Source organism: Anarhichas minor, unplaced genomic scaffold (genome assembly GCF_050575085.1).
Source record: "Anarhichas minor isolate MPS153535 unplaced genomic scaffold, ASM5057508v1 ptg000024l, whole genome shotgun sequence".
Classification (NCBI taxonomy): domain Eukaryota; kingdom Metazoa; phylum Chordata; class Actinopteri; order Perciformes; family Anarhichadidae; genus Anarhichas; species Anarhichas minor.
Window position 1 is genome coordinate 2267825 of NW_027466470.1, and position 144179 is coordinate 2412003.

The 144179-nt window shown below is 42.8% G+C and overlaps 4 protein-coding genes and 1 non-coding gene across 13 annotated transcripts; 3 read left to right on the forward strand and 2 right to left on the reverse strand.

Annotated features, from left to right (window-relative positions):
• The first annotated feature begins 121 nt into the window (after window positions 1-121).
• lactb2 (lactamase, beta 2) lies at window positions 122-4665 on the forward strand. 2 transcript variants are annotated; one of them, XM_076098209.1, is made up of 7 exons: window positions 125-329; window positions 810-970; window positions 1538-1658; window positions 1787-1965; window positions 2865-3013; window positions 3676-3763; window positions 4064-4665. In XM_076098209.1, exons 1-7 carry the CDS (start codon window positions 157-159, stop codon window positions 4105-4107), a joined length of 915 nt encoding a protein of 304 aa, XP_075954324.1. In that variant the 5' UTR covers window positions 125-156; the 3' UTR covers window positions 4108-4665. The 2 variants fall into 2 exon arrangements, with proteins under 2 accessions (XP_075954326.1, XP_075954324.1); XM_076098211.1 differs by lacking the exons at window positions 3676-3763; window positions 4064-4665 and having other exon boundaries at window positions 122-329; window positions 2638-3002.
• A 1092-nt stretch (window positions 4666-5757) lies between these two features.
• On the forward strand, window positions 5758-52033 carry LOC142956697 (nuclear receptor coactivator 2-like). 7 transcript variants are annotated; one of them, XM_076098416.1, is made up of 24 exons: window positions 5758-5923; window positions 15383-15421; window positions 23911-25322; window positions 27159-27273; window positions 28138-28310; window positions 31386-31489; window positions 32673-32850; window positions 32937-33125; window positions 35138-35239; window positions 35444-35584; window positions 36659-36806; window positions 38116-39277; window positions 41157-41394; window positions 41484-41708; window positions 41895-42083; window positions 42179-42287; window positions 42528-42684; window positions 43135-43455; window positions 44691-44768; window positions 45189-45633; window positions 46701-46947; window positions 47023-47170; window positions 47448-47522; window positions 47783-52033. In XM_076098416.1, exons 5-24 carry the CDS (start codon window positions 28229-28231, stop codon window positions 47792-47794), a joined length of 4350 nt encoding a protein of 1449 aa, XP_075954531.1. In that variant the 5' UTR covers window positions 5758-5923; window positions 15383-15421; window positions 23911-25322; window positions 27159-27273; window positions 28138-28228; the 3' UTR covers window positions 47795-52033. The 7 variants fall into 7 exon arrangements, with proteins under 7 accessions (XP_075954531.1, XP_075954532.1, XP_075954529.1 ...); XM_076098417.1 differs by having other exon boundaries at window positions 23911-25302; XM_076098414.1 differs by lacking the exon at window positions 23911-25322.
• A 3749-nt stretch (window positions 52034-55782) lies between these two features.
• On the forward strand, window positions 55783-78320 carry LOC142956442 (ATP-dependent 6-phosphofructokinase, platelet type-like). Its single transcript, XM_076098045.1, has 22 exons — window positions 55783-56118; window positions 60058-60131; window positions 61764-61841; window positions 62262-62451; window positions 63003-63168; window positions 63277-63321; window positions 63768-63876; window positions 66776-66871; window positions 67214-67306; window positions 67402-67527; window positions 67718-67782; window positions 67997-68066; window positions 69451-69597; window positions 70285-70355; window positions 70578-70665; window positions 71585-71737; window positions 74219-74383; window positions 75442-75503; window positions 76192-76303; window positions 76502-76601; window positions 76680-76785; window positions 76950-78320. Exons 1-22 carry the CDS (start codon window positions 56016-56018, stop codon window positions 77104-77106), a joined length of 2376 nt encoding a protein of 791 aa, XP_075954160.1. The 5' UTR covers window positions 55783-56015; the 3' UTR covers window positions 77107-78320.
• On the reverse strand, window positions 64826-64917 carry trnar-ucu (transfer RNA arginine (anticodon UCU)). The gene is given in 2 exon segments: window positions 64826-64861; window positions 64881-64917. It is a non-coding gene; the product is annotated as a tRNA-Arg (tRNA).
• Window positions 78321-87546: 9226 nt separating the features above from the next.
• Window positions 87547-96311, reverse strand: pitrm1 (pitrilysin metallopeptidase 1). 2 transcript variants are annotated; one of them, XM_076098237.1, is made up of 27 exons: window positions 96117-96311; window positions 95431-95536; window positions 95181-95287; window positions 94880-95031; window positions 94281-94395; window positions 94004-94100; window positions 93432-93592; window positions 93219-93345; window positions 92946-93034; window positions 92606-92734; window positions 92212-92325; window positions 91919-92015; window positions 91648-91782; window positions 91372-91510; window positions 91132-91248; window positions 90884-91013; window positions 90474-90594; window positions 90160-90236; window positions 89844-90009; window positions 89634-89734; window positions 89376-89496; window positions 89235-89285; window positions 88764-88876; window positions 88554-88676; window positions 88248-88393; window positions 87948-88050; window positions 87547-87856 (listed from the first exon to the last, which is right to left on the reverse strand). In XM_076098237.1, the coding sequence occupies exons 1-27, from the start codon at window positions 96161-96163 to the stop codon at window positions 87763-87765; spliced, it is 3078 nt and encodes a 1025-aa protein (XP_075954352.1). In that variant the 5' UTR covers window positions 96164-96311; the 3' UTR covers window positions 87547-87762. The 2 variants fall into 2 exon arrangements, with proteins under 2 accessions (XP_075954352.1, XP_075954353.1); XM_076098238.1 differs by lacking the exons at window positions 94281-94395; window positions 94880-95031; window positions 95181-95287; window positions 95431-95536; window positions 96117-96311 and adding an exon at window positions 93698-93775 and having other exon boundaries at window positions 94004-94090.
• Window positions 96312-144179: the final 47868 nt, after the last annotated feature.

Sequence of the window (144179 nt, forward strand, 5' to 3'; positions counted from 1 at the left end):
ATAAAAACCACGTGAATTTAAACAAAATATAACCGATACTACTGAAGTAACGTTGTGAAATTGAGACTTTTACTTTGAAGGCTGCTTTGGGACCCGACAGGAAGTAAACATTGTTCACCACCATGCAGGTTCCGTTACACATCCGGTTAGACTTGTATGTTTGTTTTGCTCCTTTTCTTTGCAGCTGCCGTTACTTCCCCTCCGACTATGAGTGCTGTTCTTCCTCGGATAGAGCAGCTGTCCGCCAGAGTGGTCCGGGTTCTGGGCTGCAACCCGGGCCCGATGACCCTGCAGGGAACCAACACGTACCTGGTCGGAACCGGGAAAAGGTGAGTCTGGTTAATATTTGAGATTACTGAAACAGAGCTTACTTTTCTTTTCTCTCTCTCTACGTCACGCCAAATTCCATTCAACTTTTTAAAAATGTATATATATATATATATATATATATGTGTGTGTGTGTGTGTGTGTGTGTGTGTGTGTGTGTGTGTGTGGGGGGGGGGCTGGGTGTTTGTGTATATGTGCATATAAAACTGTTGCGTAGTAATGATTTACAAAGGAAAACAAAATAGCGATCAATAAAAACGACAATATAGGCTCAGAGTAAAAATACAGGATAATAAAAATGCTGTGGAGAAGATAATAAATATTAAGATATGGAATAAAGCCTTCGGACATCCATAGTGAGTCCAGGTTTATGATAAAATGCAAAAACGGTTATTTAATGATGTGTGTGTGACTACAGATACTTAAAAATACTTAATATGATGAATATGCATGCTGTGTCAAATGTGTGGTTATTATTCCAGGCGAGTGCTGATAGACACCGGAGAGCCCGCCGTGCCCGAATACATCAACAGTCTGAAACAGGCGCTGAGTCAGTTCAACGCCAGCATCCAGGAGATCGTCATCACTCACTGGCACAGAGACCACACGGGCGGAGTGGAGGACATCTGCAGGGACATCACTGGTGAGGACAGTGTGTCTGGGTTAGGGTTTAATGACCTCTGGGTCTTTTGAAGCCTGTTTAAAGTTTAGCACTCTTTATTTCGGCAGTAGTTTTATGCCTCTGTGGCCAGAGGCGGTTTCTTTTTTCCTTCGGGTTGTCCGTCTGTCCGTCCCATTCTCTTAAATGCTATATCTCAGCAAAGCCGGGCGAGAATCTCTTCAGAATTTGGCACAAACCTCCACCTGGACTCATGGATGAAGTGCTCAGATTTTGGTGGTCAAAGGCCCCTGTGTCCTTTTACAAAAACACATTTTGGGTCATAACTCGAGAAAAGATATGCTAATTATGACATTTTCTCACACACGTCTTAGCAGGATAAAATACAACAAGGCTGTAATTCTAGTTTGAATAAGAAATACTCTAAAAACCAGGGTCAATCCAAACTCGCTCTGGGTCTGATTGTCGAAATAGTACCCGAGAAGTTGCATAAAAACGTCTGAAATATAGAAATAGTGATAATAAAAAGGTAACATGTTTAACGATTGTTTGTTTTGCAGTTCATCATTTCTCTGTTTTTCCCTCCTGCAGGTTCTGAGGTCCGAGTCAGCAAACTGCCTCGCTCCGGCGATGTCAGAGAGTCGGCCGGAAACAAAAGCTTCACTTATCTAAAAGACGGAGATGTCGTCCAGACGGAGGGGGCCACACTCAAGTCAGTCCACGCACAAGTTGAATATAATGACAGTAAATACATAATCATGATAATACATAATGTAAAAAAGAAATATCTTGACTGTGACGACATCCAGTGAGCCACGTTTTTACACGTCTTTGTCCCAGAGTGCTGTTCACCCCGGGCCACACCGATGACCACATGGCCCTGCTGCTGGAGGAGGAGCAGGTGCTCTTCTCTGGAGACTGCATCCTGGGCGAAGGCACGGCCGTGTTCGAGGATCTCTACGAATACATGAAGTCTCTGAAGATCCTGCTGGACTCTCAGGCTGACGTCATCTACCCCGGTGAGCCAGCACGCGGTTCTACGTCTGGGACACTGGATGATGTGTTTTAACACCTTTTAATTTACTCAGGGAGGTAACACAGTTACACACATTCACACCTGAGGACTCTTCAGTACAACCACAGTCTGATCTGTTGGGACATTATTTATCATATTAATGTTTTTTAAATCTTTTAGATGTATCTTACCGGTCCAGGGATCGAACCAGAGATCTTCCAGTCACAAGCTTGCTTCTCCTATTTCATGTTTCCTCCCTTCAGTATTAATTCTCACTTTATTTTTTACATACATTCACCAGTATGTAATATGTTTAAAATGTAGGACTGCAATAATGATTATTTTCATTATTATTAATGTTTTTTAAAATTTATTTATTAACTGCTCAATAAAATGTAAGAAAATAGAGAAAAAGTCCAAAGTGACGTATTTGCATTGTTTAATTTTCCTGACCAACAGTCTAAAACCCCAAAATATAAAATCAATAATGACATCAAAACAATAAAACAAACCAATCCTCACACCTGAGGAGGTGCAACCAGCTAATATTTATAATTCTTCCCTGATAAATGTCCTTAACGATGAATTAACAAAGTTATTGTTCATCAATTTTCTATTGATCAGCTTTGACCGATCAATAACAGTTTCGCTTCTTTTGTTCCTGTTCCTATCTAAGACCCGCCTCCTGTCAATCAATCAAGTCCAGCCAACCGGGAAGAACCAAAGCAAGAAACTGCTTTTGTCCCGTTGTTTTACCTGAAGATGAAATGGATTATACATGATTGCCACATTACAACTGTGGCCCGACACTTTTCTGATATCCGAGTGTCCATCAGTCAGTCTGACGCTTCGTTGTGAAGTCATTCGGACATTTGAAACTAAAAACCCTGCTGCTGTTCTTAGGTCACGGACCTGTGGTTCAGGATGCGGCCTCTAAGATCAGATACTACATCAGCCACCGGGAGCAGAGGGAGCAGCAGATCCTGGCAGCCATCCGGGCCGGAGCGGAGGAGCCCTTCTCCTCGATGGACCTCGTCAAGATCGTCTATAAGGTCGGGACCAACCCGCCGGCTGCTCTCACGGCCACATTTAAACTGTTGTAAAATATAGCGTCTGCAGCTCTGGATGAGCTCGATCGGCGGCTTCCACACCGGGTGGAGATGCTTTCAAGTCACAGCGGGAGCGCCGTTAGCAAGTTCCTTTAAAATACAGAGGAAACATACTAAAACTAGGATTAGCTCGTGGAAGTGACCCGGTGATAGGCTGCCTGCAAGCAATCACAGGAGCTGCCCGTCTGTGCACATGGAGGTGGTCGGAGTCAGGACAAGGGACAAGGAACCTGTTGAGGGACCAGGATCTAGATTAAGATCCGGGGCCATTCATCCACCAAAAAGGCCCCGGTCCGAGGGTAGTGTATACTTAATGAAAGCACAGGAACCTTTGGGGGTTAGGGTTTGCAGGGATGACCGTCCCTGATTGGTCAAACACACACAGCGGCGCTTCATTCATAACACAAGGAAGTACTCCAGTATCGGTTTAGGGTCATTTTAGGACGAGGGGAGTTAACATTAAAAGTAAAGTTTCCTTTCTGAAAGAACCTTGTAGTTGGTAGTAAAGACGTCCCAGGACTAATATTCCCAGTGAAATTCATGTTAAAAACGTGACTAAAGTGCTTCCTTCTTTCTGTTTGCTCCTCTCACTGCTTCTCCCTCAGGACACTCCTGAATACCTGCACCAAGCAGCCAATGTGAACCTGGTCCATCACCTGAAGAAACTGGAGAAGGACGGCCACATCAGCCTGGGTAAGAGGGCCGGGAGAGTTTCAGAGCATCGCTTTTGTCCAGCCACAAATTCCACCAAAATAGACCGATGTGGCAATACGGGAAGTTCTGGTGTTTGGTCAGATTTCGATTTATTTGATGCATTTCGAACATGTTCTAATAAGAGACCCAGGACGTAATGCTGGGCCTGCTGGAGGGAAGGGAGGCAACGGGAGCACCATTGCTCATTTACGTTGTGGCTCGTTGTGGGTCCATGAAGGTTGATCACGTGTGTTCATTATTTAGAAAAATGTAAATCTTTTTCTTTTTTTCCCGCCTCAGTGAAAGAATCTTCACCAAACACCAAATGGAGGAGCAGCCTGTGAAGAAGTGCTCTCTAATGGACCAATCGGCAAGGATGATGGAAGTCCATGTGGTCCTCAGTCCACAACTGTCTTTATTTATGTTAAATAATCACCTCTAACCGTGACGTTTATGGTTTTAATTCCTTATATCTGCCGACTGGTGTGTGTTAATGATAAATCAGGTGCTCGCACTTGTTGCTTTGGATGTTTCCTTTAGACTCTCGGGCTCCACTTTAGTAGACTTCTAACAAGTCGTGCTGCCTTTGCTTTAATTAGCAGCAGATACAAACATAACCATCTAGAACAGCTTTGTGATTAGTTAAAAGGACATTTTATTAGTGGAGTTTGGTTCACAACCCTTGTCTTTCTCCTCTTCTTCTTTAGGTTCAATAAAAACAGTTTACTTGTGTATAGATCAGATTTTAAGAGGTGGCTGTTTGCATGCCAAACTTAATTAAAAGGCTTCAGGGAAGAACGCACATTGGTTGAAATCCTCTCAGAGATTGTGATGCTTTTTACACGATGACCTAAATGTTTCTATCAAGACCTTTGTTCACTTTATTAAAAACTTTAATTTGTCTCTTTGTCTTTTTTTAGTCTTGAATGTCAAACACGCACTAAATGCTGCACGAGTTATTAAGTCAGACACTAGGTGGCGGTCTCTGCTAGTTCATTTTATAAAGGGCACAACTTTGAACAGTAAATTGTGATAATTTAACACTGATCACAACACGTGCCCCCCCCCCCTCTCATCTGTTTTCATGTTGACTAACAGCAGTGATGTGATCTGACTGTTTGGGATTGTTTTTATTATTATTCTATAGAAACAGGAAGAGCCTGTCGGCTGTTCTACGTAAACTGCTCATTTTGGAGCTGAGAGGCAACCGCTAACAAAACAGAACTACAGCGCATGAATGATGCAGCGAGTGTTATTTGAATTCTTAAAATATGGTTAGGGACTACTAAGTGTTGCAGGAAAAATCTGGTATTTTACAGTATCTTTATTGATAAATGTGTAATAAACTAGTTAAACTAAATTGTTTAGACTTTAAGAATGTATTAGGGATATATTGAGAGAAAAATAGCATTAGATATACCCTCATCTTTATAAATAAAGTAGGTATAGATACAATATTTGGGCTGGATACACATCTTAAATCCTTTTGGGGATATTGCAATGAATAGCAATATATAAAAAAAAGTTCCTTAAAATGTCTATGTAGTCACTGCTGAGATATTTCTGTAAATTACAGTGGAATATAAAGCAAAATGAAAAAACACTAAGGTATAATTAACAATAGAGAACATACATTCTTTAAATCACTATGGGGTTATGTTTATATTGTTTGTGTTTTTAGTGAAGCTGTAAGACTTAAAATACCACATATAACACTTTAAAACTTTCATCACAAGTCGTCTTCAGTTGAGTTCTTTATTTCAATGTTATTTCCTCCAGATTGACATTATTTTAGGTCAAAGTCAGTCATTGTGTGTGTGTGTGTGTGTGTGTGTGTGTGTGTGTGTGTGTGTGTGTGTGTGTGTGTGTGTGTGTGTGTGTGTGTGTGTGTGTGTGTGTGTGTGTGAGTGGAGAGAGACACTCGGCTCTGCAGTGTGGTAATGAGATGAGTGGAGGTGGTGGTGATGGGAGGAGGAGGCAGGAGAGAGGAGGGGGGTCTCCTGGTAAAGATAAACAGCCTCTGAGCCTCTGAGCCAGAGGAACATGGCGGCTCCGGCCCTGGACGCCGCTGCCGCTCCGTCCCGCTGACCGACGCCTCTCACCGGGCGACCACATCCCCGCACCTCCACGCACCCATGGCTGCTTTTCTCAACTTCCCAGGTAAGTTTACCTGTCTCCCTCCATATTCCCTCAATCACAACACCACCTCCCCTAAAGAAATAACGCTTCCTGAAGGGGGGCTTGTGTAAAGTGTCCGACGTTATCATACTTTGTGGTGCACATTTCCTCGCGACAATAACCGTTATCGCTGTGGACATAACTTATATCACGGGGTTAAGTAGCTAGTTGAGTCCGGGTAAATAAAAGACCGGTATTTAACGTGTATGTTATTAATGTAGTGTTTTAGCGTCTTAAATGAACTGTTAGTGAGTGTATACACTGAGACTCGTCGGTTGAATTGAGTGACTGATAGCTATCATTTCCGAGCCGCGTTTTAAAGGCGAAATTGTCGCTTGTTTAGACGGATGAAAATGCTACTTTCCACCGGCCCGGGCTGTCATGGCTCAAAAAAATAAACTAAAGTAAACGCTGATATGTTGGTGTTTGTTTAACGTGTTCAAACACTATGTGTGAGCTGCACAAATATCCCAAACGTGACTTTGCTGTTTTAACTTTTAACGGTTAGCCGTTAAAATAAAAGCTCTTCCTGATCAACAGAAGGAACAGCCGCTGGGAACCGTTGACGTTATAGCGACGACCGTTGCTCGTCTCTTTAGCTGTCGTCAAAGTAGAATTTAAAGACCCCAAATTGATTTATTTTATTGTATAGGTATTTATGTGACTGTGTTAAACATGTAGTAGTTTCACGGTGAAATATTTGACTTATTCCCGGTTGATATTTCTCGGACTTCCTTAACCAACTCAAGCGTCAAGTGGAATAAGTAAAGCCACGTTCTTTTTTTATTTCAAAATAAAACACCAATCGATATTGACTGTTGATTTCTTTTTTAATTTGCCGACACAATTATATTACATTGCGTATTGATAGATAGTTTAAGATGTGTGGTTTCCACTATATTACCATGTAGCGTGTAATTGTGCTGAAGCTGTCAAAAGAGTCACTTTCGCTAAATCAAATGTAATGTAATATCGCAGTATGTTTATTGAGGTAGCCTAATGAACAGCAATATATGTAGTAGTAGTTGTTGCAAGCAGCCGGTATGTGTAATACCAACATTCATTATAGCAATATCTGACTCAAGTGGGGTTATTTTGGGTGTTCTTGAAGCTGTTTTTTTGCTTTTATTTTGAAGAGTGCATTGACCAGTTTACGGTTTTGTTTCTAGTCATTCCTGTCAACTTGACACATTTTGTTGATCAGCCTTGGGCTATAAAATATATATATATATATATACACTTTTTTTTTTTTTTTTTTAACGGAAGAAATTGTAAAAATCCAATAAAAAAACTGATAGAAAATAAAAAATATATATCGTAGAAAAAAATGTATTTGAAATAAATGTATTATTTCCCACTCAAAGCAATCCCATTGGGAATAAAAACAGGTGGACAACAGTATGCTTGGGAAAAAAAAAATATATATATATACATACATACATACATACATACATACATACATACATTGCAGATACCTGACAATAACAATTGTCTGTGCGGCCTGGGGCATTTTTTTTTTTTTTAAACTTAGTGTAAATGAAATATCTTTACATGTGCTTGTATGATGATTCTGCTGGGACCTGAACGCAGCATGGCGTGGGCTGAGCTGCAGAGCTGTGACTTAATGTGCTGCTCAAAGTTTACACTGAATAGAAACACAGTGCAGCTTTAAACCTCTTCCTCTAACAGTCGGGTACAGTCCACATTCACCCGTGCAGGGTCAGGAATGTGTCCGTATTTGCTGCTGTGCTGGTATGCTACTGTAGAGAACCTGTAAGTTTGCCTATGTGACAGGTGCCATCTGAGTCCTCTGGATTTGTTATCTTTGAGGGCTGGACTCATGATTTTTTTTTGGCTTATTTACTCTTTCCTGCACCACGGAGTGAACTTTGAAAAGAATTGCAACATGCACACCACGGTTGCCAAGTTCTGTGTTTATCCCCCTTGTCTCTGCAAGATAATTTCTGTAGTCTGTTTTGCTCTGTTGTTTTCCCAAAGGATTATGGGTGTTTTCATGCTGCTAATGCATCTGCACCGTTCAGTAACATGATACTATGCATGCTTTGTTTTTGTTTTCCTGTTCTACCTGGATTTGCTTCTATTGTGGTTTTCTCTCTGCCTTAATGCGCCAGGCTTGTGATCTTCCCCGGTTTAACATCGGTGTGTTTTCATACCGTTTCAATGCCAAAAACTACCTTTTTAGTGCTGCAGCAAGAGTGCAGGAATGTACTTAAGACCAAGATCTTAACATGAGATTGGCAGTTTGCCCGGTGAGGAATCCTCAGTGGCTTGAATTCACTAAACCACGTGAGGGCTCAAATAATGCCCTGACCAATGACAGGAGGAGGAGGAAGGGCATAGGCTTGACTGTGCAGTTCTCCACTATCAGGGCTTATCCTCAGCAAGCAAATACATGCCAGAGAAACACATGTGCTCATTTTTACACCACGCATCGTCAAACCCCTGCTCTGACGTGTTTTCTTCTCCCTCCGTCCATTTGATCGCAAGATATTGTTGTTGTTGTTTTGGGCTCTTGATCCCCACTCTGGTACCTCACATTTACTGGTGCATGTGTGGGTCTGTGCTCAACCCCACTGTGTTTGTTTGTGTCTGGCTCTTCTCACTGCCACCAACTTATCAGGCACACACACACTACCACCTGGCTTTCTGTCACGTAGCAGAGACAGTAGTGTTCCAGGTCTGATCCTCCTGAGACCAAGAGTGCTCTAATTAAACAGCACCACACACACACACACAGCCATGTCATGACTCCTCTGAAAGCCTCCTGTCGTGCCCGAACACCGTAATTACTGTAATATTCCCTCACCAAAATGTATGTAGAGGTTGTGCATTATATATGTATGACAGTAGCAGGTTTCTCCTCTAAACTGCAGCACATCGGGTCACAGTTTTCGTACATATTTTCTAAAATTCTTGAATTCTTTTCATATTTTTTCTCCAGAAAGAGTAAAGTGCTTCTTCATATTTCAGCGATACTATTTCTGTGACTCAAATGTAATCGAGTCTTGATTACATGAGAGGCTCAAGTTGCAGCTGACCGACATCACAAACGGATATTCTATAAGTAGCACTTTTACTCTTGTAGTTTGAATATTTTAAACATTGAAAATCAGCTGCTGCATATTCCAGTGGACCGTGTGGTTTGTGATGATTCCCTGAGAGGCTTCTGTTCCTTTCAGAGCTAGTTGTTGATCCTCCTCTCGTGATTTAAAGCACACAAGAGGCGTCGAACCAAGAACTATTATTTTTTATTTCATCTTACCAATGTCTTTTGGCTCTGCAACGTGATGCAGCTGAGATGCGCTGCCTCTAAAGGTGCGTGCACTCACTTTAGAAACCACAAGTCAACGTAGACGTAACTTCCGTACCATAGTAATGCGATTCACGTAGTTATTTTAATCCCAAACCACGGTCTTTTCCTAAACCTAACTAAGTAGTTTTCCTGTGAAGACAGAAGTTTATTTTGAAAAGACTGTGAGCACGACTATCGTAGTAAAATCAGGCAGCAACCTCCGGTTCTGCACAGTGAAGCCGATGCTTCATGTCTTAAGCTGCATTCTCTCTACTGACCACCAGGGGGCGACTCCTCTGGTTGTATAGAAGTCTATGAGAAAATGACTCTACTTCTCTCTTGATTTATTACCTCAGTAAACATTGTAAACATGAGTTTATGGTCTCAATCTCTAGTTTCAAGTCTTCTTCAATACAGCATGATGTTCATTTAGTACATTATGGTCCATTTAGAGTCAAACAGACTATAAAGCAGGGGATGCTTTAGGGCGGGGCTAATGTGATTGACAGGTCACTACCAGAGACGTATACAGCGTCATTAATAAATAACGTAACAAACGTACTTATTTGAAGCCAAACCGTGATGTTTTACTAAACATAACCAAGTAGTTTTGTTGATTTGTTTTGTTTGTTTACAACGTAGATCATCACGTGTTTAAAACTGTGACTGTAATCGTAGGGAAACTTAATTGCGCATGCTGTTTAGTTTCATAGTAACGTGATTGATTCTGCACTGTGTTAGTGTGTAGTACAAACACAATCAGGAGAGCACTGTTTCCATTGAACACTGTACACGCCGCTGTGTGAACGTGATATTATAACGTCTTTCAAAAACCTCCCTTCAATCAGACAGTTTGAGTTTCTGACTTCTCTGAAAGGGAGCGTAACTTGAAACTTCTGTTGCATATCAGACTTAAACATTTAAGTGCTTTAATAAAGAAATAAACATACATACATACATACATACATACATACATACAGTCAGCGTTGCTGCGGTCTGCACGGCCTTCCTATGTGCAGGGCTGAAGCAGCAGACCAGGCGAGCCGAGCGTAGCAGGTTGCGTAACAAGTGCTAATTTGGTTAGCTGGAGCTGACGGCGGCTGTAATTCTCCAGCACTGTGACTGCAGAGTGAAGAGACTCCAGCCGGATAATACCAGCTAACAGCATAACGAGCTTCTGCAGAACAAACGTGGGCCAGAGCTAATTGTGATGTCACCGCCCGCTTATTGGCGGCAGGACGTCGTCACTAAGATGACTATTAAGAGGAGTGTTCTGTGGTTATTGCAGCCAAAAGTCATGGTGTGGCTTACATTTTGATAATCCAGTATTTAGCCTGATCCCATTTCACACAGTCCGAATCACCTGTAGACAAATTATAGTTGTTTCATCGTAAAGTAAGAAGATACTCATGCAGCTTTGAGACTTGACACGAGCACGTTTGTTGTGTTTTGATTCTGCACATCTGTGGCGGGAGGGTCCACGCTGTGAGGCGTTTGAGGACAGAGGACGGCTGGAAAACAAATCGATAAAAGCTTCAGCAGATTTAATCTCTGAATGACTGTTATTGTCATTATTAAGGAGTCAAGTCTAAAGACTAAGCGCACACCTTCCGAATCACAGCAACACATTCCACTCAATTCCACTTCAAGGCTCTTGATATTGTTTTTCCCCGTCCATTTGTGATAAGGAGTCCAAATTATTTTAATCTTTGATTCATGGATGTTGGGATTTGTTTAAGCTGTCACCGGAGTGAACATGATCTCCGTTTCTTGATTTCTTAAATGTTGTAAACGCGATGTTGCTTCCTATTGGACATATATTAGAAAGCTATGCAGTATTGCTAACACATAGCTGTTAGCGAGCTAACTCGAGCTAACCTCGTCATTTTAAAACCCTCCCAAAACCCGCCGGCGGGATGGAAAAGCATGTTTCTTTTAAACAATCGCAAAAACTACACCGTTTATCACAGCCAGGAGCTGTGAAGGTCGTCATTAACGTCAGAAATGTAATCTGTCCGACGGTCCTTGAACACATCATGCGTGACGAACGGTTCCGTCAGATAACACTGAGATTAAGCTTAAAAATGTAATGTATAAAAAAGAAAATCGCAACAAATCCAGGAAACCGTTTGAAGTAACCAGATCCTGTAAAAAACATTAAATTCTGAGCTTCTCAACGCAACTATGAAGCCATGATTGATTCATCTGAGACCAACAGTCACGTGACAACAAGTCAGTAAAACTTTGACCGAACAGCAGGCTGCTGAACACGGAGCAGAGAGGAGAGGCCGTACAAATTTGCCCTTTTTTCTTCTTTTTTTACAATTTATGGCATTAATAATGAAAAAAACCTGCACAAAATACATGTTTGAGTCCTCTCTACTTCTAGCCATGATTGTGCTGTTTCCTGGATTATGAGAGCGTGGTCAGCTTCTGTTATGCGGCCGTACAGTAAAGCAGCTCTGTTACTCGGCGTAGCCGTGGATCTCTCTGTGTTGCCATAGAGCTGCTTACTGGCACAAACTAATCAGAGTCAGGAAGTAGGCCGTGTGTCTGTGTGTGTCTGTGTGTGTGCTCTACCACAATGCCTAATATGCAAATAATGAAAAGTGAAACTCTCCATCACTAGCAACAGAATTCGGTCTCAAACATTTGACCATGTGACTGTTTAAGTGTGAATTTAATGGACGCAGTTCTGATCTCCGTACACAGCCAGAGAACCATTTCCTTTTTTTTAGTGGAAGCAATAAAATCTTCATTAAATCGATAAAAATCTATATTTTCTGTCAATTTACTCATTTCCTTAGTAAGTAGCCGTGTACTAAGCAGGATAATGTAGCTTTCTAGCTAACATTTCCTCTTCCTACAAACAGAGATGCTCATCTTGTCCTGCAGCTCTGTTTGCTGAACCAAACAAAAGTCCACCAAAGTGCACCGCTAACGTCATTTAGCTCCTCGGATATGTCTACAAAAGACCTTTTTTATTCCTTTCACTGATAATAATAATATTAATAATAGTCATAAAAAAATCCAGTTGACATTGTTTGACTAGTTGGACTAGTGCTGGACCGCGAGGGAGTTTGTTGCGTGATCGAGTTATTTGCATCCCTCCCTCCATTGCTTTTAATCTGTAACTCTCTAGAAGGCTATTCTGAGCCGTCCTCACTGAGAGCTGCTCTGGCGAGCTGTGTCCTCTTGCAGCAGGAAACAAAACAAATGAATCTTCCTCTAACTAGCTTTTAACCACAGCTCACCTTCCGTAGAATATGTCGTGAGAAATAGAAGAGTTGATGTTAAAAAAAGCTATAAAAAGTTGCTGCCTTGCACAACTTTTAAAGTGCACAACCTGAGATGAATCACAGTCACAGTCTTACTGTCGTTGCGTGTGCAGGGAAAAAAAAAAGAGTGTGTGTGTGTGTGTGTGTGTGTGTGTGTGTGTGTGTGTGTGTGTGTGTGTGTGTGTGTGTGTGTGTGTGTGTGTGTGTGTGTGTGTGTGTGTGTGTGTGTGTGTGTGTGTGTGTGTGTGTGTGTGTGTGTGTGTGTGTGTGTGTGTGTGTGTGTGTGTGTGTGTGTGTGTGTGTAACTTCTAAAGCAGTTGGCTCGAGATCAGCTGTCCATCCCTCCTACACACACACACACACACAGAGAATGAAACACTCTGACACACACACACACACTGATGCATGACACATGTATGCAGCTATCTCCAGTGGTGGTGGCAGGTGCATTTTTGGAGTGTTTGGTTTGAGTCCGTCGTGTCCAACTGACTGAGAGGGTGGCTGTCTGTCTCACCCGTGCACACACACGCACACGCACACGCACACACACACACCAGGGGGGAAGAGTTAGCAGATGTCTTGGATTTGGCCACTGACCAAAAAAACTCACTTCTTCTTTTTACTACTTTTCATTTGGTCCTCTCGATTACTGTAACTTTTACCACCTCAACACACACACACACACACACACTGCTTACTACTACATTAAAGATGGCAGCTTTTAAGCTATTATGACTTTGCAGGTCAGTTTCTTCTGGCAGAAGTGAAACGAATGAAGCACAAATGAAATGCATCATCATTAAACTGACTGTGATGCCTTTTGCAGACTCCCTGTAAAAACAACAAACCTGTGGTGCAGACATGCGCCTGGTTTTCTATTTTTATTTTTATTTTTTGTCAAAATGTGTTCTAGCAGACCTCCCTGAAAAGCATGCACATTAAATCTGGTGGAAGCGCAACTACGTCACCCTCCTCCCCGGACGTGGATGGATTACTGAACGACTCGACCAATCACATGTTAAGGGACCCAAAGTGTCCGGAGCCCTCCTGGTCTTTACCTACAGAATGTCACTCAAAAAGACACGAACGAACCAGGAAGAGACTCACAACCTCAACGAAACATAAAAAGACTACAAAGAGACACAAAACAACAACAGAGTCTCTAAATGACTACTCTAAATGACTACTATAAAGAGGCCAAACTATGATGAAGCCTGTAAGTCTCTCTGATATGTAGTAGAGGTTGTGGGGCCTTTTGCGTCTCTGTGCCCGGGGGCCCGTTGTCTCATGATCCGCTCATGGCTAAACATTGTGTGTTACTCAATAAGAACAACATTGACCCTAAGATCTTAAATGTGTTCCCCATTTCTAGTTCTTTGGACTGAGGAAGGACCATAATCTATATCATTTTATAAATATCACCTCACAGAATTATTCGCAACGAATGCAACAAACTGCGGCGAATTACAAACCAGAAATAGCGACGAGTAGAGTCAGTCAGAGTAACCGTTCTCACAAAACGTGTTCATCACATTAAGCGGGAAGAAGAGGTGGGAGAGAGGACGTGAACCACTCATGTGACCCGTGATATATCCTGAATAGATGAGTTTTCACCCGATTACATAAGAAAAGGATACCCAGGGAGCAGGTAGACTCCTTCAGTGTCTTTGCAGCCGCACATGTGATCTAGTGAATCTAATAGTTCAACATGCTGTAAATGTGCTTCTTAAAAGTGCAACTCAACAGCACTCGTGAGGGAGATTCAAGCAGGTGTCCGCATTAATCTCAAGCTGCTCAAGTTAAAGTGTTTCGTAAAATGGGATGTTTGTGAACGTGAACCGAAGCCAGTGGGAACTCGGTGAACCTGGACCCGGCACCACGCTGGTCCGGGTCAGCGTCACGGTGTGAAAAAAGGCCCCGGAACCCTCTGAGCCGTCCTCCCAGGCCGGGTCAGTGTCTGGGAACCGCAGCAGGTTCCCGTGTTGTTGTGAGCAAGAGTGAGACTCCCAGCGTAACCAGTGGGTGATGTTCAAGGCGAAAGTCTCGTAAATTATATCGCACTGTAAAACACTCAAGCAGGATATTTAACCGACGCCCACTTCCATGTATTTGATCGTGGGTGTGGCCCCAACTCCTGTGGAAGTTAGAACATTATTCATCCACTTTAGCACTACATCATCAAAGTTAGTTTACTGGTCTTGGAAAGTACCACGAAGCCCGATGAAACCATACACCACATAAATATGAGCCAGTCAGAGCAACTGAAGTAGATTAAAGAGCGAGAAAGTCTGTGCAGGTTGGGAGGGGGGGGTAGTGGAGGTTAGACGGGTAAAACAAACACGGGACTTTCACCCAGGGGACCGCTGTTCACGTCCTGTGTGGAACCAAGTCAATGCTGACTTATTGTACGTAGTTTTGTTACGCAACTCACGTACTTAACTACTGACAGTCACGTAACAAACATACTTATTTTATCCCAAACTACGTGTTCACGTATGCGTGTCCGTACTTGACATTTCGATGCAACCTGTCTGATCAGATAGTTAATCGGATATATTTATGATGAATAAATGCATTTCATTTCACATTAATAATCTCCCGTTACTTTTGCCGCTTACTCTTGTAGAAGACTTGTAGAAGCCGCTTACAAAGCTCTGCTAATTGGGTGATAAACGCATGTTCTTCACAATAAAAGTCTGCACTTTTTATTTTAAAGCAGCAAAATATGGAAATATGAGCAGGAAAGTCCATTTCCTTTTAGAAATCTGTCTCTCTAAAAAGTGCAAAAACAAACTGCTGTGTTATTCTTTTAACATGTTAATCATGACTCTTGTTCTATGTGTCTCACAGAGAGGACTGAATGATTACCCAGCATGCTTTGCATATGAGGTGAGTGAGCTCATTTAAATATTTTTTGGGGGCTTTTATATATAGAGTACATCTCTATCATATAACCCTGGGTAGCGGCACTCCGAAAGCACCACGCTCTGTTCTACCGTTTTATTTTTCTTAGGCTTAAGATACAAATAATGAAGATTTTACGGATTCATTTGAGGGAAAGTTTTGCAGGTCAGTTTAACGTCAGTGAGGATTTAAAAAAAATGTATTTATGATAGAAAATAAAAAAAATACAACATTCAGATTCACATCAACCTTCTGAATGTTAAACTGCAACAGGTTAAAAAAGCAAACTGTGTGTGTGTGTGTGTGTGTGTGTGTGTGTGTGTGTGTGTAGGCCTGTGAAGCACAGCGCTGTGAAACCAGCGCTTCTAGCTTTTGTCATTTTTTAAATTACCTCTCTCTCTCTCTCTCTCTCTCTCTCTTTCACTTGTGTTTTCTGCCCATCTCACTTAGTGCGAGGCTCATTATCCAAACAGGGCTTGTTATGAAGTAACATAATAAGCCCTCTCTCAGTCTTTCTCTCTCACTCACTGGCTCTGCTGTTTTAGACGGACTAAAGAAAACAGTGTTTTTTATGTGAAAGTACTTTGTTAGGTTTATTCTGTTCTTATTCTTCTAAAGTAATGATCCAGAGTGAGAGATGACTCCAGCTGCTACTTTCACTACGCAGCCTGTATAGACGAGATGTTAGTCAGGATGCAACCTGAAGTGTTTTAAACCTGCATTCTCTCTAGTGTCCACCAGGGGGCGACTCCTCTGGTTGTATAGAAGTCTATGAGAAAATGACTCTACTTCTCTCTTGATTTATTACCTCAGTAAACATTGTAAACATGAGTTTATGGTCTCAATCTCTAGTTTCAAGTCTTCTTCAATACAGCATGATGTTCCTTTAGTACATTATGGTCCATTTAGAGTCAAACAGACCATAAAGCAGGGGATGCTTTAGGGCGGGGCTACACGGTGATTGAAAGGTCTCTACGACGGCGTTGTCCAATCTGGGACTTGTCCATGTTTTTGTCTTACAAGTTAAACCCTTTCACAAAAATTTCCCATGCACAAAATCAATTCATATGTAATCCATGTAGTCGTGAACCAGGAAGTAAAAAGACAGTAAAAACCCACTAGAGGGGGCGGGACTAGAGGTCCTTCACCCAGGAGACCGCTGTGTGAAACGAGAACTCAACATTGTTTTAATTCTATGACGTAACTTCTCTTCTTAAGTAACACTTTCATAGTTATTTCAACCCAAACCACGATCTGTTTCCTGTGACGACAGAAGTTTATTTTGAAAAGACTTTATGTGACGAGCGGAAATTCACACGTGTTGCTGGACTTTTGTCGAAAACCGCTCGAAAAATAAAGAGTCCATTTTTCGTAAGATATCATACGAACCGTTGTGTGAGGATACGTTGCTGCTGGAATGTCTCAACCACAAAACAGGGGGCGGGTTCAACAGTTTTGTGTTCCTAAAAGGTCAATGTCCAACCCTGAACCACCTCGCGAGAGTGTTGGAAATTGTGGGGTACCGTCTAGAATTTTAGTCTTTTTAAATGTCACCACATAAGCAATTTAAGTGCTTAACATGTTTGAAAGATTCAGCTGATTTTGAAAGTATTTTTGTATACCTGCAGGTGTAATCAATAATATAAGTAAAACTGACATGAAATAATGCTTTCACCAACATTTAAGAACAGCAGGTCGTGTAAATCATTCAGTATCTAGAGGGAGGTTTTCGTTTTCTGCACATTGGCTAATAGGAAGGAGGAGGAGGAGTGTGTGTGTGTTGTGGGAGGAGTATGTGTGTCTACATGACGGTGGGAGGGGAGAGAGAGAGAGAGAGAGAGAGAGAGAGAGAGAGAGAGAGAGAGAGAGAGAGAGAGAGAGAGAGAGAGAGAGAGAGAGAGAGAGAGAGAGAGAGAGAGAGAGAGAGAGAGAGAGAGAGAGAGAGAGAGAGAGAGAGAGAGAGAGAGAGAGAGAGAGAGAGAGAGGATTTGTGGCATATAGGGTGTCAGCTGTCATTAGGCACAGATGACACACACACAAGAGTAATCTGAAAGAGAAAAGAGGGGAAATGCAAAACGAGTGTGTGTTTGAGTGGCGTGTGTGTTTGTGTTGGGATCTGCTGTGTTGACTGTGTGTGTGAGAACCAGCGCGTCTGCGCGGCCGGCATGGGATGATCGGCCGGCTCTGGACTGGTTATGGACTGGTTTAACCAAAGCTCAGGTAAGAGACTCACACTTCTATTGAGAGTAACTAAAGGTCCGGTCTGTGAGGTTCTGACAGGACAGATCTGAGCTACATTAGTATTCATAGTTGAAGCGTGTAACTGAGTTTGGATTTATGGATAGTTATGTGTAACGCTCACACACTTACTGACAGAGCAGTGTAGACTAAACTAAAGATTGAAGCGTCGCTGTGTTGAAGCACCTGTCACTCACTTTAGGCTTCAGTGAGATCGTTGAGCTGCTGGTTTGTTTAGTTTACATTCGTTTTCTTTCATTAACAGTTAAAAGTATATATCTACATATATGTATTTGTTATTAATTACAAAAAATACCTTTAATTATTGTTATAAACCACAGAACAACGTCGTAAGTTGTAGTAATAATTAAAATACTTTCATTATGTCTATTTATTTGTTACCAAAATGAGTTTTGATGCTCACAGTGTCTGAGTCAGACCTGGACTTTGTGCTGTCATGTATTATTGTGGTTTTGACTCAGAGTGTGTGTGTGTGTGTGTGTGTTGGAGGGGGGAGTGGTTATGAATGACTGCTCTCTCACACACTCACACACACACACACACAGAGTGCACAGTCAGCACAGGCCTGTAGCTGCTCTTGTCACCTGAGGTCTCTCCAGCCAACTGTTGACTCCGTTTGCTCGGCTTCAACAACAACAACTGCTGTCAGCGCTCGTTCACAGAGCAGCAGCTCTCACTGCCCGTGCAGCCAGCAAGTCCAGAGAAGCAGAGAGATCTTTCCCACGCTTACAGGGTCAGTCGCTGAGCGCAGAGTTTAGTGATGACGGGAAACAAGTATGAAGGAGGAAAAACCGCTAAAGCACCCAGTTAGTAAGGCGTTAGTTCAGTGTTGATAACTGTTTGTGTATTAACACAGGATAAGACATGACAGTTTGGTTCTTTGTTCCAATTAAAAGTGAGGAATGACCGTTGCACAATGTGCCCTTGTAGCTGACCGAGCGATAACTGTAATCTAGAGTGTGTGTTACAGTAATTCTTCTCTCATATTCACGCTGCAGAAACAGAAAGAGCTTCACGTAGTCGCTCAGCTGTGACTGTATGGTAATGTTCACTCTCACACAAAGCTGCTACTGCAGATAAGTCGATCAGTGAGCCCAAGGTGGAGTTCGACCTCGGGAGGGCCGGCGTGAACCATCTGACACTGCGGCGGTGTGTGTGTGTGTGTGTGTGTGTGTGTGTGTGTGTGTGTGTGTGTGTGTGTGTGTGTGTGTGTGTGTGTGTGTGTGTGTGTGTGTGGGGGTGTGTGTGTGTGTGCGTGTGCGTGTGTGTGTGTGTGTGCGTGTTTTGTTGCTTTCGTTTCGTGCCTCGTCATATCGGTTGATTAATCTCGGTTGAGTCATCGTATCAGATAAGCTGCATTAATATCAAACTTGTCGTTGCATTGCAGATTTTGATACCAGTTGGTATCGGAGAGGAAATTTGGAATATTGATGTAGAACAAGTCCCAGAGGGTCGTGGTGTCACGGCCTCTGGTGTTGAGGGGGAAATGAAATCTAAATGCACATTTTGTTTTGTTTTGTGGATGAATATCTCTCAAAGTATCAGTGAATCAAACTGTAGCCACTTGATTAGTAAGATTACTGTATTGTTACACCCTCATTATATACATACAGAATGATTAAAACCCTTTATTCACAGTCCTTGATGTGAAATCCTACTTATCTGAGGAGCTTGACGTGTGAAACGTGACTTCACACTCGAGGGGCTGCTGTCGAACGTAGCATGTAGCACAACACTCTCTGTGTGTGTGTGTGTGTGTGTGTGTGTGTGTGTGTGTGTGTGTGGTATCAGGATATACAGTCTGTGTTTGCTGTTCGGTTCCTTGAAATCGTGTTCTTGGCGGATTAAGTGTCTGTTGTTCTGCTAGTCTGAGTTATTGTCAGTGAGAAAGATACAGAAAAGAGAGAACGAGCGCCGGCCTCGCTGGGTTAATTGCTGCACGTTGGGGAAATTGCATTTGGCGACGTGTGTGTGTGTGTGTGTGTGTGTGCGTGTGTGCTCCTAATTGAGTTAGCATCTAGGCAGGCATGTTCGATGTTATTGATTGCGGCCTATAATCGATCGGGCTCTCACATTACATGAAGCTCCACATGCAGAGACGAGCAGCTGCAGCGTCTACAATCACTCTGTTGTTTTACTGTAAAAGTTCTCTGTTTTGAATCAAACAGCAGATTTTATTCGGTTGAGTTTGAGTTGTGGTGCTCTTCTTGTTCTCTTCCTTGTTTCGCAAGTGAAATACACACACACAAAGGATTGTGGGTGGTTCAGTAGTAAACAGAATGTGGATCATTTCTTAGTGATGTAACATGTTGCTCTTCTTGCTGTGGCTCCACAAGATTCAAAATAACATTTACTTTATTTAAATTGAAAATGTTGACTTGTATTGTTATTCAAATACCAATTAGTGTGTGTTTGTAGAGACCGGTCCGGGTGGGGGGGGTGGCTGGTTTGCCAATAAAGAGAACTGGCTGAAGTGGGTCAGTGTGTACAGCTTGAGACTCACTTCACAGCACACAGAGAAGCGTTTGCTCTCCATTCCAGCACGCCGGCGTCAGCCGTCTTTGTAAGCTTTGACAGTCGTTTGATTTAAAATAAATGAAAATAAAAAAGGAGCGGGCTGCCAGGCGGAGACGGATGCCGACTGCTTTGTTGTCACGATGACAGAACTTCAGGTTTTAGACACAAATAAAACTCCCCGTTCCGATCATTACTGTGAAATTCTAAATATCCCGAAAGTGTTCAGGGAGTAACCGGCAAATCATTCAGCTGTAGTGTTAGACATCAGTGACACGGTTCCACAGAAGATCAACCTTTTCATTTCTTGCATCATGTGTTGATGGAACGTCTTGATATTTGGGACAAACGTCCACTTGGACTCAAGAACTCTCTGATCGGAATTTGGTCAAAGGTCTCTGTGAGCTCACGAAACACAGTTTTTGGGCCACAGCATGTATGCTAATGAGGACAATCTCACACCAACGTCAAGTAGGATGAAATGATCACAATACTCCAGCAAACACACATCCGGTGTTGTTGGATCTCAGTAATGACGTTCTGATAACAGACATCAGGTGTTAGAGAGGCTTGATATAAGCCGGCAACACAATAGTTAATAGTACGTCATTTATTTTATTCGTGTAATCCAGCGGTTCAGTTTAGTCTTCATGTCCCGTTCACACGACACACAGCACATTTTTGAGAATGTTTCCTTGTTGTCAGCAGAGCTGTGCTCTCTACTTTGTCAGTAGCTCCTTATATTTATTTAGTTTAGTTAAAAAACCTAATTGAATATTTGCTGAGTCAGCTAATATAACTGATAACTTTAGTTTTTTACCAATGGTGTGTGTGTGTGTGTGTGTGTGTGCTTGTATTGGATGCACCGTAAGGTGTGCTGTGTCTCAGAGATGCGTGCCTCGTGACTCATTAGCTCGCTTGTTTTTCCGGCTAATGTTCGCACGTCTCCGTCATTAACATGTTTTTAATTGTGAGGTTCAGTGTCGATGCAGCAACTCTCCTCAATCCAACAGGAGACAATGAAGCGAGCGGAACTCTAATGAGCCTCAGGGTGTCAATGGAAGCAGCGGTGCACGTTTGCGTCCACATTTTAATACGTTGTGTTTTGGTGACGGTACTCTCTGTGGAAGAGTTGATGCAGGATGAATGTTACAGAGACGTGAAGCCGGCTGTAGATCAACAAAAAGGCTTGTCGTCTCTGGTAACGGGCGGTAAGCCTCCGGCTCAGAGCAGCAAGTAGCAGAGATGCACATAAAGAGATTGGACGTATTGACGTGGACACACACACACACACACACACACACACACACACCAGCAGGCCCCTCAGTGTGGGAGAAGCCAGTGCTGTTAATCCAGCTGCAGCAGGGTATTAAATCTGCTTTATGTGTGTGTGTGATGGGAGGGTTTGCTGGCTTAAGGCCTTTACTGCCTTGACAGAAGCTCAGACACCAAAGGGAGGAGGGTCCCACCTCTCGCTGTCATGGTTACGCCCTACACGTGCTCAACGTGGTCCTCGTTTCATTGATCCGGTCCTCTGTTTTCTATCAAAGCTGCAGTTGGTAACTTCAAGTGGCTCCGCCTCTTTTTAGTGCTCCGAACGGCGTTTCGAAGAAAACTTTGAGGCTCGTGAACTCTCATCAAGATGTCAAACTAGTCCGTTTGATCACATATGAATCAATGCTCTGATACTGCATTACATTTGTCCTCGCCTCAAATGAGAGTGTGCTCTGGTCGGTGGGCGGGACTTAGTTTAGGCTCGAGCGGAAACAAACTTTGTTTATTTTACTGTAAACTTACTACGAGGAACTTCCATTTTTGTGTTGTTTTTAGCGGCCCCTGTGGATGAAAGCAGTAGTGTTCCTGAGCACCAGACTCTCTTTATAAAACCTCTCAGCAGGGGTCTGACGGTCTGCTCCTCTCAGTCCTGGTTCTGGTTCTCCCGTGCCTCCCTTCCCTCCAGCGGGCTCAGCGATACGTCCTGGCTCTCCAGCAGCGTGGGGCCGGCCCGGAGGAAGAGACTCTTCTGCAGGTCGAAGGCGGATCAGTAAAGTTCCTCACAGTAACTAGTGTTAAGACCACCATCCCTGCAGAAACACATAAGCGGTACGTTTCGTGCTGTCAGTCTTTACATAAGACTGCGTGGTCGATGTCATTTTCTTTGTTCCATGCTCAAAACCTCAATTATTCTGCAAGCTAAGGGATGATTCATGACTGTAATAACAACCCATAGTGCGCTTTACTTCCATGACAACGAGGGTTGTTCCCAACCATATATTCAGCCGTCCAGCCGTTCTCTCTTGCTTCTTGTAATATTCTCACTTTCCTGCACTTCGTGTGCCATTTTATTCGTATGATTATTATTTAAACAGCCACTCGTACTTAACTCCTAAATATGCTGCACCTGACCTCCATCTGGCTGTAATCCGACACCCACCCGCTCCCTGTCACCTGGAACACACCAGGAAGAGAGAGCGAGAGAGAGAGAGAGATATTCCTGAAAAGCTGAACAAACCAGAAAGACAGTTTTGTAGTTGAATAACTGATGAACACATATGGGAGCTACTGTCCCATATTGCCGGCAGCCATGAGGGGAGAGCAAGCACAGTTTAGGTTAGTGTTGAAGATAGGAGTCTTTAGAATGGTCGTGTTTTTAACCAAATTGTCATTTAGGTTATACATGAAACATGACACCTTATGATTACTTTAAAGCACAGACTGTATATAAGTGGACGTAGTCATCGTGACGTCACTCATTGGTTTGTGTGACTGATGTTTTGAATCCTCGTGTTCGGCCTACTCATCGCCATCTTGGAATATGGTCGTCACCATGTTGGTTTTTTCGCAACCAATTCACAGAAATGACCATATCTGGACCGAGAAAGGAATGACGTAGAGTAACCGTATATGACTCTGGTAGAAACCTGTCAATCACTGTGTAGCCCCGCCCTAAAGCATCCCCTGCTTTATGGTCTGTTTGACTCTAAATGGACCATAATGTACTAAATGAACATCATGCTGTATTGAAGAAGACTTGAAACTAGAGATTGAGACCATAAACTCATGTTTACAATGTTTACTGAGGTAATAAATCAAGAGAGAAGTAGAGTCATTTTCTCATAGACTTCTATACAACCAGAGGAGTCGCCCCCTGCTGGACACTAGAGAGAATGCAGCTTTAACACATGAAGCTTTGACTTCACTCTTCTTCTTATTAAATAAGATAGATTCTATATTATTAAAGAGGCGTCATTGGTGACAGTGTTTCCCTTAATCAACACGGTCTCTTCCTTGACGTAATCATTCACTGTGTTAATATAAATAAAATGCTACATGTGGCGCCTCTAACAAGTAAACAGAATGTAAACACACCTGTGAAAGCCTCGCTCTGCCACTGGTGGTCCTTCAGGAACCCCAAAACAAAGGAGCTGATGATCGACGGTTTCTGTCGGAAACAAAGAGTCTGCTTCAGCAGCCGGATCGATCCTCGGCTGTAATGCCTTAATGGCCGGTCGGACCCTCTGGCCCCGTCTCTTGTCTCGGGCTCAGATTGTTTTTAAATGGCTTCACTTTGTGAAGCTCTCGGCCGCTCTGATTGTGTTAGTGCCGGGCTGAACGGGGCACATTAGTGTTAATTCATCGTGTGTGTGTGTGTGTGGGTGGATCTACTTCAGACATTGATTTGAAATGTTCAAATCCTCCAGGTTGACTTCAGTGACTACACACATTCTGCCAGGCTTTCATCAACTTCCGAGGTCTTCCAGTTGGGCTCATCATGAGGATGTTGTCTCCAGTTGTCTGTCCGCCATGGCAGCACTTTGAATTTTTAAAATGTCTAACTTTGTGTCCAGTGTTTCTGAACTTTGTTTAATTAAGTTCTGAGGAGTTTCTGTGTTTCAGTCAAATCATTTGCACACTGTACACTTGATGCCGTTGCAATATTTAATAACAAACCTGCCAGTAAGCACCTGCATGCAAATGATGTCAGTGCTAGTGGGAAAAGCTTTTTCTTTTTGACTTTGCAGCTCGTGTGCAGAACAGTAAAACAGATCTGTGAGGCTGTACTAAAGTCTAACATGCTCACAATGACATGCTAGCATGTTGATGTTTACAATGTTCACCGTGTTACGTTTAGCGTGCTAGCATGACAATACAATGAACCCAAAGTACAGCTGAGGCTGATGGGAGTATCACTACATTGGACAAATATGGGTCTAAAGATGAAGAGTCATGGGTTAGTTATTAAAAGGTTATCGAAAAAAAACTGAAATTAACCAAATTTTCATGGCAGTCCATCGTTACACTTCATCATCAGCCATGAATGTCAACAAGATATAGTGCCAATCCTTCCAATAGATGATAAATAATGAAAACTTTGACCGGCTGGTGACGCTGGAGGAAAGATCCGAGGATCACCAAAGTTGTGAGAATCTTTATCTTGTTAAGATCTTTAATATCTGGTCAGGATTTCATGCCAATCCATCCAATAGTTGTGAAGATATTCCACTGTGAAGGTGGTGGACTGAGTGACAGACACGGAGCTGCTGGCACGGCTACAACTCTGGTGACGGAGTTACTAACTATCTGACTGGTGACGATAAACAGTGATCATTAAAGTCTCCTCTCTTGGTGTAATTAGGCCATATTCTCCTCCCTCCTCAGGCCTTATTATTCAGACCAACAGATGCCCCTCTTCCCATTTGTCCCCCTTCTGTCCCCCCCCATCCACACCCTCTTGGCTTATTTTACAACATTTCCCCTCTCCGGCTTGATGCCTCTTCGTACGCGCCAATACCTCTATTGTTCACACGTTTGATCCTTTTGCTTTCTACTTTTCCCTTCCACTTGACCTCTTTGGATCCATTGTTTCTCTCTCTCTCTCTCTCTCTCTCTCTCTCTCTCTCTCTCTCTCTCTCTCTCTCTCTCTCTCTCTCTCCCCCTCCCTGTTGTTTTTCCTCTCTCCCTTATCCCTCTCCCCTGCCTTCGTCTGCTCGGTGTCAGCTGTTATGTAACAGTCAGGTGGTGAGCTGGCCTGTTGATGGGCCTTAAAGGACCAGCGTCCTGACCGACACACTGCCGGCCGGACCCGTCATTGTGTGAGAGATCGCATGCAGAAGTATTAAGATTTGTTTCAGTTTGTAATCTCGTTAGAAGATAATCTGTCTTTTTGTTTTCCTAAACATCTGTTTAGTAAACGGCTTAGTTGAGAGGAAGTCATATCGGAAGATATAAAAAATGAAATGTCAACTTTTTTGGAAATGATTTAAACTGTATGTTTGATAAGGAACAATAACTGACTGCTGCGTGTATTTATCTCCCCGACATCGGCACGATTGACTCAGTGAGCGCACAAATAGCCGTAAAAACTATCAAAGATAAAGAAAGGCAAAACGCCGTCCAGAAGAAAAGAAAAGAGGACAAATCCTGCGTGAAGCTCTTTTCACCAGATGTCCAAACATATTCTTGGCTATTCGCAGGGCTCGACAGTAACCGTTGCCATTTTCAGAAATTGGCGACCAATCCTTGGCCTTTGGTCACCATCACTGGCAACTACTCTTTAAGATGAGAAATAAGGACAGCAAACGGCAAAATGTGCCGCCCAAAATACATCAATTTTGAGTTTTTTGTAGCATTAGTGATATTTAAGTGTTGCTGTTAGAGTCCAGACAAAGCTGCATGTGCTATGACGTGTTTACTCACGACCGCACAGGCTTCTTCTTTCTACTTAGTTGACTGGGGGGTGAAAAGTTCTACTAAACCGTCAACATCACAAACAAATGTGCAAATTGATTGATTGACAAAGAACCAGATGAACCAGAACGGAAAACTAATAGGAAACGTGTCGAGTCGTGAGAGGCCAAGTATCCCGAACCGAAAATGATTCTGTAGTACTACACGGTATCATAATTACTCAAAATATAAGGTAACTAAAATGTCTAGAGGGACTAGAACTTGATGCCTGGTGACCACTTTTTAAAAGTTTGAGTTGACACAGTCGGTACTTTACATGTTTTAATATCGGTCATAATAACGGAGGATGAGACTGGTAGAGATGCTGAAGGTGTGTTCCATGAACCCCAGAGAGGAAGGCTCAGTGTGAGCGTTGTCATCAGTGTTTGGTAGAAAGGTGGAGCAGCATGAGGGGACCATATGGTGGAGCTTCTCTGCCAATATGTGTTTTTCCACCTTTTTACTTTTCTTCTTTTCATTCTTACACAATACATTTAGGAACAAAACATCGTGGCTCTCCACATCATGTGTTCTACTAAAGACCACCTACTTAATCACCACAAATGTTCAAATGTTCACTCCATGAATTAGCTATTTCTAACTGAAGTAATTATTGACACCTACTGTATTCCCACTGGGCCTCCCACGTATTGCCCTCGGGCGCTTTGCAGCGCTGCATTGTTGTCACGAGCACACCTCCTTGTTTGATTATGCCTCGTTCTAATAGGTTGTGCACATCTTCAGCACATTAATTATTGCCCGTCTATACAGCGCTGTGGTTAATAACGCCGTGGAGAGAAGAGCACTCTTCATTGTTCATTTCCACAGCGCTCGGTTGCACTCGTGCTGCATGAAATTAGTGCGTCTAGATTAAAAGCATCCTCATAATAGTCTGTAGCCTGATGTAGATGCATCACCAGTTCATCAATACACTTTGTGGATGCCTCGAGCATTAGGTGTACATTTACACAGAAGTGGGAGTGTAGTGGTGGTTCCTTGGCTTTGCATTGATATGTCGGGCACCTCCGGTTACTGATCTGCATTTGCGTTGTTCAAACCGGTCTCCAGTTGTTCCTGTTGCATTACAACACCTTGTTCTCTTAACATGGCAGTGCGTTTAATGTTTGAATAATACAGCTGCTGGTTAATAGTCTCTTTCATGTTGCCTCTCTCTCTCTCGCTCTCTCTCTCTCTCTCTCTCTCTCTCTCTCTCTTGCTCTAGGTGCTGATATTTGCTGAAGATGAGTAGTGGGGGGGGGAAACACCCCGGAACCCCCCAGAGGGGGAGAGTCTCTGAAGAGGAAGGACTGTCAGCCGGACCTCCTGCTGGGGCCCAGGTGAGGACCTTCATCTTCAGTCCACCATCACTATAGAGCACTAGATGCCTCTACAACTAACCTTATAATAAACGGCAGGAGCTTCAGCACAGTGCAATCAGTTATTATTATAGGCTTATTATTATGTTATTTTTTTGTTCAATACCGGTATTTCTGCACAGCTGCAGGTAAAGATCAGGCCACACTATCATTATTAATATCATATTATTTGATATTTGGTGATGACGTCATAAAATGTTTGAAGCTTCACACGAAAACCTCAAGTACAGCCCAATAATAATAATAAAGAAAAGCTTCAATTTATCAGTAATTATTTTTAATAAATGGCGAGACTTTCTACGGCTCTTTTCATAAACAGGCTGTTATTAAACTTAGAGAGAGAGGAGAGAGAGAGAGAGAGAGAGAGAGAGAGAGAGAGAGAGAGAGAGAGAGAGAGAGAGAGAGAGAGAGAGAGAGAGAGAGAGAGAGAGAGAGAGAGAGAGAGAGAGAGAGAGAGAGAGAGAGAGAGAGAGAGAGAGAGAGAGAGAGAGAGAGAGAGAGAGAGAGAGAGAGAGAGAGAGAGAAAAAAAATAATGCTGCTGCAGCATTTTTGCCGGCGACAGTTTATTTAAGGGCCGACGGCTCGTTGTGCTTTCAGTGTCCGAGAGGATGAGAGGCGAAGGTTGTAGTGACGACGTACCGAGGGTGTAATGAGGACACGTGGATGTCATAGTGAGCTTGTTAGTAAGTTCACTTCCTTTCAGAGGGAGCAACTTGGTGTAAGAGTGAATCAAACAGTACCAAAGTTACCCTTTAACCACTAAAAACAGAACCGCTTCTTTCAGTTTTGTTGTTAAGTTTTGACGATGTCTTTGTCCCCTGCAGCCCTAAGAGGAGCACGGAGAGGAGGAACCGGGAGCAGGAGAACAAGTACATCGAGGAGCTGGCCGAGCTGATCTTCGCCAACATCAACGACATGGACGACCTCAACGTGAAGCCGGACAAGTGTGCCATCCTCAAGGAGACGGTGAAGCAGATCAGGCAGATCAAGGAGCAGGGTGAGGGTCCTCTGTGCTTCTGCTTGCTCATGCTCATCACACTTTCAGACAATAAGGCTGTTGTGGAGTTCAACAGGCAGTCAGGAGCAGAGATGAGTTCAGAAGTTTAACTTCTCACACTGAACTATTTCATGATGAAAGAGAGTCTCTATTCACATCCTCTGTCCTCCCTGTCTTCTCTCCTCGTTCCCTTTTCTTACCCATCTTACATCCTTCCTCAACCACCTTTGTCCTTTCCTCTCCTCCTTTCCTTGTGTCTTTTTCTTCTGTCTTCTTTCCTCTTTCTCCTTTCCTATCGATCCCTTCTCAACGACATTGGTCCTTTCCTTTCTTTCTTTTCCTTTCCCCTTCCCCTCTCTCTGTCTCTTCTTTCCCCTCCATCTATCCTTCCTCTCTTTCTCTCCCTCCCCATTTTACCTTTGTTATCCCTCTCTCACATCTTTTTTCCATTTCAATTCCTTTTATTTTACACAATTTCCTTTCGTTTCCGCTCCTCTTTTCCTTTTCCAGTCCATCTTACATCCCTCCTCAATCACCTTTGTCATTTCCTTTCATCTCCTCTCCTATTTTCCTCGTGTCTTTTCCTTCTCTCCTTTCCGCTTTTCACCTTTCCTATGAATCCCTCCACAACAATAATGGTCCTTTCCTCTCTTTCTCTCCTTTCTCCCCTCCATCTCCTCTGTCCTCTCCTCCTATGCCTCCTCTCCCTCCTCTCTCTCTCTTTTCTCCCGTCTCTCCATCGTCCTCCCTCTCCCTCCTCTCTCTCTCTTTTCTCCCGTCTCTCCATCGTCTTCCCTCTCCCTCATCTCTCTCCCTCTCCCCCGTCTCTCCATCGTCATCCCTCTCCCTCATCTCTCTCCCTCTCCCCCGTCTCTCCATCGTCCTCCCTCTCCCTCTTTTCTCTCGTCTCTCCATCGTCCTCTCCCTCCCTTTTGTCCCTGCGGTCAGCCAGTTGGTGTCCACGTGTTTGTGTCTGAAAACAACAGCTGAATAAGCACACACAGATAACACACAAGTCACACAGCTGTCTGCTCCACTTCAGAGTTTTTAACTAATGCGGTGGATGCGACACAAAATGCATTGATACCAAACAAGAGTCGTATAGAAGTCGCATAACGACAGAAGCCAAAGCAGCAGAAACATTGAAATCACTACAAATTAATACATAATAGATGAAAGGAATCACCAGCTTTCTTTTGTGCAGCAGAAAGGTCATCGTGTGTGAAACTAGAATGAAAACGTTCAGAGAACACTCACACACACACACACACACGCACACATAGAGGAAATCAAATGGTATTCTGCATCCTTGTGTGTGTGTGTGCATGTGCGTGTGCGTGCGTGTGTGTGTTTGTTTGGCTCCCAAGTTTAACTGCAGGGTCATAGTATAGATGGAAAGTGCGTGAGCCTCCATTTTTTTCAACTCTGCAGTTGTTGCTATGGTCAGACCGTTGGAAAGAAATAGTAGTTTCCAATAATAAATGGTGTGTGTGTGTGTGTGTGTGTGTGTGTGTGTGTGTGTGTGTGTGTGTGTGTGTGTGTGTGTGTGTGTGTGTGTGTGTGTGTGTGTGTGTGTGTGTGTGTGTGTGTGTGTGGCTGGAAAACTTGCATGAAAAGGTGGTAATCTCCGGTTCTGAAGAGTTAAAAAGTGTTGAAACCTGCATTCTCTCTAGTGTCCACCAGGGGGCGACTCCTCTGGTTGTATAGAAGTCTATGAGAAAATGACTCTACTTCTCTCTTGCTTTATTACCTCAGTAAACATTGTAAACATGAGTTTATGGTCTCAATCTCTAGTTTCAAGTCTTCTTCAATACAGCATGATGTTCATTCATGTCTTTTATGTTCTACAGCAGGAACCAAATAAGGGTTAAATTGAAACTCTGTTGATTGTTCTTTTTTTCTCCATTTAACTTGTTATGAAGTCGTTGCAGCTGTGAACACACAGAGGCCAACATTTGCCAAATCAAGGGTCCACAATGATGTTGCATGTGTAACTTGTTTGCCTTTGTTTGTTTGGACTCTAAAATATCATATTTATTGATTTTAAAAACACACAAAAAACTGCATACTGCAACTTGAATACCCTCTAACCTACATGAGGGCCGCTCCAGGCGCCGCAGTGACAGGGTTTGATGACTTTGTACAGCTCTGGTCCGACAACAGGAATGTCAGCTATGTGGCCTAATGGGGCCAGGGGAGGCTTAACAGTCCAGTGGTGCAAGCCAGGGAGGAGAGTGGAGACCGGCCTCTTACATGACTGTAAAAGTGTGTAATGCGCTGCTCATTAGTGTGGTGATACCTGCTCTCCGTGACATACCTGGCACTCAAACCTCTGGGTTCGACAGAGCATCATCACATTGGTGGACTTTCCAATTAATGTCGTCCGTGACAGAGCACCACAAAAACAACACTGTCAGTTTGTTATGGGAAAAGAAAATACCCTCTGAGAAGTAGAGTTAAAGAGAAAACCAACACACTGTGTGGTAAACATCTCTGGTAGAGACCTGTCAATCACAGTAAGCCCCGCCCTAAAGCATCCCCTGCTTTATGGTCTGTGTGACTCTAAATGGACCATAATGTACAAAATGAACATCATGCTGTATTGAAGAAGACTTGAAACTAGAGATTGAGACCATAAACTCATGTTTACAATGTTTACTGAGGTAATAAATCAAGAGAGAAGTAGAGTCATTTTCTCATAGACTTCTATACAACCAGAGGAGTCGCCCCCTGGTGGACATTAGAGAGAATGCAAGTTTTAAAGACTTCCGCATCGGCAGAATCGGAGGTTACCGCCTGAGTCCACCATGTTGCACAGCTGTATTTCTACAGTAGCCTAGAGTGGACAAACCAAACACTCACTCCCAAAAAAGACACCTGCAATTACCGCTCATCGTCATAGAGAAGGAGAAAGATATTTTGGAGATTGTAACTTTAACTTTTGACACACCATTTCACCACATCATCAACTTCCAAACTGAAAGCGACTTTCACATGTGTTCTTTTACTTTAGTTTGTTCTCTTCATACAGAGAAATTCTCTTCTTTTCATGCTTCTCATTCTTGTCTTTTTCAGATAAAGCTCCAGTGGCTGATACTGAGGAGGTGCAGAAGTCCGACGTCTCCTCCACAGGACCGGGCGTCATCGATAAAGACGCCCTCGGGCCCATGATGCTGGAGGTAGGTTCAGCCAAACCAGACACAAAACAGTGACACCATTATTGAAACTGTAACTGACCCACTTAGCAGCAGTCACAACTTGACACAACAGAGGTAAAGAAGTGACAGGTTTGAGTTAAATAACCTGATGTGTCAAAGACGCAGCGCTACACCACGACCGCGTGTTGTCGTCTGACAGATTTCGAGCTGGTGGAGCGTCTTTCTGACTTTAAATGGCGCTGCACTTTACAGTGACGCAGATAGATAAGAGTTCCTCGGGCTAGGGGCGATGCCGTCATCGAGCCTACTCCAGTGTGTGTGTGTGTGTGTGTGTTTGGTGACGTATACCATGAGACCCAATGAGGTATAAATACCTTCCTGAAAAGCCAGATTAGCAAAGGATGGGAGGAGCTTGACCACACGCGCACAAACACACACACACAAACACAGACTGTCTCTATATAGCTTTCACCAGCCGCAACGTTGGCCGAGGTCTCTGCTTGGAGATAGATATCATCCTGGACAGAACCCATTCTATTCTATTCTATTCTATTCTATTCTATTCTATTCTATTCTATAGAGCCGTGTGGGTGATAGGCAGGCAGACGTACAGCAGGAGGCTTGTGCAGACATGTGGCAGGACAAATCACAGTCACAGTGAAAGAACAATACACACACACACAGTACCTTGCCTTATACTTTGAATTATAATAGCACACTGCAAGTTACTGCTTGGTCTTTTTTTTTTATCTTTAAATTACATTTTTATATTTTGAAATAAGCAGACAAGTTGAAGTACACATTTGATGCATATTGCTCATATGCGATCACAATAAATGGTAAAACTAAATGTATTTATAGCAGGTAGTTCTACTTTCACATTCATTTCTATTAATGGAGTCTAATTAGCTTTGGGTTAAGAGTTCAGATGGACTTTAATTAACACTTAATCTCCTCTTTATCCCTCTTACCTCATCTGTCTTTCTCTATTTGACTTTTTTCTTCTACATCTGCTTCTCCCTCTACCATGTCTTCTTCCTCCCTCCTCCATCACTCTTTCCTCCCGCTTCCTCCCACTCTTCTTTCTATTTTCCACCTCTTCTGTCCGTCCAACCATCTCTCCTTTCTCCTCATTCCCTCCCTTCATCTCCTTTGTCCCCCCCCCCCCCCCCCCCCCCCCCGTCTCCTCTTCCTCGCCCCTCAGGCCCTCGACGGCTTCTTTTTCGTGGTCAACATGGAGGGCAACATCGTGTTCGTCTCGGAGAACGTCAGCCAGTACTTGCGCTGCCAGCAGGAGGAGCTGATGAACACCAGCGTCTACAGCGTGCTGCACGTTGGCGACCACGCCGAGTTCGTCAAGAACCTCCTGCCCAAGAGCCTGGGTAAGAGCCGCAGAAAGTCCAGCTTTTTGTATGTATTAAACGTACCTATGTTGACTACCTCCTCTTTATTTATTTTCATCCTCCAGTCAATCATCGCAGCGGTGATTCGTCCAACAGGAACAGCCACACGTTCACCTGCCGCATGTTGGTGAACCCTCACACCGACGGTGAAGCCCGGCCGGCGTCTGAGCAGCAGGACGCGTCGCAGCAGAAGTACGAGACCATGCAGTGTTTCGCCGTCTCCGAACCCAAGTCCATCAAGGAGGAGGGGGAAGGTATCGTCTCTTTGTCTCTCGTACCTTTACTGTTTTACTCCATGTTTGTTGATTGTTATTTCAAGGTTCAAGGTTCATTTATTGTCATAAATATAGTGACATAATGTGTTGTTTCTCTTTCTCTTATGATTTCTTGCTTTCTTTTATTTTGTTATTACCTTTTTGTCCGTGGCTACATCTCTCTCTTGGTCTTTCATTTGGTTTCAAACTTTTTATTTTTTCCATTTTCTCCCCCTCCATTTCTTTTGTTGCTTCTCTTTGGCTCACTCTCGTTCTGTCTCTCTTTATTCGGTCCCTCTTTTGTTATTTCCACGTCGCCCTTTGTGTTTCTCTGGCTGTGTTTGAAATTGCATACTAATCATACTAATTATAGTGTACATTTGAGTATGTAGGTTGTGGATTTTTGGTATACTGCATTAGCAAGAACTTCAAAGTATGTGATGTGAGCTTACTGGACGTACTGAACCATCCCCACAATGCATTGCGTTTCCTCAGACTGTCCAAAGCAGACGTTTAAAATAAGTCACTGTCGGATGAAATAATTACAAATGATGGCGAGTGAGGTTAAGGCACAGTTCAGAGGAAAAGCTGACATATATATATATATATATAATGTACTATAGGAAACGTATTTAATCATTTCAATTTGCCTCAAAATAATACTTAATGAAACAATGTAATTCAACGGTAGCTCTGACTGGTAAAGTCGTGATGTCGACAGTCTGCTGGTAATCATACTTAATCATACATTTAGTATGCAGTATGCAGTATGTAGTATGCAGTATGCGGTATGTTAGTATGCGGTTTCAAACACAGCCCAAGTCTTCCACTCATACATGTATTCCTTCTTTCTCCATCTTTCCCTCTCCGTCTTGACTTCCTGTCATTTTCCCGTCACTTTCTTGCTCCCCACTTCCCGCGGTCTCTGGTGTCCTGTCCTCCTTTCATCACCACTCCTCTCGACTTTTCCTCCCATCCACCGGGAGGGACTAATTAGCGCGTGGCACTTTGTCAGCTTCCCATCTCATGTCATCACACACATACACACTCGGGGGGGAAAGAAGCCGTCTGGCACTCTAATTTTAGATGTCTGACAACCAGATATTGTGCTAATCTCTCCCCACCGACGGGAGGAGGATGTCTGGTGGACAGATTGAGGGCGCAGGTTGAGATTGAGGTTTAGGCTTGAGTTTGATTGGGATCGAGAGTTGTTGAGGCTGGAGTAAGTCTTCATGCTGACTTTCATTTCAATGCCTCAATAATGTTGAGGGATAGCTGGGAGAATAAAGTTCCGGTAGTAAGTTAGGTTAAAGCTGTATTTAAGTTTGTTGCATAGGGCTTAACAGGAGTCCTGTCTTAGATCATTATGGTGTAGGTTGTGATTTATAGTTCAGTGGGAAGTGGTAACAACAAACACACTTAAAGACACACACAGAGTGGGTAACCTTTAAGGCTTAAACTCCCACCCATTGATGGATTACTGAACGGGCCTTACTGGCACAGGCCCAGGAGCACAAAGTATCAGGGGCCCCCCTGGCCCTCACCGACAAAAACAGTAACTCAAAAAGACGCTATCAACCAGGAAGAGATGCAAAATGACCACAAAGAAACTGAGACTGACTACAAAAAGGCACATAAAGACCACGAAGAGACCACAACAGCTGCTAAGATGTAAAAACAACCTCAAAGAGACAAAAAAGGAATACAAAGAGACACAAAGCAACTACAGAGACACACAAAACCACCACAGAGAGATGCGTAACAACGTCAAAGACACACAAAATCACAACCAAAAAAAAGCTAAACAACTATGAAGTCTGTGAGTCTTTGTCTTATGTAGGAGAGGGGGTGGGGCCTTTTGCATGTCTGTGTCCAGGGGCCCGTTGTCTCATAATCCATCCATGGTCTCTTCCACCCTACTCTTCAATACATGTTGTGTCCCATTGCATTCAGGTGTAAATGTAAGTTTAAGTGAGGGATTATTTTAAACCATGCTTTTTCCAAACATGCAGATTTCCAGTCGTGTCTCATCTGTGTGGCAAGAAGAGTCCCCGTCAAAGAGAGACCTGTGATGCCCACCTACGAGAGCTTCACCACGCGACAGGACCTTCAAGGTAGGCCTGGACCAGGAGGTTCTACTGTCAATACGCCGTCTGATCAATTAGCATAGTGTTGTGCCGATGTATAATGTTGTCCACGTCCCACTCGATAAGTATGTCAACTGGGGCTGAAAACTCTGGTCCAATACACTACTAAAGCTACTTAAACATCTAAAACATGACAGTAATCTGTTAACGTCGGGTCTTCTACCTGTCCAGGTAAGATCACGTCGCTGGACACCAGTCTGCTCCGTGCGTCCATGAAGCCGGGCTGGGAGGACCTGGTTCGGCGTTGCATCCAGAGGTTTCACCTGCAGAATGACGGGGAGATGTCCTTCGCTAAGAAACACCAGCAAGACGGTGAGTAAGACGATCCAGAGCTCACCCTGCAGCCTGTAACGGACTTAAACACGATCATTTAGATACCAAAACCTCATCCGTAATATTTTCTTTTGGTAGCTGAATTATTTTAATTATTTTTGAGACGTAACATAAAGTGACTTCAAAGAGACCAAAGCAACTACAAAGAGATTCAAAACGACTACGGAGAAACACAAAATGCATACAAAGAGACACAAAACAACTTCAAAGACACACAAAATCACCTTAGAATTCTTGATTTTCTGACTTGTTGAGTGTTCAGTGCTTTAGAATTTAAATGAGGAATGAATCGTAGGAAAAGCATAATCTACCTAAAATTCATGCTGGAAGTGCTCCGTGTATTAAAGGGATAGTTCAGACTTTATGATGTGGGGTTGTATGAGGTACTTGTATTACTATCATTACATTACATATCATTGTATTACTACAGTAGATGGAGGTCAGCATGGAGAAACAGACCAGAGTGTAACAGTTTAATTGTACGCTATATTTAGAATATTGTCACCACCTTACCTTGCTGTCAGACAGGTATCTATGCTCTCTTCAAAGACACAAAACTCTATCAACAAAAACACATTTCACCTCTCAGAACATGGGAGTTTCTGCTCTACCGCTGCCTCGATTGGTTAGTTAGTTAGTGTTATTGGGTGACTTTGGTGAATCCGAACTTAACACAAACAAACAAACCCCTCGAGGCAGCGGTGGACCAGCAACGTCCGTGTTCTGCGAGTTAAAATTACTGTTTTTGTCAAAGGAGTCTTGTGAATTTGAAGGGAGCACAGATAAAGCCTTTAGTTACCCGCCTGAAAGGGCCGTCTGATGGCAAGGGGAATCAATGAAAACATTCTAAAGCGTACACTCCCATGTTGTCCCAAACTGATCGATTTTTTTTAAGTGTCTAAAATACGTTTGTCTGCTGCCCTCATCCACAGTAGTGCATTGATTTGCCCCTTTGCTGGTACTGTCTGTTTCTCCAAACTATTAAAACTATCAGCGCAAAATCTGTCATATCTTATGATGCCGAAACGTAATTTTCTGTCCGTCTCTTTGCAGTGTTGAGGATCGGCCATGCTCTCAGCCCTCTGTACAGATTCTCCCTGGCTGACGGCAACATCGTCTCAGCTCACACCAAGAGCAAGCTGGTCCGATCTCCAGCCACCAACGAACCACAGCTCTACATGTCCCTGCACATCCTGCAGAGGTACCAGCCTCCTTCTCTACCTCTGCACCTCTACTGCAATGTCCGTCGTTCTAAAACATAGTATTTAGTCTTTAGGGGCTGGCATGTATCAGTGTCATTCATTTTTCAGATAAGATCTGTTCCTTAGTATCTACATCTACATACATGCGTGTTCTCATGTTCTTTCTCAGTGTTCGCGGTTTTCTCTTGATTCGGACAAAGAGGTTCAAGAACAAAGAGCCTCTTATTCCGTCGCCATACGTATTGAACAAAACTGACACAAGCACTACCAGCCAGCCCAGTGTACAGTACCTCCCTCCCACCACTGAGAGCGACTACGACTCGACCATCACCCACCCAGCCTTTAGTGTGACCATTCAGAGTCAGGAATTGGACAGCGTTCAGGAAACAATGCCAGGGCTGTTACCCGGAGCTTTGGGGCATCAATGGCGAGCACTTGGCCTTTTCTACTTCCACAAGTTTCACATTGAAAATTATCGCTCCAGCACTCGGCACAATGAGAGCTTTGTGTGCTTGGCATGGGGCTGAAGCCGGTCCTTGTTTGAAGCTCTCTTTCTGCTACAGCTTTAGGCTTCTTCACAACTTTGTTTTCTCAGTTGTGTACACTGTTTCAGAGCTGCTCTCTGTTCTACTCTATGAGTTACGCAACCTTATCGAATCCAAAATTATATTCATCTATATTTACTATAAAAAAACTCCCGATTATGTTCTGTCACTACATTGATGTAGAATTATTCTATCTTAGAATCGATAAGTTTCCACGCCTCTATTGCACGACCATAGGCGTGTAGTGCACGTAGGTCTGACGTTTTGAAACCTTGAGTTCGGCGTTTTGGTCGTCGCCATCTTGGCTTTTTGCAACCAGTCAACGGAAGTTACCATATTTGGAATGTGGTGGAGTGAAGTAGAGACGCTGTATACGGCTCTGTTGGTGGCAGAGACCTGTCAATCACAGGGTAGCCCCGCCCTAAAGCACACCCTGCTTTATGGTCTGTTTGACTCTAAATGGACCATAATGTACTAAATGAACATCATGCTGTATTGAAGAAGACTTGAAACTAGAGATTGAGACCATAAACTCATGTTTACAATGTTTACTGAGGTAATAAATTAAGAGAGAAGTAGAGTCATTTTCTCATAGACTTCTATACAACCAGAGGAGTCGCCCCCTGGTGGACACTAGAGAGAATGCCGGTTTAAGACACTTAAACATTAGCTTCAATGTCAGAACAGGAGGTTGCCGCCTGTGTACAACCAGCATCCTCCTCCAGCAGGTCTGATTCTTGTATCTGTTTTCTTTTCCTTACAGGGAGAACATGAGTGGCATGACTGCAGACATGCCGGGCGGTCAGAGCATGACTAAGCTAATGACCCCAACCAGTGTGAGTGGTGCCTCCCCTTCCCCTGATGCCAGTGTCACCAGCAACACGCACCACTCCACCACGCCCTCCAGCACGCCCTCCAGCACCCCCGGACGTGGTTTTGTAGCCGTATCGGGTCGGGCGTCCACACCTCAGCCGCTCAAGCTGGGCAGCCCTTTGGCCCAGGGAAGCCCCAGCGTCACGTCAGGCGCCATGTTGTCTCCTCGCCATCGCCAGAGCCCCAGCATGGCGGCTAGCAGCAGCAGCAGCTGTAGTAGCCCTCACCTGCAACATCCTCCTGGTTCTTTCTCCCCTGCAGCCGGAGTCCACTCGCCAGCATCCGTATGCAGCAGCACAGGAAATGGCCAAGGGTTCAACTCCCTTAGTGCATTGCAGGCTCTCAGCCAGGGCCACGGGGTTTCCCAGGGACTCATCGAGGGGCAGCAACCAGAGTCACCTGACAAAGAGAACAGTCCCAGCTTAGAGGCCGACTTGCTGGGAACTTTTGGGGAGCAGCAAGACTTGCTGTCCCCAAACCAGGACGGAGAGCAGGAGAAAGATGGCGATAGCTTCGAAGGTAATGGAAGCTTAGGGGAGCTGGACGACGCCCCAAATCGCCCTCTGAACACAAAGGGGCACACAAAGCTCCTCCAGCTCCTCACCACCAAATCAGAGTCCTCTGATCCTTGCTCATCACCCCCACTGGGGGACGACCCGAACTGCAAGGACCAGCTGGTCGGGGGTGTTGGTGGTGCTGGGCACAACAACCACTCCACCTCGCTAAAGGAGAAACACAAAATCCTCCACAGGTTGCTGCAGAACAGCACCTCTCCCGTGGAGCTGGCCAAGCTAACGGCGGAGGCCACCGGAAAAGACCCCGTCGGTCCCGAGTCGGCTTCGGGGGACAACGCGGCCGCCCTGGGTGAGCTCTGCCCAAAACAGGAGCCGGGGAGCCCCAAGAAGAAGGACAACGCGCTGCTGCGCTATCTGCTGGACAGGGACGATAACGGCATCCTGGACAAAGCCATCAAGATGGAGCCCGGAGACGGACCCCAGCTGTCCAACGTTAAGACCGAGACACAGGAGGCAGACTTCAGCGTGGCGGAGCAGGTCAGTGTTGTCGACGGTAATATGAGTAATCTGTCAGTGGAATTTTGATCATCAATTGCTTCTCAATTGGTGAAAGTTATCTTTGCCTTTTTTTTTTACTGTTGGCAAAATACTTCCTTTAGTAGAGAACAAGCATGTGGAGACTGATCACAGAATCCTCTTGTTCTCCCTGTGCACATGAAGAGTTCTGTCTGTTATGTGTGAATAAGAATAATTAAGCAATCTCTCCACTTAACAAAATAACATATGGAAAGCTCAACACCTGCAAGTGAGAACCACAGTCTGCTGACACCCGGTGTCGGAGTCTGTCAGATGTGCGATGACTTCCTCGCTAGGCAGCCGATGGCAGTGCACTTACTGTAACACGAGATGCTCTGGCAAGAGAGCGAAATTACAAAACAAAACGTGTGTGTGAGTGAGAAACGGGGAAACGGAACGAGAATTCAAAAAACACCTGAACAGGTTAAGTGTTCAGCTGTTTGAAACATACAGGACGCTCTTCCAGGAATATCAGAGGTGTTGATTTGGCTCAGCATGCAGGTGTGTTTGCATGCGTCGTTATACATGCATATGTATATCTGTGTGTACTCTGGCTCTGTGTATGTTGTACTTTGTGTGTACAAACCTCCTGGGAGAAGTGGAAGATGTTAAACTCTTGGTTTCAGCAGCGGAGCACTCCCTCTCCTGTAGCAAAGCGTAGCCGGATCAGAGTGTTTGTCAGGCTCATTGAAAACATCGTTGATGTCGGTTCCAGGAAAAGAGCTGAAGGAGGACGGCCTGAGGTTCAGAAGTCTTGACGTCCTGCTGCTGTGCCTCCGGACAGCGGAGGCTGCTGCCGGTATGAGGAGGTGGCCATTCAGTGGCCGGACGGCTGGGCTTTGTTTTGTTTGTAGAATAAGGTGACGCTTTGTCGAGCCAATCGTGATCGTGCCAGGAACGTGCTTTTTTAAAATCTGAGGTTGAGATGATATTTCAGAAGCAATGGTCGGCACAGTGTTGGTGTGAAATCCTAGTTGGACTTAAAGGTAGCACCAGTAAGGTGTGGTTTGTTATGCCTGTATATCTGAATGGTTAGATACATCGGAGGTTCTTCACATGTCCGGCAAGTTCTTGGCCTATCCAACAAAAACTGGATTTTGAAAAGTTGGAGGGTCCCCACACATCTCCATTTGAAAGTTATGCCCTTGATATGTGGCCATGTTGTGTTCACTGTGTGTGTGTGTGCGTGCATATACACCCAGGCTACACAGAGCAGGAACTGTGTCTTACTGTACATCACACATGACCTCATTAGTGCCGGCAGTTTATTTTTAGCTCCTCCTCTATTCATCAGCCAAACAGCCGCAGGACTGTGTGTGTGTGTGGCGGGTTACATTACACTGTAAGGGGGGTGAGGGGGGGTTTCAGTATCAGATTTCTTGTTTTCATTATATGCAAGTTTCTTTGGTTCATTTTTATAGTTTTGCTTCGCTCCTGAAACATCGTACCTTTTAGTTATAGAATACCTTATTCTACTTTTAATGCATATTTAATATGATAATAGCTTTAAGAGGGATAAAAGTATTTGTAGCACCTGAAGTGAAAGCTTCTCCGCTTCTTTGTTGCCAAAATCAGTTGATCAGCTGAGAGAGAGCCTTGATCTTCAGAAGCAGGAACACGTTTTATAAAGTGCTGCCTTCTCTTATCATGCATGTGCTCTAAAGGTACTATGAGACATTTTCAACTGGTCATCTGAGTTTATAAAAGATGTTGAAATAAAATACCAAATTCAGTGGTATGTCCGGATTCACATCTATGTGACGGAAATCTACATTTGCAAAAATAAAAAAATGTTTTTCTCTTCTGATCCTGTGTTTTGTTTCCCTGTGGCTGCTCTCAGACCAGTGAGCTGGAGGACCTGCTGGAGGACCTGCAGAGCGGCGGCCAGCAGCAGCTGTTCGCGGGCCAGCCGCCAGTCAGAGGACCAGCCTCCTCCTCTTCGTCCTCCTCTCCCTCTGTGGCGCCTGGTTCCTCTGTGGACAAGCAGAGCATCATCAGTGACATCCTGCAGATGACGGACGGCGGCGGCGGCAGCCCCCCCAACCAGCACAGAGCCTTCCCTCCCATCAGCCCTGCAAGTACGTCTGCAACCGTGTTTGTGGAGACCTTCATCACATCTTTGTCTCAGGATATGTACAACACTATATGTATATCGTCTTCCTCCCAGCAGGCTTTAACAGCGCCAGGCCGGGCCAGCCGGGTCGAGGTGCTCCTCCGGTCAGGATCGCCTCTCTGGACAGCAGTGTGGGCCCCAACCCCAACACTGGCAGGCCGTTCCCTCCTCAGCACAGGAACAACGGGCCCTACTCCTTACTGCAGCAGCAGCAACAGCAGCAAGGCATGATGGGAACCCACGCAGGCATGACCAACCAGGCTGTGATGGCCAATCCAGGTCAGGCAGGAGGAGAAGTAGTGTCCCGTCCGTCCTGCAGATACAAATATACTAAATATCCTTTTCCCCTGTTGAAATAAGTCAAGCATTGTATTCAATGCAGACACGAGATAATTGTCTAGTAAGGTTTTAAGGTTCAGTATTGTAAAGAAAAATGACTCTAATAATCTGTTTTCACCGAATCAGGCATGCTGAGTATGCGAGGCTCCATGCAGCAGGGCTGGGGTCCCCAGGGGCCCATGGGGGGCACCGCTGGGCCGATGATGGGCCAAGCGGTCGGACCGAGTCGGATGGTCCCCAACATGAACGCTGCGCTGCACTCGAGAGGCCCGGCCGGATCCAGAGCCATGGTCGGCATGCAGATGATGAACAACGGTGAGAGGACGAAGAGGACAGAAATAAGTCACAAAATTACCTCAACTCTCTTCAAAACTGATATTTTATGTGCCTTTGTTTTTTACCCCTTTCAGAGATGGAGATGGCAACGCCCGCCTACACTCAGCAACATGCTCCGCCCAATCAGACCACACCGTGGACAAACCGAATGATAGCTGTGGATCATTATGGAAACCAAAGCAGGTGTGGCATTGAGATGAAATAAGAGACTCAATAATGTAGAGGAGAGCAGAGTTCAGATGTGTGTGTGTGTGTGTGTGTGTGTGTGTGTGTGTGTGTGTGTGTGTGTGTGTGTGTGTGTGTGTGTGTGTGTGTGTGTGTGTGTGTGTGTGTGTGTGTGTGTGTGTGTGTGTGTGTGTGTGTGTGTGTGTGTGTGTGAGTGTGTGAGTGTGTGAGACAATAACAAACCGAGATACCTTCCAGGCCACCGTACTGCGCCCCCCAGGAGGACGGGATGCGGTGCTGCGAGGGCCCGCCAGATGAAGGGGCCCTGCTGAGCCAGCTGTGCTCGGTGTTGAAGGACTACGAGGGTCTGGAGGAGATAGACAAGATGCTGGGGATCCCGACTCTGGCTGGACAGGTGAGCCAAGAATCATCGGAACAATAAGACGTCACTTGCGAAGTATTTCAATGGACTTTTTACTTTGGAATTTGCCCATTTTTAGTAGTTTTCTTCATTTTCTCTGGGTGATTTATAGGATCTTTGATGGCTTTTTCGGATTTCAGTGCCTATTTTTATAATAATCAGAATGTAAACATGCAAAACCGCAGTGAATAATGGAAATTGACACAGAAAACAACACGCATGGGGGCTTCTGGGGCTTCTGGTTGGGGTCGGAGGTGGGTCGCCTGCCTCTCCGCCTCTCACACACACACACACACACACACACACCCTACGTAACCCAATCTAAGTGTAATCTATACTCCCGGACTCATTTCATTACGTCATCCTAACGGCTTTATGTTATTGTCAAAAACAACACAAAATGATTGGTTCTTCTGACTCACATCCGGTCTTCCCACCCTACAGGCTCCCATGTCGGACCAGGACCAGTACCTCGGCTCCTCGGACCCGGCGGCCAACATGAAGCATTTCCTGTACAGTCAACACTACGGCGGCCTGCCGGGTTACGGCGGCGCGCCTCCCGACGGCGGCTTCCACGGCCCGTCTGTGAGCGGCCACATGGGGCCGCAGAGGATGCCGCCCGCCGGTTACCCCCCGATGATGAGGATGCCGGGGGGCGCGGGGCCCAGGCCGGTCGGGATCCGGCCGGGGGGACCCGGTCCAGGAGTGCCACCTCAGCCCAACAACCTGAGGCTGCAGCTGCAGCACAGACTCCAGGCTCAGCTGGTAGGCGGCTCCAAATATTTAAAATCACTCTTCAACGATATCGTTTTTGATTTAGCTTCAGTTTGCCACAATATGTTTCACCGCTGTAATGTTGAGTCAAACTGACGCACCCCCACCCTGATAAACCGTGTTTCATTTGATGTTAAATCCACTCGTGGCTCTAGACACACCTGGAAATCTTTGTTTTGTTCTAAACAAGCGGCTCGTTTCCATGAAAAATAAGACTTTGTCGTCTTATTCGACACTCGTATTGAAGACGAAGCCGTCTCCTTTTTGCTCTTTTTTTCACATTGCATGTAACTCGGCGCCGTTGAGTTCAAACAGCAGAGAGCCAGAAAGGAACAAATGTGCTGCAGCTTTCTGCCTTCATCAGCAACTCCCTGCTGCTGAGACGCTTAACAATGAACACACATGACATGTGCGCACACACACACACACACACACACACACACAATTCATACCCTCACTCATAAAGACGATTGCATACACAGACTGCACCCTTTGTGAGTGACACATTTCCCCGTAACATTCCTCTTTGTGATTGTGTATACAGGCTCTTTATGCTCTAAAACTACATTTGTCTGCATGTGTTTATATTCGTGTTTTGATCATGATGAGCGCACGTTTGCCTTGTTTTCATTTAGTTCTTATGCTCGTATGTTTTAGGACTCCCTTAAATACTCGCTGGTTCATCTTAAGGGGGTTTGTCGCAATATTTCGATATATAATGATTCACCACAAGCGACTTACTTCTTACTCTATTTTTACATATTTAATCAAATACTGCCACCTGGTGGAGACTTGAGGGAAAACAGCTGAAATAGCACTGACGGTTGAGCAGCGAGTTCAGATGTGAGACATCACTTTTGCACTTCCTCCTTCACACTCCTGTCGGTGCCAGCAAGGAAACGGTGAAGTCAGAAACCTCAGAATAAACCGCCGTCGTCTGCAAGGATGTAATTGAGACATTCAAGGTGTCATCGAAGGTTCTAACACTGAAAACATGCAGTGTTAAGCAATTAAGTTATTAAGTTCCCCCAGTTTATTACTTACATTAAGACAGTAGTTCATTAGAGAATCCTGCCAGATCACAGACTTCTCTAACGTTCATAAACTGAGGAGCCACGCTGCTGTTTTGAAACTACCTGTATTAGTTTGTCTCCTGAGTGTTTCTTGCTGTGTCCCGTAATCTCCCATTGAGACGAATAAAGTTCTCTGTCCGTCCCCCCGTGTAGAACCGCCAGCCAATGGTGAACCAGATGAGTGGAGTGTCCAATATGAATCTACCTCTAAGGGCTAATGTACCAAACCAGGTCAGTCTATGTGTATGTATGTATATACAGTATATATGTATATATATGTATGTATGTATGTGTCTCACTCTCTCTTACTCCACCTCACTTGTTAACACCATTCAAATGTTTCAGAAGAATTTAGATCAGAGGTTCTCGATCTTGTTTATAGAGAACATGACGGGGAACCCCTCATGTCTGTTCCCTTAGAATAATTAGACGTAGCCTATTCTTGTCTTTAACAGCTCAGCATTTACTCTTTCAAACAATCAACTCACCTGCAGCACGACTCATTTACATATTCAGTGTTAGACCCACCGGATTGAAATACTAAATGTCGTAGACGGTTACTTGTGTTTGTCTTAAATCCCTCCTCCGTCTTCTTTACAGCCTGTTTCATTAAAGCACCCGTCACCTTACTATTGTTTTGTCTTCCTGCAGGGAACCCTCAACGCTCAGATGCTGGCCCAGCGTCAGCGCGAGTACCTCAGCAACCACCTCCGCCAACGCCAACAACAGCAGCAGCAGCAGCAGCAGCAGCAGCAGCAGCACGTGCAACAGCAGCGCGCCATGATGATGCGCACTCAGGGCATCAGCATGCCGCCCAGCGGGGGCGCCGCCCCCACGCCGATGCCCGTGGGCGGCACCAACCCGCGGCTCCCGCAGGGCAACCCGCAGCAGTTCCCCTACCCGGCCTCCAGCTACGGTACCGGCCTGCCCTCTCCTCCTCCACCTCCTCATCCCGGCTCCTCCAGCCCCTTCTCCTCCCCTCTCTCCCCCAGCCATCACCTGGCTAGCCAGGGCATGATGGGGAATGTAGGCGGGCAGTACGGCGGGGTAATGAGTCCCCCGTCACAGCACAGTGCCTACCAGTTCAGCAGTTCAGGTATATAATCAGAGGGCAGCGTGCGCCCGCCGCAGCACTCTGTTTGTCAGTACTCACGTCATCGCTTCGTTGTGGTGGCGGCAATCAAACACAATCATGATTGTTCAGACTGTTTGTCCTCTCGCAGGTTGATTTGTACGTGGTTGAAGGTGTTATCATGACAAGTGTGTTCTTGGAATGGATTTGTTTTTGTGTGCACATCGACAAGGTTTCATAAGATGCTTTTTCACTTACTTTCTCTTTGTGTGATTACAACCCGCTCACAAACCAATCGGGAGACAAAAGTCTTTCTTTTATTAGTTGACTTCATGCGTCTTCTGTCACGTTGTTGTTTAATGAACTCTTATCCTCATTTGACTAAAATATAAAACTTTTGGGACTCTCCAGATTGAAAGTTTCTAAAAGGACAGAAAAGGCTCCTGAGGATTTTCTAGCACCAGTTTGACTGAGATGCACATTGAACTTGTTATCTTCGTGCTATTGGTTGGTCTGTTAATTCTAAGATCACCTTAACAAAGAACTGGGTGACTATAGATAGTTATAGATAGAACTATAGATTCATCCTGGTTTTGGAAAGAGCTTTGGCTTTTCACATCGCTATATTTCAGTTTTTCGGTGCAGGTTTTCTGCCATTTTGTTAGCTTCCTCTTGGATGCGTGCTTACGATGTGGCACCTTATTGCTACGTTTCTACAGAGGTTAACGCCCAGAAACGTGCCAACACAGCAAAATGAGAAAATTGAAAAGGATGGCAGGATCTCTGCAGACACCGCTACACACTTCTAGTGGGTCATAAGTGATGATTGGTAGGGGCTATTTATCAGTCCGTACATTGTTTAAAAAAAAATCCTCCTCATTTTGCCTTTACATGAAGATTTTCAACTTTTTAAATATCAGCACTCCCATTTGTCTTGTCTGTGTTAAGTGTCATAATGCCTCAAAATAATGTCCTAAAGTAGAAGTACAGTAACGTCCTAACGGCTGGTAAAAACTATTTCTAGATATTAGTGTCTGGTTATCGTTCCCCTCCATGCAGCTTACGACCATTTCATCCGCTCCACTCTGCAGGAATGAGCCAGCAGCAGCAGCAGCAGCAGCAGCAGCACCAGGACCCCGTGTCAGGTTTTCCGTGCGGGGCTGCGACCCCTCAGAGCCCCCTGCTGTCTCCCAGGATGGGTCAGGGTCAGAGCCCCCTGCTGCAGCAGATCCAGGGCCAACCCCAAACCCAGCCCCAGGGTCCGACCCAGAGAGGAGCTCCGGCCTACCAGCCGAGCCCCGGGTGGTCCCAACCTGCCAACATCTCCGCCAGCAGCAGGTGACGACAGTTCGCCGTCAGATTGTGTATTTATGTGAATATTGTACATCTCTGACTCGGGTTGCCTCCTTCCAGCGTGTACCCCCAACAGTCCCAGTCGCAGTACTCCACACAAGCCAGCGGAGGAATGTACAACAGCAACATGAACCTGGGGGTCATGGCCAACAGCGGGGGCAACATGAACCACCTGTCAGGACAGATGAGCTCCATGAACACAGAGCAGGTGAGGGTGCAGGATTTCAAATATGTTGAGGTTCCCTGTTGTGTTGGTTTAGGTTAATTTAGACGAAGTTATTCCTAAACTAAAATCTTTATGCTTTGTTTTTTAGTATATGAGATAAAGACGTTTATCATCACGTGAGCTCTTCAGCAATAGTTCTTGTTTTCTGTATCATGTTCAAGATGTTTCCTTTATAGTCATTCTCAGTATTTAGGAGGAATAATACAGTTTTTAGCCGATGTGTTCATGATTGGTGTCATTGTCATCTTTTCTGACGCAGGTGAGGGACGGCAGCCTGATCCTGGAGCAGCTGGCGGGAATGGACATGTTGACGCAAGAGGGCGAAGCCAATTCTGTAAGTTAAAACACATTAACTTGTATACATTTCTGATCTTAAGCTACTTTATGAGTCATCCGGACCTCTCTGGGACAAGTCTGCTTCCTGTCCCCAGCGTCTTTTATACGTCACATACTTGACATATGTAGTACAAGTCTAAGCCATCAGGCTGGTGTCTACAGAATCACCGTGAGATGGTTTTCATCAGATCATTTTGAGTCTGTTTGTTATTTCTATATTTCTCTTGACGAATAATACGATTTTCTGTCGTTTCCTAGAACTTCTGCTGACCCCGGCTTCGGTTGAGACAAGGTGACGCAGGCAAAAACACTGACGCCTACTCCGCTCGGCTCACGGAGGAGCGTCGAGGAGTCGAGGACCTGTGACGGTAACTCTGCTCCCTCCGCAGGGAGAGGACAGCCGTGCAGACTGTATATGAAGGGCACGTCTCTTTGTGCGCGTTTGTGTGTGAATGTGAAACAGTTCGACACTGGAGACGTGAACGGTTGACGAGCTTAAATGAAACCTCTGCATTTGATCTTTTACGGTTCTGTTTTAGAGCCTGACTGAAAACATTCAAAAGAGAAGGTTTATGATATAATATTTTACAGGTATTTATAGTTTTGAAGAAGTTTTAGAGATTCTTTGTATGACACAAAAAAAATCAAGGATATGAAAATCTCTTAAAATGGTACATTTTGATGTCAATTTTTAAATTAATATATTTCAACTGCTGTAGTTACAGGGGAGCTGTATCCCTATTTAATGACTTTTTGAATGAAGGTGAATGTGTATAGATTGTGTACATACGTAGATTTAAAATACCCCTTTTTCCTCGTTGTGGTATTGCAAAAACAGCAGTTTGGAGTTTCAGTCCAACAAACAGAGAGCAGAGGTATGTCGTTGGTTAACTGAAACCTCAGTGGGCAGAGCTCCAGAACCACAAGACGACAATAGAGGAAGTCAATTCACACGGCGTTCTCAAAGTGTGTCAGATAGTTGCCCGAGGTTTGTGAAAAAAAACGTACAAAAAGTGTCGCAAGACTCGTTGACCGGCGAACAATCCTCACCTCTCCATCGACGGTCCCTTTAAAGTTTAACAGATCAATCGTTACCGTCTAGACACAACCTCACTCGAATGGAAAACACAGTACTATATATATATATATATTTATATATACTGTATATATATAAATAGCAAACAGTGCAGGAATACTGTGTTATAAGTAAAAGTCCTGCATTCAAAATGTCACTAGAGTAAAAGTATTTGCATCAAAATATACTTAAAGTACCAAAAGTAAGAGCACTCATTATGCAGAATGGCTCATTTCAGAATATTATATATTATATTACTGAATTATTATTATTATTGATGTGTTCATCACTTTAATGTTGCAGCCGTTAAAGGTGCAGCAAAGTTGAATTACTTTATATACTTCCAGGTGTTTTAATCCATAATAATAACTGATTTGTTTTGTTGATTTGCATTTTATATTAAACATCTGTAATGTACTTATTGCTGTCAAAGCGTCATAGTGGAGTAAAAAGAACAAAGCCGGCCTCTGAAATGTAGTGGATTATGATTTTAAAGTTGCATGAAATGGAAAGTAAAAATACAATTACCTCAAAGTTGTACTTGAGTACATGTATGTAGTAATTGTGCATGTTATTGTGAGCATGGTGGAGTGTCAGTCCAGTACTCCATCATGAATAGTTAGTTTTCTCCGCCCACTGAGATTTAACCAATGAAACGCTTTCTGCCTCTAAAGCAGATCTGTGTTCAGCGACTAAAGCTTCATGCTGCTGTGGGTCGCTTTACAACGACACCATGTACCGGTCTGCAGGAGTTCATTCAGCTGAAGGACAATTTAAAATGTGTGTTGTTTGTTGTGTCGGGTCTCTCTGTGGGTGAGTCTCTACGTACAATACTAGTGAGGAGTACGAATACAAAGACCCGGAACCTTGAGCATCCAAAGTTAAATGTGCTTTTACAGACTGGACCTCGAGCATTGTGGGACATCCATGTGAACGGTGCTCTATCTATTTACGTGCTTGAAAGTAAGAACAAAACATACTCGAACTAGCAACGTGGAAACCTGTTGACGGAGCGATATGCGGGATTGTGAGCGTTTCTATTGCCTCTCGATGGCTCTCAACATGGTGGCGGTTGAGCTAAACGGTGCAAACAACGGCAGCAGTGATGACCGGCTGCATTATCAGCCGATAATAATGATTAGCTCATAGTTGTGTGATGCTATAATAACGCTCTGAATCCCGTATATTGCACCTTTTTGAGCACATTCTGGAGATGAATTGTGAAAAAGCAAAACTGACTGCAAAATGAAACACTGACAGAAAGTTTTAATTTTTTTTTAGAAAATGTTGCGCTGACCCAGTTTTCTCCTTCATGTCCTTTCAGCTTTCAGCACATTAAATCATGCTCCAGTGTGCAGATCGTAAAGATACAACCACTAAGAGAAAGTGAACGCCATTGAAGTTGTCCTGAATGTCAAACTCTCTGCAGTCGAGAGCGTAAACTCATGTACAGTAACTACTAATGTTTAGATGAAAGTGAATTATTTTCTCTTGATTGTGACTGATACAGTACAAATATATAAATATATATATATCTTTATTCATAGATGAATATTTTACCAATTTCAAACTACTGTAATTCATGTAAGTACCTTAAGATGCTGAAGACAAAGCATAATGCCTTAGATCTGTGATTCTCCGTCTGGTGTTTAACGGTACGGTTTACAGGTGTGTTACAGGTGTCGCATACTGCTGACTGAGTCTTCTACCGCTTCATATTGTCGGTGGAATAACCACACAACCTGCGTTTTTATATTCCATCCCCAAGAAGCAACACAGGACCAGCTGTGGAAGTTAAATACGACACGGTTTCAGCAGTTCAATCGCAAATCATATTAACTTTGAGCTGCAGTTTCCTGTAAATCACATTAATGTCGTCAGACTTTACTACTGATACAAATAAGCAACTATTTCTGACATGAAATGCTTATAAAGTTCAATATCGCAGAACATTTAGAAAATCAGTACATCATTTTGAATGTTTCAGTACGAAATACCACAAGAGAAGCTATTACGTTATCAAATGTTAGATGTTGCCGTCGTAAAAGCTTTCAAACTAAATCACGTCTTATACAAGCAGCAAAGCACAAAGCCAACGCGGAAAATTCAAAAAAGAAAACTGCAGTTCCTCAAACGGCCACTTGAGGCTCCAAAAGCGAGTGGATCCCCATAGACCTCTATGTTAAAATGCCCAACTTTACCACATAAATAAACGTGTTTACAGCCTGGTACAAAGAAAACGGTAGCTATAGCTGATATCCACGTTCATAACTGTACAAGACGTGAATGTTTAAATAACTGACCCGTTTAAAATGAAATCACGACTGCTCTTCAGAAACCTTTGGGTGACCTCACGGATACTACATCCATATTTGATCGTCTCTGGTCCTAAACAGTTTGAAGCAACCGGAAATAAATCTATGATCCTAAATAGAAGGAATGTAAAAACGAAGGTTGCATAAATTAACTGGAATGGCTTCACGTTGCTGTTTAACTTATATTTCACTGAGATCTTTGTCGATAGCCGACTGTTCACATTTTACTTTTTTAAGTTCACTCGTTCTGTTTTTTGTTTTTCAGTTAAACAATTTAGATTTTTTTCTTTTTAATGTGTTATTAGCATCTTTAAATTATTATTATGGCATAACTTCTTGTTTGTAGAAAAAAATAAATCTAACAACCCTTGAAAAATTGATGCCGTCAAAGCGTCGCTTGGAGCTCATTGTGTTTCGTGATTCCACCGCCAGGTGGCGCCAGAGTCTAGAATGTTCAAATCCTACACGTAGTGGCTTTAAGGTCTGCATTCAACAACAATGCAAGCAGACAATGTAAATCTTTCCTTTATTGTTGCATCATGACTGCTGACGTCAGGATATTTAACGCTGAGTTGCAACGGAAACATCTCGAGAGCTGCCGAGCAAATACGTCACCGTGCTTATTAATAGCTCGACGGGGAGACTCTATAGCCTTTTATAGCTGAAATATTTCATATTACAACATTGTGCAGGGAGTTATTGTTTTATACGAATAGTGCAGGTCAGAAGGTTTGGATTTTAAAATGAGCGGGTGAAACTACTGGTCCACACAGACACGGATTAGAATATTCTGTTAATGTTATTGATGCATTTCTTTGCAATCAGCTGTCAGTTGAAAGTGTTTCACAGGATACGATGTTTAATCAGAGCAATATGTCAAAGAAGGCGTTTAAAGTTCACTGTTTTATTTGTATTTCTCTGCCCTGATTGTTCTTATTCGATATGTCAGCGGCGACACAGCCCAGTACTCACAGTCTATTCAGAGTGTGAGGGTTTTATTATGCAAAAGTCCAGACGTTCACACCACTTTATGCAAGCTGTCCGCTCTAATGTTGCTTTTGCCAATGCTGCTCGTTAATTTATGATTCATGCCACTGTAAATAAATTATTTTTATTGAGCCTCTGTCTTTTTATTTCTCCTCTGGTTCTGGTGTTTGTTTCTTTTATATACACACTACTTACATGAACAGTAATGGACTGCAGATCACATGAATGAAAAGACCACTTTCTCTGTTTTTCATGACTGTAATCTGATGAAATGTATTTCATAGAGAGCGGCTCTTTCTCTGTGTGTGCAATGATCTCTTCACAGCAGCAGGAGGCGACATTCTCTAGCAGTGTAAACACGGTCACGCTGCAGCATTTATTAAATACATCACTTCCCTCCTGATCATATTAAACTTATTATATTTTAAAGTTAAAATGAAACAAAGTAGGGTTCTAGTCACATGGAGTTGTTCTAGTTGGGATGTATTATAGTATTGATCAGCTGTTTCTCTATGTGAAGCATGTTTAAATAATAATATATATTTTTTGTGTTTGCCACATCTAGTCTGGTTTTGAGTTGTTCAGCAATTTTAAAGTTAATGTATTGAAAACAACAAAAAAACATGCAAAAAGTTCCCTCATATTTCTTACATAGGAGCAAGACGCACACTTTGGGATGCTTTTGCCTCTTTGTGTGTTGTTTAGTGTCTCTTTATAGTTCTATCTGTGGTTTTATGTCTCTTTGTGGTTGTTTTGTGTCTTCTTGTGTTTGTTTCGTGTCTCTTTGTGGTTGTTTTGTGTCTCTTTGTGGTTGTTTCGTGTCTCTTTGTGGTCATTTTGTTGGTAGTCGGGGCGGCTGTGACTCCGGTGACACGGGTATTCTTCTAATCAGAAGATCAGTGGTTCAATCCACTGTTGCTGTGATCCGGGGCCAAACACGAAACTCAAAGTCGCTCCTAAAAGCCTTGCCATGGTTTGCTGTAAGTTAAGAGGCGGGAGGTGGCCCCCTGTATGGCCATGAGAGTATGAAGTTGTGTGTGAACAGGTGAACGTTGTCATGTGTACAGCGCTTTGAGAGCTCCAGAGAGCTTTTGTGTCACTTTACAAATGTACATCCTGATTCCTGAACCCTGAACCTTTACCTGCACCTCTCCTAGCTTGTTGAACTTTGAGGCCTGAGTTGCAAACTGGGGATATGCAGTTTGGGATTCACCAAGCAGGGAGGGTGTAATAAAGATATGTCGTTGAGATGCATTATGGGAAGTGTAGGATTCAGCATATTGGAGCTTGACCCCGTATTAGGCAGTAATAAAAGTCAGGATATCTCTTCCTCTGCTGCATCAATCTGTACCAGCCTTTTAATAACCTATATGACGTCATGGACACAACACTGGCCCTCAAATCTTCTGCTTCAATTTAAATTGAACAAGCTTCAAAGTTTGACAACAGAATATGTATACTTTATCACAACGTCACACAATAAATACATCTTTTCTTCATGATTCTATCCATATTTCCCTCTTATTCATCCTCAGATATTGATAGTGATCTCTAATGTAATTTAAGACGCATCGTTTGACCGTCTCAGTGTTTAACGACACGCTCAGATTCACGAGGTGTTCCATGAGTTCCTTATTTCAAATGTTAAGCTGGCATTTTGGAGAAGTGAGGAGCAGCCGCACGTCTTTAGTCAGGAGGACTCGCCACACATCAAACACACGGGAACACGTTTGAGCTGCAGGAACAAGTAGTCACGCACACACACACACACACACACACAGACGTACACACACGTACACACCGTGTTGCATTGTTACGACTCCTCTATGCAGAAATAAACTTGACGCTGGTCCAGTAGCTCATGTCCTCTGCATGGCCTTTACAATCTAATCACACAGCAGCTCCATACATTAAAAACTGTTCCAACTTCCTCTCAAATAAAGCTTTTTCTCACGAATGCACTGTTATGAAATATGACAATCTGTTGCTTGGGAAATATATAATCATTGAGATAAAGCTCGCAAACGATTGCTCGAGGTCATGAACTTCATGAAAGGTCAGGAAGTCTGTCTAACTCGTGGCTTGTAGAGCTAAAACAATCAAATATCAGCTTAATATAACTTTATGATATGATATAGCAGATATGCATAAAGAAATAGTGAGTATCACAGAGGTGCCCTCGTAGAAGTATCTAAGATTTGTTGTATCTATGTTACATAGTTCATCTAATAATCTAATTTCTTTGTGTGGCATCATGTCATCATAGTTAATGCTGTTACAACACTTCATGTTTAGTGTTTGTAAGACAGAGAAACGTATGAGTTGTTACTGGAAGTGTGTTATTTCCTGACTGCAGGACAACAGTCTGGTTAGAACGTATTCCCACTGAACATGATCTGGACACACATTGAGATAACTCAACTGACAGTTCTCTGGCTCTGAATCAAAAGTCCAGCTCGTGAGAACCAAAGTGATCAAGAAAAATAAAGTGAAGACCTTTCACTCTGGTTATATTTCCATACCGCAACCCGGGAGCCTACTGATAAACAACAATACACAAATCCTGTGTTTCCTCTATTTCGTAACGCATGAATATGTGAGGAAAGACTACAGAGTGCTGCAGGGAGGACGTATATTTTTTAGTTAGCATTGCACTGGTTCATATAAGTACAAATACTTACATTTTTTTCGTACAGCAAGATAATCTTCACAAAGTGTGAACGCAATCAGCAAGTGCTAACATGCTGACTGGTTTCCGGGTTTTAGAACTCATTCCTGCACCCTTCTGTCACAAGTTATAAAGCATAGTATATCATTGGTTACAAGGAAAGAAAAGAGGTAATGTTTGTACTGGTGAAAACTTTTGATGTGAGCTCACATTTGTTGCAACACTTCTGGGTTCCTCATCTGTATTTTTTGAACACGTTTTTGGTTAGAAGTTAGATGTTTGAAATAAGATCTGTGGTTAACCCAAGCTGAAGAGATTCTAACGTTTTGTTCTACGATATAAAATACTTCAGTTAACACCCCATAAGAAAATTTGTACGCATCTTGAATAAAGGCGGTTGCTAACAAGTGGCTCGTTTAGTTTAGTGGTGGTGGCATAGAGTCATGTGACCGTGGTGTAGTTCCTTTATAGCCTAACGTTAGCTTGTTTTTACTTCTCGTGATTGTATTTACACTTTAAAAAAAATCAGCTGTGTTTATTTGTCAAGATTATCTTACTGTACAAAAACATGTAAGTATCATAAACGTTATGTATGCCGCAGACAAAATGATCTGCAATAATCCAAACTCCGATGGAGGGAACCAGTGAGATGCTAACTTCCGGGTTGGCCTACAAAATACATACGTCACCCCTGCAGCTCTCTATTAGGCAACAAGCAGACAACTAAAATAAATACAAACATCCTCCAATGCATTTCACGCTTCATCTTGTGATAAAAACATTTAAATATTAATTTGTGACATGCTAAAAACACAGTGTCACAGTAGCACAATTCAGCTAACTGACCTAGCTAACATTTGCTAAAGCGTGTTGAATTGAGCAGCAGTGTTATTACTTATTGATTCAACGTTTCAGTTATGATATTAAGACGACTGTGTCAAAAAAATAATGGCATTTAAAGTAGAGTCCCACTTTGGGGACAACATTTGTAGTTCAATTGAGCCGCCATCATTATTACCCACAGTCACTTTATCAGTTGGGCATCCAAATTGTACTTTAAAAATAAAAGGGTAAGCTAACGGGACTGTGTGCTGTAGAAACATGATCACTCAACACAATTATCGCTCAATAACATATATTTAGTAACTTCTGTGCTGTAAACTAGTATTCTAGTGTAGCTTCCGTGTTCACATGCTAACGGGTGTCCTAGGAAAGCAGGGGAGTGAGTCATCTTACTGCGTGTACGATCTTTGATCAGGGCTCTCTGTGTGTGTGTGGGGTAGAGGGCGGTAACCACTGCAGTCCTACTACAGCAGTGTGTCCCCTCCTGGCCTCAGATACCGTCAGTGTTACTTGCGTTACCGCAGGAAGAAGTCGTTGAATTGTACATTTTATTTTTTATTTTTCTGTGTGTGTGTGTGTGTGTGGGGGGGGGGGGGAACGAACATGGCGGCCCCACCGAAGCGGCAGGACACTCGCAAATTTATAGAGAACCTGTCCGGCGCTGGGAAATCCATCGCAGTGCTGACGAGTGGAGGAGATGCCCAAGGTAAAAACGTTGTGTATCCTCGAGTTCCATTGTCGGACAGATACGTTGCCTCTATCAGTTTTAATTAAGCAGTGCTTGTCATTCAACAGCATTGATTTCGACTCACACTTAAAACAAATGTTACGTGTGTTTTTATTTTACAGTAATATTTAGGCCATAAAAACGACAGAAACATGTCAGCCCAAGAGCTGTCCGATAATGGATGTATGGCGGCGAGGATGTGTAATTTTTTTTTTTTTTACATGGATGCTATAATAGTTATCCCGGCGAAACACGTTAAGTATAATGTTTTATATTGATAATAGGTCTGCTAAAAATGAGTCCAGGTTGTAATCGGTGCTTTTGATTGATTTTGGAAAAGCAACAAGTGTTCGTGATGGCTGAATAATTCAAAAGACATCTTCTCTTTTACATAAGGTGTTCCTCCCCTTATCGTGCATCCTGGACCATTATCGTGCATCCTGCACCATTGCATCTATATATCTACTGTGTGCACGACATATATGGCGCGTGTGTGTTCGTGCATGCACCTGTGCGCGTGCAGCAGGACTTAATGTCATCATCGACCCGGATGAATCTATGCTATTTCTGTGGTATTCCCATAATGAGCTCAGTCAGTATGTATAATGACCTTGCTGTAAGTTTACATAATACTATTATATATTTATTTGATGTCTTCCTGACTTTAAGACAGCGAGTACTATTAAGGTTCCCTGGTACTTTTGTTTGGCTGAGTAATAGTTTTGAAACGTTAGACTGAGTATAAGCGCTCATATGAACTTCTCTTCCAGTGAAAATGATCAGTTATTACAGTAAGACGAGTAGATTCACGTGTGTTGCATAACTGAGGATGATTCACGAGAGGACCGGTGTCACGTAAAGAGTTAAAGGATCCCACTTCCGAGTCAGCCTTTCACAGTAAAGGTCACATTATTCTGTTTGCCCTTCGGCGCTTTTATTTGGCAGCGTATATCAACTTCCTGTCTGTTTGCCGGTAGCTTTACTCATCCTGTCGCGGTGAGATCGTGCCGTCTACGTGAGGAGCGCCGGGTACACAGTGACGTAGTGATGAACGGAAGCGGAATTACATTAATGCAAATGAACTAACAGTGAGGTGTTTTTATGATGTAATTTGTCATTATTATATTATACTGATAATTAATGCACACGGAGATATTTTCAATGGGTAAAATCCATTCTCATCAGCTCCAATATCGACCCTGAAACATCATCAGAACATAACCAACTATACATATACTGTCTATAAATACAGCATACTGACTATACACACACCATACTGTCTGTATATACACCATACTGTCGGTATATACACCATACTGACTATACACACACCATACTGTCTATATATACACCATACTGTCGGTATATACACCATACTGACTATACACACACCATACTGTCTATATATACACCATACTGTCTGTATATACCATACTGGCTGTATGGTGTATCTGTATTGTGCTCTTCTATCTACACAGTGCTGCAGGTTTACCACAGAGCTATTGTTGTTACGTAACACTGTGTCTCTGTAGGCTGCAGCACAGAACAGCATATGTTCCTCCTGATGATGCTCAGAGTCAATCATGCGTCACCGCTGTCCTAAATCTCTTCCATTCATAACTACTGCAAAGTGTTTATTATTGTTATTCACTAGCACTGAATCGAATGAAACAAGCCGACAAACTAAAGTACTTTATCTGAGATGGTGAACGATGTGTATCCTGTGACTGGATGCAAAAACGCTGCTGTTACTGTTAATACACTATATGCAAACATGCACTTAAGAAAAACATATATATCACAATAGATGTAGTGTAACGACATTTACAGACCAGTAGAACACAGTACATTGATTTAATACAAACTAAATAAAGAAGAGCAAAAATCTAATATCCTAAAAATATGGTACATTAAAAGCCAAACAAGATATAAGCTTTAGTGTTACTGTTGTAGTGAAAGAGGTCTTCCCTCACACGGGGTCACAGACTCCTCGCTCTGTCATGGATGACAAAAATACCTCGTGAAATTGAGAAAGCTTGAGAAATTCTACATTTTAAAATAGATTTTGTAAAATAGATTTTCCACGTCAGACGTTAACCTTCTTCACCTCTGCATGCTTTTCTGTGACATAGGAGCACCAACCCAACCTTAAGATGACACATGATTACCATGGCAACTTTTACTATAGCACTCAGGCATGCAGGCACACACACACACACACCCACACACACTGACGTGTGTAGTTCATGTTGACCCAGAGAAGTAGTGACTCTTTGTGGGTTAACATCCTGTTTGTCCACCTGGTGTCAGTTTACAATGATCCACGTTCTGCGTGTTGATCGTTTAGTTTATTTTCGACCTGAAACGATTCATTGATTGACAGGAAACTATAATCTATAATCTAAACTATTTCCACAGTTGAAGAATCATTTCAAGTCATCAATGATTCTTCATCTTCTAACTTGTTTGGACGTGCTGCAGGTTTCCTCTCATGTGACAGTGAACTGAACATCTTTCTAGTCTCATGAAACCCATCACAGCCCTCCACCTGACGTGGTTTTTGCAAATCTAGATTATCACGGCTTTGTATGCAGCAACAACAGCAACATCATTTAGAACATCATCCAAGAAGTAGTCACGTCCCGCGTGCACTCTGCAGACGAGGGCCGCTGAATGTGACGGGTTGTTCAGAGCTCGTGAGCGTGAGGAGGAGGTCTGGCGGACGGAGCCGTGCCGGCTGTGAGGAGCAGCTTGTTCCCGCTGAGCTCGGAGCTTTGCGTCACTCTGACCGACGCACAGAGAATAAGCTAAAGAGGAGCCACCCGTGACTTTATGAGAGTCATCACTTCATATATCAGTCTGCATCATATATCAGAAGTCTTTGGTAATGAGCAGGGTGATTCACGGTGAGCTTCAGCAATTTGGTGACGCAGAATTAGTAATTTCCTGCCGCCAGTGGTCTCCTGCCAACAACAAGGACAGAAGGAGTAGTGGTGATGTCGTGAAGCAGCGTGGGATCATGGGAGTTGTTGTCTTTGCTGCAGTGAGCTGCTCACAGCTCTGATTCCTTCAGGGTTCATCGTTCAGGAGGTTTTTATCATCGCAGAGGTCTCCTCTGATTAAAACCGGTAGAAACGCTGAGTGAAGCAGCTTCATGTCAAAATAATCTGTGTTTCCGACTTCTGTCAAAGCTCTCAACAACATACAACGTCTCTCAGCCAGATGTTTACATCAAATACTTTCATTAATCTACTCAATCAATACATCAGGGTGTCAGCCTCTGTCTGTACAATCAATGTGTTGATCACAGACTCAGACAGACATTTGTTTCTGTTTCTAATTTCTCTAAGTGCTCCAACAGACACTTAGTGAAATGTGGCACAAAATCCTCAAGGACACTCGTGTCTCCTCTCTCTCTGTCTCTGTCTGTCTCTCTCTCTCTGTCTGTATCTCTCTCCTTTGTCCTCTCTCTCTCTCTCACTGTCTGTCTCTCTCTGTCTCTCTCTCTCTCTCTGTCTGTATCTCTCTCCTTTGTCCTCTCTCTCTCCAGTCCTCGTCTCATTTGTCTGCTTCTTTCCTCTCTCTGTTTATGCTGTTATGTGTTTGCGGATCATATATGACATTTAAGTAAGTCATTGTATTTAAAGACACAGGTTTCTATTTAACAGAAGTATCTTTGTCTTATGTTTTATGTTTTATTATATTCCAGTCAATTTTTTTTACATTAGTAAAATCAATTATAAGTTCACCTGATAATTGGATGCACACACATATTAGTTATTTGTTTCCTTGTGAAAAAGGACAAACGTCTTAAGAAACCTGCAGTAAGATGCATCCATGGAGTTTAGGATATTTATATATATATATTAATATCTCTGCACTGTGACGTGACGACCACTGACTCTTCTCCGTTAACAGGCATGAATGCGGCGGTCCGGGCCGTCGTCCGGATGGGCATCTACGTGGAAGCCAAGGTCTACTTCATCCACGAGGTGAGACGTGACTCCAGACGTCACTGACGACGCGGAGCTGAGTTATTACTGACGAGTCTTCATGATATAAAACCAAAATATTGAATCAGAAAACGTTCCAATGAAAACACACGAGGAGGTTTTGGTTCCTCAGCACCAGTCAACATGGTGAGCACCAGAGACTGGCGACCGCAGTGAACGCTGTCGGTGTTTTAATGCAGGCTGGATCATCAGATGTGTAACGATTGGAGGTGAATGTGTCTGAACAGTTGGTGTCCTCAGAGGCCTTTTATTGTGCTGCTATCAGCAGAAGCTGTCATTCATTGTGATGTGTGGGAGCTTTGATAAGAACAGCTTTCATTGTGACGCGTTCTCAGTTATTTCACCTGCAGGAAGACGTCTCTGATGTTTCTTTTCATATTTCATCGGCTGATACAGAGTTCAGACTCCTGTCCTGTGTCCATGTCACGTTTTCTCCAGAGGGAATTTAACTTCCTGTCTCACTGCTGGAACTATTTAAACTCCTTATAAGGTCTGTTTATAGTCGTGACCGGCTGGTTTGCATTCAGGTAAACAAATGGTTGGTGTAGCTCGTAGTCTTTAGTTCGATGTGTTTGATGACGTACAGATCAGTGGTACATAGCTGTGACCTGTTATATATTTTAGCAATTTTCTCGTTTGATTTGGCTCGAATACAATCCATAAACTCCCAGAGAGTTTCTACAGATGTTAACTTATTGATTGTGTTTGGTAACTCTTACTTATTTTGGTCATTTCAAAAGGAAACGTTCGTCATTCTGAGAATCTTTTCAGTTGTGCTCATTTGCATGTTTTTCTTTATTGCACCGTAGACCAGTTTTACACGACTGTCCCATCATGCATTTCTCAGACAGCTTCTCTCTTCCTATAGACAGTGAATAGGAAAAAAGTGTTTGAAAATCCCATTTCCTATGCAACTCTGAGAGCTTTGTCTCCGCCGGTGTCACACCACGCCCATCCGTAGATCGACTTATTATGATTCAACATCAGGAAAGAGCGACGTCACATCCCCGTTTCATTAACACCGTGTTCGGTTCTGAATGTCTGAGAGTATAAGTGCAGTTTGAATGCAGAGAGAGAGGATGTGGTCTCAGTGTGGGTATGATTACCAGAGGCCCACTTCACCCTCCACTGGCTGCTCTGTGCTCATCGTCAGCCTCCGACAGCCACTCGGCTGTGAGTAATGACAGCCGAGTGCCGTGACGCCGTCCTTTCCTCCGGCTGGTAGTTTGGATCAGCGTACACGAAACCGTGGGAAGAAAACAAACAGCGGAGCTTCAGAAGCATAACTAGCAAACGTAATAATGTTTAGCTTCTCATGCTGTTGGTTATATTGTTTTCAAACGGGTTTTGTGCTCAAACTATTTGCAGGTTTATCAATTCATTGACTGACTGATAACTGATTCATAATGTCAAGTAATTTATCAAGCAATGATAAACATAAATTTGCAGATATCATTTTGTCTCTAGGAAATCACAACTTTGTGGGATTTTTGTTAATAGCATTTAGCTGCATCTGTTTACATATTAATGCTCAGGATGAGGATCAGGTGACCCACAGTCACGGTCACTGTTAACGTGTGTGTCCTGAATGACGTCTGTCTCTCCTCTCAGGGGTACCAGGGGATGGTGGACGGAGGAGACAACATCAAGGAGGCGACGTGGGAAAGCGTCTCCAGCATGTTGCAAGTGGTGAGTCGAGCTTCTTCTGCTGCTGGTCGAGGTCACACGCGCTCTCGCTAACAAGACTCCATCCTGTGTTAATGATGGAATCATCTTTAGCACCACAGAGTGCTGTGTGTAGATGCTTTGTGACTGAGGAGCAGCAGTGTTTGTGCTTCGGCCAACACGGTCGAATATTTGTGCTGAGTCAGTGATGATCATTGGAGACGACTCAGCAACGAGGCTTCTAGCCTTCAGCCAAATGAGTCTGTGATTAAATTCAACCTTCTCGCTCTTTGTTCACGTCGGACATTCATTGTTTCAAAGTGGATTATATTCAGTGCAACGGTGAACAAAGATTCATCTTGTAGAAAAGCAATATTATTATTAACAAGATAGATAGATAGAGAGAACAATGTGATCTCAGATTGTTCTTTGCGTCCCCCTCAGGGTGGCACAGTCATCGGCAGCGCCCGCTGCAAAGAGTTTCGTTCCCGCGACGGCCGCTTGAAAGCCGCGCACAACCTGGTGCAGCACAGCATCACCAACCTGTGTGTGATCGGAGGAGACGGCAGCCTGACCGGAGCCAACCTGTTCAGGGAGGAGTGGAGCGGTCTGCTGGACGAGCTGGTCCAACAAGGTGATGGATCGATCACTGCAGGGCTTCAGGTCGACCTTATATGTTCTCATTGTTGCTGCAGCCCTTTGTTGTCTGCCTCTCTGTGGCGGGTCTGAAGATCTGCGGAGATTAGATAAATTAGTCCGCTGACGCACGGAAAAACAAAGAAACATGAGATGTGATGAGGGCTGCTGGTGGTCGCAGGGTAAACACACTCTGCAGCCTGCAGCTCAGTGTGTCCACCAGAGGAGGGAAATGAAACTAGAAGTCTCCTCAGTAAATCATCTGCTGATCCTTTGATGGTTCTTTATTTGTGCTTCAGAACTTAACCGCTGTGAAGCGAAGCCAAACTTGACTTTGGCTTCGTCAAACAAAGAAAAATGCTCTCCCCTCGTCCTAAAATGATCCAAAATCGATACAAGAGTACTTTCCACAGAGTCCGACCCTCGATTAGGGACTTTTTGGGGGGGTCAAATGTTCCCTAGAGGTTAAAAGGTTCCTTGTCTCTGGGGAAAGCCGTCCAAAAGGAGGCTCATCTCTACAGGTTTATCTCCCTCTCTGACGTCTCTCAGGTCTGATCGATAAGGAGGCGGCCCGCAGTAACTCGGAGCTCCACATCGTCGGCATGGTCGGCTCCATCGACAACGACTTCTGCGGCACCGACATGACCATCGGCACCGACTCGGCGCTGCACAGGATCATCGAGGTGGTGGACGCCATCATGACCACGGCTCAGAGGTGAACGAATCCTGAGACGAGTACAGACCGTTCCAGCGGACCAGTCCAACGGGTTTCACTGAAATGTGCTGCTTCTTGTTCCTAACATTCCTTTTCACTGTGTTTCAGCCACCAGAGGACATTCGTGCTGGAGGTCATGGGCAGACACTGCGGGTAGGCTCCTCACTTTGTGTTCGAGTGCGACGCAGAGAGATTTAAACACCAAACACATGAGAACATGTAAAGAAGGAGGTTAAATATGCTGCTGTGCTCTCAGTCTCAATAACCAAACAAAGCCCATTCTGAATATCTATTGTCAAATTTAACTAAATCATCATTTTCTTCTGGATTACACACTTTTAGCTTTTAATAAGTCATGAGCTGGTAAAAACACTTTTATGTGGAGACGTCGATAAGTGAGGCCAGTGCATGTGTGTGTTCAGCCACACTATCTGTTACTGGGAAATAAAGATTCAAAGCAATGATTAAAATGTGTGTGTGTGCGTGTGTGTGTGTGTGTGTGTGTGTGTGTGTGTGTGTGTGTGTGTGTGTGTGTGTGTGTGTGTGTGTGTGTGTGTGTGTGTGTGTGTGTGTGTGTGTGTGTGTGTGTGTGTGTGCAGATACCTGGCCCTGGTCAGTGGTCTGGCATGCGGAGCGGACTGGGTTTTTATCCCTGAAATGCCTCCTGAAGACGGCTGGGAGGACAACATGTGTCAGAAACTGTCTGAGGTAACAAACACACACACACACACACACACACACACTAAAGTTTCACTGTCTCTAAATCAGTTGATATATGTGTGTGTGTAATACGTACATATAATACATAACATGGATACACATGCACTGTAGCAATACATTTTATTTACCTCAGCAACCTTTTTAGCTAAATGGTATTTAATGTTGTGTTTTCTGCACTTCAATGCCAGTTTTGGAACATATAATGAACGAAAAAGTAGTTTAATTGATGATATACTTCTTAGAAAACATCATAGTTCATGAGTCTGTGGCCCCTTAGGTAATGATTTTTAGTTATTTTTCACAAAGCATCTTTTAACAGGTTTTCAGTAGGAGTTTGAAGTGAAGTTGTTATGGCCATAACTTCTGGACACAGGGAGAAATCGCCCCCCCCCCCCCCCCCCCCCCCCTTGCTGCCATGTGCTCTCAATCGCCTCCAAAACACAACAGCAGGTTAAAGTAAAAATCAAATGGATTTATTATCCAAGAAGCATAAAAACAGATACAGACAGTTACAACCCGAATCACACCACTAATAACAAAACAAACCTATATATAAAATGAAAGTGAGATCCAATCCGAGCCACCCAGGAGGCTGGTCTGCCTCCTCGGTGGCCAGCAGAAGATCTGAAATCCCCCAGAGCTTCAAACTCTTTGTCTCCCCGAAGTCACATTCCTCAGCTCCTTGATTGGCTGAAGTCCAACAAGCCCCTCCTCGGCCGATGCCCCATTGTTACTCTCAACACCTCAAGCAGCCACTTTCACACAACCCCTGCTCCAGCACATTCCTCAAACCCCCTCTCACAGACACGTAATGCATGAAATGACCGGACTCCTACAAGTAAATAAACTGTATCACATTATATCCACAATTAGGAGCTTTAAAACTTAAAATCCATCTCAAGTTCAGAGACTAAAAAAGTGTTTTGGTGTAAAAGAGCGACTCTGGTGGGACTCGAACCCACAGCCTTTGAATAACCTCTCATGTGTTACGCTAGAAGTCCAATGCGCTGTCCATTGCGCCACAGAGCCGGCTGCTTCATTATGTAAACACACACACTCATATACTCACACACACACACACACACACACACACACACAGAGCTTCTCGCTTTCTCTTTCTCTCTCTCGTTCTCTCTCTCTCTCTCTCTCTTTCTCTCTTCTCAACAACTTGTATCAACTATATCTGCAGACATCTTAACTTGCTCACTTTCTTCTTTCAGGAAAACAACTTGAGTACCACATTAGTGGGTTGTTTGTCTCAACGTTTCTCATGTACACGTTACACACAGAGAGTCGCACACATTTGTGCCTTCAGCTCAATCTCAACTCTTTCTGTAACCGCTGTACAAACGATCCCACTGGAATGCAGCATTAGTTCGATTTCTACAAAGAAACTGAGATACGCTGTTTTACACAGTAAAGTAGCGACTCTTGTGGGATTCGAACCGACAATCTTTGAAACACATGTCAGGTGTTCAAATACAAGTCCAACGCTGTATCTATTTCCACGAGATACACACCAGCAGCTTGTTTGTGTTGAAGATTCAAGGACGGTCAATGTTTTAAACACGTAAATTGACGACTCCGGCGGGACTCGAACCCACAACCTTTGAATTGTATCTGTAATTATTGACTGGAATTCCAATGCGTTAATGTTCCAGTTTTAAGAAAAGGTAGCTGCCACATCAGCTGCTTAATTAATATTAAGTAAATCTATAAATAAATACAGGAATAAATATGTAAATATTACGCGTCACCGGTTAGTCAGCCGCCCTAATGTGGCAAAGAAAGCTACTTCTTCATAGGAGGAACAAGTGCATGTCAGCAGCTGAAGGAACCTGTTATTAATACAAACATTTGGGTCTTCTCTCTGTATAACACTGCCTCTGTTGGGACTCGAACCCACAACCTTTGAATTGCATCTCTATTGTTTAACTAGAAGTCCAGTGCGCTGTCCATTGCGCAACAGAGTCTGATATTTAGTATATCGACACACACAAATAAACAAACTAACTTATCAGATCATCGGATGTTTCAAAGAAAGATGTTACATATTTCATCACCTGATACTGACTGATGAAGTCTTCTAGAAGCTTTGATGTGGTGAGTGTGTTTGTTACCGTCCAGAGTCGATCTTGAGGTTCCAGGTTGAACATAATCATAGTTGCTGAAGGAGCCGTTGACAGACAAGGATTTACCATGTGGTTTAGTGAAGGACGTGAGTAGCGCTCAGTTTCAGACTGACGCAGAAGCTGGAGCAACTGGTGGATAGCAATACGTCTGAAGAGTTACAGTACAGCGTTTACTGTGGTCCAGACACTTTTGGTGTCCGTGTGGTTTATTAAGCCTCCAGTTTGCACCAATGTTCAATTTTGAAACCGTCAATAGTAGAAAATACACCAGAATGAGCTTCAACCACGACAAAATGTGAGAAAACACAAGTTAAACCTCAAACATTGGCCTCTTTCTGTGTCAGTGAAGGGTCGATATGATGTCCCTCAGTTTCACGCAGTTCCACCGACTGACAGTTGGTGGCAGGAATGTGCATTTGAGCGATCTGTAACTTTATTATAAACATGCAAAGAAGACGATTGGTAGCTAGCAAACAGGAAGTCCTTCAGTTATATTCAAAACGTGCTTTCAAAATGTTTGATGAATAACTTGTTAGGCCCAGAGGAAACAAGCATATTGGTCAGAAACACTACGTATAAACTCACTTGTTTGTTAAGAATGAAACCCCACGTAGAATATTTAAGCTAACCTTTCTGTTTAATGTCCTTTTAATAATTATGTGTCACGTTTGAAGTCGATTCTACATCGGCCCTTCAGTTGCAAAACGTTTTCTGTCATGTTCTCAAATGCTTCTGCTTCTTTTGCATCCCTCTAGAACCGTGCTGATAAGAAAAGGCTGAACATTATCATCGTATCTGAGGGGGCCATAGATTCCCACAACAAGGCAATAACTCCTGATTACATCAAGGATGTAAGTACAACGGAGTCACCGACCCACTGACTCTCCTTCAGAAGCTGTGTTTTATTCCCTTACATGGTGTCCTGTTGGTTTCCTTCAGAGCATGAACGCACACCAACACATTTAATGTCCTATGTGTCACTGTTTTTTCTTTCATGCAACTTATTTCTTTACGTTTCTTTTCTAAAATGTCTTCTCCCTTTTATATGTATTGATTCCGTATATATGTTGTGTCCCGTTGCTCCCTTATCTTTTCTGCATGCACATTATTTGACAGGATTTGATATCATTGTACGCAGTTCCTTTATTGAGTGCTTAATCCTCTATCATCATTGGTTCTCCCTCCGTACCCAGCTGGTTGTACGCTGCCTGGGCCTTGACACCCGGGTCACCATCCTGGGCCACGTGCAGAGAGGCGGGACCCCCTCTGCCTTTGACCGGATCCTGGTGAGTCACGATATCTTTTAATGCTTCTCGATGGAAAACAATGTGACGTGAAATGATAAATCGTGAGCCAAGTCAAAGTGATATTGTCCTTGCAGGCCAGTCGTATGGGCGTGGAGGCGGTGCTGGCGCTACTGGAGGCCTCTGCCACCACCCCGGCCTGCGTTGTCTCTCTGGTTGGCAACCAGGCAGTTCGACTTCCACTTATGGAGTGTGTTCATTTGGTAAGAGTGTGTGTGTGTGTGTGTGTGTGTGTGTGTGTGTGTGTGTGTGTGTCATGCAGAGAACACGTGTGCACTCTTGAGATTGCTCCATTACATGTGAGCCTTAAGCGTTTCTAATAACAGAGAATTAATCATTTGAAATTGTCTTAATGTTTTTAACATGTGGAGCTCTTCTGTGTCTCGTCATCAGACTCAGGAGGTGCAGAAGGCCATGGATGAGAAGAAGTTTGAAGAGGCAGTGAGACTGCGTGGCAGGTATTTTTGAACTTTAACTTCTTTCGATGTGATGAAACATCGGATTCAGGCTTGAATAAAGAGAGGTCTGTGTGTCCACCTGTTTCATCAGAGGTCCTGCGTGATGTACGAGATGTATTTCTTGTGTTTGCATTGCTTGTTGTTTGACTCTAAGTGGTTTCTCCTCAGCAGCAACAGAACTCATCCACTGTGTATTTTCTAATGTGCTCTGCAGTAGCTTTGAAAACAACCTGAGCACCTACCGACTCCTCTCCTACCGGAAACCAGATTCTGAGCTTCCAACTGTAAGTACTCGTTAAAACCAATCAGTACTAATGAAACAAACGATGATTATTTCAATCACAGCATTATCACAAATGTAATTCTTCCAATGTGTCTCTCCACCAGCGGCTCTGAGATTTGTACGGTAGCATAAGGTACTTCCTGGTCAGGTGCCTTCTGGGTGCTGCGGTCCTTTTTGTGACACTAACACAGAGTCTGTTTTTCCTGTCCTGAGGGTGAGGAGGAGGAGGAGGAGGGTGAAGAGCAGTCTGATGTATGTGAGGAGTAGTGAGGCAGCAGCTGAGCAGGCTCTAGGCCGGCGTAGTTCACAGAGCAGATCAGCTTTATAGCAACTAATCATTTTACCATATTGTGAAACACACTTCATTCAGAGTTAACAGAAACTAAATAAAAGTCACCAAACCCGTCTTACTCAGTGGTTCCACTGTTCAAACAATCACCAACTCTGGTTAGGTCAAAATAAACCCTTAATTACCCGTTTTAGAATCCATGAAACCAGCCTGAAAAACAATTACATAAGAGTCTTTGGAGCAGAGCCAGATAGTTGTTGGACCCTGGTCAGAGCTGCCTGATGCTAAGCTATGATTGGCCAGTCTGCCTTCGAGGGGCGGGACCTAGCGAAGGGGAAGGAGGAATACTTTCAAGGCCTAATCATTCATTCATTCCCTGCACACTGAATACCAATGACGACTTGAGGCTGAGTGTATGAGGCTTGCATTCAAATGTGGGTCATGAACACACAACTTCATGGGCTTCACCTGAAGTTGCACTTTGATATTCAGGGTTGAAAGTTGCCGTGCAGCAGTTTTAGATTGTGTCCCAAAACATGTTATCCTCAGCAGCTAGTGGGACGGATGATTGGAGTTTGAATAGCTTTGGATTCTCGGTGAAAGTCAATATTTTCATTGGTTGTCACGAGAAAGCAGCCGCTGCTTCGCTGCGTCTTTTAGCAGCATGTGGCTTCTTGCATGCGAGGTCGTCTTTGCCAGCTGCTGTTCTGCTCTGAGGCAAAGCCCTGCATGGCTCCTCAGCTCAGTTACTGAGATGTGAATGATATCATCAGGGAGTGGGGACGGACTACTGTCCCGTCAGGCATGGGGAGCAATTCTTCTTTAATCTGCTAAATAATCCTGCGGGGATAAACTGGCCTACTTCACGTCTGCTGCAGAAATCACTGCTTGTCTTCATTGCCTCTAACAGCCGCAGAGAAGCAATCTTCTTCTTCAACTCAAGCGTCATACATGCTGTGATTGTACAGTGAATGTGTGACCATGTTTTAAAAGCTTATAACATTCGGCCAAACTGTGTGCTAGTGCCAGGTTTTGCTGTCTCCACTGTGTGTGTGTGTGTGTGTGTGTGTGTGACCGCTTCTCTCTTCATCCCCAGAGCTCCTTTAACGTGGCCGTGCTGAACGTCGGCGCCCCGGCAGCCGGTATGAACGCCGCCGTGCGCGCTGCTGTCAGAGTGGGGATCACTGAAGGCCACAAAATGTTTGCGGTCAGCGACGGCTTCGAGGGTTTCTCCAAGGGACAGGTAAGAGTGAAGGGGACGCATGCAACTACGTGGTACGTAGTTATTCGCCGTGTCTCGGTTTGTGTCATTTAATCACTAATTGACGTGTAGTCTAAGTGTCAGAGGTATCGGCTTCTCAGACGCCAAAGCTGTCGTCTCAAAGAAAGCTCCAGTGCGAGAAGTTCATTCCCCTTAAATCAATATAACCGTCACGCTGTGTAAACTGTAGCTGTGAGTTACTGAAGTATGAACAGAATCTTATTCACCTGAACCGGACACCGCCGGCAAGCCAACTTATCTTGAGGCGTGATTGGTCAGACCTCGCTGTCTCTCCTCACTCTGATAGAGAGATCTCTCCATCTTATTATTTAATGTATTACGTCTGATGTCTGGATGCTGAGACTTTGGCCCCTGCACCCCTCAGTGATCCAGGAGCAAATCATCTATAAGCTCAGTTTAAAGTATAGCGCTCATTAAGAGTAGGTGATGGATGTCAGCAGCATTCCTTGGAGGTCAAAGTGAATAATTGATGAGTAGCAGGAAGCAGGAAAGTGTCTTTCCCACGGCAGCTATACCATGCACACACACACACACACACACACACACACACACACACACAGTCTGAACTATATATGATGGTGATAATGTGCTGCTGGTTCACATTACTTATTATTATTAATTATGACACCTTCCTGCTTTTCAAATCAGATCAAGGAGATCAAATGGGGAGATGTCGGTGGTTGGACCGGCCAAGGAGGCTCCCTGCTGGGGACTAAACGGTGAATATGAGAGTAAATGTGTGATCAGGAGCTGAAGTCATCAGTAGTGATTGAACTGTAGATATCGTCAGTGACTTTGGTTCTTTACATCGAGAGTGATGTTAACATATTGACCCATTTTCTTGCTCACTTCTCTCACATCATCCCTTGTTGTTGCTTCAGACTCGTGATATCTATCTTTAAACAACATATTAACAATTATTTCCTTTTTGTATAAACTAGAACTCTTCCAGGGAAACATCTGGACAAGATAGCGGAGCAGATTAAGCTCCATAACATCAACGCTCTGCTGGTCATCGGAGGATTTGAGGTAAGAAAGAAGAACAAGCTGGTTCAATCCCTAAAAATATTATATTGTGACTGTTTTATAATTCAGTATAGCTCCTAATAATTCTATGAAAGCAGAAATCTTGAGTAATATTTTCATTGCTCAGCGATATTGTTCCTGTCGTACAGCGTTATTAAGAACTCTCTCTTTAAGTGCATTATGTTTTGTGTTGTTTAATGTTTCTGATTTCACTGATTAGAATATTTCAATATGCAAAACATGTCTCCATTTCTGCATAACCACATTTTCAGAATACAATTCAGACACATTGAAATGTCATGAGCTCCCTCCTTGTCCGTCCACATCTGGTTTTTACTTCATGGCCGAGCTGCAAAGCCAAAACCGTACATTTGGAACTATTTGGAAACCTGATACTAAAATATCTCAGAAATGGAACTTCCATCACAAATTTAAACAACGTTTTTTGAAATAAAACAAAACATTTATCAGTAAACTGTCTAACAATACAGAATACAGAGGTTTCTGTGCAGCTTGGTCAGATAGTGAACACTGTCTCCCTCCCTGTCTCCCTGTGTGTGGAGCTACAAACGTCCTCTGTGTGTCTCTGTCCTCCCTGTGTGGCCTGGTGCCTTTGGCTTCTCCCACCAGTACAGTCCTCCCGTCTGTCCCACCTTTATGTCTTCCCTACATGATCCTCAACATTTAATGTGTTCGTACTGGAAAAGATGAAAGTAATATCAAAGATGTCAGTACGCTAAGTTAGCACTTGTTAGCACACAAGACAAACCCTACACCAGGATCTAGTTAAACACTCTCCCATGTCCTCTAGTCCTGGTAGAGACCTTGGCGTTAGGCCTCTTCCCTTTTCTCCCACACCTCCTCCCCGCTGTCTGTACATCCTCAACGACCACCAATAAGACGCTGGCTCTCACTGCTGCAGGCCTACGTGGGATTGCTGGAGCTCTCTGCTGCGCGGGACCAACATCCCGAGTTCTGCGTGCCCATGGTTATGGTCCCCGCCACCGTCTCCAACAACATACCCGGTTCAGACCTCTGCATCGGCTCAGACACCGCTCTCAATGCCATCACTGATGTAAGTTGTTTACAGTGATACGTGTGTGTTTGTAGTCGGGACGTAATGCGCTCACACCATCCGGTCTGTCAGAGTTTTGGGGCTTCGCTGATCCACAGCTCGCGTCCTCGCATCAACCATCAGAAGGTGGACTTCATTTGAGTTAAGACACTTCAGCAGAGGTTCACATGACGTTGACAAGAATATCTTCTGTCAATATTATTGCTGTAAAGTATCGATGGGCTGCAATATGTTCTGTGTCAACACAGGCAACCTGACACTCAGCAATGGAACCTGTAACTAAAAACTAAAAAACTGCTGGCAAGACATTGACATTTGTTTTGAATATCATTGAGTTTTATTTATTTATTTAAGTTTAATGAGGTAGATGTTGCAGCCACAGGTCCTAGAGTTAAGGATGCACCGATCAGACTTCTTCCGTCCCGATAACGATACCGGGGTTTTAGGTATCAGCTGATAACAATGGGTCATTCTGCAGCATGATTCTTCTGGAGAAGCTCGATTATTTTACGTGTTTATATTTTGCCGCCCTTGAAACATTAGCTTCCCAGATATTTTAGGTATCCACATGACCTGTTGACGTAGCAAACAGCTGACATGTTTGTTGTTATCTCCCTCCTACCAGCGTGCTGCTCAGCCCTAAACATAGAACTGAATAGAAAAGATCTGCCCCATTGTCACCAATGTTGAGTCGGTAACGGCCCCGATATCGTTATCAAATCGGTGCATCCTTACAACAGCAGAAAGTCACTCACGATTACCTCAAAGGCTAATCGGGAGGATGAGACACACACATCAGTGAAACCCTTGATGCTGGTGTTGTTGGGGGCGAGCTGGTCAGCGGAGGTCCCAGGTAAGTGCTCGTGCATGCAGTGAACTGTGTTGTGGCAGCTGCGCGTGGCCCCGGCTGTGTTTGTTTGGGAAACAGCCGGTGAGCGGACGGGGATGTGTTTCAACGCTCAGAGTCAGCGCGCATGGAGAGTAAGTCTGCATGCAGTCTAGGCATGAAGTCCAGCATCGCTGAATGCGGTCTGGATATTATTTTGACTCCAGGCCCGGCCCTCTTTACATTCATGTACGTAAAAGGAAGCATCGCCTCCGGCCTCTGGAGACTCACCGCAATCTTTATCTTTACGCGTCAACCCCCCATCCCATCTCCTCTCAGCCAAAGGCCCCATCACCTGGAGAGAGCCAGACTGCAGCACACACACACACACACACACACACACACACACACACACACACACACACAGCTGCATCTTCATGGTCTCAGTTTAATTCAAAGGACTCCCTTTACTTGTGTCCTTCAACATCGGTCTAGAAAAATAGAAATATGTTTTTATTAACTGGGAAAGCTCCTAAAACAGATTTAGATTATCGTTCACCAACTCCATTAAGGGAAAGATCTCCATTTATTTAAACCAACATCAGCTAAGTGGTTCACACACTCAGAGTTTATCTTTCAGATCTTCAAGAGTTCTCAGTTGTTGTGTAAATACTAGATGCTGTAGATGTTGGTGAAACAAAAAAACACCCCTGAAAACAAAGAAAAGTGACGGAAAAGTGCAGATTTCTTGCTTAGGAACTGCAAAGACAGTCCATGAACATGAGTCCATATTACATACTGTAAACAGTTAGTATGAAGCAGCACATTGGGTCACAGCTTCAGTTAGAAACCAACGAAGGATTCAAGTCAAAGGAGCCTCTGTGCACCATGAAGCAGCCTGTTGAATCCCTGTAGTCTGCATCACAGAGGGACAGGGTCTCAGATGAGTAGTGTGCCCCCCCCGGTGGTCTAACCTCATATCAGGGCCACCATCACCACCAGGCCTTTGAGTCCCTGCTGGAGCTGCACGAGGCCCGGGCCGCCTGCGAGGAGTTTAGCATCCCGATGTGCATGCTGCCTGCTACCATTAGTAACAATGTGTAGTCCTTCACCGACCTCAGTATCGGCGCTGTCACGGCTCTCGAGGCCATCGTGGAGGTAAGGGCCAGTGGTGACGACACGAAACACCTGGAATATAACAGCCAGAGGCCTCCTGTAGTGTTGCATGTCTTAGAATAATGACGAGTAATAGTTCATGCTTCTGAAGATACAGTGAGAGTTTAAAACAAGATATCTCAGCAGTAAAGCTAGAATCTGTGAGTGAACACAACTTCACTGATGGGACTCTTCTTAAAGCGTGGACACTAAAGGTAACTGCATGTCTACTCAGTATTTTGTCTACTTAAGGAGAGCTGCAGCTGATCATTATCATTATTTAACTGTGTTGATTTATTGTTTAGTCTTTAGCCCAAAGTTCAGATTTACTCAGACAAACAAAAAGCCAAAAGTACTTAAGTTAATTTAATTCAAAATAGATAAAAGCAGTTGTCTTATTTCTTCTTGATTGCACATCAGATGATTGTTTCAGCTCTACTCTGATGAACCAGTCTGTGATTTCTGCTCGTTAATAACTGAGTTCTGCGCGTGCGATGCAGACGTGTGATCGCATCAAGCAGTCGGCCAGCGGCACCAAGCGGCGGGTCTTCATCATCGAGACCATGGGGGGCTACTGCGGCTACCTGGCCACCGTGGGCGGCCTGGCTGCAGGCGCCGACACCGTCTACATCTACGAGGAGCCGTTTGGCATCCGGGACCTGCAGGTCAGAGACCAAGTCTGCTTTAAGTGTTTAGTGAAGACGGCAACGTTAAAGGCAACTTAAAGGCTCGTATCTCCTCCCGATGTGTTCTTAATGTCTTTATGTTTCATAACCTTCATTTAACCTCAGCAGTAAACGTTAATGTAAATGTTTTCAAAGCCTCTGAGCTGCCTCCGCCTGGACGTTTCAGGAGTGTGCAGGTGACCCAGATATGATGGCAGTCGTGCTTATTAATAACCTCTGAGCTGCGTCACTCATTCCGTGACAGACAGATCCCATCAACACGCATCAGGTCGGGGGGGATTAGAGCCGTCGCTGTGTCTACGTCGTTACTGTCGCACTGTTTTAAAATTAAACTTTGTTAGATTCTTGACAATTTACAGAGCAACTCCTCTACGCCTCAAATGGATGCCGACATCCTGACTTTATGTTCTGATGTTGTTTCATTTTTATTTTTATTTTAGTCTGGAACAGTTTAACGTCTTTTACTTTTATAAAAGTTGTTTTTTAAATTGCACTGCCTTGTGTGAGCTACTTTCCACTCTACAAATAATAATATACAGTTAAGTGGCAACAGAAGATAAACTAAAAAGTGTATTAGTAAAATAATTATGAATGTGTTAGTGTTACTCTACATTATGAAGAGGCATTAGCCAACATAAAATGGGACTTAACTGAGAGTACATGTGTGTGGGGGGGGGGATACTATTTTAAAGCAGCTGTTCCATATCGTCACACTCTTCTACTAAAAAAAGTGTTATATTTGAAATATAAAACCTTTTTTTTCCTCCTAATGACATTTAAAAGATGAATGAATACGATGAAAGGAGCCCTGTAGAACCTTCCTTATGCATTAAAACCAGTCTGGGCTTCATCAGAAGGGTACAAACAGCAGCTATGGGGCCCCCTGGTGGTGTAAATGTCACCCTGCACCCCTCTGTTCCTCTGTTCTGGGGGGGGGGGGGGGGGGGGGGGCTGCTCGTGCTCGTGCATGTTGCAGGCTGCAGGCTGCAGGACGCCGTCGCTCCGGTTGTAACGCGAGGCTTCGTTCTCTGTTTCAGGCCAACGTGGAGCATCTGACGCAGAAGATGAAGACGAGCATCCAGAGGGGCTTAGTGATCAGGTGAGTCAAATGTTACATTTCCACTGTTGTTTCCTTGCCGCACACATTATTTAACCTGTGTGTGTGTGTGTGTGTGTGTAGGATTGTAAAACTCTGTTTTTTGTTGGTAATAACTGTGTTTTGTCTGAAAGAAAATAAGTATTTGTCTTCAATGAAATACCCGACATTTTAAAATGTCTTAGACAGCTAATGGACCGTGCACACTTTACTTAGTGTCTTCTATTGTTGCTATTTTAAGTCCACTGCAGCATCACGCTGTGTAAAGTGCTCCTAGCAGGATGGAGGTCTGGGGAAGTAGGACACATGTAATATTGTGGACAGTGTGTAGGTGACATTGTGTGTCTGCGCTGAGGTTTGCACCTGCGTCAGTGGTGCATCCTAAGTGGCTCAAGGGCACTTGAGCAGTGGGGGGTGTCGAGAACAAACAGCTTGAGGACACTAGTTAGTTAGGCTGCTTAAAGGGCCGGTTCACCCAAAGGAGACTAAATACAGCCACATCTCTGTGTCGCTGTTCAAACGGACAATCCACAGATCACTCCACTCAACCTTCATGTGGGATTGTTTCTTTGGTAAAAAGTAGATCCAAAGAAAAGGGTTTACAGCAGCTCCTGACTTTATTTTAGTTTAGTTTATTCAGCGAGCCGACCCCTCTTTAACTAAGCTGTTGCCCTTTTAACGTGTGTTTCAGAAATGAGAACTCCAACGAGAACTTCACCACTGAGTTCATCTACCAGCTGTACACTGAGGAGGGACGAGGAGTGTTCGACTGTAGGAAGAACATCCTCGGTCACATGCAGCAGGTCGGACGCACGCACACACACACACACGTTGTTTTTTATTATATATGCTGTATTTTCACCAGTTGAAGTGAACAGATTTTGTTGCACTAATCATCACTGTGATCATTTTACATGTATAATACAAATATCCATTTTAATATTGTGATATTATTTTTCACAGCCTTGATTTAAATAGAACAATATTTTCCTTCTTCACAGGGAGGAGCTCCATCACCATTTGATAGAAACTTTGGCACCAAAGTCGCTGCTAAAGCCATTCAGTGGATCACACAGACGCTCAAGGACTCTTACAAAGGAGGTAAGACGCGACTCAGTAATGGTGTGTGTGCACGAGTGTGTGTTTGGTTATCAAGGCTGAAGCGTGTCTTCATTGCAGGGCGAGTGTTTACTAACTCGGAGGACACCGCCTGCCTGTTGGGGATGCGTCGCAGAGCTCTGGTCTTTCAGCCGGTGTCACAGCTCCGGGACGAGTCTGACTTTGTGTGAGTAACATTTTACAGTTTTCCTCTCGGTAGCATTACAGCTCCGTGACCCCCTTGCTGTTCAGAGATCAATCTAATCATAGTATAGATTCACAGCCCGGCTCAAAGGACAACAAAGAAGGGAGGAAACAGGAGACACGTGTGTGTGTGTTTTGTCTCCTCAGCCACAGGATCCCTAAAGAGCAGTGGTGGCTGAAGCTCCGCCCACTGATGAAAATCCTGGCCAAGTACAAGACCAGCTACGACGTGTCCGACTCCGGGCAGCTGGAACACGTGACCCACGTGCGACCCAAAGACGCCGACGCCTCGGCGGCCATCTGAGCCACGCCCCCCCCCCCCCCCCCCCCCCCCCCCGCTGCCGGAGGAGGAGGAGAGCTTCAACCCAACAAGCAGACATCTGTGACTGCTACTCACACAATCACAGATCGACGCGCTGATTGACTGCAAATACATTAAAGTAGATTTATCAAAGTTGTGTTGTACGGTGAAGTCGTGGGACTTATCAGAAGGGATCTTCTATTTTATTAAGATAACGACGGGGAAGAGTTAGATATCGACAGATTACGTTTGAGGGTGAATAGAGCTCAACAAGCAATCAGAGCTGATATTGTATTTTCCAGATTCCTAATCAAAGTTATTATAACCTTAAATATATATTGCCCTCCTTACTATGTACTGAATAGGTTTCAAGTTATCGTCCTGAAACTGTAGCTGTATCAAAATTAATTTTTAACCACCAAGTTGACTGAACACCCGCGTGGTGTAGCTGCAGCGAGGCTGAGGCGGGTGATGTCCAGCTGCCGTTATGTTTTATTATTTCCTACAGCACTTTGAGCCCTTTAATCAATGTAAACCCATGAAGCTGCTTTTAAAGAGAGAATATATACACAAGGAGGATCACACGGTGTCGATCTAACGCCTGTTCACGCCTTGAAAAACGTGTCTAACAACTTGATTGTAAAATGAAATGTGACCTACAGGAGGTTTAGTGGGCTGAGCTGGTCGTGTGTGTGTCCGTCCTATCACCTGCTAACTGTGTGTGTCTGTGTGTGTGTCCGTCCTATCACTTGCTAACTGTGTGTGTGTGTGTGTGTGTCCGTCCTATCACCTGCTAACTGTGTGTGTGTGTGTGTGTCCGTCCTATCACCTGCTAACTGTGTGTGTGTGTGTGTGTCCGTCCTATCACCTGCTAACTGTGTGTGTGTGTGTGTGTGTGTGTGTGTCCGTCCTATCACCTGCTAACTGTGTGTGTGTGTGTGTGTGTGTGTGTCCGTCCTATCACCTGCTAACTGTGTGTGTGTGTGTGTGTGTGTGTGTGTGTGGTGTTGCCTTATCCGTCTGTATCCGCCCTGGGCTTTGTTTGTGGCATCTTTATAGATGGGGTTATAGAGTAGGGTCCTGCTGTTGCTGTAGTTTGGCCGTGGAGTGGAGAATGTCTAACGTGTACACAACATTAACTCAATGTGCTGGAAGTGTGATGTGTGTGTGTGTCCTGTCAGAGTAATAAAGCATTTATCGTGTGGAAAGTTATGAAATTGTGTTTGTCAGTAACTTCTATTGATTGATAAATGAAAAATGTCATCATATGGTTTGTCGAAATAAGTCATAGTATAGCACATTGAAAGGATTGAGTTAATATGTCATGTCAAAATCAGAACCAGAATCAGATATGGTTTATTGCAAAGCATTTTTGAACATACAAGGAATTTTCCATGGGGATTGGTACTTAACAATATACACATTACAATAGTATGAAGACATAACCAAAAACATTACATTTTTCAATAGAACATGATGAACAATATACAAGTATGTTTAAAGAAAACACCGTGAGCCTGGCTGCAGTCGGGATGAAACCGTTGTTTTCCTTGAGGTGTTTCATACAGATTTTGTCCGGGGTGAGAGGGGTCAGTCAATGCTTCTTGCCTGCCTCAGGGTCCTGGAGGCTGTGACCAGATGGTGATGAAGGAGGTGAGGATGGACTCGGTGTAGAAGTGCACCGTCATCGTCTTTGGCAGGTTGAACTTCTTCAGCTGCCGGAGAAGGTGCATCCTCTGCTGAGCCTTCTTGGTGGTGGAGAATGTTCTGCTCCCATTTGATACGGGCAGGCTGGGCTGGGTACTTGCAGAAATCCACAACCATCTCTACAGTCTTTAGTGTTGAGCTTATCAATGACATAGTATAGCATGCCAAAAAAAGTCACTAAAAAGGTCATAGTATAGCATGCCAAAAATAGTCACTAAAAAGGTCATAGTATAGCATGCCAAAAATAGTCACTAAAAAGGTCATAGTATAGCATGCCAAAAATAGTCACTAAAAAGGTCATAGTATAGCATGCCAAAAATAGTCACTAAAAAGGTCATAGTATAGCATGCCAAAAATAGTCACTAAAAAGGTCATAGTATAGCATGCCAAAAATAGTCACTAAAAAGGTCATAGTATAGCATGCCAAAAATAGTCACTAAAAAGGTCATAGTATAGCATGCCAAAAATAGTCACTAAAAAGGTCATAGTATAGCATGCCAAAAATAGTCACTAAAAAGGTCATAGTATAGCATGCCAAAAATAGTCACTAAAAAGGTCATAGTATAGCATGCCAAAAATAGTCACTAAAAGGTCATAGTATAGCATGCCAAAAAGTCACAAAAAGGTCATAGTATAGCATGCCAAAAATAGTCACTAAAAGGTCATAGTATAGCATGCCAAAAATAGTCACTAAAAAGGTCATAGTATAGCATGCCAAAAATAGTCACTAAAAGATCATAGTATAGCATGCCAAAAATAGTCACTAAAAAGGTCATAGTATAGCATGCCAAAAATAGTCACTAAAAAGGTCATAGTATAGCATGCCAAAAATAGTCACTAAAAAGGTCATAGTATAGCATGCCAAAAATAGTCACTAAAAAGGTCATAGTATAGCATGCCAAAAATAGTCACTAAAAAGGTCATAGTATAGCATGCCAAAAATAGTCACTAAAAAGGTCATAGTATAGCATGCCAAAAATAGTCACTAAAAAGGTCATAGTATAGCATGCCAAAAATAGTCACTAAAAAGGTCATAGTATAGCATGCCAAAAATAGTCACTAAAAAGGTCATAGTATAGCATGCCAAAAATAGTCACTAAAAAGGTCATAGTATAGCATGCCAAAAATAGTCACTAAAAAGGTCATAGTATAGCATGCCAAAAATAGTCACTAAAAGGTCATAGTATAGCATGCCAAAAAGTCACAAAAAGGTCATAGTATAGCATGCCAAAAATAGTCACTAAAAGGTCATAGTATAGCATGCCAAAAATAGTCACTAAAAAGGTCATAGTATAGCATGCCAAAAATAGTCACTAAAAGATCATAGTATAGCATGCCAAAAATAGTCACTAAAAAGGTCATAGTATAGCATGCCAAAAATAGTCACTAAAAAGGTCATAGTATAGCATGCCAAAAATAGTCACTAAAAAGGTCATAGTATAGCATGCCAAAAATAGTCACTAAAAAGGTCATAGTATAGCATGCCAAAAATAGTCACTAAAAAGGTCATAGTATAGCATGCCAAAAATAGTCACAAAAAGATCATAGTATAGCATGCCAAAAATAGTCACTAAAAAGGTCATAGTATAGCATGCCAAAAATAGTCACTAAAAGGTCATAGTATAGCATGCCAAAAATAGTCACTAAAAAGGTCATAGTATAGCATGCCAAAAATAGTCACTAAAAAGGTCATAGTATAGCATGCCAAAAATAGTCACTAAAAGATCATAGTATAGCATGCCAAAAATAGTCACTAAAAAGGTCATAGTATAGCATGCCAAAAATAGTCACTAAAAGGTCATAGTATAGCATGCCAAAAATAGTCACTAAAAGGTCATAGTATAGCATGCCAAAAATAGTCACTAAAAAGGTCATAGTATAGCATGCCAAAAATAGTCACTAAAAAGGTCATAGTATAGCATGCCAAAAATAGTCACTAAAAGGTCATAGTATAGCATGCCAAAAATAGTCACTAAAAAGGTCATAGTATAGCATGCCAAAAATAGTCACTAAAAAGGTCATAGTATAGCATGCCAAAAATAGTCACTAAAAGATCATAGTATAGCATGCCAAAAATAGTCACTAAAAAGGTCATAGTATAGCATGCCAAAAATAGTCACTAAAAGATCATAGTATAGCATGCCAAAAATAGTCACTAAAAAGGTCATAGTATAGCATGCCAAAAATAGTCACTAAAAAGGTCATAGTATAGCATGCCAAAAATAGTCACTAAAAAGGTCATAGTATAGCATGCCAAAAATAGTCACTAAAAGGTCATAGTATAGCATGCCAAAAAGTCACAAAAAGGTCATAGTATAGCATGCCAAAAATAGTCACTAAAAGGTCATAGTATAGCATGCCAAAAATAGTCACTAAAAAGGTCATAGTATAGCATGCCAAAAATAGTCACTAAAAGATCATAGTATAGCATGCCAAAAATAGTCACTAAAAAGGTCATAGTATAGCATGCCAAAAATAGTCACTAAAAAGGTCATAGTATAGCATGCCAAAAATAGTCACTAAAAAGGTCATAGTATAGCATGCCAAAAATAGTCACTAAAAAGGTCATAGTATAGCATGCCAAAAATAGTCACTAAAAAGGTCATAGTATAGCATGCCAAAAATAGTCACAAAAAGATCATAGTATAGCATGCCAAAAATAGTCACTAAAAAGGTCATAGTATAGCATGCCAAAAATAGTCACTAAAAGGTCATAGTATAGCATGCCAAAAATAGTCACTAAAAAGGTCATAGTATAGCATGCCAAAAATAGTCACTAAAAAGGTCATAGTATAGCATGCCAAAAATAGTCACTAAAAGATCATAGTATAGCATGCCAAAAATAGTCACTAAAAAGGTCATAGTATAGCATGCCAAAAATAGTCACTAAAAGGTCATAGTATAGCATGCCAAAAATAGTCACTAAAAGGTCATAGTATAGCATGCCAAAAATAGTCACTAAAAAGGTCATAGTATAGCATGCCAAAAATAGTCACTAAAAAGGTCATAGTATAGCATGCCAAAAATAGTCACTAAAAGGTCATAGTATAGCATGCCAAAAATAGTCACTAAAAAGGTCATAGTATAGCATGCCAAAAATAGTCACTAAAAAGGTCATAGTATAGCATGCCAAAAATAGTCACTAAAAGATCATAGTATAGCATGCCAAAAATAGTCACTAAAAAGGTCATAGTATAGCATGCCAAAAATAGTCACTAAAAAGGTCATAGTATAGCATGCCAAAAATAGTCACTAAAAGGTCATAGTATAGCATGCCAAAAATAGTCACTAAAAAGGTCATAGTATAGCATGCCAAAAATAGTCACTAAAAGATCATAGTATAGCATGCCAAAAATAGTCACTAAAAGATCATAGTATAGCATGCCAAAAATAGTTACTAAAAAGGTCATAGTATAGCATGCCAAAAATAGTCACTAAAAAGGTCATAGTATAGCATGCCAAAAATAGTCACAAAAAGGTCATAGTATAGCATGCTAAAAAAAGTCACTAAAAGATCATAGTATAGCATGCCAAAAATAGTCACTAAAAAGGTCATAGTATAGCATGCCAAAAATAGTCACTAAAAAGGTCATAGTATAGCATGCCAAAAATAGTCACTAAAAAGGTCATAGTATAGCATGCCAAAAATAGTCACTAAAAGATCATAGTATAGCATGCCAAAAATAGTCACTAAAAGATCATAGTATAGCATGCCAAAAATAGTCACTAAAAAGGTCATAGTATAGCATGCCAAAAATAGTCACTAAAAAGGTCATAGTATAGCATGCCAAAAATAGTCACAAAAAGGTCATAGTATAGCATGCTAAAAAAAGTCACTAAAAAGGTCATAGTATAGCATGCCAAAAATAGTCACTAAAAAGGTCATAGTATAGCATGCCAAAAATAGTCACAAAAAGGTCATAGTATAGCATGCCAAAAATAGTCACTAAAAAGGTCATAGTATAGCATGCCAAAAATAGTCACTAAAAAGGTCATAGTATAGCATGCCAAAAATAGTCACAAAAAGGTCATAGTATAGCATGCTAAAAAAAGTCACTAAAAGATCATAGTATAGCATGCCAAAAATAGTCACTAAAAAGGTCATAGTATAGCATGCCAAAAATAGTCACTAAAAAGGTCATAGTATAGCATGCCAAAAATAGTCACTAAAAAGGTCATAGTATAGCATGCCAAAAATAGTCACTAAAAAGGTCATAGTATAGCATGCCAAAAATAGTCACTAAAAGATCATAGTATAGCATGCCAAAAATAGTCACTAAAAAGGTCATAGTATAGCATGCCAAAAATAGTCACTAAAAAGGTCATAGTATAGCATGCCAAAAATAGTCACTAAAAAGGTCATAGTATAGCATGCCAAAAATAGTCACTAAAAAGGTCATAGTATAGCATGCCAAAAATAGTCACTAAAAGATCATAGTATAGCATGCCAAAAATAGTCACTAAAAGGTCATAGTATAGCATGCCAAAAATAGTCACTAAAAGGTCATAGTATAGCATGCCAAAAATAGTCACTAAAAGGTCATAGTATAGCATGCCAAAAATAGTCACTAAAAAGATCATAGTATAGCATGCCAAAAATAGTCACTAAAAAGGTCATAGTATAGCATGCCAAAAATAGTCACTAAAAAGGTCATAGTATAGCATGCCAAAAATAGTCACTAAAAAGGTCATAGTATAGCATGCCAAAAATAGTCACTAAAAAGGTCATAGTATAGCATGCCAAAAATAGTCACTAAAAAGGTCATAGTATAGCATGCCAAAAATAGTCACTAAAAGGTCATAGTATAGCATGCCAAAAATAGTCACTAAAAGGTCATAGTATAGCATGCCAAAAATAGTCACTAAAAAGATCATAGTATAGCATGCCAAAAATAGTCACTAAAAAGGTCATAGTATAGCATGCCAAAAATAGTCACTAAAAAGGTCATAGTATAGCATGCCAAAAATAGTCACTAAAAGGTCATAGTATAGCATGCCAAAAATAGTCACTAAAAGATCATAGTATAGCATGCCAAAAATAGTCACTAAAAGGTCATAGTATAGCATGCCAAAAATAGTCACTAAAAAGGTCATAGTATAGCATGCCAAAAATAGTCACTAAAAAGGTCATAGTATAGCATGCCAAAAATAGTCACTAAAAGATCATAATATAGCATGCCAAAAATAGTCACTAAAAGGTCATAGTATAGCATGCCAAAAATAGTCACTAAAAAGGTCATAGTATAGCATGCCAAAAATAGTCACTAAAAGGTCATAGTATAGCATGCCAAAAATAGTCACTAAAAGATCATAATATAGCATGCCAAAAATAGTCACTAAAAGGTCATAGTATAGCATGCCAAAAATAGTCACTAAAAAGGTCATAGTATAGCATGCCAAAAATAGTCACTAAAAGGTCATAGTATAGCATGCCAAAAATAGTCACTAAAAGATCATAGTATAGCATGCCAAAAATAGTCACTAAAAAGGTCATAGTATAGCATGCCAAAAATAGTCACTAAAAGGTCATAGTATAGCATGCCAAAAATAGTCACTAAAAGATCATAGTATAGCATGCCAAAAATAGTCACTAAAAAGATCATAGTATAGCATGCCAAAAATAGTCACTAAAAGATCATAGTATAGCATGCCAAAAATAGTCACTAAAAGATCATAGTATAGCATGCCAAAAATAGTCACTAAAAAGGTCATAGTATAGCATGCCAAAAATAGTCACTAAAAAGATCATAGTATAGCATGCCAAAAATAGTCACTAAAAGGTCATAGTATAGCATGCCAAAAATAGTCACTAAAAGATCATAGTATAGCATGCCAAAAATAGTCACTAAAAAGGTCATAGTATAGCATGCCAAAAATAGTCACTAAAAGATCATAGTATAGCATGCCAAAAATAGTCACTAAAAGATCATAGTATAGCATGCCAAAAATAGTCACTAAAAAGGTCATAGTATAGCATGCCAAAAATAGTCACTAAAAGATCATAGTATAGCATGCCAAAAATAGTCACTAAAAAGGTCATAGTATAGCATGCCAAAAATAGTCACTAAAAAGGTCATAGTATAGCATGCCAAAAATAGTCACTAAAAGATCATAGTATAGCATGCCAAAAATAGTCACTAAAAAGGTCATAGTATAGCATGCCAAAAATAGTCACTAAAAGATCATAGTATAGCATGCCAAAAATAGTCACTAAAAAGGTCATAGTATAGCATGCCAAAAATAGTCACTAAAAGATCATAATATAGCATGCCAAAAATAGTCACTAAAAGGTCATAGTATAGCATGCCAAAAATAGTCACTAAAAAGGTCATAGTATAGCATGCCAAAAATAGTCACTAAAAGATCATAGTATAGCATGCCAAAAATAGTCACTAAAAAGGTCATAGTATAGCATGCCAAAAATAGTCACTAAAAAGGTCATAGTATAGCATGCCAAAAATAGTCACTAAAAGATCATAGTATAGCATGCCAAAAATAGTCACTAAAAAGGTCATAGTATAGCATGCCAAAAATAGTCACTAAAAAGGTCATAGTATAGCATGCCAAAAATAGTCACTAAAAGATCATAGTATAGCATGCCAAAAATAGTCACTAAAAAGGTCATAGTATAGCATGCCAAAAATAGTCACTAAAAGATCATAGTATAGCATGCCAAAAATAGTCACTAAAAAGGTCATAGTATAGCATGCCAAAAATAGTCACTAAAAAGGTCATAGTATAGCATGCCAAAAATAGTCACTAAAAGATCATAGTATAGCATGCCAAAAATAGTCACTAAAAAGGTCATAGTATAGCATGCCAAAAATAGTCACTAAAAGATCATAGTATAGCATGCCAAAAATAGTCACTAAAAAGGTCATAGTATAGCATGCCAAAAATAGTCACTAAAAGATCATAATATAGCATGCCAAAAATAGTCACTAAAAGGTCATAGTATAGCATGCCAAAAATAGTCACTAAAAAGGTCATAGTATAGCATGCCAAAAATAGTCACTAAAAGATCATAATATAGCATGCCAAAAATAGTCACTAAAAGGTCATAGTATAGCATGCCAAAAATAGTCACTAAAAGGTCATAGTATAGCATGCCAAAAATAGTCACTAAAAAGGTCATAGTATAGCATGCCAAAAATAGTCACTAAAAAGGTCATAGTATAGCATGCCAAAAATAGTCACTAAAAGGTCATAGTATAGCATGCCAAAAATAGTCACTAAAAGATCATAGTATAGCATGCCAAAAATAGTCACTAAAAAGATCATAGTATAGCATGCCAAAAATAGTCACTAAAAGATCATAGTATAGCATGCCAAAAATAGTCACTAAAAAGATCATAGTATAGCATGCCAAAAAAAGTCACTAAAAAGGTCATAGTATAGCATGCCAAAAATAGTCACTAAAAAGGTCATAGTATAGCATGCCAAAAATAGTCACTAAAAGATCATAGTATAGCATGCCAAAAATAGTCACTAAAAAGGTCATAGTATAGCATGCCAAAAATAGTCACTAAAAAGGTCATAGTATAGCATGCCAAAAATAGTCACTAAAAGGTCATAGTATAGCATGCCAAAAATAGTCACTAAAAGATCATAGTATAGCATGCCAAAAATAGTCACTAAAAAGATCATAGTATAGCATGCCAAAAATAGTCACTAAAAGATCATAGTATAGCATGCCAAAAATAGTCACTAAAAAGATCATAGTATAGCATGCCAAAAAAAGTCACTAAAAAGGTCATAGTATAGCATGCCAAAAATAGTCACTAAAAAGGTCATAGTATAGCATGCCAAAAATAGTCACTAAAAAGGTCATAGTATAGCATGCCAAAAATAGTCACTAAAAAGGTCATAGTATAGCATGCCAAAAATAGTCACTAAAAAGATCATAGTATAGCATGCCAAAAATAGTCACTAAAAGGTCATAGTATAGCATGCCAAAAATAGTCACTAAAAGATCATAGTATAGCATGCCAAAAATAGTCACTAAAAAGATCATAGTATAGCATGCCAAAAATAGTCACTAAAAGATCATAGTATAGCATGCCAAAAATAGTCACTAAAAGGTCATAGTATAGCATGCCAAAAATAGTCACTAAAAGGTCATAGTATAGCATGCCAAAAATAGTCACTAAAAAGGTCATAGTATAGCATGCCAAAAATAGTCACTAAAAGGTCATAGCCAAAAAAAAAAAAAAAAAAAAGAAATCACCAAAGAAAAAAGAAGTCATAGTATAGTATGCTGCAAAAAGTATGTCATAAAAAAAAAAACTTGTTTATTTTACCAAAAAGTCATTGTGTAGCATGTCAAAGAAATGTCAAAAGTAGAATATTCCATAGGAAGAAATTTAATCCCATCCTCTGGTCTTAGTATAGCGTGGTTATACATAATGAAAAAAAAAATATTTAAGGCCATAAAAATTCATATTATAGATCAGAAAATGTACATAATCACATAAAAACATTAGTGTAGTTTGTTATAAAATGTTATAGTATTTTGTCTTACTTCAAACATTAAATAATGTCATTATTTGTAAATTGTATCTTCACGGCTGGTTTGAAGATTAGGTCTTACCTTATTATTCATATTGTCCTGAATTGTCTAAAAGTTACATGATTTTTCTGGAACCACAAAGGAACACATGACCTGTATTACACTGCAGAAAACACACATTCCCCATTTGAAATCACCATCACAAAATAATAAAGAGCCGACTCAGATTTTGTTTTTCAATATGATACTGTAATGTAATGTAATGGTCATATTTTCATTCATATGTACACAACATAATATATTAAAAGAAGTTTAATCTGAAGAATCAGATCATGATAACACAATTTTTGCCACCGTTTTTAAATAATCCCAACAAGAGCATTGCCTGCAGGTTCTCAGTACATTTCTAGTTAAGTTTAGTTATTAAATACCAGCTGCTCAGATTATTTTACAATCCATGAAGGATCTTTTTTAATTGTCTCGTTCTCTGGACCCAGGATGGCAACACCACACGTCCTCTGACCAACACCGAGGTACCTGCAGGAACACAACACTCGTTTTATATTTCAACTCCATTTCATTCACAATCGTTAGAAATGACAATTCTAAAATGATGTTTAAACGTCACCTTTCGGCCACTTCCACCAGGTTTCTGTGGCTGACGGCGAAGAGTCTCTCTCTGTGACTCTGCAGCATCTCATCCGTGATGCCGCTGAGGAAGCGACCCATTCCTGCAACACGGAGACATGTTGAACAAACCAGTGTCCAGAACCCACACCGCTTCAATTTAAAGACAAGCTGAACGAATGTATAACACGATGTTATCATTCGGAAGATAATTACACTTTTTAATCAACATTAAATGACGCTCAACGGATTTGATTCAACACAGTGGGGGGGGGGGGGGGGGGGGGGGGAGGGGTCTCACCTTTGCTTGCGGGGGCCACGGGTGAGTCGACAGCTGAGAAGACCGACAGTTTGGCTTCATCGATGTCCTGCTGGGTGAACTGTCCCGACTTGGCCCAGTCCACACCTTTACGAAATGCAGACAAGGTCTGCACCGAGTTCGGGTCACTGAGAGACGGACGAGACGGAAACGTGAGGCTCAACACACCGAAATGATCACCGTTTTATTTACCGATTATTTTCTCAATTCATTATACAACGTTAGTGTATTTCCACCTCCGTGCAACAGGTAACGTACAGTATTTGTGAGTGTTGAACCGCTGCCTACCTGTACGAGTAAAAGGTGAAAAGACCTCCTCCCATCCTGGCTTCGCCCCCGTAGGCTCCTCCCTTCTCCCGGATCTCTCCATGAAGAAATTTCACCGTCATCATCCTCCCCAAGATGCACAAACTGACAACGAGAGGAAACAAAAAGGCTTCAGACTGAGGATGTGCTTCGTTGTAATCACCACTAGGGTGTACAGGTGTTACGGGTTACCTGGCGTAGTCCTCGTGGGAGAACGGCACCGTACGAATACTCTCGCTGACAAAGTTGACGGGGAACGGCAGCTGGAAGAACGTCTTCATCTGACACGGCTTGAAGTTCTGCTCCTGAAAAGTGAAGTTTAAGAGTAAAACACACCGTTTAATCCTGATTCAGCATCGAGTTATTCATCATTAATAAAACAAGACTTTGAGAGTAGCAGGTGTTCTCATATAGTGACGTTAAAGAGGTGACAATGTTATGTACACAACTAAGACATCATTGTATCATAATTGACACTTTAAACATGTATTCTGATACAGTTACTATAAACGAGTTAGAGATTTGGTTACTGGCTACATTTAGTATAGTAAAGTGATGTAACTTGATTACTTTGTTAATTTTGGATATGCAAATAAAGACAAGAAACGTGAGTCTTTCCACGCTGTAATATATAAAGACGGTGCTCAGCAGGAATGAACTTACGGAGATGAGTTTCCTACTCGGTCCGGAGTCGTCCAGGGGGTCGAGCGGCCTCTTTAATGAAGCAAAGAAACATATATATATTATATATTCATCTGATAAACATCTCAATACGACACATATTCTAACAGTTTGTTATCTTACCTCAATAATATTAGTTCTGACCGGTTTGCGAGCTTTTCTGTTGACGGCGACGTCCTTGATGAAACTCTCCAACTGCTCCGATGTGTCAGACATTTTCTGTGGAGTTGTGTTGACTGCACACCTGGTGGAAGAGATATTTTAATGTAAGGTGAGAAGTATGCAGAGTGCACGATAGACGCTGAATACATTACATTACAGCAACAGAGATCTAGAAACATAAAAACATGACGTCAGCAGGCGTCCTTTAATACAACCCACCTCATGTTGTCCGGGTTGAGAATGTGTTTCTTGATTTTGGGTAATGTTCGGATGACCTTGTTGAGGTCGGACATCTCGGCTATCCTCTTCATGAACTTCACCTGAGGTTCAAATAAACAAAAACACAAAACAGCTGTTTCACAAACCGTTCACTCTGAGAAACTAAAGTAAATAATCTCTCGCATGTAAAGAGCGTTTTCTGCTCGGTACCTGTTTGATCCCACCGAACGTCTCGTGCAGTTCCCCTGCAGGAGTCAGGTGTCTTCCTGCGCGGGTCATTGCGTACATGTGACCCGAGTAGGAGATGCCATTGGCCAACTCCTGCGCCGACATCATCACCAGCACTCTCAGGCGCTCCTCGTCGTTGAAGTGGGGGCTGGAAGAAAACATTCGCCAGTCAGAGTTTACGTCTCAGCATCCGAGAATGACGAAACAAGATCGTTTTTTTTTTTTTCTGTTTGTAGAGCTTGAACTCGTGTCTGTATCGTCTCCAGCTGCAGGTGACATGAAGCGTTGGAGGACATACCTGTTGAATATGTCGCTCCACAGCTGGAACATGTGAGGAAGGTTCCTCTCCAGGCAGGAGGAGTACAGGAGGACACCCTGAAGCACAGAGCACAGAGCCAATGAGAGACACTCTGCACACAATGAAGCAATAACTCACTAACTGCATATTGTGTTTTCTGAGAGGCAAAGGGTTGGGGATTATCCCAGCATGCACTAGGGTGAAATCAGGGACCCAAACCGGACTGATGGCCGGGTTTGGACATTAATAATTGTATTAATTTGTGTTGCAGCAGGACACCGCTATGTAATCAGCACACAGAGCACGACACCGACCTGCTCGTACATGTCCAGCTGGCTGGAGTCGGGGGTGACTTGGGGGGAGACGGACATGCCCCCGGTCCTCAGCTCCATCTGCTGGGACTGCTGCCTGTAGTCCAGAGCGCCACAGCCCATCCTACACGCACAAACAGAAAACACATCAAGTCTTTTTAATGTGCTTTGCATGCTGGGAAGCATTTACAGTCTGAATACACATAAAACAAACAGTCTATCCGTCTCAATCTCACATATAATTAAAGTACACGGACTGCACAAGCAAAAACAAATTCATTCCATCCTCCAACTAAATATTAAATAGCAACAAGTAGTACTTGCAACTTGAACACAATCGGTGAAACATAATGGATTCTACACCACGTCTGTGATCTCTGGTTCTTGATAGACTGACGGACTGACTGACTCACTTGGTGATGACGCTGCAGAAGAGCGGCACGTAGAGCCGGAGGTCCTCTGGCAGAGTGTTGAGGCTGCACATGGCTCTGAAGTAAACCAAGCCGTTGGTCGGCTGCTCGCAGTACTGAACCGGAACGCCTCCTGTGGAGATCAGGAGAGGTTCAACCAAACGCTCTCGACGACGACGACAATAAACACCACGCAACACACCCTCTGCAGACGGGATGTGGACTGTAACGCTGTGGACACTGTACCGGACCTGCAGTGCCGATTTGAACAGGAGTGACGGGTATCGTGGGCTCGATGTCGGACACTTTGAGCGCAGGCAAACAGGAGGCATCCTGGGTTTGACTCTGAACAGCCAGCAGCTCCAGACCTTTCCAAGAAGAACAACACAGAATCAGAAGTTACAACAGTTCGATCAGATTCAATTGAATGGACTAGAAATCCTACAAGGAGAGATTCACCCACACAGACTGAGCAGTGAGGTAATCGTTACCGTTCTCGTAGATCTCTTTTCTGTCACTGTCAGACAGAGCCTGGATCTTCTTCTGGAGCTTCTCCTCCTCGGCCTTGGCCTGCTTCTCCAGGTAGGCCTCATCTGGGCTCATGGACAGGGTCAGTCTGTGAGTGTTCTCCTGCAGGGCCGATGGAGAGGGGGAGGGAGGGAGGGAGGGGGGGGTTAAAGAAGGAGAGAAAAGCATTCAATAGATGCTTAAATTCAACTAGAGGGCCTGAGGTAAAGCCGCTAGAGGCAGCTTCTACATTCACTCACCTTGAAGTAGTGCTTAACTTTGTCCTGCAGGAAGCGAGGGTTTTCATTCAGGGCTTGTCTGAACTTGGCAACGCTGTCGCTGATCTGCAGCAGCTCCACCGGGTCGCCGTCATGGTTCCACGATGACGCGACGTACTGGAAACACAACAAAACCAAATGTCAACAGCGAGGAAACAAACACGTTAAAAAGAGCTTTTAAGGTTATAAATACACGTGGTGACCTTGTGGTTGTGGAAACAAAATGAAGGTTCCAGACAACCAGTGAACTCACCGAGGCCAGAGACAGGCCGAAGTTGGTGGACTGGTGCTTCATCTGGATCTCAATCCTATGGAGCAGAGCCGCGATTCTTTCCTCCTCAAAGCCGCCTCTGTGAGCAAGACGGAGAAAATACTCCAGTTAATGAGATTTAAACTTTATTAATCCTGAAGGGAATTCATGTGCTAGAGATTGACCAAAGATTACAACAGAAGAATAACAAAAAACAGAACAAATATATATGAACAATAGAGTTAGGATTATCAAGTGTAAAATAAGTAATACTGACACATTGCTGTGGTACTCACTCTATGATGTCGTCGATGGTTTGGCTGATGATTCGTTTCACCCTCTCCGTGTCCTCCTCAGACATTCCCTGCAGTCCGATGCTGAACGACGCCTCCTTGGTGCTGCCGTCGTATCTGCACAACAGGACATTTCAACACGCTGCACATGAACACCAAGGACGCTGAACAGCACTAAGCACCACAAGAGGTCAAACACTTCAGGGGAAAACGTGCCATCTGTTTATGTGGATGTCCAAATGGGTGCCGATGATCAATGTTGTCGACTGAAGCAACAAATTCCTCAGTAATTGTTAGAGAAAGCAGAGTTTGCGGCTGAAACATCTGTTGCTCTTCCTGCATCCCACAGATGAACTGATCCCATCTTATTATAATGCAGGTTTGCTGACGCGCTCACCCTACGACTGAAGAGAAGTCGGTTCCTATCTTGGGTTCAATGAGGGACTTGTAGAAGGGAGAGTTTGGTCCGGAGACCATCAGCGATGACAGCAGGCTGAGAGTGAATCCTTCGAATGTGTCGGTGATGCTGCAGAAAGAAACCAGAAGAAGAGATCAGATGTTACTGAATAACAGAGCAGACTCAAGGCTCGACTGTTTAAAGAGAACCGTCTTTGTATCGGGGAAGAAACGCTTTGAAAAGCTGTCGACACAACGATACAAACAAGGGTCAGACAACATCAGGAGAAACACATTTATGAGATACAGCCGGAGTTAAGAGAGCGATGACGTGGTCTTACTCTCCCAGCAGGTAGCTCACACACAGCGTCTCCTGCCTGCCTGGATCTGGAGCCATAGCATCAGGGCTGCAGGTCACATGGTCTTCTCTCTGGGAAACCGATGAGGCTCACAGTGAGATCACACCGACTACTCAATGCATTTCATGTTTCTAATAATAAAACCATGCATGCAAGGGATAATTAAATACACGATGATGTGGATAAGAGTAGTTTTGTAGTCTCAAATACCCTCTCACCCTTCGTGTAATATATACATCCGTATTATGAACTTACGGGGCTGCTCCAGTGCGGCTGGGACGGGACCTCTGTGTTCGGGGTGATGTGTTCGAACTTGGACAGAGCTTCCTCTTCAATCTGCTCCAGGTGCTGCTCCAACGGCAGATCTCCATAAGTGAAGAACCTGAAGAGCGCATTGAAGAGTCTTTTTTAAACAAATATGTAAAATCTAAAAAGCCGCATGCTTTCTGCGAGTGAGCGTCGCTCTACCTGGCGTTGCTGGGGTGGTAATGTGTGGCGTGGAACTGTTTGAGTTGCTCCCAGGTGAGGTCTGGGATGTCTAGAGGCTCCCCACCCGACACCACCGAGTAGGTGTGGTCTGGAAACAGCTTGTTCTGGAGGTGCTGGGCGTACACGCGCTCGTTGTCCGACTGCAAGAACACACAAACACAAACTCACAAATTAATATTTCAGATTCTGCCACTGCTCACATGGTAAAAACATTACTGATTCAAAAATAAATAACGTAAACACACTTTGACGTAGCACATGCTTCGTTTCTAAACCGTGGAGAGTGCCGTTTGTTGTGTGTACGTGTGGCGCTGTCCATGGTGCTGAAACGGAGCAGAGGTCATCGATAAACAGAAAAAAGTTTCTTAGTTCGGTTTCTTAGCCCGCTGAGTGAGAGAGAGACTCAAACAGCCGTTTCTACACGCCCTCCCCCTGCCGATTTAACAGAGAACCTTTCATAAATTAAAAATACATTCAGAGCTCTGCTAGTGCTAATATCGTGCTCATAATATGAAGTTATTCATATTGTGAGCGGGAACATGTTGACTTACAAAAGCTCCCTTCATTTCATTGAACACCACTCCTTTAAACACCAGAGGGGAGCTGAGGTCTGTGGGGTTTTCATTCTCCAGCCTCCAGCCCTCCTGCCTGAGAACCCAAGACACACAAGATTCAGACTAGACCGTTACAGACCTGCCAAGGGATAACTCCTAATGATTGGTCTGTTGACTGTCAGGCAATACACCGCTAAGAGACAAAACCACAACAGTTTACTTTGTCTCTGTACTTTATGAGATAAAACGGGGCAACTTCAGCATTGTAACTCACCAGAAATCCTGCTCTCGCAAACAAGGGAAGAAGACGGCATCCAGATAGACCGACAGAAGGTTCTGGAAGTCCTTCCCATTTTGTGTTGAAAACGGGTACATGGTGTAGTCACTGGCTGTTAATGAGGAAGCAAACAAACAGACAACCCATCCAAAAATGTTATCAGCCACTTAAGAAATAACCAAAAATGACGTGGAAGTTGTTTTCTTTTATTTTGAAGCTGATAAAAATAATTGACAGCAGTTTTAATTCAATCAATCATATATTTGTGCATATAAACACTCATTTTCAATATTTATATGTAGTATATTTGCTTATTTATCATAGTTATTTAATATAAAATGAATATGTGAATCCATATATTCTGGTCCATCGCAATAATGAGGGAAAAATGAAAACCTCTGTTCAACTAAAAACTAGATTATTTCCATGTAAATGCATTAAAACCTTTAAATCTCCAACTGACTAGATCCATAGTCCCCGATTCATTTTAAACTCACGATATTCATGTGAATATATGAGCGAACTCTTCCCCAACTTCTCTCCTCACAGACTCAGAGGTCCCGTGGTGCATTCAGGTTGAACTTAAAGTTCTGTACCTGTGAACGCATTCATGAAGGTGGACAGCGACCTGTTGAGCATCTTGAAGAAAGGGTCTCTGCAGGGATACTTCTTAGATCCACAAAGCACCGTGTGCTCCAGGATGTGTGGGACCCCTGTGCTGTCCATGGGGGTCGTCCTGAACTGGACACTGAAACAAGTACAAGAGGCACTTGATCTATTTGTACAAGGATGTCCTGATACCAAGCTGGAGGAATATGATGCTGCTGTTGTATCAACAAACACATTTCAACGTCATGCTGCGGTTGAGTGTGACTGCTGGAACACGTTTCAACCAACCTGAAGAGGTTATTGGAGTCATCTCTGGCTGCATGGAGGTGCTGAGCTCCAGTTCTATCGTGGGTCAACTTCACTGCTGTGAGAAACAAGTCAGGGACCACCACAACCTGTGGGGGGAAAACAGAATCAGCAGCTAAAGTTACCACTTGTTTGATAGCAGTAGACGCTGCTTTTCACAACACGTCCTTTTACAAGGATACATTACTTTATGAGCCCTAAATGATGCTACTTTGAGTCGAGCTAAGTTCACCTCTCTGACTGTGAAGCCGTGGATTTTCTGTCCTGGTTGGTACCCACACGCTCTCTCTTTAGCCAAAGAGCTCTGCAGCCTCCACGTCTGCTGCGGCCGACTGAAACTGGAAGAAGAGAAAGAGTTGAGAGCACAAAAGAATGATAAACAAATGCAGATCTCATATCTCCACATTGCATAGCATTGACGACCTTAATAATGATGCTGGGGCTTTAATTAGAAGTTGCCTCTATTATGTTGAAGACCTAATGCAGCCACATAACTTCCATGTGGACCTGAGATTTAAAGATAAAAAATGTTCACTGTAAGAGTAGAAAAGAAGGAATTGGGTAGATTTTTCATCTTTAAAAGCAGATAATGACTTTACACACAACATGCAAACACCTTTACATGAACTACTAGACACATTTCTTACAGGTCATGGACTGTAACATAATATGGTGTTACACCAATGTAGGCTCGTGTGGAAACTGCCACCGAAGTTGAATTTTAGTACCTATCCTTTCATTGTAAACCATTTCATTGCGAACCATAAAACCGTTACTGACCACTGGTGACTAAACATGCTATCCTATTAAAACACAGGTTAATATAAAGATACAAACAGTAGCGTTAGCCACCGTTAGCTATCGCTAGCAGGTGCGTTCACGCTAACGTGCTGTAACACAACCGTTAAGCTAATTTACCTTAGATGTCGAAGTTTCTGGAGCACCGCCTTCGTTTGTCGAAACATGGCGTCGTTACAAAGTATGTAGGGTCGGCTACAGAGAGTACACTAATTTAATCAAATGTTGTTAATAATGCCACATTGCTCAGGCTGTACATCCCGAGTCCTCTCTCATGCCGTGAGTAGTACGGTTGGACACATTTTATTGGATCAAAAAAATGGCCGCCGCACCTGCGCAGATCGCAGATCTGACAAACATTTTTCACTCCAGTTAAACCCATCCCACCGCATTGAAACTCTACCAATACTCGCTGAGCAACTTTCAACACCCGCAAGCGGATCTTCCACCTACAAACATGCTTGTTTTTGATTGGTCGAGCTGGAATGAAGAGCAGATATGATTGGCTAAACGCAAACAGCAGTAATATTACCAAACCTTGACTGGTATGGGGAGTTTTTGAAGGGCAGCAATATTATAACCTGATTATAACACATATTTAACACCAGCTTATGCCACACTTTTGTTTTTTTAATTTACAGTGTAACGTTAATTCATTTAAAACTATCTCAAGATTTCATCTTCCACTATTTCCATTTAGTTGTACTTCAGTCTATCGTCCAGCAGGTGTCGCTGTAAGATCATATTTAGCAAAGTAAGTCACAAAAGTAGTTTGGTCAGTAACTTTTTTTGACACTTTATTTTCCTCAAAATGTTCCACTCTGGGCTCCCAAAGTAGAGAAAAGTGGGAAAACATGTTATGAAAGCTTAACTGAACAACCTTTATTGTGAAAAACAATCGTCCATATTTATTTCAGTTTGCATCCAATCATATCTACATACATTAATACTGCCTACTTCAGTGTTGCTAAGCAACTTTTATAATTGCCATGACATTGCATAAAGAATAAAGAATCTCAGTTTGTCTGTCTGGTTTACTGAGAGATTTCCACAGCTGACATACATGTTATTGTTATGATTGGTAATTGGTAGTTTTTCAATTTTATTGTCACTAATTCCTATTTATAGTCTGCAAATGACTCACTGGTGCGTCAAAATACCTTTTTTACGACTGACATGCTACGAGTTTTTAATCTAAGTACGTGCTGTCTGTAGTCTTAACAAATCGTTCTTCAACCTGTTCTATCTTCTTTTCCTTCATTTTCATTTCCCCTAAATAAATGAACAGTATTGATTAATTTGAGTAACTTAAAAGCTACAAAACTCATGTCTGACAATTTCTCAAACCTACACGAGCTGCATACATTCTGTATCTTCATATTTAATACATACACTGCTTGGTCATATCTGGATTAATCTGTTAGGAGGCCGTGGAACAAAAATAAACTGCTGAGCCCTCATTATCTCCTCCATTCCCGGTGATAGAATACTACCCCTGCTGCAGGTTTACTGTGCGGTAAAATGATTAAACACAAACCAATTTAGAAATATGCACCTGGTAAGTAAAGCCTGCTGAAATAATGTAGGTCTCATAACGAGATCTTGGGACTGGGACGCTCTTGGAAATAGACTCTCAAGATTACACGATAAAGCAGGACCCACCTTTAGGTCTCTATCATGTCAAGCTTTCTCTGTTACAAGTAATCAAAGTCCCATGAACCAATCGCTATGCAGTAAACGTATGTTTTTTGGGGGGACTCATCCCAGTTTGTAATTCAGCCTCATGCACGGTGTATTCAAACCCAAGACGCTATTATTGTATGGCTGCACTGATAAATCAAATGGATCATGTTAGGTGTCTCTTGCACATTTTAGTTGTGGTTGGAAACAAGGATTTTAAATATCATTCGCAATGTTTGAGCAAAGCTCAGCTGCATAAAGCCTGCTTGTACGGATGGTCGTATTCTGCTCCAGCTGAGTCCAGCAGAGTTATGGAATCATCAAAGCAACCTAAAATCAGGTGGTGCTTGTTTACTTTATTTATATGATTTGCAGTATACATTTCAAGACCAGTTATGTCATAGGAGGTTGCAGTGTTCTTCATTCAATGTCCCCAAATCAGTCACTGTGAAGCAAGCAGCAGTTAGTGGCTCAAGATGAAGCTGAAGGGGAATCCTCTGCAGAGGAGGAGATGCAACATCGGCCTTCCATTCTTCCTCCGCTGTATAAGTAGCAAGCATGTGACGCCAAAAATAAGATCACAGAAAGGTTTCAGAGGCTGCCATGGAGAACTGCTCACTCACAATGACTTAGTTGTCCTTATGGACTCCTCAGCATTGTGTGGAACGTCCTTCTTCCCTCGCAAATATCACTCTGCTTGTATTGACAGCAACAGTACTGCCGTTTCAATTTTTTATTTTTTAAAATATCTTTTGAAAAGAACCCACGGTCATCCCTTGTGTTTCCACTGACAGCATGTGGGATATTTTCCAGCTGCATGAATAGAAAGCCTTGGTGAGGAGGCATTGAGTTTTTTTTTTTGACAGAGCAGGAGCGTCCTCCAACACGGTAGCTGGCTCCAGTCTGCCACTGCGTGTTCTTTATCAGGGGAGACCTTGATCACACAAAGCGTGGGTGAAACAGACACGCTGCAAAAATGTCTCCAGAAACCCGGCTGCATGAAAAGTAAAATGTGACATCATTTCAGTGGAATCTCACGAGTTTCAAGGACTTTCTTTAGTCAAATTGAAACAGTGGGCTTTTAGTGGTTTCATAACATAGGTGCTCATAAATAGTCATTCCTTTTCTTTTATCTCTCGTAATTTCACCACCACATATCTTCAATCTACAGGAGGTGAAAAAGCATCTTGGCGGCGTGCATCTTGCCTCGTTAATTTGATGTTGCAGCAGGACGTAATGCAAGGCCGATCAATCAGAAGTTTAACATGATGAGATTTCAAAGAAATAAAAGAGTTTTATTTGCCTGGGAGTTTTATTCTCACACGTTCGACAAAAGCATCAGCTCCCTGCGGTTCTCCAGGAGGGAGAAAACATTGTTCTTGTTTTTTTTGGGATATAAAAACTTAAAGATATTGTGACTACAGAGTTTACTGTTGTGTGAACAAATTAGCAAACAACTTTGAAAAAGTTATTTTTCATTTCATGGTGACTTTAAGGTCAGCTGAAGGATTACACACGCCTCTATAAGGTTGAACAAACCCTTCCGCTCTTAAAGCCCTGATTTGAATAAAGTATTAAACATGGTGGTCAAGCTACCAACAAGGCCGTGTAATATGGCACGCAAAATAACAAATCCTCAAATGCAATGCAAACGTAATGTCCGACACATACAGTCTCTACATTCAGGAGATGGAGTTGTCAGGGCTGTGAGTGAGTGGCGGTGTTGATGTGCTCTTTCCTCCAAGTAATCCTCAGGATTTCATAAAGGTCCGGACGGTCCAGTTGCCGGTTCATCCGGGCTTAAGCCATCCATCAGTGTCAGATGGAAAACAAAACCCCGGCTTCTCACGCTCCTCCTCACTTCTGTCTTCTACAGCTCTGTTATCCGGCGACAGCTTGCCGGGTATGGATGTTTCCTCCCCGAGCAACCACTTTCTACTTGCTGTTATGCACACCATATGGCCAAAAGCACGAAGACGGTGCAAGTCCACTGTCCCCGATTATCTGGTGCTGTTTCTCAAGGTAAAGCTAGGCCTCTAAGTTAACCAAACATTCTACTTAAAGGGCCAGTTTGTAGGATTTAGGGACATTTCATTGGCCGAAATAGAATTTAATCGTCATAACTGTGTCATTAGTGTGTAATCACCTGAAACCAAGAATTGTGTTCCACCGTAAGACCACAATAGTTCTCCCACACGCTTGTGAATACCCCTCCCCTCAGCCCTCCCTTTGTGCAAAATACGAGGGGTCTAGGGGGGTCCGAGACAGGACCCCCCTGATTGAAAGGAGTAATCAGGTTTGCTGTAGCACTTAACAAAGTGCAGCTGAGGCTAAAGTGAATGTCATTAGATTTTGCAGATATTTGGTCATAAACAAAAGTATTGGACAAATACGACCAGCCAATAAACACGCAATGCCTTTAAAAACGCTGCACACGGCTCAGAAAACGTGGAAGTACCAATAACAGCTCGCCGATATAAATCTCAGTGCTCTATTATTGTAATAATTCAACAGTCACTTCTATCTTTGTTTGACATCACGAGTTCTGCAGTAAACACACTCGATGCACATGATGCAACCACAACGGTACGCGGTGGCATTTTGGCTTGCACCGGTCAGCGATATCAGGGCCGAGGTTTATCACACAACGCCCTCTCCCTGCCTTTATCACTCCCTTTCGCAAAGGGCAAATAAAGGTTGGGTATTTGATAAAATAAATCATCACGGGCTGTTTACTTTAAGCACGGTCCACCCCGGGGGAGGCAGAGCCATGCATTCTCCCTCAATTCAGCCATATAACACCGAGCCCTCTTTTGCAGCGGCTAATAAAGGTGAGCTGGCTGGGGGTTGTATATGCAATCTTGTATTTCAGTGAATGAAATTTGCTGTACTTTGGAGATATTGACCAACACGTAGCTGCAATATTGCCTCCCTGAAATGGGATTGATTTGGGAAATGTGTTTTTGAATGAACATGTTTTAAAGTATGAAGCCATTTGATAACAGCAATTAGTGCCGTTGCTGCTTTTGTACATTGAAACAGCAACAAGGAATTCTAAATGTTCAACCTGGCGCCTCTCGCGATGTGTCCTCATCACATGCAGGTTGCTTCGACAGGATGAAACATTCGGCATGTGCAAAAGAGGTCAGATTCTGTGTCTGGACATATTTTGTGACAAACGGTGTGAAGATCTGTTATGCAGAGTCTAATGAATATGATGTGAAGTATTGAGCTGCTTTCAGAGTGTCCCACAGGCTCTTTGCTCGGCCACTAGCCGATCTGACACGTCCTCGCTCTTTTTGCACCGAAATGTCAACTTCTCCCCAGACTCGTTTTATTAGCGCTCATTTTAGATGGATAGCTGGCCCTGGGTCTCCCCCCCCCCCCCCACCCCCCACCATCCCCATCCACTCTCGTCCTCACCTCTGGGGCCAATTAGGGCGCTGGAGCTGAAAATAAATGAAACGCGGTGGCAAAACAGCGTTTACTTCAAAACCTCGCACTTAATTTGAAGATCTCTCTCTGATCTGAAGTGGAATTAGCGGGCTGATATTCCCTTTGATCTCGCAGGTTTTTGCATTTGTTGCCAACTTATCGAGCGGAGACTCCAGAGGAACAGTCGGTGCCGAACGTGTTGATATGCGAGGTGTACACGCAGCGATGAAGTGCATGCACATGTGCAGACGGTCTAACACAGAAACGCATGAAATGCAAACTTCTCCACTCCCCTTACTTCAAGACACAAAGACACAAACATACAGGATGTGCCCAACAAAGACAATGCACCGTGTACAAAGTGAAGACAAAGAGAGACAGTCTGGACCCTCAACAGCACCGAGCCAGAGTCATCCTTCAAAGAACTACTCAACCAAAAATCTCTTTCCGATAGCATTCATTCACACTCCTGCAGACTTTACATGTTATGAAAAGTTTGTATTGTAGCAGCTCCTTGATGGAGGACAGCGCCTAATTGTCTACTTCAATTCACAACAGTTACAATGAATTCCAAATGTACAAAGAAAACGTGTCAAAACATAACCAAAGCTTTTCTGAAGCAAAATCAGTTTTCCTGCCAATTATCAATTTTCTCAGTATGTTCCACACACTCACTGTATCTTCACCACGCAGCTAAATACGACAACGTGGCCTCCGTATGTATACTGAAGTGTAGATCCACAGCGGAGCGTTGGCTTTAGCTGCAGGAGTGGTTTCTATTGACGTTTTTCTAATACTCGTTTTTCCTTTGCGGATCTGGGACTCTTTTGTAGCTGCTGTGAATCAATGTGAAACATGCCTTTCTAACACGTTTAACAACCCCGGTCATAGCTGTTCAACGTATCCTCATACAACACAAAGTTACTCATCTCCTTTCATGTTTTTTCATACGAAAGCCAACAACGCATGTTCATTTCCGCTCGTTGCACGCATGCTGTCTCTCTAAAAAGAAACTTCCGTCATCACAGGAACCTCAGTTCAGGTTTAGGCAACAAAACTACTTTGTTAGTTTTAGGAATTGACGGTCGATTGGGTTAAATTAACCACGGAAGTGCTGTTACTAAAGTACGTAAGTTACTCATCAAGTAACATCAACATTGACCTCTCCTTTCACACGAGTAACGAACTACAGTCTCCTGGCTCCACTGTTGTGTGATTTAGTGGTCTTTATACGTCCTCGTTCATGATTACGTTGTTAACACACGGAATAAACGTGTGCGATATCTACGAAAATGCTGGATGAGACCAGCCTGAGCGATTGAATAATATAAGCTAAATAACAATGACCCAAAAATCTCTATGCTCTCTTCTGTTTCACAATGGGAAAACAAATCTTAACTCAAGGTCCTCTTGCCAGCTTATTCTAAGCTTTCAACTGCATCTCACTGTCTTCCTCAGTTGATGAAGTTTCGCTCTGTTGTTACTGTCGTCCCTCAGGGAGGAAAATACTATAATTCATTTTTGTTGGAGTAATCATTTTACCTAAATTTAATCCAAAACTTAACCCTAAAACCAAGAGTAAACCCTCAAACCGTCAAAGTGAAAGTGGCCATAATTTCAAACAATGTCCTCAATCTCAAGGTTTAAAACTCAAATCTGTCCTCGCTAAGATGGAAAGTAAAAGAGCACGGACACACAGCAGTAGAAGTGTATGAGTTCACTCTCTAGACAGACACAACTCCCTCGATACACCCACACATGCAGACAGTCACCTGTGTCTGATCCGGAGCGTGGATCCAGCGGTTGACACTAATCTGGACGGATCGTCTGGACGGACGTTCGCCCTCGTACCTCAGGCTCAGATGGCTCTCCTGACACACAGCCTCGGGCTCTGCTGTTTTTGTTTTTTGGACTGTGGTACTTACACAATGTAGCCATCTGAGCACCGGTGACCCACACGTTGCATCTACATGGAAGGGGGAAATCGATGAGACGCGAGGCCACTGGGTTCAAAACGTTATTGGCTGTGAATTCTCTTGTTCAGGTGTCGTGGGCTCAGTATTGAGCTGCTTGCCGGCTGTTAATAGCCCCTCGGTGGGTGGGCACGGGGCTCATTGTGAATGGGATTGATTCCCATTCTCACACCAGAATATCTACAACAGAAACTTGGAAGTAATGTTAAATGTTTTTATGATTACCTCTAACAGCCATTGGAAGTCTAAACTCTGTATGCAATGTATACTTACCAAAGACTATACTGCAGTTCTATCCAATCTCCCAGAAGCCACACACTGTTGTTAAATAATACAATGAATAATTCAATAAAACAGCTCAGACTTTTGACTCAGTCAAAGTAATACATTTTATTGAAGAGTTTATACAGTATATATATGTCATATTACTGCGTACTGTAAAGAAGATACTGTTAGTGAAGAGACAAAGTAAAACCCACCGGAGACTGGAAGGTGAAAACACACAATCTGCACTTTATTTCACTTCTGGCAGAGTGGAATGATTTTTGTAAGTGCAATTGCGGCGAGAAAATGTACACAACACCATGTATGACATTATGCATTGTTTGTATGCAGGGTGTCAAAGCTGTGATTATTAAATATATCCTATTAAAGCCACAAAGTATTTTAAATGTTGTGCTTTTGCCCCCTCTGGTGGTCATATCAGAAGCGGCACAGAGGCAGATAATGACCAGGTTCACGTGTATGACTGAGCTAAAGGGCCGTGTTAAGTCTCTCCACTGTTCCAACCGTCACCGACTCTGGTGTCAGAGTTTGAAAGAGAGACTTAACCAGTAACAGTTAAGAAGTAACCCCCGTTGCATTTTCCCTGATTACTAATCCTGTATTCCGACGTGTTCGTGACACATTGGACGTGACCATAGACTGTCTATAAGAAGTCGCCATCTTGACTTTTTGCAACCAGTGAACGGAAGTGACCATATTTGGAATGTGGAGAGGAGTGACGTAGAGACGCCGTATACTCTCTGGTAGAAGCAGAGACCTGTCAATCACCGTGTAGCCCCGCCCTAAAGCATCCCCTGCTTTATGGTCTGTTTGACTCTAAATGGACCATAATGTACTAAATGAACATCATGCTGTATTGAAGAAGACTTGAAACTAGAGATTGAGACCATAAACTCATGTTTACAATGTTTACTGAGGTAATAAATCAAGAGAGAAGTAGAGTCATTTTCTCATAGACTTCTATACAACCAGAGGAGTCGCCCCCTGGTGGACAGTAGAGAGAATGCAGCTTTAAGACACTTCCGCATTGGCTTCACTCGGCAGAACCGGAGGTTGCCGCCTGGACGTGACAAACTAGAAAAAAGCAGAAAGGCTTACCCGTCTACTAACAATGGGAAAGGAGTCTATTGTCTATTATTTAGCTGGTTTTCCCGTGTTTAAAAAACCTGCTTAATGCACGCACATTTTGGAAAAGGGTACAAAGGACATTTTCTCTGACGTCTGGGGAATAAGCGAAGGCTCACATCGTGCTCTGCGAGTTCAATATGTGCGAGTTTTTTCCACCCGTTTGAGAAGCCTTCCCAGCAGCCTCGGCTGTGACCTCTAGAGAGGATGGATAATAACTTCACTGCAATGAATGTTCAAAGTTAGTTTGCCCTCCACCCACAGCTATATCTCCAATTTCTGCATTTGCTTTCAAGCTTGCACTCTCCCGGCTCCTCAGACTCTCTCGCGCACACGTACGCAGTCTATCTCCACATCTCTGAGTGTGCACATCCAGTCCGTCTCATTCCCCATATCTGTGTGTATAAGATTCAGTCTGTTCCTACACAAGGAGTTTGTGTATCTTCCCCATCTGCTCTCAGAGCAAGGAAAAGTCTGGAAAGTCATTTATCTGCTGCATTTCACCTTTATTTTATCTTGCTAGTTCAACTAAATTTCACTGAAGTTATGTCATATTAATGAGTGTTTTTGCTTTAAAATAAATGAGGCCGTATTCTTTTTTTGCTTCTATTTCAAACAAATGTCCTTAAAAGATAAAAGATCCACTGATGAATAGCAACAATGAATTAAATACTGTGAGTAATGTGAAATATATTATAGTTGCTTACAGTGCAGAAAATCATGAAGAATGAACACCCAATTATGCAGCTCTGAATGTTTTTAGCCTCTTTTGTTTTGGTTTTTAAGCACATTTACTTTTTATTAAACTAATCTCGAAAGTCACAAAATGTTCAATCACAACTTTATCTGTTTACTTTCCTCCTCTCCTTGTAACAAGAAGCACGATTCACGTTCATTTTCTATGCTTATTGAAAACAAGAGTTGGTATTAAACCAAAACCACTGTGTTTCTTAGTGAAAGTGTTTTTGTTGCCACACGTGGAAAACACAGGACTCTAATCCTCGTGTCTGGATTCTCACTCCCGACTCGTCAAATACCACCGCTTGGTCAGCGCTGCGGTAGAAGCCCCACCAGCGTTAGCAATCAACGTGCCGAGATGGTGTTTCGATACATGCATAGTTCCTTTCAAAATGAACATCCGTCTTCACAGGAAGTTAGGTTGAGGCAACAAAACCACTTAGTCGGGTCTAGGTTGACGTTGACTGGACTGACTAGCGACTCACGTCACTACAGAGTGACTAACAACACTAACAAGTGACAAATGACTCACTTGACAAAATGTCAACATGTACTTTTAGTTTCGCACGGAACAAGAACAGCTGTCTCCTGGACGAAAGTCCTGCGTTTGTTCGTTCACGTCTCAAGCTCTCACGAGAAGCGTAAAGATACGCAACAAGGTCTGTAGATCAGAGGAACCGGGTCGTGATTTCTGGAAAGAGACTGTGGAGTTTTGCATGCATGTGTTTTTTGTCGCTTTAAACAGAGGAAACATTAGATGGAAACATATGTATGTCATGATTTTTGGGGTGAACTGTCCCTTTAAACATGGCCCTTTGTGGACTGGAATTAGGCTTCCTCATAAATGTACAAGACAACAACATTTGTCACATTTAGCAACACAGCAGAATGAATAGAGAGCCCTCGAAACATATCTATTATAATGTGACATGTTTTCAGCGTTTCCGTTTTCCTTTACATTCCATCTCAACACGTATGTTACGTCCTTTGTCTCTTTACATTTAAACATTCTTTTTGATCTTTTATTCCTTTTTTGTTCTGGTGAAGTTTTTCCCCCCGACAGGACAAACACTGAGGACGCTTTCAATTCCACGTGTGATACAGAGCGACGCGATTTTCATCTGCCGTCGCCGTCAAAACTCCACGTGTGCACACGGCGAGTGCGAGTGTTTGGTTTTGAACTTGAGAATTGTTTTTCTGTTTGCAGACACTGTGCACTCGACGCGAGTCGCTTCTGAACAACTGTCGTGCCGATAAATTCATTGACTCGAGTTGAACCGTATGAAACGACCACGGATTGACAGGTGTTTGCCAACACAACGGTGCGCTTCCACCTGCTGCAGCCTCGCTGTAACCTTGCTGAATATTTAATATCTGCCAATATGTTTCTGTGTCACACTTTTGAAGTCGTGGCGTCAAATTTCACAGGGGTGAAATTTTCGGCGGATTATTTTTTCTTTTATTGTTTTGCTTCGCCTTTTTTGTTCTTTTTCTCTCCACCACAACAATGTCAATTTAGCATGCATCGCTCATCAAAAGCAACCTTGTGTGCCAGCTGCTGAACAGAAACCTTCCTTTCAGAGCACTGGCTGCTGTCATACATTTAAATTATTCATCCGAATTTTAATAGACAGGAATATGATTATATAGTTTGACAATGAAGAGGGGGGGGGGAAAATCCTCCAAAATTCATTTCAAACATTCATGCATATTTAATAGGCTGTGTGCCAAGACTTCACACGGCAGTATAATCCCAATATGCGGCGCGTCGTTATCGCTGTCATAGGCAATATGCAATAATTCTGCCACTGTGCACCTCTTTGGAAGACCAAACATTCTGGTGCTGGTGTTCAACAACCAAAAAAAAAAAAAGGCTTCCAAAGTCAACCAACAGTTTCCCTCAACCACACACACACACACACACACACACACACACACACACACACTCCTCCCAGAATCCCTCACTGGTTCGCTTTGTACTCGACAGCACTCCAGTCCTCCCTGTTGCCATCTCTGCTTTCTGATGGGTGCAAATGGGTGATGCGTGGGGTGAGGCGTCCCTGCTGGTAGCATCTCTAAATACGCCTTAGAGTGTGTTTCTACCCCTCCCATCAACCTCTCGACAACCCCGGCACTTTGGAGAGAGGTGACAAAGTACAAATGAGGTTATATTCACTACTTTTACCCCGAACTTTTGAAACAAATGATCATCGAGTAGCACAACGGTAAACGCAGAAAGACTTCCTCTATCTCTTTTACTCGTGACGGTCCCCTGTGGAAAGCCTTTTAATTGCCGGCCTCCTCAGATTGTAGAAGAAGTGATCAGAAAATATGTTAGAGAAAGCATTGAATAATGAAGTAGCGCCGGGAGAGCTGTTAAAATACAAACACATGAAGATAGAGTGGGAGTGGAGGTGTTGGTGGGGGTGCTGAGGAGGGGTGGGCAGGATGATGTAAACCCTCATGGGTTTTCCCCAACGGGGCCATGAAAAAGGAGTGTTGAGAGGTTGAAGAGCCAAAACACACAGCGGCTTCATTTGCATTCGCACCTTAAAAAGGAGCATCCCTTCTATAGAGTGTGTGTGTGAGTGTGTGTGTGTGTGTGAGGAGGTCCTGTGTTGAGATGTAACCTCATTGTGCTGTTGGTCTCATTGCCGCTCAGCTCATAGATCATTCATTAGCCTGGTTCAGTCAACAGGTAACACACAGGTTACCGAGTGTACAGAGATTCATGGCTCACACTGCGTCACATCTGCATTAATCATCTAACTGTAAAAGAAGCAGTCTCTGTGTGTGTGTGTGTGTGTGTGTGTGTGTGTGTGTGTGTCCTTTACATATCTTAAGAACTGTCCATTCGTTCTACTTCACACTTGGTGGGTGTACTGTAAGGGACCAAAGGACGTGCAGTGTCAATTGTGTGCGATTTGGACACGCGGGACGTTCAATATTAATAAACAAGCGATAGCGCTCAGCGGGGGGGTTGAGCTTCAGAACTCTGCATCTCAAGCATGTCATCCGCAGCGGGCCTTTACAGGCCTCAGCTCATTGACGGCAGTTCCCTTTAGCTGCTAAAGTAAAAACCAAACCCTTTTTCAGTTCCCTCTGTTTAAACATAGAGGTACAACCAGCGATGACAACGACATTAGCACTTCCGGGGTCCAAGCGAGGAAAATATAAAAGAGGGAAGGGTCATTACATCACTGAGCTCACATTGGTGCCAAGCTGGTCTTTTTCCACATTTATTTGATTGTAATTAGAGCATCTTTGTCATACAAAACTAACAGACCATCAAACTGATAATGATATTTGATAACATTCAGGAGGGCTAACGTAAGCCAGCTCTCTCGATATTATTGTCAGGAGGTGACGCTAGTTGTCCAATTGTATATGCCTCTATAAATCTATTTAGCAGTACTTAGAACAGTGTCACGATGACGTGAGGAACCTTCCTTCTTTTATATATTCAAATAAGACTTGATGTTCACACTCACTCTTCCATTAAAAGCTGTGGTTAAAAGCGCTAACGAGTCTTTGTTTTTTGCCTCCTGGCGGCAGCGGAACAAGCTGTAAAAAACAGCCATTGTCGTACTATCCCCTTAGTTACTGTAACTAATGTGTCAGCAAACAGTTTCACAGCACACAGAACAACATTAACATTTACCTGGAGTTGTGTTTCTGGCCAACAGGTGAATTTAAAACCAAAACACATTCTCCTTTCTGCTCAGGTTTGGGTCTCCACCACCTACTGAGGGATCTGTCTCTTCAGCTGCTGCTGGGTTTATCAGAGCTAATTTGTTTTACATGTTGCTGACGGAATAAAGGTCGATGAGACTGAGACTTTGGTCTGCATGTATAACTCCAGATTGATTCCTAAAACACACAGTGACAAGTATACAAATCAACAAATCACCATCAGCATCACTGCTAAAGATTATACTTTGAACCAGGGCAGCAAGGTAGAGCACAGACTTCCTGTCTGCTTGAATAAAAATTGCGCCGAAGGACTCCAATTAACATTCACATTTACAGCTTTTACATATCTGACTTTTCCTCCATTTATAGATTCTGCGGGTCACAGTAAGCTACGAGCAGATTACACACACCACTTTTTAAATAACAAGGCAGAAAATTACCCTTTTCATACTCTACTGAACAAGGTAATGGTGAAATGACAAGTGGTTACCAGCCAAAGTGGTTCACTCAAGGAAAATACTGTACCAGCTGTGGTTGTAATATGAGAAAACTGCAAATTCCTCCTGTACAAAGTCAGAAAAACCCCCCAGATGGTTTAAAGCTTTGAAACACTTCAACGTTGACTTTTTTTGCCCTCCAAAAAGTCCCATCTGTGGAAGTTCCCTTCTCCTTTCAGAGTTCAGATGTGTCATTTGGAGATCCCGGTCGAAGTACGTGACCATTTCAAAACGCTGCCGAGTCTGAACAAGCCCCCTGTTGCCTGTTGGGAGAGCCAGCGTCCAGCAGCCACCTGCTTCCCACGAGCCTCTGGTGGGCTGTTGGCCTCCATTCATAAACGTCGGGGAAATTACACATGTCGGCTCTGACCTGGACGGCCATCTAATGGGCAGCACGCATAATTAACCCGGAGAACATTTATTAGCCCCGACGGCACTGTGAGCACGGTGTGGAGGAGTGTGGGGAATTATGTGTGTGTGTGTGTGTGTGTGTGTGTGTGTGTGTGTGTGTGTGTGTGTGTGTGTGTGTGGGAAGGGGAGACATTTGAAGTGTGCACATGTGCTTGAGAGAACAGTGAAAGCAGGGGGGCATGTGTGTGCCCATGTAATGCCTTTTTAGTGTGGAGCTAGAAAGTGAAGAACATATTTGTGAGCGAGGACATTTCTGTAAAGTAATAACAAAGTGGGGACTTTCTAAAGTAAGGATGTTTAAGAAAAGTGAAGACATTTTCGACGGAGCGTCGACATTCTCGAAAAGCAAGGACATCTTCAGGGAGTGAGGACATATTTGTAACCCGAGGACATTTTATAATGTATTCATAATGTGCACAAGAAAATATCAATAATGAAACTCATTTATGAGCATCTCTTTCTGATTCTTATCCAAAACTAAACTAAACAAACATGTCTGCCAGTAAAATAAGGATCCAAAATATCTTGTAATAAAGTTTGAGAAGTGTCTGGACGAGGTGAAACAACTTCCTCCACCTTTATGTCGTGTGTGTAATAGCATGAAGCCGGCGTGTGGGCGGTGAAGAGATAACAGGAAGTGAACGGTGTGTGACAAGCGAGTACAAATGGCTGTTAATATTGAAAATTCAGCCTCCGTTCTGCGGTGGAACCGCTCATTCAGATTCACCATCGCTCACCACTCGGTTCCATCAATCCTCTGTTTTCTTCTCTCTGCGCCGACAACAAAGTGAATCTCGTTTGGAGGTGAAACAATTACCCGGTCTCTGACACAGATAGGTCTACAGAGTGCCTCAGTTCCTGTGAAAGTATGCCAGGTGTTTTGATGCGTCCCCCCCCCCCCCCCCCCCCCTCCGTCTCACCCGTCTCCTGGAGATGTTGGCCTGGCTATCGCTGCTGGCCAGTCGTCCTGCTGTTTGAGATGTGCTCCCTGTGCTTCAGTCTGGAGGGGAACGGTGACAGGCTTATCTCCCCCCGACGCTCACTCACCTGGAAAAAAGGAAGGGGAGAAAAAAAAAAGAGGCTGAAGGGGTTCACAGCTTCACTGAGCACCGTCCTCCAGAGCTGAAACCCACACTGGAAAAAGAAAAAAGTCCATTTCAAGAATTTATTTCACTGGAGTTAAGTCTGTACACTCGGTGTTAGGAGAGAGGGAAGGCAGACGTGAGATATATCAGAGGGGAAAAAAGGATAAATATTACAAATTACATTGGTTTTGAAAATCCAGCGACCCTCGCTGGATGAGAAAGCGCCTCGAGGGAAAGACACAGAAGGACATTTTGGCAGCTGAGACGTAACATTTGAGTTCTTCTTTTCAAAAACACATCAGTGGACTTGCTTATCTAGCGACACTGCTACAGCAGAGACGAACCAGGCAGGACCATGAGTGGTCGGACCAGAGCCTTTCCAGACAGTGTGTGTGTGTGTGTGTGTGGGGAAAGATCATTGACTTCCACACAAAAGATCATTGACTTCTACACAAACCACACGAGGACACAATTGTTTACAAATGACACATTCAAATAAAACACTAAATCAGCAGGATAACAACCAACATGAGGTTCAAATTTCTTCTTTTTAAGTTTGCAGACAAGCCGTGTCCGCACTCTATGGCTTTTACAGATCCTGCAAAGTGTATTTAAAGGGTAACTTTGGTATTTTTCAACCTATTTCTCCATGTTTTTGTGTCACAGCGACCAATGGCGACAATAATTTGGTCCAGTTGCTAAACAAGCTGAAGGCAAGACAAGCTCCACTAAAAGTGCTTTAAACACTGACGGGCTCGGATTTTGTCTGACAACATTATGGAAAGAACCCCACAGAGAAAAACGACTTCAGAGAGGACATGCATCCATCATGAATCAAGTTTCTTCAATTAATGAGACACTGCAGAAACCAATCACTTGTTGCCACAGCTGCTGAGCTAAAGCTAATGTCAGAGCTTTAGCTCAGCAGCTGGCCTAAAGAGTGTAACCATATTTGTTAGTTGATTTGCACAGATGTGGTAACATGACACTCCTCACACACTGATGTCCCAATAGTCTGTCATACACTAAACATATCCGTACGGATTCAGCTGTAGTTATTAATGTTGAAGAAGGCGCGCGTCTTTGGTGTTCGCGCTCACCGCTCCGCCGTGCATGCAGGTACAGGTGAATGCGTCGCGGCGCTTACACCATCACAAAGTCTTTCATTAAACACCTTGCCCCTCAGGTTTCCATGGAAACAAGCTTGGCAACTTGCACACATGTGAATGTGCTGGAGAGAGGAAGGTCTGTCTTCTCACTCAGAGAGAGAGAGAGAGAGAGAGAGAGAGAGAGAGAGAGAGAGACAGCATATGGCAGCATGTGCATGACTGCGTCACTGAGTCAACATGTCTGTGATTCTGTAGATGGCTGCATTTCCAGCGATGCTCTCATGCATGTGCTGCACATGAGCGGTGCACGGAAGACTGCTGCATCGTTTGCATGCGTGCATGTATTTGCATATCAAGTTCTGTTTATGCAAGTAAGCAAACGTACTGCGGGAGTTTGTGTTTAACTTTGCGCGTCCACAGTTGTTTGCATAAGTCGGCCTACGCATGCACACGTGGACGTTTGCTGACGTGTGTGTTTGCGTAAGAAAACAAACAGTGCAAATTGTGAGTTTTCATATTTTTGTGCACGACAGAAGGCTTGTGACTGTTCGTGTGTATATTTGTTTGTCGCTGTGTGTGAGACTTACATTGGTTAATGCAAAGTGTGAAGAAGTGTGTGTGTCGTGGCAGTGTGATGGGTAAACAAGCCAAGAGGACAAGCAAACAACCAGTTTGAAGATGTCTACTTGTTCTTCTTTCTGAAAAGCCTCTGATCACATCTCTCTCAACACACACACAAGCACACACACACACACACACACCTACACATCTGTCCTTTTCCGTGGCGTTGAGTCGTCACCAGTCGGCGTGCTGCGCTATCTCACCCAGCAGGCTCAAATTACCCTCCTGTGACATTTCAGTGCTTAAAAAGAGAAATCTCATTTCAACAATTTGAGTCTGCCAGACGGCCGTTAGAACAGTCTGCCAACGCACATACATGCAAACACACACACACACACACACACACACATACACACACACACACACACACACACACACACACACACACATACACACACACACACACACACACACACACACACACATACACACACACACACACACACACACACACACACACACACACACACACACACACACACACACACACACACACACAATTGCTAATATCTCCAGGCGAGCGCTGCCTTAAGGGGAAGAGAAAAGAAACCCAGAGGCTAATGGGAACCTGAGGCGAGGCGGAGGACTTTTTACATACATGTCCATTTGTGCTGGCTTTGATCTCAGTGTTATTATTTATTAAAGGACACTCCACCTTCATGCATGCACACACACACACACACACACACACACACACGCGCACGCACGCACGCACGCACGCACGCACGCACACACACACACTGCTGTCTGTCTTTCTGTTCTTTCCTTCATTTAGGATTTCTCACTCTCATTGGCATTCTGTCCCTCTCTCTTTTTGACTCTCCTTCATTTTCACCTCGTCTCGTCTCTCTCTCATCTTTCTTTCTTCCCCCGTCATTGTCTCCGTCTATAACCCTCTCACTTTTTGTCCCATGATATATTGTCTGTCTGTCTCTCTCTCTCCCTCTCTCCCAAAATTATATTCAGAGGGGCATTATTGGAATGGGAAACATACATTTACATTGCCAAAGCAAGCGAAGTAAAGGGCAAGGGTTAGGTAACTTTAGATAAAATACAAAAATGTAGAGACTGCAGTTATTAATATAAAAACAAATGAAGAAATGCATTTAAAGGTAGGCTGATCTTTCTGATTTCCCGTCTGTCCCGCTCCACAAGTCTCTCTCTTCATCTTCCTTCTTCATTTTTACTTCCTTTCCGTTTCACACTCTCTCTCTGCCTTTTGATCGTCTTCTTCTGTTGCTCTTCCTCCTCGTCTTCCTCTTTTAAACCATCTTTCCTTTTGTCCCGAGATGTGACTCAACCATTCTGCTGTTCACCTCTTTCTCTCTCAGATTCCCCCCCTCTTTGTTTTAATGCTCTCACTATTTGTCCCAAGACACAGTCATTTCCATTCACTCTCCATCTCCCCCCCGTCTCTCTGCTCTCTGCTCTCACTTTCACTTTCTCTCTCACTATGATGGAGTCTCTCTTTATATCCCTCTCCCCTGTTCGGCTTTTATTCTCCTTCTCTGTCCTTGTGTTACTGTTTTTCTCTCTCTCCCACTTTCCCTCTGTTTGGCTCCTTCTCCATATGCCTCACTTTTTTCTTTATCTTTGTGACTCAGTCTTTCCCTCTGTCTCTCTTTCCACGTCTGACTCACTCCCTCTCTATTTTAATCTCTCCCTCTGTCTACTCTCCCACTTTCTTTTTCTGTCTCGATGTTTCATTTCTTCTGTTTGTCTGTGTCCTTCGTTCCCCGTATTACACCTTTTTCTCTCCGTCCTCCTATGTGTCTGACTCCAACATGTCTCTTTTTTGTTGCTTTCCTTCTGTGTCTGTCTTTCTTCCTTCTGTGCATCTCACTTTCTGTCGTCTCTAAACATTCCCTCTTTCAATATCTGTCTCTCTTTACTCAGTAGTCACACCGAATATGGGCGCAAATCCTCTCCAGCCTTTTCTGTCCATCATCCTGCTCCCTCTGTGTACAGCCTGATTGATTTAGACCCCGCCCCCCCCCGCCCGCCTCCGCACACACACACACACACACACACACACACACACACACACACACACACACACACACACACACACACACGCCTCTCCGAAAGCACTCACTCCGCGCATATGTATCCGAATTAGCCTGGATTGCCCGCGGCGACTTCCATCTTAATAAGTACGTTGTTTATGGGCCTATAAGCAAAATGTTGCCTGCACAGCTCATTACTGCTGAGTGGGGAGGGAAACTCCCAGGAGGCAGCATGCACACACACACACACACACACACACACACACACACACACACACACGACCTGTTTCCTTCATGTATTTCACCTGCATCCATCCTGCGTGAAGTCCTTTCTTGAACATTGCACAATAGAAAGGGATTTGATATTGTTTAGGCACCCTTCATGGTTTATAGATGGTTACTAATGTCCTCATTAAAAGGTTATTAAATCATTTAACAGTGCTTCATACATACTTATAAGCAATTAATAAGGATAACTTTTGGGTTGTTGCTTGTTGGAGGAAAACTCTTCTGATGCCAACAGTTACCAGCTGGAGGAGTGCTGCGGAACATCTGGACAAAAATGTATTACTCCACAGTTAATAACTCAACATCTGTAACTGCACTGTAACTTAATGGGTTGTTGTCCCGACAAAGGATCCTATAAAACACGTATTGGATCTATTAAGGTAGCCTCATTATTAAGAACACCTCTAAGTATAAAACAGCACAACAAACTGTATCTTCCAAAATGGCCGTAGAGTTGAACAAACACCTCTCTGAAATATTTAAACGTTCTAATCTTCATGAAGTGTTGTACTGTTGCATTACACTGCATTAACTTTAAGTGTATTTACATGTAATGAGCTGGCAACAGAGCGTACAAACGTCTTATCAGGAAGTGATAGCGTTTAAAGGGGGAACTCTACCGTCAGCTCATCCTGCTGGATACCAGTGTTTTAGTTTTCTTTGTAATCTCACTTGGATAAAAAGAGAGAGAATCTTTTCTCCCCTCAACTCAATCTGTTCGTCTCGGCAGTGCAGCGAAAGTTAAGCAGTCAGCACGGATCACAAAGTCTGACTTCCACAAAAGCAACAATTACACCGGTTAACTTACAGTTTTAATATCCATGGAATGAAAGTAATTGAATCCATTAAAAAAATATTATGCACTCAATAAGTAGAAAGAGATGAAAAGTGCCAGGCGTATTTAATTTAACAGGATCGTTTAGTGTCGGGGGAAGTTAGACCAGCTTTGGATCGTTGGGGGAATAGCTGCCCTTGGCGTGATTTTACTCAGGGGACCCCCTTCATAAAAACACTTTCTTCCTCCACCTGAGTTTTTCCAACAATCCAGACACCCATTGTTTTTTTTGCAAAGTAACAAAGTTACAGTTTCACAATAAACATTCAAACAGGGCGTGTGCCTTTACACGGTCACCAGAATGCATCATTACAACAAATGATTGTGATATGTTGCTTAAATTCTACTTTAATATCTACTTTAAGGGAACAAATAACTGGACTTTGAATTTTTTTTATACCACTAATCATTCGAACAGGTGTCACATTTATTTTTACAGATATCTCAGAGCAACTCATCCAATTATCGTCATAACTTCCACACGGCTTCCTCCACCGACTGGTGAGTTGGGAGACATTGTGACTGCGGGAGCGACAGTACGTGACACTTGAACACATGTCGACACTGGGAGCGAGTTGGGAAACAGATGGCGGTGCGGTGCAGCAGGAAAGACTTAATGCCCCGAACTGTGTGTGACACAAAGTGTTTTTTTCTCGCCGTCACCCGAGTGTGAGATCGGGCGTGCAGAGACAAACTCACAAATTAATACGTTGAGAAAACACACAAACAAACACACAGATACAGTGTGACATCTGCAACATCACACCGGTTATTACCGCGTTTCAGTCCCTCTGGGGCGGCGCTGATGGAGCTGTGTTGTCGAGAGAGGCGGGTCAAATGAGTCAAGACACGAAACGCACGAGCAAAGAGATAATCTGGCTCCTTTCTGGTCCTCTTACGTTTGTTATATTCAAGTTACAGATACAAGTCACAGCAGCCCACTCAACGTTCCCCGCTGGGAGCCAACACCGTCACCACGCTACTAGAGGCCCAGGCGGCATTACTGGACCTGCTGGTGAGAAGGGAGACAGAGGCCCTGCAGAGACCCTGCTGCAGTAAAATGAGGTTTTATAAAGGGAGTCAGGTGCTTGGAGACACTACCGCTTTTGTCCACAGGGACCGCCAAAATCAACACAAAATGAAAGTTACTTGTAGTAGCTTTAAGTTAGACTTTTTACAAAGACACTACAGCAACAGACATGGCAGATTTAGCAATATAGTGCATGGAATAGCTGAGAGCAGTAAAATTAGAGGTTTTTATGTTTCGATAATTTGACGGATAATCAGCTTCAAGATATTAGCTAGCCTACGCTAACTGTGTCTGCTGTTTAGTGCTAAATGGCATACAGTGGATTTATCGAAACTTTTTTTCCAGAAAAAGTTGCTGTAAAAGAAAACTACATGATTGATGAACAGGCAATTTGGAAATGTCGATGGGAGCGTTGATACTGATCGATGGAGTAAATGTGACTTAAAACCAAAACAATGAGCCAAAAGAGGCTGTAAAGGTCAGTAGAGTTGGGTTGGACATAAACAACCATTTTTCACATTATGTGAACTAATTTGATCCAGAAAGAATTATCAATGGGCTTAAAACTGTCTTAAAAACCTGGCAGGCAAAAGAACGCGAATGTAATAATCAAGACAAACGTCTTAAATGTAGTAAAACACTGATTACATGACTGGCACAAACTGGGGCTTGGGTAATCCACTGTCAACAACATTTGCAAGCCCCATTTCCTACATCTACTTCCAATCTCTCCAGGCAGCAGTAAAAGCTTCGGCACGATGCTGAGGAATCTGTTCTTTGTCTAAACTCCCGAGAGACACAAATAATTACTTTTCCATGAAATCCACACATTGTGAATTTTGTTTTCTTCTGTAATTTTGTAGATAATTGAATTCAACACCCCAGAGGCGTTATATTGCCAAAAAAAAAAAAAAAACTGAGCAAACACACACAGTGAGGAGTCTAAAAATTTGTCTCCGTGTTGACTTGTTATATCTGTGCCATTAGACGACTTATCTTAATGCGCTTCGTGTCACAGCGGATAATGCCGGATTGACTGACGCGGCCCAAAAAACAAAATAATTGCCTTAAAAATAACATAAGCAAACACGGCAGATATGCACAGCCACACACACACACACAGCCACATCTACGCAGACACATTCAAACACATATAGTCTTGCAGGCGAGGGACTACAAAGCGCCACGCAGTTCTGTGTTTGCTTGTTGAGCTTTCATTAAGTGTGATGGAGGTGTGAAGGTTTCGTTTGATCACTGTCTTATCCACATCCCAATTACTCCAGCCTGTTAGCTGCCAACGGGAGTGAACGGGGAAGCCAAGACAGCCTTGAAGTCCATCCACCCTCCCCCGCTTTTTTTCTTCTTTTCCCACTTCAAATGAGGGTTTCTTTACACTTTTTTTAAATGGAGTTTTTTAGCCCGACATGTATGTGGCTTTTGGCTGGCGAACGCAGAAGGGGGAATCACCTCTCTACAGAGCTTTTGTCAGATTTAATATCAGTCACCAGCTGCAAAAAAACAACTAAAAATACTCATGAACAACATTGTGTGTTATTGCTGTGATGATGACTTACAAAAAGTACAAAGCAAGAGCAGCAAGATGAAGAGACAGTGCAGGACATAACTTACAGCAGATACCAATGCTGGTGGGTGAAAATCCCATTTTAAGGTTTAAGTTCCTTTATAGGTGGGAAGTAATTTAGCTCATGTTTTTAAACCATCACTACAGGTTTGACCAGAGCTTGAAGCTGAATTAAACATCCGGATCTTTAACTCATTAAATCTACAGCTTTTTGCTCCAGAGTTCCTCTCACTTAAGACAAAAACAACGAAATTCCAATGAAAGCTCAGCTGTGACGTGCAACAGGTTACTTCACATCCTACTTCAACAGAATTGAAAGACAGCAGAATCATTAGAAGCTATGAGTGATTGCTGAGCTTTGTATTGAACACAAAATACATTTTGAGGTTTTACATTATGTCCGCGGGTTGTCCGTCCGTCTGTCTGTCAGGAACGCCTTGGAGGGAAGTTCTTTAAATTTGGCACAAACGTCAACTTGGACTCAAGGATGAACTGAGTTTTGTGGTCAAAGGTGAAAGTCACTGTGAAGTGATGACATTTTGGACAGACATTGATGTAAACTGCAATTTTACAGTTTCAAGTCTTCTTCAATACAGCATGATGTTCATTTAGTAAATTATGGTCCATTTAGAGTCAAACAGACCATAAAGCAGGGGATGCTTTAGGGCGGGGCTAATGTGATTGACAGGTGGATGCCGCTACCAGAGCGGTATACGGCGTCTCTACGTCACTCATCTGCATTCCAAAGATGGTAACTTCCGTTCATTGGTTGCGTAAAAAAACAGCTTGGCGTCGGCAGCAATACAAGATGGCAAACTCAAGGCTTCAACACGGCAGTCGACATCACGATGACGACGTCCACTTCTTTACATACAGTCTATGGGTTTAAACCAAAACCAAAATAACTTGATTTATTTGGAATAAAAAATGAAAGCAAACAGTAAAATTATTCTTCAAATATCCATCACAACATACAAACTGACTTCCTGCTTCCACACTGGCCGACTGTAAAAAACAAAATGAAAGAGAACTGTAAAATGATTCTATTGTATATTGTAAACATCCATCCATCTGGATACACTGTTGGTTGGTGTGTTGGTTTGAAATGGATCTGAGAGTCTGACTTTTAATGCTTCTCGTCTAATCAGACTTTTTTTGTCATATCATGTTCACAGATCTCAGCAGTTGTTTTTCTTTTTACAATATTTTATTACTGATTGGAAAAAAAGACCAAAGTATAATAAAATTACGAAATTATCCTTTCAATGGTTGAGCAGAATTATATGTTGTACACTTTAAACAGCCAGCCAGTTGGAAACGTACTTTTCTTTAACCGTTGGTTCACACTGGTTTCTCAGGTTCCCACTGCGAGCACATTCAATGCACATTCTGTGCTGAGTATTTGCCTTTTCATGGATATATTTTGTTTTCTTTGTGCTTTAATATTTTGTTTTCCATCACATCACCTTGTTTCTGATGACCGCCTGGTCACGAACATATACGTACATCAAGGAGAAAAATAAGCATCAAGCCGGGAGGAAAATAAATCAGTCCTGTTTGTCCCTTGCGGACTGGTGTAATAACTGCAGTCAGTCATTTTGCATTATATAACAGCACAGGGAACCATGATATTGCACAAGGCTCAGCTGTAGGGAGGTCAGGTGTGTATTGACCTCATTTACTATTCTAATCACACACACACACACACACACACACACACACACACACACACACACACACACACACACACACACACACACACACACACACACACACACACACACACACACACAGCTGTGACTACTCAGTCTGAAGTCTCCAGCCCGAAGCCATGTGGGTGTAAAGAGACCAGTGTGAGGATGAGAAGTGACACGAGGTTGCACACCGGAAGGAACAGTCCTCTTGTCTGTCTCCGAGACTCTGCAGTCACAAGTTAATAATACTAGATTTGTGTCCACATCCCATGATGCACTGCTGGACCGTCAATAACCCCCTTTTCCTCTCATACATCTGCCACCACCTTGTACACACCACTGCCTGAATAATACATAAAATGCATTAACTAAAAAAATAACATGTCAAGTATAATGCAAATAAATGCTGAGGACATTTTTCCTCTTTCTTTACTGAATTTTTTAAGTGCATTTTCAGCCGGGACCCAGAGATATGCATGAAATGGCCACGACCTGTTAACGGTGCATTACGTGGTGGTGGCATGTAAACGCATCCACGACACTATGCAACGCTCAGAGCGAGTGACATAGTATTAAACAGTGAGAGAGAATACTTATGGCAGGCGGGAGGGGAGGTGAAAGGGTCAAACAAACACTGGACTTTCAACCACAAGACCAGGCTTCGTGTCCCAAAGGGATGTTGTTGTGAAGTGACGCGTTCATGACATTAAGTGGTTTCGCCACAGATCGAAACAGAAGAGAGATTGTTTTTGTGTATTTCTGGGCTTTGCCGTTTGCACAAAATCGACTGTGCGCAGACTGCGAGTCTCATTACGTCGTGTAACAGCAATAAAATCATAATTGTTTCATGGCTTGAAACAGCTAAGCAATCTCTATGAAGTTTGGTTCCCTGGTTTCTGTGTCTACAGACATATCACGTTGTTAAGACTTAAGTTTCATCATAGCTCATTATGTTGTGTAGAATCAATAAAATCGTGCAATTACGGCTTTTCTTCCATGAAACAATCTTTTTGCTTGAGGAGAACGCGCTCCTCCTCGCCATCAGCAGCCCTGGAACCTCCACCTTTCCCTTAGGTGCTGTAGATTTCCATCGTAAAATTATGGGACGATAATAAAACGCTCAAATCATTTGCTCTTAAAACGAATTTACTGTCTCGCCAGAGTTTTTCCTCTGTATGTTTCATCACTATAATATAAGAGGCTATGAAACGTACAACTCATTTGTTACGATGACACAGAGACCATGCAGTCATTGAAGACACTGGGAAAGCTACAGGGGGTGGACAATATACTGTATAGGGAACAGCCTCCTGAACCTTTGGAAGCAGAAACAGCTCAGTAATTTACCTCCATAGTGGATGATTCTGCACATTGTTAATCCGCTAATCCGTTGACTGTGTTGCTAAATCTGCCATGTCTGCTGTAAGCCACTTGTGTAGCAGTCTAGTGCTGTGATGTGTTTGTAAAAAGTCTAAAGCTTCTACGAGGAACTTTCATTTTGTGTTGAGTTTGGCGGTCCCTGTGGACAAAAGCGGTAGTGTCTCCAAGCTCCTGACTCCCTTTACAAAACCTAATTTTACTGCAGCAGGGTCCGACAGTCTTCCCCGCTCAGTGCCAGTCCCCCCGTGCCCCCCATTCTTTCTAATGGTACCAGCAATACGGCCCGGGTCTCCAGCAGCGTGGTGTCGGTATTGGCAACCAGCGGGGAGCGGCGGAGCAGCGAGACGAAGCTCTGCTCCTGGCCGAAGGAGGAGTCGCTGCTACCGGGCCAAAAGCTCTCCACCTCCCATGAAGAGTATCTACTCAGAAATAGCCAATCTTCCTGTTGATGGTCTTGTTTACTCATGAAAGTCAAATAGAGGCATCAGTATTAAATTGAAATTGTTTCCTAAGCAATTAAAAATCCTTCGCAGTAACTTTAACATCTGTAAATTTGCCTGGATTCATGCAGATTAGGGAACGACCCTGATCATGGTTTAAAGAAAGCAATGTTAGGTAATGTGTCACAGTCTGACATGTATGTTGACCCAGCCACACTGATCTCTTTTCTCTGCACACTATGACCGCATCACATATTTCTTCCTTTGCTCCAGATGGGCTGGTAATACCTACAGATACTAGAGGTTCTTGTACGTAAACATCTTGCTTTGGGGCATTTGTCATTCGTCCTGGGAGGACAGCCTCGATAGCTCATGTTTTCTGCCTTATCGGACTTCTTTGCAGCAATGTTACCAGATATCAGCAGAAAACCTGATGAAACAAATACCAAAACATGGTAAAGTTGTAATAAAGTGTAACTATACTTTCACTGACAGTAGATTTATCAGGACACACATTTTGATTTAAAATATTTTTCATATCACGTGCAAAAGCAAAAACTATGAACCTCTCCCCATTTTTCGTCCGCTGCATCAAAGCGAACACTGTTTATAAATTCACCTTCATTTTATTTTATTCATCACGAATCATTCACTTTCACAAGGATCGAATTATTAATTCCTAAAGCTTGAAATAACCATGCAACCCCCCACCCGACCTGCTGTGAGCACTAGTGCTACTGTACACACACACACACACACACACACACACACACACACACACACACACACACACACACACACACACACACACACACACACACACACACACACACTTTGTCTTTGACAGTACGCTACGTTGCTCCCAGTGACAGAGGACTTTTTGATGTTGGCAACAGTGCCGGATCAAAGTCAAACACAAAAGCTCAGTGTGGGGGGGAGGCAGAGCTGCAGAGGGAGAGACAAGAGAGAGGGCAACCCCCCCCTCCTTTAACACCAACCCTCCCCCGACTCCCCCCCCCCCCCCCAGGAGAAACACACAAACTCACACACACTCAAAGTCTCCACAGATCCACGCTGATGAGATCACTCCTGATGAGATCATCATCTCTCGCACACGGTCTCCCTTCACGCAACATACCTCATTTTAAGAACAAAGGCAGCATAGCGGTTAAGATGTCACATGCAAAGATAAATAGGCTACATAAATTTAATAAATACAAACAACAAAAAAATTAAATGATACAATTATTGTCATGCTCTGTCTCTCTCTTTCACCATTTCTTTGGCACAACAGACAGAATTTTAAGATACAACAAAGTTACAACAGTAGATGAAACATGCATGATTAAATAAGTTAATAAAACATACATAAAAGATAATGAAATGGCATATTCGTGCTCACGCTCTCACCACGTCGCTCCAGTTCAAACAGCTCTTTAAATTTTAAGATTTTCTTCTGACTTTACAAGAGCCATTCATCCTGTGCCTTGATGTCAGACACAACACAACATCAATGATGAAAGGCACAGCCTTGTATTTTTGTGCAGTTATTTAATAAGTAAAATCTTTACAGTTAGGACACAGTGGGTTTTTAGGTTGATTATTCAGCTGTGTATTTCTGAGCTCGTGAGGTTGCAGGAACAGGTAACATTGTTTGATCTTTTTTAAAGCTGCACTAATGAATATCTTTTTAATGTGAAATGTATTTGTGAAAGAGGTTGTTCAAAGTGAATAATGCACTAACAATGATCACCGAGCTTTTAGCTCATTGTTTTGGCTTTACAGCTTATTTAGCAACATCTGTGGAACATCTGGCAGCTAACATCCTGGTCTACGTTCCCGTACTCTCTCCTGGATTATGTTTGTAGGACTTTCACCCAGGAAGCCGCTGTTCGAGTTCCCTGTGAAACCAAAAGTCAACGTTGATCTATTTTCATTTATGTCTGTAACTTACAGTAAATAACGTACTTATCTAAAGCCAAACCATGATGAACCATGAAAACCAGTTTTATGGAACTGTAATTCTGCAGGAGACAGGATTGCAGCTAGAAGAGACAGATATTAGAGTTGGTGCAGACCAAACCAGAGCTAAGAGAAGACCAAACATTCGACTTTTGTTCATCAGGAGACCAGCACAACTCTGTATGAACGCAAACATCTTCCATCTGCTGGATGTGTAGATAGTAGGGCTGGGTATTGGATCGACCAATAGTACCAAGTAGTATTGAAACATACCTGCAATCTATCGTTGTTGTGCCCAGATCTCATACAGTCGGCATTGCCTGCCTGCACACACCTCTCAGCACGAAGATATCCGAGCCGGCAGCTAGCAGCTAGCAGCTAACGGTGCAAACAGCGCTAACAACGATAACAGCGCTGACAGAGCTAATAGCTGTTACCTTGGTGGGAACCGGAGGGTTGGCGCTATGTTTCCATTGCCCTGCTACATTGTAAGACTAGCAACTATTTATGTGTCGATATTGCAGATTATTAATATAATTTTGGGTATTAACTCGACCATCTTAATGTATATATACTGTGAGTTTCTCTTTTGTACCTTTAATCTGTCTCTGTAGCTTTAATTCCTGTCTTTCTCCCACCTCTCTACCCATGTTTGTATTTTACATGTCTCTCTCTCTCTCTCTCTCTCTCTTTTCCTTCCTTGTCTCTATCTTCCTCTTTTCTCTACATCTCTTTCTCCGTCTGCAGGGTCTTGCTCTCACTTTATTTTGCTGGATTGCAATCGCCACTCGTGAGAAACAACATTTCCAAGGCAGTTTACAACATGTTTCGTTCTCTATCTGCCATTTCCTTCTTCCAAAAAAAACCAAAAACACCCAAGACCATAAATGAATACACTCGAACACACCAACACACAACAGCACACACACACGGAGCACTACTTGCTCCCGGGGTGACTTGAATGGAGTAACATCCCTCCGAGGCCAGCCAACTTTCTTAATTAAAGGCATAAATTTCTTCACCCGCTCTTTCTCCACGACAGAACTGAGGGGCGTTTGTTTCGTTTGCCTCAGCTGGGCCTCTATGAGGAGAACAGTGATGAAACAAAGAAATAAATAAACAGCCAACCCTCAGCGACTCAGACGCGCTACTGTAGCAAGTCCTCAAGGAACCCTATCCTGAGAGTGCCGTCATTTACATATTGCTTTGATGAAAGAATACATTTATTAGGTTTTTATTTGCATCAGTGAGACAAGAGAATCTTTATTCCGCCTCATTTTTCTACTCCCGCCCCAAAAACTGAAAACAGAAGGGAAAATGTTTGTTATATTTTGAGATCTCATTGAAATGCCAGGGTTAATTTAAAGGTGCAAGCTCCGTTTGTATGGAGGCTCTGGCTGCAGAAGGTGTGTGGTGTCGCTGCTCAGACTACTGCGATCAGTCTGGTTCTATTTCTATCAGAGCTCGGTTGTAATTTGACTTACCCCTTGTCACTTTGTCAACCTTCGTGATGATTCTGTCAGACTCTCGGTGTGATCACGCTGTGGCCCAGGCTACAGATGTCTGTCAGATGGAGCTGCATGTGAATAGTGGCTTCACGTTCAGGGACGGACCTGAAAGAATCACAGATTCGAAAGTTTTCTGTGCTCTCTAGATTTTAAGTTAAGTAATTGATTTCAAAATATTTTCACTTTTTCACCAGCGTTTGACTTATAAAGACACATTTGTCCCATCCAACCCGACCTTTTCCCTCCTCAGACTTTTTTCAGTCATTGAACTAAATCACCTGACGAAACAACGACCACGTGGAGCATCATAGTTGGCTGGAAATGTTTGCATTTAAATTGTATCTCTTTCGCAAATGTTCAACTAGCTAGAATGGCTTAAACCTGAAGAATAACAAGATGATGACATGGTTGGTTTCCAAGAACTGGGCCGGATCTGGATCACATTAGGTCTTTGAGCCACGATTGGCCTGACCCAACTGGCTGACTGGGATTAGGGTTTCCAGAACAACTTCACCTCCAAGTCTGAAGAGGTAAAACTCCAGCAACAAAACAACTTTATAGTCAGACCACAACCCGTTTTTTGGCTTGTGGCCTTCATCGGGGCCGTCCACGATGACCATGATGATCTTTTCTCCATGCACCATGGAGGTAGGTGAAGTTGAGCAGGAACCCCCTGCTGTGCTCTTACAATAAATGTGAATTACTGCCTTACCGACTGGCTATCCTGTCAAAAAAGGAGTTGCATCTGTAGTCCAGTTAAGCCCTTTTCAGACATGAAATGATGTAACATTGCTGGCTTCACCGATCTATTAGGGAAAAAGAGATTCACGTTATAATAGTGAAGAAGAAAACTGGTTTCCGTTCTCTTTAACTAGATCATTGAAGAAACATATTTTACTGTTGAAGCCATCAATGACCATCGTGAATCGATCGATACATATTTACATTCATTTCCTCATTCAACTGCTTCCTGCTTAGCGACACCCACATCTGCACAACCAGTGAACGACAGGCGTTAAGTCGGGACTCTCATTTGATTTCAGTTTGTCACGTGTAGAGCATTTTGCTGGATATTTATTCATGCATCAAGTCGGCATGAATACATATTGATAATATATAGAAAGATTACAGGTAAACACATTTCATTAATTTAAATCCTAATTGCCGTTATCTGATAAACTCATGATTTCCTTCATTGTTTTCTAGCTCAGCCTGTGATTTTAAGTAATCCTGCTTATGAGTGAAATTAACTTTCTCTGCCGCTATCTCCCACACACACTCCATGTCCTTCTGCCTTTCAACTGTGTAAACATGAATTGCAGTTGTAAATCCGTTCGTATGAGGAGCTTCGCCTTGAGACCAAAACCCTCATTGTCATTTATTTTGACACATCATTTCACTGACCTTCTCTTGGAGGCAACATTGTTCTGCTCAACCGGAACAATAGTTGACTCGATAAACAATGTTTGAATCACTTTACTGGCTGTGCAGTGGAGCCTGCTCTTTGAAACTTGATGAAGTTGTTTTAAAACACACTTGGGGTTTTGGTTAGGTGTGTTGTGATTGGCTTCGGTTTAAACATTTGCATTCATGTCTTCACAACCTAAGTACAACCAAATGCTGAATAAATCACTTTTTATGTGTCACAATCAGCTTTGATGAACTGAAAACACACTGTGAAAGGGTTAAAGTTGTTAGATGAAACACCTCCCAGACCGGAAAACGCTGCTGTTGCAACCTGTCAATCAAAAGGTAGCCAGACCCTAAATCATACCCTTCTTTATGGTCTATTTGAAGAAGACTTGAAACTAGAGATTGAGACCATAAACTCATGTTTACTGAGGTAATAAATCAAGAGAGAGGTATAGAGTCACTTTCTCATAGACTCCCTTATTGCAACCTGACGGCCATTAGAAATAATACAAGTCTAAGGTACTTCAGCATTGGCTTCACTCTTCAGACCCAAAGGTTTCCACCTGGTACCAACAGGTTCCTATTCAACAGAAACAAAACCTCCTTAGAATTAAATGAATTGCATAAATGTAACTTTACAACACTACATTCAGACTACAGTTAATTCTACTTGATTGGACAATACATTGAAAACACAAAATACAAAGTTAGGAAGAAACCAAAGAAAGAAATACTGAAATGAAAAACAAATGTGTAAAGTACCAGATCCAGAATTTAGAAGATGAGTATATAAAAGATAACAGTAAATGTTAAACCCAAATCCTGAAGCTGTTGTTTCACTGTTTTTTTTCCCCGATGCTTGCTTACCGGCCTCTCGACGGACCCCTGTGGCGAAGTAGCAAGATGGTCTATTTAAGGTGGTGTTTTTATAGAACATATGCATGTTTTACTGCTTTGAAAAGATGGGCTCTTCAGCTTTCAGAAACTATAAACCACCTGAATGTTTTAACAATAAAGTCCAACAAATTTAACCTTCGTAAACATCGGAGCAAGTCGTGTTCAAAAGATATTTAGGATATAGAGATACGTATATACTGTATATCAGTCCACAGTCACACTGACATAAATCTATGTTCTATGCATGCTCCACTTGTCTTATAGCATGGAGCTCTTTGGTCATACATGAATATTGATTTGTTTATGACTTAAGATTTAGGATATTTGCTATATGGAAATAAATTGTTTTTAAAATGAAACTCTCAGTAAATAATCAACAGTAAACATGGACAAGACATGGACACCACCTGAGTAGATCTTTAGAAATTGTATCATAAATGGTGGATTTAAGCGTGTTGTTGAAACTTGTTTATAATGGAGATATTTCCTTTGGAATTGAGATTTTGTTTTCCAGGGCAAGCATCTCCATTTACTCTGGAATGGTAATAGAAATAGGTTTACTTACAACGGATTCATATTTCTTGGCTTCTTGCCTTTCAAAGGAGACCAGAAATATGCTTAGAAGTCTTCTGGTTGAGGAGCTCTTCCTGATTAATTTGGGGTATGTCTGTAGTCTATTGCGAGGAATGATACATGAAAATCTTGTGTAAAATGTAATTTTTATTGATTATCTGATTCGATTTCATCGTGCAATATTTATCGTTGCCCCATGAACTATCTAGGACGTGAATAACAGTGTTGCATGTTGTCATCATTATTCAATGCAGACAACATGACATACAGTATATCTGCAGCTGCAGAGCCTAAAAACAGCATCGAAGTAGTTCACTGAAACAAGAACTTCTCACTCTGTCGCCTTCTTGTCACACTTTCACTGAACCGAGCTTCTGCTTTTACTTCTTCTCACTGCGTCTTCTGTCTCTCCTCCAGCAGCCAGCGCTCAATAGTATTTTTGTCTCCGTTTGTGCCGAATGAAAGAGTCCTTCCTATTCAGCTTTTTGTTAAATGTTCAGTGCCGCGTTACGCAGAAACCCACCACAGAGCTGCCTGTGAGAGCAGAAGAAGAGCTGCACTGTAAAATGAGATATCCAACGCTGGAGCGGCACAAAACAAGACACGACTAAAGCACTGGCATTAAATGCGAGCAGATTAATGCTTACTACAAGTCAGTAGTCATAATAACAATTAGCTTTAAAGATGATTTCTTTATAAGGACTGAATCATCTTTTGAAATACAAACTGCTGATTTCAAGAAGCAAAATATCTGAAAAATGGAGTTTATATTTATATTTGTTTGTTTTTTTTGGGCTCAAAAGCCATCAAATCCTTTATTCGCCCTTGCCAAGTTGGACAAAAACTCCTGACACTACCCCATAATTTTCCTCGGATAGATTTCACCCTAATGAGTAAACATTTATTTGCATACTTGACACTAACGACCGATCGGTTATTCCTTAATGGCCTCATATTTCTCTAATTGTATGAGTGTGAAAAGCTAATTAATTAGCAATTACCAGCTAATGGTTGCACGGTCATGAGCCTGAAGCCTATTAGCTTCCAATAAATACTTATTAAGAGGCCCTGATTGCTGAGTAGCTTATCATCAACATGTTCGTCAGCCCATAATTGCAACGTGTTCACTTTCTTTCTTCAGCTTGTGTTGATAGGAATACAGTGACTCTGATGGGGTGGGGGGGGCTCTTTGTTTCCGCCAGCAAAGCCTCACATTCCTGTAGTTACCGGAGTCTTCTGCTGTTGGCCAATGAGCAGCTCCTTTTTCTGTCTGCTCAAAGCCACTTTTGACAGCTGGCGAGGGAAAATGTCTTTAAATCTCTAGTGAAGCCTGCTTCTCATTGGGCCTCATGAAAGAACCGCTTAGGACTAGATCTGTTCTTAAGTGGCTCGTTTGAGTGATTCAGTTAGAATGTGAACGTTAGAAATACACCAACTGTGTTATTATAGGCACGAATTATACAGTTTCGGAGGTCCAGACCTGTCGTAGGAGTCCTGTGGAGGTATCTGCTGTTATCCGAGCCTGTCACTGTGTATTGCATTACTTTGAGGCAATTTTGAGTTTGAAAAGCAACATAAACTGCACTTCATAATCATGTTGATGTTATCCTGCTTGACTTTAATAACACTGCAATATCAATATGGACATCTCAAACTGCAATCGCCCTCTCGTTGCAGTCATCGATCGCCGTGCTGTGGTGAGGTGTTTCTCATACTGAACTATTTCTTCTAGACTTCGGCGACATTAGGACCCTCAGGTGACACGGTGTTGACGTCACTAGTTATTTCCCCCAATTGATTAAAGCAGGCGTCTTAATTCTGCTGCTGACTCTGTTGAGAAAAAAAACAGACTTTAGTTTATAGATCTTAAAAAGCAGGACTTCATCATGCAACCTTTGGGGCAGGACACGTGGCCTTATGAGGTATTATTAGGGCATTAATTAGGCTTAGTGACAATTCTCATTAAGGCATTCTGGCATTCATCATGTTTGAGCTAGTTTTCTGAAGTTGGGAGCGTCTGCTGATTCTGATGCAGCACACTCATACACGCCCATCGCAGAACATAAAGTAAGAGAAAGTTAAGATAAGAACATGGAAGAGATCTTGCATGAAATCAATTTAAATTGAATGACTAGAAGCACATTAAAACAAACTGGAGGCTTGTGACCCTGACAGTTTCCTACTTTTTAAAGAAGACATTCTCTGTTTCAGAGATACCGAGTGATAACTTTTATGTTTGTTTCCCCAGAGGGAATTTAAAAGCGTTTTGGAACACAACTCTTCAAATACGGCGTCCCGCGAAATACGGCGCCTACAAGGACGCAGCCGCACCTGTGAGCAGCGCTGACACCATTTTGATCAAAAGAGCCAACTTTTTGAAAGTGCATCATCAAATAAAAAGGAATTATTCATACAAAATGACACCCGGGCTCGACATCTCCCCGGCTCCGAATGCAGCTTTTGAATTTCCAAATGAAGCGTTGTCATTTTCTGTGCCGTCTGTCCCGTGTGCCTGTGAGTGTGTGTTTTCTGCTTCTTCTTCTTCTTCTTTTTTTTTTAATCACCACAATGCTCTCGCTCTGTGTAAACACAACACATATCCTCGTGCTCGACACCCAGAGGCGAGCGTGTGGCTTATGAGGTAGCGATGGCAACGGCGAGATGCACTCAGGCTTGCTCCCGTGCAGCTGGGACCCATGCGGCGCTGCAACCTCAGGGGGAATGCTGGGAAAGTGTACTGGGGGGGGGGGGGGGGGGGTCATGGGTTGTGGATTAATTGAGTTGAATCAAGTGTCAAGACTCAGCATGAGGATGCATCTTTGATATTCAACTATTATTATTTATCTCATTAACTTTAAATAAGATATGAGTGGTGTCTAATCAAAGCAAACAATAAACAAAATGAAGCAAGACAATGTATTGGAAATATAGCAAAATAAAGAATGCCAATGGAGAAAATTGAGTGAGGAAAGTGTGAGCGGTAGCGAGTGGGAGGATGTGTGTGTTTGTGTTCAAAGACCGAGACATATACGGATGGAAGAAGAGAGAATTTACGCGTCAAGCTACTGAGGAAAGAGCTTCTAAAACCTGTCAAGAAAACATTGAATGAAGACTACGTTACCGCAACATTCAGGGAGCCGTTTGCATTTTTTTCTTTTTCCCTCCAGCAGTTTTATCACCAAACACAGCACAGTAAACTACACTTTCCACATCTGTGGCAGAAATATTCCTCCAATATCAAGCGTCGCATATTGGAAGGGACACTTTTGCTCCTAAAAAAAGCATTTGAATATGCTCATAAAAACGATTTTTATGAGCATAATATTCAAATTGTTTGTATGAATCAAAACCTGTCGTCAAATTACTGCTGTGTGTTTAATGGAACTGCGTTAAAAACATCCCAACTCCTCAAATAGCGACTCTTGGTCATTGGCCCTCAGCTTCAAACTATATGTGTTTCTGGACCAAACCGTTCTGGGGAATCCCCGAGAGGAGCTCCACCACACCACCAATAGGAACGCTGAAGTGACGTAAGCCATCCGGTGCAGTTCGCGCACATCTCCAACCGGCGAGATCGGCGAGTGGCTAGTTCGCTACGTTCCACAAGCTGTTACGTGTCACAACCATGTAAACACAAGCGACATACCTTTGCTTTCAACCTGCTTAATTGTTCTGTGGCTTAGTGGGCGTGCTTTGTGCTACTGGGTTGATTTTAGTAAGTAGTAAACTGATCACCGTAAAAAGACAAACTAATTAACAAATTAAAAGTAAACAAACAGTTCTAAATAAAGAGTGTAACTACAGATACAATTCCAACAAGGTAAGATATAAGAACGTCAGTTAAACCGCGTTAGAGCTGTGCCAGCAGGAGCTGCTATACTAGCAACAGGAAGTCCAACCGACACAGCTGCCGGTGCCAGAATAACGGTGGAAAACCGTCGTATGAATCATTTTTTTGCAAAAGTCATTTGTGACTCGTTTGGATGGCAGTGACGGATAACGCTCTGCTCACGTGGGTCGTTCCTTTTGGAAGATGATCACAAACGTCTTGTAAGCCTTCAGTGTCAGTCGACATTGATGCTAATCGCGCTGCATCTCATCTGACAGAGTGTGTAGATGTCACAGTAACCGCCCACACCGCTTGATTGACAGGTGATGTCTGAAGAATGCGGTGCGGGAACATCACAGCAAAGAGACGGCTCAGCAACAGAGACGATTGGTAGTTGTGTTTGGGTCTTATTCTTCTGAGGAAAGTATCATTGAGATTAAAAATATCTTTTTTTAAAAGACACGGTGAGGTGCAGGGGAACGGAAACTGTTGATTGGATGAAGAATCATGAATAAAAGAAGCTTAAACAGCCTAAAAACAACTTTAAGCACCTTAAAGACAAATATAAAATGAATTGTCAGACAATGTCAGACCAGCAACCAGAGGAGAAAGCAAAGACGCAACTAATTAAAGTCACAGAAATAGACCAAATTGTAATCTAACTGCTGTGGGAACATTTGGAGTCTCATGGAGAACACCAGCTCCTCTTGTTTTTTAGCTTGAGCTTCACAGATGAAATCCTAAAGCGCTCTGCAGACATCACTTAGTTTTCTGAAATGTATTTCATCAAAAGGAGCTCTCTACAACTTTCTCCATCAACACCACTGCGAACAGTGGGAGGCAACTTCAGTTGTGCAGAAAAGAAAGACCTGAAGATTATTTTTAATGAGTAAGAGAATGTATATTTGCTTACTGACGCCTACTCCTTCACAGGCACAAAGGTTGATCATTTGACGCAAAATGAGACTCTTTTAATTAAGACAAAAATAACCAATGCAGCAAAGTCACTCCTCCTCAGCAGCACGAAATGTCTCTTACTCTTAAAACGACAAAATTCAACTATCTTTTCGGCTTCACATGAGGAGCGCGTCGCTCGTCCCACACTTTTCACACACTTGTCAGTCATGTTGATGAGCTGTCATCCTGCCCGAGGCTGAGGTAACCAGCATCCACAGAAGAACCTCCACAGGCGTTCCGAGGAAGCAGGAGCTGAACCCCCGACAATCTGCCACAACAAAAGGCAACGCTGATGTTTACTGCTTTTTGAACATCTGGCACTTTACCTGGTGCGTTTTCATCTCCCGCTTCCTTGGTGCGCAGCCAAGCTCACTGCAGGTCACAGGAAGTGGTTTACATAAAACAGAAAACATCCCCGCTATCACTGAGGCACCAACGCAAAAGGATTTAGGCATCAAGAGAAACGGTCACAGATAAACACTGGGCGATGATTTATAATATTTTCCATTCATTTGATAGCCTTTTGATATGAAAATCTTTCACAATGGGCACTTGAGCTCCACAAAATCTATAATGTCATTTGGGAAAATGTCACCGACATACAAAGAGGCGCCGCGTCTGTTAACTGGAACAGGAGCTTGTATCGATCCTAACAGGTAACTAAATCTACCTGTCAAAATAACGCCTTGAGCTCAGAGCTAATATATCTTAGCGAGCAGATATACAAGCGACCGCTACGAGCTAGCGAGGCGGTGGGTGTCGGGGGGGTAACGGCCCCGTTGTTTAGCCGACGTGTCGCATGAATCAGGGCCGATTGTATGATGGCCTTTTTCTGCCGCGGCGGCCTCGTAAACACCGAGGTCAGCCGCAACAGTGGATGGAGACATAAATGGGTCATATATATTGTAACAAGGCCGCGGGGGTCAACGCAAACATCACCTTGAGCGCAACCTCGTTTGCACTCCCCGCCCCCGGAGCACTCATCCTCCCAGACTTATTGCTGGTTTCTATGGCAACAGTCTGCTCTGCGGATTGGTCCTTTAATAGTTAATAGCCGGCTAGTTCTTATGGAAATATATATATATATATATATAGAGAGAGAAAGAGAAGCCAGGGCCTCGCTTCATGATGTTTTTATGGTGACTGGAGCGCCGAGCGGCTGATCTTTTTCCCCCAGGGTCGTTTGATTCGCTGCTCTGTGCACTCCACCCCCCCCCCCCCCCCTCCTTATCACCATACACCCACTTCCACCCCTTCGCCCATCCGAGCGCCCGGTCGGGCCCCCTCGGGGCGTGGGGGGGGGGGGGGGGGGGGGGGGGGGGAAACAAAGATAATAATTGGCTCCAGTTTATCGTTGACTGCGTTGTGCGCATCCCTCGTTTGATGTATTCTTTGGGTGTACATGCAGCAACAGCCCAAAGAGGCTCCTTCTCAACCAAGAGCCACATGAGCTCATCCGTGAAACATCCTCCGAAGGCTCGGGGGCCATTAGGACGAGCAGCAACAGCTTCATCGGGTGCGGGAGGGGCGAGGGGAGAAAGAGACCGTGATACTGATTCGATCAGGGATTGCCTGTTGTACATTATTGCATTCTCAACATTAATATGGTTTTAGGAAAAATAAATTAGATCAGTGCCTTCATTTGATTTGTCGACCTCGCTTGATTCACCAGTGGATCCACTATGTGCCATGTGGATAAAAGGATATGGTAAATGGACTTGAACAGCGCTTTTCTAGTCTTCCGACCAGTCAAAGCACTTTAACACTATGTCATTCACCCATTCATACACTGATGGCAGGGGCTACCATGAAAGGTGCCTAAGCATTCACACTAATCACACATACATGGAACCGCCTTCGGGAGAAATTTGGGGTTAGCATCGCAACCCGTTGACTGTTTTTTCAAATCCAAGGAATTTTCTCTGCAAAATCTGTTTAAACTGGAAGAGTTGTTGCCAATTTTACAATCACTGCAGCGCATTGCCAAAAACTTTCAGCCACCTCGGAAATAAACCAGCCGTTCTCATTCCCAACTCGTCACATACTGACGCTCTGTCAGGACCCCGTGGCATCACTTAACAAACTACGGTGGCAGTAAACACCCATAACGCTGTGAATTAAAACAAAAACACTCCCTTAGGTTAAGGCAACAAAACAAACTCAGTTAGGTTGAGGAAAAAAAATGATGGTTGGACTTAAAATAAGTAATCAAAGTAAAACGTCAACAACGTAAGTACAGAAGCATGTCGCAAACATCGCTAACGTAACTTCAAAATAAGTCAACTACGCTCCATCACTGGTCGCTCGGTTGAAAATCCTCCGTGTTTGTTTTACATTAAACATCTGATAGAAAACGGCACAGTCTACATTCGAATGCACATCAGCAGTTGTAAAAGAAAATAAGACTTGTTCTGTTGAGGTTTCTGTTTTGTGCAGTTTGGAAGAAATAAATAATTACTTATTAAGCAATAATTTCCCTCAACGCTGTTGCTCGTTGTTTTTTTAAAATTGTACATCTTCCAAAGCGGTTTGACAGATTCGGTTTAGCAGTCGCGTCAACAAGGTAATGGAAAAGTGGAAACGAGAAGGGAGTCAGCGGCAGGCAGTGCTGCTTAAAATACACTGGGGGCGAAGAATGCAAGCAGGAAATATGATAGGTGATTACCTCTTGCTCATTGTGAGAATGAAAGTCTTATAATAGAAACAGAAGTTTCCCAGAGAAAGAGGTGAGGGAGTTAGTGGATTTTTATTTTGAAAGCTTCCTTTCACAGATAAAAGCTGATGTCATCTGGGGAGGCAGCGTGATGGAGGTGTTTTCACGCGCTCTTGATTTATTGTTTTTACATGTATTTTGTTGTCGTCCTCTCTGCGCTGCACTTAGGCAGTGATTCAGGATGAACGGACATTGGCCGAGCTAAATATAAAGGAGTGGGTTGAGAGAAAGAGAGAGAGAGGGAGAGAAATAAAGAGAGCATATACACAGAGAATGGGAAAGGGAGGAGATAGAGGAATACGGACAGTGACAGAGTGGGAGAAGGAGAGGAAGATGAGGATGGACAGACTCAGAGATAGTGTCCACAGGAAGGAGAGAGAGAGGCATCTTATCCAGGAAGTCATGTGTCCACTCTTCAGGATGTTTAGGCACCTGGCAGGAGGAGCCGACATTTAATCAGGAGCACCTCGTGTCACCGGACAGAGAGGCCAGGCCAAGATTGACCTTTTAATAAAAATGATATTGGGTTCAGCGGCGCTGTCGTCAAACCTGATGTGATCGATATGACGCGGTTTGATTGATGAGATACTTACGGTACGATTGATCAGACTGGTTGTCTGTGACAAGCCCCACAACTTTAATGCAATGGAGGATTTGCATTAGAAACTGTGCAACTATACAAGCATTTGCCTTTGTTCCGATTATGACAAATATTTAACGGTTACATGATCGCACACCAGTTTTACACTGTTGTATATTTCCTTATTTTACTGATGTAAAGTCTGTGTTGCAGCACGGAGGGAGCCGCGCATTACTGTGTCGTATAAAGACAATACAGCTGAACGTTGTCAAAACCACTTATTTGGAGGTGAAACAGAAAGTGGAACACACTGGAAATGTTGGTCATGATCCATAATTGCACAGAAAATCTGTCTGAGCTCGACCGCTGTGAGTCAAAGCTGAACACGGAAGCGCAGCAGTTGTTTGGTCTGCAAAACTGAACGGATGATTACAGTCGACAGTCTGTTTGTTTCTTCCAAATACTGTGATTTTACGTTAACAATATTACAGAAAGGCGGCGTGTCTACGACCTCTCTCGCTGTCTGCTCGCTTCTGTTTCCAGCACTGTTTTGTCCCCAACTCATACCTCAATAATGACAGAAAATATGACCCTATTCAGTAGGAATGATAGCGATACGAACAAAGGAGAAGTATCCCTTGAAACGCTGTAATCCTCTACAATATAATTAAAACTCAACTCTGAATTTTTGCAACTTTTCAGACGTGAAATAGATAACATAGAAGATGAATAAGAGATACGAGTTTACAGTTAATGACTTCGGCATAGCGCAGGTTAGTTTATTCCATTTAGCTGGTTACACTCGTTGTCTTCTTGCTTCTTCACAGAACATTTTGTTTGTACTCCCTCTGGCGTTTCGGAGACTAGTGCAACAAACAGCACATTGAGCATTAAGGCCTCTGTGCACGCTGGAGGCTCACACATACGGTGCCATAAACAGAGCGCGTGTGTGTGTGTGTGTGTGTCCACGAGTGTTTCTTTCTGAGCGGCAGCATATTTCTTTTTCAATTGTTCAGAATGAGAAATGAGAAAAAGTCTTTTTTTCAGTTCTCTGAACTTTTCAGAATAGCGCTGGTGACATGACTGTAGAGAATGCAGATAAGCTTGTTTTGGCCGTGTCTGACTGTCTCAAGCTTTATCTCTCAGACAGACACTTTCATAACAAACACCATTAAAAGATCATTTGTGGGCGCAGATCAGCAGGGCGGACACTGATTGAGTGTCGAGCGTTTATCGTCCTCCTTGCTCCAATGTTGAGGCTCATCCATACAGAGTATGTGTCAAAAAAACAATGTCAAACTAATTGCTAGAAGCCAAAACTGATACTATAAACAAAGGGGTGATGCTAGTCTAGTGGTTCCAGAGGTGAGAAGTTGTTGAGATATTGCTAGAAACATAAAAAAGCACTTTTTTATTATATATAATGCTGATAAGCGCTTTTCTGCCAGAAAAAAGATGCTACATGGACACAGACTCTAATGGGGACAAATTGGTCTCGTAGTGAGTGAGAACGCTGCAGACTGCAGCCGCTCAAAGACTGCGATGTCATCATATCGGGGTCATTTGGTAACGTCAATCTACGCCCACTAAAAGTGTCTGACAACATTACGGAAAGAGTCTCAATCAAGGAGAAGTCTCGTTCTGAAATCTCGCGGGGTGAAGTGTTGCCGAAAGTAAAACTCCCATCTTGATTCTTCTAACAGCAATGCCTCCATTTGAAACTCCTTTTGATAAGCGTCCTTTAACTTTGGTATTAAATACATTTTCTGGCATTTCTACACTTCAACATATTTGCCAGTTTAATATCAGTCGATATGTCATTCTGGATGATGAACGAGTCTGAATCTACCGCAGAAAAATCTATTTCTGCCATGTCATTTGTGTAATAATCCAGAGAGTAATAATGATTTCAGAGTGTGATTCATAGTCTGAACTGTTCCGACAGAGAGACAGAGAGTCACGGTGACCATGGGAGGATACTATGTGCAGCTCTGGTTCCATTAGAGATGTCAATATTAACTGTGGACGCTGTAAAGACCCAGAGGTTTTTGACTGGAACACTGTATGGCAGGGGAACAAAGGCACGGAGGACCTGATCTGTTGAATGGCTGCTGCTTAAAGCCAGGTCAAACACACACACACACACACACACACACACACACACACACACACACACACACACACACACACACATCCTCATTATTTGCCATTTGCTCACGCACAGTCTTTCTCTTTCCCTGTCCTTTGTGTGGACATAAAAACATGGACCTAGACACACAGATGACATAAACACATTTTGTTTACCCTTTCCCAATGTGATGTTGACATTTTATGAAATTTGTTTGATCAACCAAATCTCATTGGAGGGTGAATAAATAGCACTGCATTTCCAAAATGTACCGTGAAACAGTCGTGGTTCTGATAGGCAACACAACCACTTAGTAAACCATCATGGTTGGGCTTAAAGTAAGTTTGTAAACTAATTAAAACATGTATGGAAACAAAGGAAAACACGTCACAAGCATCACTAATGTAATTTTACAATACTTTGTGACACTGGTCTTGAACATTCACTATAAGCGGTCTCTGTCACATTTTATAATACGCCGATTGTTCAAAGCGTATATAAACACACGGACTGCAGTCAGTACAGATTACATGGCGTACAGATGACCCGCTCAGAGCAAGTAAGGAATTGTTGAGAGCAGGCTAGTTTGGTACGTATCTCCATATTAAAGGCTGAAAAATGATTTTTGTAATGGTCTAAAAGAATATCTAAAGTTATATCACTTACTATGATGTAAAACACGAAAACAATCTGCAATTATCACGTAAAGCTGGACCCAGTGACTGGCATGTTAAACGATCATCACTCATTGGTTACTTGACAAAATGTTTCAGCACTAATACAAACAAATCTGCTCAACGGCTCAGCCAGGTGACTGAGGGAGATTGTGGTGAATTTCTATTTAATTTGTATGATCTGTTTTAGCATTTTCAGATGGTTCCTCTGTATCTTCTATCAAACAGTGCAGATGCAGGCTGAAGGTGAACATATAATATACTGTATTTGCACATAAACAGTGTCAAGCTGTCTCCATTTCCGTAATAAGAATCAATTATTTACCCTCTCGCATGAGCACACAGGAGAACACACGGTCCATTTCCACGTCCATGCCTTCATTCATTCAAAAGAACACACACACACACACACACACACACACACACACACACACACACACACACACACACACACACACACACACACACACACACACACAAACAGAAAACCATTCCTCACAGTCAGCTGCTTCCAGTCTGTTTACAACCAGAATCTTTTGTTTTGGCCTGTTCCGCTGAGTGCGTGAAGGAAGGGGGGGGGGGGGGGGGGGGGGGAGTCCCCTCAACCTTGACCAGGCGCCTCCGCGTTGCTTCTCAGTTATGAATAGATAAGAACAGATAACATTCTTCACGGGTATTGAACAGTGGCTGAGCACAGCATCAGCAGATAGCTTGTGAGGTCTTGTCACAGACATGACTTCTGAATCAGTTGCAAAGCGAAGAACGTTTTTCCGCATGAAGTTACGAATTGGAAACCAGATGACGGATGACACTTTGCAACATTACAACACCGAATAAATCTTACAAAGTAGGTGCGAAAAATGGTAATCAAATAAATGCTTTATCCTTGCAGTTGTCAGGTAGATTCCTCAGGACGAACCTGCCCTGGTTCAACCCCCTCCCCAGAGCTTCATCTGTCATCATCCTTCATCTTCATCCATCTTCATCCATCCTACATTCATCACATTCGTTCATCGGGCATTAAAGGAAAATCCCAGACTAAAACACAGACACAAAACCCCAGCTATTATTGCTACAGCTGTTATTTTAAATGTAGTAGAAGTGTTCAAAAATAACGTACAATAAGAGAAACGTGTGAACAGGTCACACACTGTGTTTTCTCATAAAATCATGTGAACAAAGAACAGACTCTGAAATATGAATTCAATGTTGTGAACCTAAATTAAAAACCCAGTCGCAAGAAAGAATGTTGGCGTTGGTCGTTTCCCAAACAATGGGTACTTGAACGACAACATTTCTGAGCCAACAGTATGTTGTAAGCCTCGCATCGCGCTGGCAGAAACACTCAATGCCACATGGTTAACAAGGTTAGAGGAAAAGATTGTGTGTTTTGTGTGAAAGTAATAACTTCATATCGTAACAACAGAACAAACATAAATAAATAACTAACAACAGAACAAACATAAATAAATAACTGTGACAACAGAACAAACATAAATAAATAACAATCGCCCATGGCGGTCTTTATTACGTTAAGCACCGTAACAAGCACGGCGTTACCTAACAAGTGTAGAGTCAACGTCGACTTTTGCTTTCACACGGGACACGAACAGCGGTCTCCTGGGTGAATGTCCTCTGTGTCTGTTTGCAACAATGAGGCTGAATTACAAGGAAATGTGTATAAAATAATGAGTTTCCATTTGATATGTGTCTTGGGTTTGAAATTGATGCTCCATGTAAGCTTGATACAGCCTGAGTAAAGCTCTGGAACAAGCAGATACATGATGTTTTATGTATAACTTTGAAGCAAATAAGCCTCAAGGGAGATTTAATAGGATTATTGGGTTTCAAAAGATCAAACCAGCATTAATTAAGCAACATTTTTGATATTAAAGGAGTACTGCACTCATTCAGCATTGCCCTTTATACATTGTTAGACACGTCAGAAACACATCAGATCATTGCAACGAAACCAGAGATATTGAGAGATTTGTATCTCAATCCTATCTTTAGAAGAAGTTGTCGGAGACCAAACCAGAGCTAAGAGGAGAGTGAATATTGGACTTGTTCATCAAGTGGACGGAATCGTGTCTCCAGTGGGATGTTCACGTTGCTTTGTATCTGTAGGCAGCTTTCTGCTCACACAATGGCCATAACACTAAACTCACAGCACATCAGAGCTGGTGTTTCTGTGGTGAACATATAGACATATAATGTTACCTGGTATAAATGAATTGATTTACTTACAAACGATGGTTCTCCAAGGCTGTACACGAACAGATGGAGGCCGATCCTAATGGTCAGGCTCCACAGAGCCTCACGGGATTCAATACAAACAAAGATGGCCAAAATGAACTTTGACTCAAGTCATATGTTTGCATCAACCAATCAAAACAAGGAAAAAGCAGCTTCCTGAAAGTTTTCGTGGTGTGCAGGAATGTCCAACAGGGGGGGGGGGCTAAACTTACCACACATGAATGCTACATGTCAAAACATTATGTCTGAATAGAGCAGCTGGGTCCTGTGGAGGAGGTTGTGTAATTGGTTGTGGTGAAATAAAATAAACATCCTCAGTGCGAATGTATTTCCCTCAGTTTTCATATACAGATATTGTATTTGCATTTTAAAACACGACGCTCATTCCAAGCGACCCAGCAACAAACAGACATCTTACACACTGAATAATTCTCACAGAGTGAGCTCCGGCTTCGCGTTTTCGGTAAAATTTAGAATCCATTTGTCCTTGTAGCTCGGTCGTGTGAAAGCAAGAGTGATGTAGGGTGGAGTGGGGGGGGTTTGAGGGTGCACAAACACTCCAACATCCTTGAGCACAGTCCCAGAAGTAACAGGAGCACACAGAGGAAGGACACAGGACGCTCCTCGACAGGAAGCTCCACGGGAAAAAAAATCTGCTTCTTTTTACTGTCACGACCGATAATCTGGCCTCGGCCCAAATTAAATATTTAAATAATAGGAGAGGAACAATAACAACACCTTGCAAGTGTCCAGAATCAAATCCCACACGGGCTTCATGGGAATTAAAGTGAATGCAGCGGTTCAAATCCTCTGTTCCAGCATGTGTGTGTGTGTGTGTGCGTGTGTTACTACTTTCAGCAGTGGCTCATGTTGCAGATAAATGTCTGGTTTTAGCAGTCAGATGGGGATAAGCATGATTTGAATAACATTTTCTGTCAGCTGCTGCCTTGCTTGTTAGCTGCACATAGTCACACACACACACACACACACATGCACTAACACACACATGCACTAACACATTCGAGCAGGTGCATACATGTATATAGCTATATGTAGCACTCGAATGCATACTGACAAGCATGAACGCAAACACCGACTAGAAGACATTCAAAGGGAAATACGATGTGGCAGGCAGGTATAGAAATATATAGCTCCGCACATATATGCTCAAATAGATACCATGATAAAAATGGTGACCTTTCTATGGATCATTTTCTTTAAAACATGTCACATAGTGCTTTGAAAGGATGAAAGGAGAGAGCAAGAAACACAAATGAAAAAGTGTTTTTGGCAAGACTGTAACGTTGGAGAAGCTCTTTTATTAACGTTTTCAGAAGATGACTTCCTGTGTCAGAGCTCAGTAGTCAAAGTCTTTTAAATTACAGGGCCCCCGGAAGCTTGATCACCATTATTTACCCACCAAGACCCGGAATCAACCAGCCAGACTCCATGCTGCGATCTGAGAGGATGCTCAAGCTAACACGGTTTTAACAGGTCAGCATTTCACTGCGTATTGGAGACCATTTCTTTAAAGGTCAGGGAAATACTGCAATGACGCTAGGATTCCTTATCTTTGATTTAATGTCATTAGTGAAACAATGAACAAAATATGAGTTTTTTTGTTGCCTAACCAAGAGGAAGCATGTATGTTTATTGAGAACTTGAGAGGACCGTGGATGGAGCCATGAGGAACAGCACAATTATACTGGGGGTCCCAGCTGAGAACTTCAATTTTGTGTTGATTCTGTCGGCCCCTTTGGACCAAAGCAGTGGTGTTTCCGTGCACCAGGGTCCCTTTAGAAAACCTCATCCTACTGCAGCATGGGTAGACAGTTCTGGTTCTGTCATACCTCCCTTCCATCCAGCGGACCCAGCAGTATGGTGTGGCCAACTGTACATCATTAACTGCTATGTGATCAGTAAATATTTGATAAGCAAGGACAAACACACTCTCACATGCACACAAACAAGTGCACCCATGAAAAGCACTGACACACACACACACACACACAGTCCCTTGCCAAACACACAAATATAAGCATATAGAAGTAACCTGCAGTGAAATATGCACATATGCAACAGTAACACATACGCACATTTACCTCAAGAGATAAAAGAGCTGCAATTTGCTACCAAATCCAGCATTATTTTGTAAGAGTAAAATGGTCCAATTTTTTACTTTTCACATCAGGCTGTTACCTGAAAACCATCCACGGCCCTTTGGCTTCACTATACATCAATTCATGTGTTTACCTGGTACATCTACAAAGGTACTGCTGCATGCATATCTTTCAAAACAACACATGATTGTGTCAAATTTGAATATATTTACCGGCCGCGACAGGGGTTGTGTAGTTGAGATCAAAATGGAGGATTTAGGTATGTCTCTATGAAATAATGCAGACACTACACCTCGACACCCAGCATGCAACAGAGGAGCAGAAGCCCACATGAGGCTCTGCAGGGCCGCGTGCTGATGAGGAAAGAGTGAATGTAACACTAAACTATGGCACAGAAAAGAAATAGAGCAGCAAAAAGTGAGCTTGCATCGCTGTTATATAATTAGTAAGTCAAGCATTGGGCCCAGTGGCCGAAAATAGTGCCGCTGCCTTGCCTGGGGAGTCGTAGAGGGGGGGGGGGGGGGGGGGGAGGGGGTGGGGGTGAGGGAGGTGGTGTTAGATGAGATCTGGGGGAGGGGTTCAAGGCCCAATATAACGGTGGTCTAATAGTCCCAGTCAAGAATTAGTAGCGACCACACGCAGTGTGTAATCCCTGACACAGTTGGC

Coding starts and splice junctions, on each gene's coding strand:
- lactb2 (XM_076098209.1), top strand. CDS start 157: ATGTTTGTTTTGCTCCTTTTCTTTGCAGCTGCCGTTACTTCCCCTCCG. Junction 1,966..2,864: donor GGCTGACGTCATCTACCCCG/GTGAGCCAGCAC, acceptor TGCTGTTCTTAG/GTCACGGACCTGTGGTTCAG. Junction 3,014..3,675: donor TCGTCAAGATCGTCTATAAG/GTCGGGACCAAC, acceptor CTTCTCCCTCAG/GACACTCCTGAATACCTGCA.
- LOC142956697 (XM_076098416.1), top strand. CDS start 28,229: ATGGACGACCTCAACGTGAAGCCGGACAAGTGTGCCATCCTCAAGGAG. Junction 35,240..35,443: donor CACGCGACAGGACCTTCAAG/GTAGGCCTGGAC, acceptor CTACCTGTCCAG/GTAAGATCACGTCGCTGGAC. Junction 39,278..41,156: donor ACTTCAGCGTGGCGGAGCAG/GTCAGTGTTGTC, acceptor GGCTGCTCTCAG/ACCAGTGAGCTGGAGGACCT.
- LOC142956442 (XM_076098045.1), top strand. CDS start 56,016: ATGGCGGCCCCACCGAAGCGGCAGGACACTCGCAAATTTATAGAGAAC. Junction 56,119..60,057: donor GAGTGGAGGAGATGCCCAAG/GTAAAAACGTTG, acceptor CTCCGTTAACAG/GCATGAATGCGGCGGTCCGG. Junction 70,356..70,577: donor TCCCTGCTGGGGACTAAACG/GTGAATATGAGA, acceptor TGTATAAACTAG/AACTCTTCCAGGGAAACATC.
- pitrm1 (XM_076098237.1), bottom strand. CDS start 96,163: ATGTTTCGACAAACGAAGGCGGTGCTCCAGAAACTTCGACATCTAAG. Junction 95,288..95,430: donor ACGGCTTCACAGTCAGAGAG/GTGAACTTAGCT, acceptor TTCCCCCCACAG/GTTGTGGTGGTCCCTGACTT. Junction 92,735..92,945: donor GTGAGCTACCTGCTGGGAGA/GTAAGACCACGT, acceptor TTCTTTCTGCAG/CATCACCGACACATTCGAAG.